We start from the raw sequence: 144179 nt of genomic DNA, 5'->3' as shown, positions 1-144179 counted from the left end.
TTCTGTCCCTCAGGCCAGTCATCTTCAGGGGCTCTCTGCCTGCAGTGGGCAGTGTTTTGTCCTTGGCCAGAATGTGATGAGTTTTGACTAGGTGTGGTCTGGTCTGCTTGTTAAATGAGAGCTGATAGTACTTCCACTAGAATGGAAGGCCTGCAGAACTCTCTGGTCAGCAGATGTGGCATGGGCAGAGGTTTCTGCTGGTCTTTTGGCAAAGGGCTCACTGTGCTGGCATTGAGGCAAGCTCAACAGAGAAGGGCAGTCACACCAGAGTGCAGAGGTGTGGGACTTGGTGTAAGCAGGTAAGGCAACCAGTATCAGCAATGTGCTGCTTACTGCTAGTGGCTCTTATTTGTACTGATGGGTGGGGGCAGGGGGAGGCAGAGAAATGGTGCCAGCTGTCTCTTAATGTCCCCGGAGAGGCATCTCTGTGAACTCTCCTTGCCAAGGGTACACTCCCAGAAGAGCAAATAAACTCCCCACTGTGTGCCCCAGGCATTTTCCAGATCGTTTTCCATACTGTCTCTGGGTTGTTTGCCTGTTTCCTCTGCAGGAGTAGGGCAGTGGCCTTAGGTCTCTATGCCAGCCAAGCCTGCAGACCTTTAAAACTCTAGTCTTTAAGCCCTGATGTTTGCAAGAACTCATAAAACTCAGCCTCTCTTATTTTTCCAGTCAGTGGTTTTCGGGAATTTCTCCTTGTGCATTCCCCTGTGTGCTCCTGTCTACCTCACCTTTCTCTGGGACCATAGTTTCCTCCCCTTGGCAGCACCCCTGCTCCATTTCTCCCCCAAACCACATGTCCGCACTTCTACCCTCTTCCGTGTGGTTTATTCTCTCTCTTTAGTTCTGGAGTTTGTGCTGTCAGTCTTGAAGTTGATTTCTGGAGTATTTAGAATTATTTCATAGTTATCTAGTTCTGTTCAAGGACAACAAGATGGGCTTAGGGTCCTCTTACTGTGCTGCCGTCTTAGCTCCCCTCCCAAAATTTCCTTCTTTCTTATGGCTGAATACTGTTCAAGTGTTCATGTATACCACAGTTTCTTTATTCATCAAAGGACATTTAGTTTGTTTCCATATCTTGGCTATTAGGAATAATTCTACAATAAACCTGGGTGTGCAGAAATCTTTTCAAGATACTAATTTCTCTTTCTTTGGTTATATACTCAGTAGTGTTATTGCTAGATCCTATGGCAATTTGATTTTGAATTTTTGGGGAAATCATCATATTGTTTCCTAATATGGCTATACCGTTTTATATTTCCACCAACAGTATAATGGTTCCCTTTTCTCTATATCCTCACCATTAGTTATCTCATTTCATTTTGATGACAGCCAGTCTAACAGATGTGAGGTGATAGATATCTCATTGTGATTCTGATTTGCATTTCCCTGTTGATGAGTAATGTTGAACACATTTTTCATGTATCTGCTGACCATTGGTATGTCTTCTTTGGAAACATGTCTATTCAGGTCTTTACCCATTTTTAATACGATTATTTGCTTTCTTTTTTTTCACTGTAAAGTTGTATGAGTTCTTAATGTATTTTGGATACTGACCCCTTATAAGGTATAAACAAGCATATACACCAGTGGATTAGAATAGAGAGCCCAGACATAAACCTATGTATATATGGCCAACATTTTTTAACAAGAGTGCCAAGAACACAAAATAGGGAGAGGAGAATCTCTTCAATAAATGGTACTGAGAAAACCGGGTATCCACATGCAAAAGAGTGAAACTGGACTTCTGTATTATACTACTGATAAAAATGAACTCAGATAGATCAAAGGATTAAATGTGGAACCTGAAACCATAAAACTTCTACAAAAAAAACTTGAAAAGATCCTTAACATTAGTTTTAGAAATGATATTTTTGCATAAGACTTCAAGAGCACAGGAAAACAAAAATAACAAGAACAAAAACTAAAATAAACAAGCAGAACTATATTAATCTAAAGAGCTTCTGCACAGAGAGAAAATGATAAATAAATTAAAAAGGCAGTCTACAGGTTACATTTTTTTCATATGTCAAAACATATTTTATAAAATAAAAAATATATTAATTACAAAAAAAACCCTCTGTGGATTTCAGTAAGAATTAATTAGCAAAACTATGAAGAGAAATGATGCATTTCTGAGGAAATCAACAAAGCACAAAGATTAAAAAATGTATGCTTTAAGACATTTCAGTGTCTTAAGAGAAATAGAAAACAAAAGAATAAAGCAGTAACAGTTGAAAAATTAAATGTGGAGTGAAAAATAGGTCAATATTTAAAGAGAAATTGATACATGTATAATAAAATATTAGGGGATGGGGAATGACTTCTCCGATTGAAGAGACTGAGTCCTGAGCAAGAGCAAGAAGGCATTTACCATTGGAAAAGAATCACAGTAAAATAGAAATTCAGTGACAAATCTGAACAGCTACCAGAGAAAAACAGATTACATCAAAGAAAATAAAGTTGAACTAACTATATACTTCTGCCCTTTAATAAAAGATGCCAAAAGGCCATAAAATGAGACGCTCAAAAGTATTATAAAAAAATAATAATTTCCTACCTAGAATTTTACACTTGAGAAAAATAACAAAAACACTTAGATGAGCAAATACAGAAAGGATGTGATTCCATAATTTGAAAAGAACTAAACTGCACTCCAGTTAAAATAAAATTAAACCCAGAAAGGACTGGAAACTGGAAGTATTAAGGAATGAAGAAATTACTGAACACATTATTGATATGTCTCAATTACTCCTGGCTGTAAAAACATAATACTGGGTGCTCAGGATTTAAGAAAAATCAAAGATTTAAGCTTTTTGTAATACTGTATTCTAGATATTTCTCCTGCAATGAAGTACGTAAAAATGCCAGGTAAATTACTTCAGAAAGCTATTTTAGCATAATACTCTAAGTTAGTCAGAGAAGGGCAAATACCATATGACTTCACTCGTATGTGAATTTTAAGAAACAAAAAAAATGAGCAAAGGGGGAAAAAGGAAGAGAACGAGAGAGGCCAACCAAGAAACAGACTCTTAACTATAGAGAAGAAACTGATGGTTACCAGAAGAGAGGTGGGTGAGGGGATGATTTAAATAGGTGATAAGGATTAAGGAGTGCACTTGTGGTGATGAGCTCTGGGTGATGTACGGAAGTGTGGAATCACTATATTGTACACCTGAAACCAATATTACACTGTATGTTAACTAACTGGAATTTAAGTAAAACCTTTTTAAAAACAACTTTTCAAAATTCACAGCTAAAATTGTAACAAATAAAAGGAAATCAAAAGTGACTACAGTAAGAAATATCTGAAATCTACAAACTACTTCCTTTCTTCAAAATTCGGAATATTTTAAATAAATAAAAAAGACAAGGCAGATACAAAAAGCAAACATTTCTTCCTCCATGGTGATATAGGCTGCTTCTAGCTTAGTGAAGTGAATACATCTCAAAATGTGTTAGGATTGTGGCCCTTTGTAGTTATTATTACCATATTTTGTCATATTAAAAAATTAGCTTTTAAAAGTTTACTACCTTTTAATTTTTTCCTTCCTGTACTCAGGATTGTTTACTGAATAGAACAGTCTATACATTACTTCTGGCTTTAGTTTGTTGTTGTTGTTGTTTTTCTTAAGTTGATGTTCTTTCATTAATAGTTTTTTTTTTTTTTTTAGATTTTCTAGTATAGTTAACATACTGTTATATTAATTTCAGGTGTATAATATAGTGATTCAAAAAGTTTATACATTATTCAAGGTTCATCATGATAAGTGTACTCTTAATCCCCTTACTTATCTCACCCATCCCCCACCCACCTTCCCTCTGGTAAACCATCTGTTCTTTATAGTTAAGAGTCTGTTTCATAGTTTGTCTCATTTTTTTCTTTGTTCATTCATTTTGTTTCTTAAATTCCACATTTAAATGAAATCATTTCTCTGACTGATTTTTAGTAGGGGTTTGCACACAGGATACTTTGACAATGTTTATTTTGAAAATGAGTTTATATTGCTCAGAGTCTTGTATGACAGTTTTGCTGGATATAAAATTCAGAACAGAGAGTTATGTTTCTTTAAAAACACTTATCTTCTGGTATCTCTATGCATTGGAAATAAGTCAAAGACAAATTATTATCCTGTGTAGATAAATATTTGGCTATTTGGTAGCTTTTAAGATTGTGTTTGTTTTTTTATTTAAAAAATTTTTTAAAGATTTCATTTATTTATTTGAGAGAGAGAGACTGTGAGAGAGAACATGAGCAGGGGCAAGGGAGAGGGAGAAGCAGGGAGCCCAGTATGGGGCTCGGTCCCAGCACCCTAAGATCACAACCCAAGCCAAAAGCACATGTTTAAGCCACCCAGGCTGCCCCAAGATTGTGTCTGTTCTTGATAATTTTTGCTTCATTATTGAGCATGTATATATAGATTTACTTTCTTTTTCACTGCTTAGAAATTTAGATTTACCGCCAGTGGGAAAATTCTGAGCCAATTATTTTACAATAATTTCAAGATTTACAAATGAAATGAAGCTCCTATTATCCACTAAAGCAATTAAGTTACTAACATGCAATTAAGGGTTCCCCTATCTTCTTTCTCTGTGTTATTTTCCCTGGCCGTCATCAGTATTTCTTTTATTTTACAAGTAAGCTACTTATACCTGAATCTTCTCTTTGGGGAAACCCAATCTAATAGAAATTATATTTCTATTATATAAGTTATATAATTATATATATTATATATTGCATATATATAATATATATTACATATATTATAAGTTATGTAAATTAAATTTCTTTGCTTTCTCCTCTTTTTCATAACTATTTAATGTAGAAGTACCCCAGTTCTTAGTACATGGTTTTCCCCCTTTTCTTTCTACACTGATGTATTTCTGGTTATCTTATCCAGCCATTGGCTTTGAATACAACAAAAGGTTGTTTTCAAAATATAGTCTTTCCTAACCCTGGACTAATATACCCAACTACCAGTATGATATGATACCTCCATTTGGAGGTAAATACTTGAAACTTGGCATGCCTAAAATTGAACTGCTGAATTCCTCCAACCAATAAAATCACTACTTCTCTTCCCTTTCCAGTTTCTGGCCAGTTATTCTTTCCAATTGTTCACACCAAAAATTTTATAGACATTCTTAGTACTTGTTCTCTTATCTACCACATCCATTGCTGTCTTCTCTACTTTAAAAATATATGCAGAGGGGCACCTGGGTGGCTCAGTGGTTAAAGCCTCTGCCTTCAGCTCAGGTCATAATCTCAGGACCCTGAGATTGAGCCCCACATCAGGCTCCCTGCTTGGCCGGGAGCCTGCTTCCCTCCCCACCGCCTGCCTCTCTGTCTGCTTGTGATCTTTGTCTGTCAAATAAATAAATAAAATCTTTAAAAAATATATGTATGCAGAATCTGGCTACTTCTCTACAACTCCTATTCCCACTTTGGTCCAAGCCATCAAATCTCCTACCATTATTAGCACAGGAGTATCCTAGCTAGTCTGCATGCAACTATATCTGCTACTCTGTAGTCTGTGTCATTTACAAAGATCCTTTGAAAATATGTCTAATCATAGCACTCCTTTGTACAAAATTATTCAGTGGATTTTCACCTCACTCAAAAAAAAAATCCAAAAATCATACAGTGACCTGCATATCCCCACCAGATGAGGGATTCCGTCATCCCTCTGACCTGCCCTCCTATACCCTTACCCCTTACTGACTTTGCATTGGCTACAGCATTCTTCCTTCCTGAACTATTCTATTCCCAGCTATCCTAATGGCTACCCCTCTCATCTCCTCCAATAATTTTTACAAATATCATTTTCTTTGTGGAACCTATATCAATGACTCTAATTAAGATTGCAAATCACCTCCACCCCATTTACATATATTTTATATTCCTTACCCTATTTTTGTTTTTAAGTACTTATTAACTATTAATATACCATATTTTAAATTATTTATTATATTTAACATATTGTGTTTTTCCACCAAACAAAACATTAGCTAAGTTAGGCACAGATATTTTATTAATGATGTAACTCAAGTACTTGGAATAGTTAATTATATGTATTAGGTGGTCAATAAATATTGCTAAATAATGGTCTATGCATGTGTGTTTCCATGAGAAGTTTGGAAATGATAAGTGGCTATTGATGTGGAAATTGAAGTACATTTTTAAAAAATACTTATTTTTTTGACTGAGAGAGAGACAGTGAGAGAGGGAATACAAGCAGGGGGAGCGGGCGAGTGAGAAGCAGGCTCCCCACTGAGCAGGGAGCCCCTTGCAGGGCTTGATTCCAGGACCCTGGGAACATGACCTGAGTTGAAGGCAGATGCTTAATGACTGGGCCACCCAGGTGCCCCATTAAATACATTTTATAGCAAAAGAATGAAGCCATTGAGAAGGGTATGTGAAGATTCAGGAGAGAATAATAGGTTACATAATGTACCAAAAGAAGTAGGAAGGGATCAAATGAAGTTCATTGATCCAAAAGGATGAATTTTCAAAGACTTCCCAGGTTCAGGGGAGAGTACCTATGTAAACATAATCATTTAAGTACACACAGTGTCTGATACATATCCAGTTAAAATTAATAAAACACCCTAATATCAGAATCTCAGGTTGTGGTGTTGAGTCACATGCTAAACCAAAAGTTTAATAAAAGTAACAAAATTCCCTATTTTCTGACCTTTTGAGACCCATTATTGGAAAGTGATATATACCAATAAGTAAAAATACCAAAATAAATTATGTAGTTTTTAATAGTTTCAGTAAGGTGAATTTATTACATCCCATCAAGGTATTTAAATAAATGTCTGGTTTTCCATGGATTTTGTCATTTTAGAGTCAGTTAATATGTGATTCTGATTATTTTCAGCAAATAGTCTACAAGAACCTATAGAAATATATCTAGCCCTAATCTGTTGTTATTATTATTATTCCCATTGAATTATTTCTAAAGCACTACTGATAATTCCTTACACTCATTTTTCATCTTGAGGATTTCCCTGTGATTATACTTGGCAGGAATTTCACACTGAGCAATGATCAGTATTAGAGCGCTCATTTTTAATAGAAACAATAGTGTGCATGCTACAGTTTATTAATTAAATATACAAATGGTCCCCTTCCAAGTTTTTATGATGATCTGGAATTTACCCCAGAAATTAATTAAATCCCTTTTTACCATAACTAACTACATGATTCATGAAAGCTTGTGGAGATTAATTCTAAATTATTGTATTGTCAATGAGACTATATGATGAGGTTAAAATATAAATGGTGAAAAAAGATATATCTCTAATTATTCTGAAAAACTTATTTTGATTATTTGATATTTGATTGTATTGCCTCTATGAAATTATTTCCTTCAGAAATGAGACACAGATGCTAACCATAACATATTCAAAGATGAGAGTGCTTCATTTATCCAGAAGTCATTCATGCAACAAACTAACTTTCCTTAAAATAAAAAGCCAATAAATCTTAGTAAGTGAAGCAAAATGTTTCTGAGCAGCCACCATAGATAGAAACCATGGCAAAGAAATGATATGTACTTGTGGAAAAATGTGAACACATTTAGAATGCTATAATAAAATACAAATGCATTATTATGGTTTAAATGGTTATATAACTAAAACTATGTTTTTTCATAGATATTTCTTTCATCGATATGTATCATTTGTTTAGGATTAATTCAAAAGAAATTCTGATAAAATTAATGTGTGTTGGGATAGGATGCTTCAACAGGCAGCCTTTAGGCAACAGAGGAATTAGGTTTACATACATGTGTTGATACATATATTATTTCTAATGCAAGTTGAGATAGTTTTAAAGAAAAAACCATTTTTAATATTATATATGTTTGTCACCTTCGTGAGGTGGGGATCCTGGTGATCAGAGCCTAAATGGTGGGGGGACTACTGACTGATGATCAGTAGATGACTTTATTTCTTACAATCACTTCTCTTATACTTTACACAATATCCAGTTACAAACATCATATAGATTTATGAGCAGGACGTGAACTGCATGTGAGATGTGAGCTATGTGCGGGACGTGGACCACATGCAGGTAATCAAGTGCAACAAGTGAACAACAATGATTAGCTCTTAGCTTTAAATGACAAGAGCAGGTTAAGGATTCTCCACACTTATCAGATCCATGTAAAGGAGGACATGAAAGCACTCAGGGGATCCTCCCATGTTTATTCTGGGCGTTGGCCCAGGAAGACTCTTGCTCTCCATCTCCTGGAGTTTTCTTACAGAATCCCACACAACTCCAGTCACATTGGTGAGGATCCCAGGTTGTGGTCCAAGATATGTTAGTGGCGTGTATTTTATTTACTTAAGTATGTTTAAATTTCTGGAAAAGCAGAAATTAAAATTTTTTGAGGTACAAACTATCATTCTAAAAATAATCCATTTTTGTAATATCTAAGGCATCTGTACTCAAACATATAGAGCAAATTGAGGAAAACTGACATTCTACAAATGTTGATTCTTCAAAAATTTATAAGACTAGGATATATTGAAAATTTTTAGATTTACTTTGATTTTTGACATGTCTTTTATTTGAAAATAGGTCTCGATAGTGGCAATTATGTTTTATTAAGTTTATATGGAAGTTGTTTTGTGTGTGTGTGTTGGTTTTTCTGATTTTTTTTATCAAGATATAATTGACATACATAGACAAAGATATAGATATATATCTTCTGTATCTTTTCATCCATTGAGAGACACTTGGTTCCTTGGCTATTGGTGAATATTGTTTCAATGAACAAAGAAGTGAATATATCTTTTCTTATAAAATTCAATTAATTATCATAAAATGTGTTATTAGATTTAGTGCTCATTACATCAAGTGCCCTCCTTAATGCCCCATCAATCAGTTACCACATCCCTTGACCCACCTCCACTCCAGCAACCCCAGTTTGTTTCCTACTCTTATGGTTTATCTCTCTCTTTGTTTTCATCTTATTTTTCCCCTCCCTTCCCCTATGATCCGATTTTTTTTTCTTAAAATCCACATATGAGTGAAATATGATAATCGTCTTTCTCTGAATTATTTTGCTTAGCATAATACCATCTAGTTCCAACCATGTTATTGCACTGACAAAATTTCATTTTCTTTAATGGCTGAGTAATATTCCATTAAATATATATACAATCTCTTCTTTATCCATTCATCTGTTGATGGGCCTCTGGGCTCTTTACATAGTTTGGCTATTGTGGACATTGCTGCTATAAAATTGGGGTGCCCTTTTGGATTACTATATTTATATCTTTGGTGTATATACCTAGTAGTACAATATCTGGGTTGTAGGGTAGCTCCATTTTTAACTTTTTGAGGAACCTCCATACTGTTTTCTAGAGTGACTGCACCAGCTTGCATTCCCACCAACAGTGTAAGAGGGTTCCTCTTTCTTCACATCCTCGCCAGCATTTCTTTTCCCTGTCTTGTTCATTTTAGCCATTCTGACTGGTGTGAAGTGGTGTCTCATTGTGGTTTTGATTTGCATTTCCATGTTGCCTAATGATGTTGAGCATTTTTTCATGTGTTCATTGGCCATTTGGATGTCTTCTTTGGAAAAATGTCTTTTGCCCATTTCTTGATTGGATTATTTGTCCTTTGGGTGCTGAGTTTGATAAGTTCTTTATAGATTTTGGATACCAGCCCTTTATATGGTAAGACATTTGCAAATATCTTCTCCCACTCATGTCTTTGGTTTTATTGACCATTTCCTTTGCTGTGCAAAAGGTTTTAATCTAAATGGAGTCCCAGTAGTTACTTTTTGCTTTTGTTTTCTTTGCCTTTGGAAATGTGTCTAGCAAGAAGTTGCTGTGTCTTAGGTCAAAGAGGTTGTTGCCTGTATTCTCTAGATTTTGAAGGATTCCTGTCTCACGTTTACATCTTTCATCTATTTTGGGTTTATTTTTGTGTATGGTGTGAGAGAATGGCCCAGTTTCATTCTTCTGGATGTGGCTGTCCAACTTTCCCAACACCATTTGTTGAAGAGACATTTTTCCATTGGATATTCTTTCCTGCTTTGTCAAAGTATAGTTGACCATAGAGTTGGGGGTCCATATTTGGGTTCTCTGTTCCATTCCATTGATCTATGTGTCTCTTTGTGTACCAGTGCCATAATGTCTTGATGATTATAGCTTTGTAATATAACCGGAAGTCTGGAATTGTGATGCCACCGCCTTTGGTTTTCTTTTCTTTTGAGTTAGTTTTTTTTTTTTTTTTTAATTTTCTTTAGATAAATACCAAGAAGGAGAATTTCTAGATAATATGGTAGTTTTATTTTTAATGTTTTGAGGAAGTTCCATATTGTTTTGCATAGTAGTTGTACCACTTTGCATTCCTGCCAGCAGTACACAAGGGTTAGGTTTTCTCCATTTCCTTGTCAGCACATGTTATTTCTTGTCACTTTGACATTAGCTATTCTAACAGATATGAGGTGATATCTTATTGTGGTTTTGATTTGCATTTTCTTGATGATTAGTGATATTGAATACCTTTTCATGAACCTATTGGCCATCTCTTGTCTTCTTTGGAAAAAACTCTATTCAGGTTGTTTGACTATATTTTAGTTGAATTATCTATTTTTTGCTCTTAAGTTACATGTGTTCTTTATATTTTGAATATTGAACCCTTATATAAGATTTGCAAATATTTTGTCCCATTCAGTACATTACCTTTTCATTTAATTGATGAGTTCCTGTGCTGTGCAGAAGCTTTTTAGTTTGATGTAGTCTCACTTGTTTATTTTTGCTTTTAGTTTTGAATCAAAAAATCATCACCAAGAATGATATCAAGGATCTTCCTACGTATGTTTTCTTCTAGAAGTTTTATGGGTTTTGGTGTTATGTTCAAGTCTTTAATCCATTCTGAGTTAACATTTGTGTATGGTGTTAAAATAGTGATCCAATTACATTCTTTTGCATGTGACTGTCTTGTATTCCCAGCACCATTTATTGAAGAGATAGTCATTTTACCATTGTATACTCCTGATTCCTTTGTCATAAATTAAATGATAATATATGCAGGAATTTTTTTCTGATTTTTTTTTTTTGCTACTGCATATGGGCATTTAAATGTTTTTTTAAAGATTTTATTTGTTCGACAGACAGAGATCACAAGTAGGCAGAGAGGCAGGCACAGAGAGAGGGGAAACAGGCTCTTTGCTCAGCAGAAAGCCCAATGTGGGGCTCAATCCTCATGACCTCAGCTGAAGGCAGAGGCTTAACCCACTGAGCCACCCAGGTGCCCTGGCATTTAAAACTTTTAATTTACCAATTTTTACTACTAGTACATAAAATATGATTATTTTTATCACTTTCAGCTAGTAATCTTGATTAAAATAACTATTAGTTATAGTGAAACTATGTACATCAAAAGATAAAGAATGACATCATTAAAGGACTGACAGGAAATTAAAAAATCCTATAAACCAAGACTTATATACCCAGCATGTGAAGCAATAGACTATTATTTTAAGGTAGATTATGAATAATTTAAAAGGTATATTGTAAGTGCCTAGACAACAACTTTTTTTTTAAAGATTTCTTTATTTATTTGACACAGCACAGTGATGAGGAGCAGAGGGAGTGGAGGAGAGCAGCTTAAACAGAGTAATGCTGAACATGGAGCCTGACTTGGGGCTTGATCTAATGACCCTGAGATTTTGACCTGAGCTGAAACCCAGAGTTGGGTGCTTAACTATGCCAGTCAGGCACCCCTAGGCAACAATTATTTTTAAAGAGTTATTAATCATGAGCCAATAATGGAGCTAAAATGGAATCTTAATAAATAATCCAAAAGGAAACAAGTAAAAGAAATAAAAGCTGAAGTAACAAGTAGAAAATAAAGATAATCATAGATATTAATCCAAATGTATAATTAATAGCACAATTATATTGAAAGATATTTAAGGGTGCAATTGAAAGAAGACACTTAAATCACCACAGATATAAATAAATACCCAACCATCTTATTATGACAATATGGAGCAGTAGCATTCTCACATGCTATTGGAAGAAATAAAAATATGGGACCTTGGGAACGTGTTGGAAAAATTTTCTAAACTTATAGAAGATATGCATTTTCCCTCAGCTATCCTATTTTTTTGTTATAAACCCCAAAGAAAACCTGTGAACATGTTCATTAAAGATACACAGTAAAGACACACTGAGCCTGGCTGGCTCAGTCAGTAGAACATGTGACTCTTGATCACAGGGTCACGGGTTCAAGCCCATATTAGGCATAGAGCCAACTTAAAAAAAAAGACACAAAAAAATTTTCACAGCAGCATTATGCATAATAATCAAAATCTAGAGACAACCTAAAGGTTTAATAAAAAAATAGAAAAATAAATAATATAAAAGTAAATACTACATAGCAATAAGTATAAGTTATAATTATACACAACATAAACTCTGTGAGAAGCTAAGGGAACCTATTTTATCTGTGGAGCAAGAACAAGTCTGACTTTATCTCTGTGTGAATATCTCTCTTCTTTCCTCTCTGCTTTCCTCCGTAATTAAACCTTCTATTTGTATAGAGTGCTCTAGCACATTGAAGGTTAAGAAATACTTTTATACATCCTAAGACATCCGAGCTCTTGTAATTCAGAAGGTACGGATGACATGTTTTATTTCCTTAATTTACCCAAAAGAAGCATTTTACAGAACTTAATTTTCTTTTATTCAAGTTTTGATATCTCGCTGGGAATTGAGGGCAAGAAAGAGGACAGTCATAAGACTGTGGGGAAGAAGTTGGGAGAGTTTTCTTCATCTGGAACATTTTGAAAGAGGAGGGAAAAGGGACCTTGAAGAGACCAACAGCTTCTGAATTTATGTGGTGATACTCCTAAATCTTCCATTAAAACTTAAAATTACTGACTGATATTTTTTGCCCTGAAATTACCTGAAATAAATGGCTTTTTGTTCTACTTTTTTCATGAAAAATATCCTCTTCCTTCCCTAAATACATACTCAGATTAGAAATAGGAATTACTTTACATAGTACCTGGAAGTTAACGTTTCTGATTTTTATAAGCTCATGATTATTCTCCTCATTTGTTGCGTGTTTTTCTCTGTGAGCTTTCACTTGAATTATGTTGTGAAGCATACTATCTCATATAAAAAATATAACATATTATTGAGTTTGTAGGATTCCTTCATTGTCAAATTACTGACCCATAACACAGAAATTTTTTCTTCATTGTGTAATTTGATGAAAGTTGTAAGTTCTTTAATGAATCCATTTTCTAGCCTCATTGTACTTTTCAGTTTTAACATTTCATTATCTATGGTTTGACACCCCAAATAGCTCATTTTTAGAGTTTATTCCTCTTTTAAAAAAAGTAATTCATTTTTGTATTATAAAAATTGATGCAGATTTACTCATACATGGCCAAACTATCTTAATTATGTAGCTTCCATAAGTGAGGAAACTGAATTAATTCTTGCCTGCTTTAACTCCTTATATAAATAAAAGCTAGAGTACTACATGTGTTATATACACGTGTGTGTGTGTGTGTGTATGGTTCCTCTTCAGTGCTTAATTACCTCTCAAGTATTATTTTCCTTAAGAATGGTGTATGAAATCACTTCTGCAGTGTTCTCCGTGATAGCATATGTACAAATTATTTTAATGTTATAAAGAATGTAAATCCTTTGGCCTGGGACTTTTATCTAATTTGAAATGCTTAGATCTTTTTTTTCAATACTTTCTCATTTATCAGGACCTGCAGTTGCCCCTTTCTAATTTTAGTTTTGCCCTTTATAATCTGTGAAGGCAAGAGTAGAGGAGTTTTGTTGTATTGTCCGCTTTTTACTAAGTCTTTGCTGTTGTTGTTATTATTGATGTTATACTGTTTGTTTCAAGAAAAGGGAAGCTTTCATCCTTATTGCATTTCTTGCAAGGCACATGGCCTAATAAAATTTTTTGTCATCTTCTATTGTTCTGTAAGCTACTTATCACAGCCGTCTTTTTTCTGTGAATATGCCACTTTTCACAATTGCACGATCAGGGTGTCTGAGTGGCTCAGTTGATTAAGTGCCAGACTCTTGGTTTCGGCTCAAGTCATGATCTTGCAGTTGTGAGATCAAGCCCCACTTTGGGCTCAACACAGAGTCTGCTTCAGATTCTTTCTCCCTCTCTCTGCCCCTCCCTACTGCTTGCACACACTCTCTCAAACAAATAAAATCTTAAAATAATTGCATGATCATAAATACAATTTTTGGAATTTCTTAGCCTTTATGAGCTATTTTAAGTTATAAAATTTATATGTAGCATAATTAACAGTGTATCATCCAGACATTGCATGCCTCTTGCTCTCCTGTTGTGTTTGAATAAGAAATACAGCAGCAATGGCCACGGTCGCCAAACTGTGGAAAGAACCAAGATGCCCTTCAATGGACGGATGGATAAGGAAGATGTGGTCCATATACACTATGGAGTATTATGCCTCCATCAGAAAGGATGAATACCCAACTTTTGTAGCAACATGGACGGGACTGGAAGAGATTATGCTGAGTGAAATAAGTCAAGCAGAGAGAGTCAGTTATCATATGGTTTCACTTATTTGTGGAGCATAAGGAATAGCACAGAGGACATGGGGAGATGGAGAGGATAAGGGAGTTGAGGGAAATTGGAAGGGGAGGTGAACCATGAGAGACTATGGACTCTGAAAAACAACCTGAGGGTTTTGAAGGGGGGCGGTGGGAGGTTGGGGAACCAGGTGGTGGGTATTAGGGAGGGCACGGATTGCATGGAGCACGGGGTGTGGTGCAAAAACAATGAATACTGTTATGCTGAAAAGGAAAAAAAAAAATACACAGAATCACCTATGGTATATTCTTAGTTTAAATGTAGCCGACTAGTTTATGTAGACATTACAAGGATTTACTAAATGAGTTATACTCTACCCCAAGGAAATAATCAAAGATGTGCTGAAGGCTTGACAATATGTACATATGTATTTATATGTTTATAGAGACTTTATTTACATGTCAGAGAGAGAGAGCATGCACAAGCAGGGGGAACAGCAGGCAAAGGGAGAAGTGGGCTCCTCGCTGAGCAAGGAGCCCGATGCAGGGCTTGATCCCCGGGCCCTGGGATCATGACCTGAGCTGAAGGCAGTTGCTTAAATGACTGAGAACCCAGATGTCCTGGGTTGGCAATTTTTAAAAGGAAAATTGGCCTGTTCTCTTCAAAACCTGGATAAATTAAAAAATCTGGTCGATAAGGAGTACTATAGGTTAAAAGAAACATAACATTTATGAAAAACAGTTCAACATGTGGAACTTATGTACATAATAATTTGACCAGATCAAGGTCCAGCAAACCATTATTAAAGATTTTTTTGGGGACAACTTTGGGTATGGACCAGCTATTAGATGAACTCAAGATATTATGGTTAAATTTTAGTTGTTAAAATGAAATATTGATTCAGAAATTAAGGAAGTTTGTTCAAAAATGACACTGATTTCTATCTCTAGTTGTCTGGATTAAGAGCAATTGGGAATCAGGGGCTCCCTACTTCTTTTGGAGTGTGTAATTTAATCAACCATTATAATGGAATATTTTACAATTTAAAGATGATTCTTATTATTTGTATTATGTTCTATAAAGTTACAGTGAACAATGAATTAGTAAACGCTGAAGCATTGCTCCTAGAGGAAATACAGGGTTAGGTTCCTGCAAGCTTTTGGTCATAATATTTACATCAACCAATCAGTCTCTAACCTTGTTTTATGTGTATTTCTGTTTAACCACACCTTATCTAATATGTATTGTTGATTCATTAACATTGAACTCTCAGTGAACAGCAGTATAACTCATATATTCTCCATAATATGCATCATAGGACTTTTATATTTGGAAATAATTGACAACATTTCAACACTATGCTTAAGGAACATTCTAAGCAGTGAAATCAGCAATAAACACAAATGTGAACAGCATTGTACTAAATAGAAAAAGGATACTTTTGACAGCATGAGAACTGAACCAAGAAAACAGGGCATCCTTGTTTGACCTTAGCGGGGAACACACATACTTATTGGATAACTAAAATTTATTACAGTCCTATGCATATGCATGTCCATGAATGATGAAGGTGGTAAAAGTATGGATTTGAGGGCACAAATTTTGCTGAGTTGGCAAGTTGCAAATGTGAAGTCCACAAATAATGAGAATTCATTCTATATTATAGTTTGATAGTATTACTATGTTATCATTATGAAAATCAGCACTTTCTATTCAACATTAGATTAAATAATGTTTATAACTATCATTTATTAAAATTATGTTAACATATTTTTGTATGAATGCAAATGATAGAAATATTGTGAACAAGACAACTAATAGTTTGATTTAACAGGCCATATCACACTCTATACTGAGCAATTAAAACATACACATTTCAAAAATTGTCCACATGCTAAGCCATAAGAAAGCTTTAAAACATTTAAGTGAATTAGTACTCTATTAACCTTCATCTCTTAATATTGGACAACAAAGTGAAAAGTCAGTATTTGACAGGTAACATTTAAAGAGTCCAAATATATTAGAAAATTTAAAATCCACAGTGCTTTTGGATTCAACTTATAGCATAGAAAGATGACAACAGCATCACTCCTACTGTAATTGCAAAAAAAGTTAGCAAATAGACAAATTTATAACTTTCCTTCATCCAGTCAGAGAGCTAAGATGATAGGGTAATCAACTAGCCTAAAATAGACGCTTCCAAGGAGAGATGGATGTGTGTACTGCTTCATGTGTGGCAGTGTACATAAGGAAGAAAAGTAAATAAGAAAAAAAATTATTTTTATCAAATTGCTAAAGACAAAATGTGTCCCCATCCCTAAAAATATTAACATAGATGGCCTAAGACTGCTACCCTTAAAAAAGCATGCTTATAAGGCTGAACTTTGGCTTCTGTCTGGAACTTGAATTTTGGGAGGAATTCCACCATTCTGCAATAACAATGGTTACCTGTGCCTAAATTGTGCACATACTGTTTTTTGTGAAACATCCACTTTTCTTCTGGGAGTCTGGAATCTTGATAAATGCTAGGCAGAGGGTGTCAGTGTAAACAGTCCTCAATAAAAATCTTGGGCGTTAAGTCTCTAATCAGTTTCTCTGGTAGATAACACTTCATATGAGTTGCTACAAATTGTTGCTATGGGAGTTAAGCATATTAATATATATATACACATATTCATCTGGGAAGGACTTTCTAAGGAAGATGCAAAGATGTATGAAAAAGAAAACATTTGATATATTAGATGACATTAAAGTTAAGAACTTCTATTAATGAAGACACCAAATAATTGAAAAAAGGCAATCAAAATGATCCATATATGACCAACAAATTACAACAAAGGATTGATAGCAAAATACATAAGATTTTCGTTATTCTTTTTTCAAGATTTTATTTATTTGACAGACAGAGATCATAAGTAGGCAGAGAGGCAGGCAGAGAGAGAAGGGGAAGCAGGCTCCCTGCTGAGCAGAGAGCCGATGCAGGGCTCGATCCCAGGGTCCTGGGCCTGAGCTGAAGACAGAAGCTTTAACCCACTGAGCCATCCAGGCTCCCCCATAAAATTTCCTTTAAAACACACAAAAATATTATCATATTAAAATGGATAATTAAAGAAGAGTCATGCATAAAAAATGAACCTGTTTAGAAATATCCTCAGTTTTTAGCCATATAAATTTAAATTTAAAAACCAAGAAATACTGTTTTATCCTTACCTAACTGGTAAAACTCTAAAAATAGCTGTGGATAATATGGAACAACTGTGTCCTTGGAAATCTAGATGACACTGTCTAGTAAACTTAAATATGTAAACATACTTTTTAAAGATTTTATTCATTTATTTGACAGAGAGAGAGATGTAGGAAGAGAGCAGGCAGAGAGAGAGGAGGAAGCAGGCTCCCCACTGAGTAGAGAGCACAATTGGGGGTCAATCCCAGGACCCTGAGATCATGACATGAGCTGAAGGCAGAGACTTAACCCACTGAGCCACCCAGGCACCCCCGTAAACATATTTTTAGTCAATAGTGCTATCTCTAGGCATTCTAGAATCCATGTGCCAATGTATATGCAATATCAATGTTCATATGTATATATATATCCTGTTCATATATATAGGCAATATCAATGACTACACATATTAATACAGTCATAAAGTGGAATATAAGTTAGACTAGAATATTTAAGTTTGCACATATAAGTCTGACTAGAAGTATTTATAAATTCATTTTCCTTCAAATATTCAATACCCATATACATACCTATTATACGTTATAAAAAGTCCATAATATTTTTAAAAAATCACCTATAGTCTCATCAGTTGACAATACTTACTATTTTTCCAGTTCAATTTATATATATATATATATATATATATATATATATATATATAGCTTATGCAGTTAGCCACCACTAGCTCTTCCACTTATATACAGCTTTATTTTGGGTTAATTATTCAACTTCTCTAGGACTTCTTACCAATCTTTTAAAAAAAAATAGTATTAATTATTTCATAGGTTTTAGGGTTTTTTTTGTCATAGTTAATAAGATAAATTATGTCATGCACCTCACCTATATTCTCTTTTTTCTTTCTCCAGTCCCCCCTCCCCTAGTCCTTCCCTGTGTATTGATCACACACACACAGTGTGGCTTGCCATCCGGAATGTTCCTTGTTATCATTACTTCTATGTCTGTCATAGACAGTGGAAAATATATTTCTGGTAGCTGCACACCTCTTCTGGGAAAGGTTCAGTGGAGTGTGGACTCTCTTTAGAGAAATTATTGGCTATAAAAGTATTTACGAATGTTAGAAATTGTCTAGTACATTCTTCTAAACAATTTCATCTATTACTAATCATACCTAAAGTTCTCATCCAGATATGGTGAAGCCTGAACATTGTCACTTTTTATTTACTAAGTTTTGTGTTCTTCCCACCTCCTGTTAAAATTACACTATTTTGAATACACTTCAAAAAACAGGCTCAAGTAGGAATGCCATACTTTATTTCTATCTTCACCAGTGTGTTTACTCCTGTTAGGTAGCAAGAGAACAGTAAGAAAATTGTTTAAAAGGGTTTGGCCAGTGTTACCTATTACTAATGCTTCCCTTTAACATCTGGAGTTGATAAGTGCACAAGGTTAAAATATAGTAGAATTCATCATTTTACCCAAGCTAGATTCCAAATTAATGAAGTCTGAGTGAAATTAGACTGCAAGCCATTGGAAGATAGTTTCTGCAAGTGATCTCTGCTTACTTTCCTCCTGGCTCTAACTTCAGTTTATTAACTGAAAGTAATACAGAATGTTGAACATGTGCCGTACTTTTTTTTTTTTTTTTTAGAGATTTTATTTCTTTATTTGACAGAGGGAGAGATCACAAGTAGGCAGAGAAGCAGGCAGAGAGGGGGGAAGCAGGCTCCCTCTTGAGCAGAGAGCCCAATGCGGGACTCGATCCTAGGACCCCGGGATCATGACCTGAGCTGAAGGCAGAGGCTTTAACCCCCTGAGCCACCCAGGCGCCCCCATGTGCCGTACTTTTATTTTCTTCTATGATAGCAGAGTTCGTGATGTTACAACCTAAGTTGGTTTGTCATCTTCCTCTTCCAATTATATATCAGGCAACAGTCTGAACACAAGAGTATTATTTCTCTAGTTTACAATATCTGAATGCTTAGTATTTGCCTTATAATCTTCTCCCTTCAGTCAGTTCCATTGTTGATGATCTATTAATTGCAATATACACTCCCAGGTACAAAACTTTATATCAGTTAGAATTAAATTTATTCTGTATAATATAAAAAACTCACAACAAAAAATAATACACTAGACTTTTTAATGTTGCTTTTAAGTAATAGGATCCCAGTATAGGCAGATCAGGGTTGATACGGTTTTTATGGAGTCTTTGGTATCATTGGGAATCTTGTCTCTCTTTATCTGTACTGTGGTCTTTCTGATAAGTTTCCAAACATAAGGACTGACTCATTTTCATGAGACAGTCTTTGTAGCCCTAGTCATCAAATCCATGTTCTCAGAAGCAAGAAGGAGGAAGATGTAAGGATAAAACACTGGGTACCCAGCAGAGTTAGCACTCTTTAAGGAGATTCCTGGGAAGCAAAATCCAACAGTTTCTATTTGAAAATAGAACTTTATAAGCTAGTGTATGCCCACATCTTTAGTTAGTTTCCTAAAGGAAAAAGTAATGGAAAATATATGGTAAGCAAGTAAGTAGAATTCTCTGATATGTAACTCCTATGTTACACTTCATGAATTCCCATTATGAAGGAGGATGGGTTGGTGTTGGCTTTACTCTCATAAAACTTTTTGGGAATTCTGTTGAAGTGCATATTGGCAAATTCCATAAAACAGTATATGTTTCAATATATTAATTTCCTGATAAACATACTTTAGTATTCTACTACACGGAGTCCACTTCCCATTTTTTATTTTATGACAAGTAACAAACACAGATACGGCTTTAAAAGAAAATGCCCTGCAGTAAATTTTAGATTAGATTTTGTTTTTTATGTTGGTTCTACTGTTATTTTTTAATGGAATTTTCTGAAACAATGAAACAACTCACAAGATTAAGCTTTTTTAATGAAACCAATTTTATACATTAAAATTAACATATTTTAAAAGATAACACTGATTATCACTGCTATAATAGTGATAATTTAGTGCTCATTTTTTGCACTACATCAAGCTTTATTTGGCTGTACAATTGGGGAAATATCACATATAGCATAAATTCAATCCAGAATCAAACACAAAGCAATACTTTATTAATTTTTGTAAATGGTTCTGTATTTTACTTATTTATTTTAAAGATTCTATTTATTCGTTTAAGAGAGAGAGCCAGAAGAGAGCACAAGTGGGGGAAGCAGCAGAGGGAGAGAGAAAAGCAGACTCTCCTCTGAGCAGGTAGCCCAGTGTGGAGCTCGATCCCAGAACCCTGAGATCATGACTTGAGCTGAAAGTAGCCGCTCAACTGGGTGAGCCATCCAGGTGCCCCACAAAACAGTACTTTAAAAGCAAAAAAGAAACTTAATTGTTAAATAGCATTACTCTTGTTCAAATACACAAACATTATTTTTTTCTTTTTTGTGTGTGTTTCTACTTGACCCTAACATTGAAAGTCCGTGTAATAATAGACACTTTCCAACTCTCCAAATTTCAGGCAGAAAAATTCCATACATAACCGGTAATAATAAAATACATGATTGATCAGTTCTTTCATATGTTGACTGGGATTAAGGCAAGTTTAGAGAATGTCCTTTATACATCTCCTCCCACGACATCCATGTAATCATCTTTATGGCAAGGGTGTAGACCTGTGTAGAATTAACAAAAAAATATATTTCCTTAAGGCTGGTGCAACAATGAACGTAGCATTATTCACACTAGCCAAAATGGAAGCAACACAAGGGTCCATCGATGGATGAATGGATAATAAAATGTGGCATATACATACAATAAGACATTATTTAGCTTTAGAAAGGAAGGACATTCTGACACATACTTCAACATCCATTAATTTTGAGGACGTTAAGCTGAGTCAAATAAGTCATTCACAGAAAGATGAAAACTGTGTGATACCACTTAAATGAACTATTTAGAGCAATCAAATTCACAAAGACCTAAAGTAGCTGCTTCTGAGCAGAGAATCTAGAGCAGACTGCACCACAGATATGACAGAGGTTTTCCACTACTGTCAGCTTTATTTTTTTTAAAGAGAATTCACATTGCAGACAAAATACAGTGTACATATAAGGCCAGATATATGGCCTTGTAGCTGATTTAATAGACTGTATAATTGTGTAATTGTGTGTTTGTGTGTATGTGTGACACTTTGTGCATTGTATCTGTATTTAACAAAGATAGGAGTTTATACTGCCAAAGTAGAAAACATGGGTAGGCTTTTCACCTTCTTCTCCTTATTATTCATCGTTGTTTCCTTTAGTCTAGGGAGGGTGACTGTTAAAAAGTTCTTAGGAACAACTCATCTCACAGAATGCTATTAGTACATTGTTCAAATATTACAGTTAACATGTGTCAGTGGAGTTAGATAATAAAATATTTAAGAGATGTGTTCTATGTTTTAATACCTCAGTGTAAGGGAATTGCTACAAAGTATTCAAATGCCAGCATTTTATACCATTTTATTAAAATATCAAATAGGAAATAAACAGGGAAATACAAGGAACATTTTATACATATTTTGATATATGACTATCATGTTTTAAATTTACAAAATATTTTATTTATGACATTTGTTTCTTTACATGAAACAAACTTTATAGTGATCAGATCAATGAAATATCACTTAAAGATTTATTAATATAATTTATAACATCAAAAATATGGATTCTAATGGCTATTTTTATTGATGTATAATAATTAAAATTTAAATCAAACAGTATTTCCTAGCAAAATTATATATAGAATTTATAAATATAAACTGGGTATTTATATTCAATAATAGCATTAATATGTGAATATATTCAGAAATTTAGAGATTTTGAGATGTATTGCAAAATATGCCTTCTACTTCAGTCATCAGCTGTCTATTTTTATCTTGGGATTTTTAGCATGAAAAATTGCAGCAAGTGGAGTTACAGAATTTAAGAAAGAAGTCTAAATTGCCTGGTATGTTCAAAGGAACATGATTATCCCATCTGCAGTGCAGTTTTAAAATCTGAATACAACATACACGTTATTTGTGACAATTTCTCCTTTAGAGTTGTATAAGCTGACAGCCCACATACTAAGTTCAGAGTTTTCAAAAAAATACACTTACAGAACAAAAACAAGCCAGAATATTGGAAGATTACAAGCACTGCATTTGTCTCTCTGAAATTCTATTACATTGTTACATCTATAAACATATTTATGTTGTGTCTGACACTGGGCAGGAGACAGGTATATTTTCAGTGAATGGCTAATGATCTGATATGGTTTGACTTTGGTTGCTCATATTACAAGGCTCATGTTACAAATTGGTGATAAATAGAGAAGATAAGGAGAGATTATTGTGTATCTTTAATGCAGTGCAGAATCACATGACCTCTAATCTGCAACATGATAGGTACTATGACAGTTTTTTAAATTAAGAGGTTGAATATCATTAGCATTAGAAGTCTAATCTTAGGGAAGGAAGAGACCCTAGGAGTTGTGGATTTGGCAGTAGGAACACCAGGGCAGAGATACTGCAGTATTCTGGGTAGGGAGTATTAAGATCCTAGACTATGCCAGTGGCAATTCTAATACAAAAGGAAGGGTAAACGTAAGACATTTTAAGAAAAGAATTGATGATTTTTCTTTTTCTTGTCTAATTGCTGTGGCTAGGACTTCCAGTACTATGTTGAATAAAAGTGACAAAAGCGGGCATCCTTGCCTTGTTTGAGATCTTACAGAAAGTTATTTTTCACCATTGAGTATGATGTTTGCTGTGGGATATTGAAATATGGCTTTTATTGTGTTGAGGTTAATTTGTTTCTATACCTAATTTGTGGAGGATTTTTTTTTTTTTTTCCACGAGAGGGTGTTAGATTTTATCACTTGCTTTTTCCGCATCTATTAAGATGATTGTGTGGTGTTTATTCTTAATTCTGTTATATGATTATTGATTTGTATATGTTGAACCTTCCTTGTATCCAAAGGATAAATCCCACTTGGTCATGATGCATGATCTTTGTAATATGCTATTGAATTTGGTTTGCTAATATCTTGATGAGAATTTTTACATCCGTGTTCATTAGGATATGTAGTTTGCTTTTTGTCTTGTGTCTTGTCTTTGTCAAGGTGTTTGTAGTTTGCTTTTTGTCTTGTGTCTTGTCTTTGTCAAGGTGATGCTGGCCTCATAAAATGAGTTTGGAAGTACTTCTTCCTCTTTTTTGGAAGAGTTTTAGAATGATGGGTCTTCATTCTTCTTTAATGTTTGGTAGAATTCACTTGTGAAGCCAGCTGGTCCTCAGCTTTCATTTTTGAAGAGGCTTTTGATTACTGACTTAATCTCATTATTTGTTATTGGTTTGTTAAAATTTGTTAAAATATTTCTTTTCAATTGAGTCTTCGTACACTGTGTGTTCCAGGAATTTATCCATTTCTTCTAGATTGCCTAATTCGTGGGTGTATAATTATTCATAATAGTCCTTTGTGATTTTTTTTTGTTACTTCTGTGGCATCAAATCGTAATATCTCTTCTTTCATGTTTAATTTTATTTCTTTGAGTCTTTTTTTCCTTCATTAATCTAGCTAAGGATTTGCCAGTTTTATTTATCGTTTCAAAAACTATCCCTTAGTTTTATCATTTTTTCTATTGTTTTTAATATTCTCATTTATTTATGCTCTGATATTTATTATTTCCTTCTTGCTGCTAACTTTGGGCTTAGTTTGTCTTTTTTTAACTCCTGAGGTGTAAAGGTAGGTTGATTGAGTTCTGCTTTTTTAATATATGTCTTTTTCACTATAAATTTCCCTCTTAGTACTCCTTTTTTTTTGTATTCCGCAAGTTTTTGCTCTGTTGTATTTTTGTTTCATTCTCTTTGAGATATTTTTTAATTTACCTTTTGATTTTTGGACCCAGTGGCTGTTTCATTATATTTAATTTCCATGTATTTGCAAGTTTTCCATTGTTCTTTTGTTACTGATTTTTAGAACATTTGGAAATATATTGTTCAATTTACTACAAGGATAAAGTGTATTTGTAATTTCAAAAAAATTATTTATTTTTTAAATTTCTTTTCAGTGTTCCAGAATTCATTGTTTATGCACCACACCCAGTGCTCCATGCAATACGTGCCCTCCATAATACCCACCACTAGGCGCACCCAACCTCCCACCGCCGGCCCCTCCAAAACCCTCAGATTGTTTTTCAGAGTCACCTAGTCTTTCATGTATTTGTGATTTTTAATGTTAAAGCACTAAGAGAATAATGCAGATAGGGAAAACATAGAAGTCAGTGGTTTGCCGGGAACTCAGGACAGCAAGATCTTGTGGGGTTAGATGGAAGATTTATAATCTGCTAAATTTTAGGATGAATTCAGTTTACAGGATGGATACAACATTCAAATGAAAATGATGCATAAAAATGTAATTGCATCTTAAGAAAGAAATACTCAGGAAAATTACATTTTGTTGATCACGATTTTAATGTAAAGGAAATCTGTAAACTTTGTTTGATCGTGGAGAACATTGTATACTTTTCTTTTGTCCTCACTGTTGGCATTACTGAAATATATAGGTATGTGAGTTGAGGTTGCATGTGGTAAGTTAAACGGGACTAGGATATCGAACCCCACTGAGCCTTGCTGTTACTATCAGGGCTACTATTCAGTTTGAAAAACTCAATACAAAAAAAGGTGGTCATCAGTTTCCTTCATAAATATTACATCAGTTGTATTCTCAGCTCTGAGAGTACTATCACAGAATAAGAAGCTTATGTCAGGAGTGTACTTTCTAAAGTGAGACAGTTAAGAATTTCTATCTTAACCTGATGAGAGGGGGCAAAATATAATGAGATTTTAGCCATCTCCACCAAACCCAGATTTTGTAAGATCAAGATATCAAACTAATGTTTACCACCTTTGATTTGGTTGACAGAAGAAATACTAGTTACTTATAGCTTATAAAAATAGATCTGTATGTATGTATGTATGCATCCAGCACTTTCACTGGTAACATGAATTTAGTTTGTACCATTTCAGAAGTTTGTTGAGTTACCAAATAAAAATTCACTAGGTAGTGTCTCTTTATAGCCTGGGGACTGAGGCTAAAAAAACAAGAGAAAGAGAATATTATCCAGGAAGACAAATGGAACTGCAATATAGCTTCTTAATTCCAAAGAAAATGAATCATTATTCATAATAAATTTATGGAGAAAATATTAACATAACAGTGTGTTTCAGAAGCCTGGTCTGTCTGATTTGACTGGGAACTTAGTTTTCCTCCAGGGCATATTTTATCATTTAAATTATAGAAAAATGTGATGAACCTGAAATAATATTTGAAATAATAAAACCTAAAATTTATCTTAAGTGAGATTAGACTATGCCATTGTTCTTAAAGATATATATATTTTTAAAACAGCTGTTGGGAAATAAATTTATCATTTCAATATCAATTCTAATATAACCACTATGTATCTTTTGAGATTAACTGGCTTCTCAAAATTTTCTATCTATGTATTAATAAAGAAGAAAGCAAAGAGATGCTCTTCATTGTAATTGGAGGTCTGTATTTGAGACAGTTAATACAAATACAAAAGCACATATTCAGAGGTGCCTAAGGGATATTTAATAATTTCTCTATCTTTCTTCATAAAATATTAACTGGTTTTTTATGAGGGGTGATAGGGAAGCCTTGACTAAATACAGAAAACATCTCATTTTTTATCTATATCATATTAACATCGATTTTTAAAAAAAAATCCACAAGGAATAATTCAAAGTAGGACAGAGCCTAAGTTACATATTTCAGCATATTAATGTCCAAAAGAGGTCCCTGCTTTAGGATAACTTCAGATTCTTATTTAGCTTCTGATTTGCTTATAGAATATTAAGAGGCAGATAAATTTTAGTGAAATCAAGAAAAATATATATTGTAGACTCTGGAAAAGGAATTGTTGTCCCCCAGATAATCTCTCAGAAAGTAAGGATTTTTAATATCAGGACACAAAATATGTTTTAAACTTTTCTCCTCTGATTTCTTCTATATAAAATAATTCATTAAAATTTATTTTATAGATGAATTAATAATGAATAAGTATAAAATACCTTACTGTGATTACTATAAATAATAGCAAGTAGTCCTATGGCTCCTATTTATACTTACATTTCATATACTGTAATACTGAATTACATATAATACTTCACTTGAACATGTACAAGAAAAAAGGGAACTAAAAATAACCTCTTCCATCCTTGTCAGTTTTCTCTAATTTTACCATATCAGTGTTACTGCTTTAACCTAAAAGTTTCTTTTCTGCACAGTATTATTGTCAATGGAACTTTAAGTGGTTATTTAGTACCATGTTTTGATTCTACACTGTAAGTCTAGGAAGATCTGTTTGTGATCAGAGTACATTATACCTAGAGAGGAAAGAGCAAAAACAGCAGGTGGTAAAAAGTGGTATTAGCAAGAGGTGATAAAAAGGACTTGAACCCAAATGTCATCTGTTTCACAGTCTTTCTTTGTGTTGCCACTACTAAAAAGATACTAGAGTGTCTTTGTTCTGTGTTACAAATGGAGGTAACTCCGTATCAGGAGAAGACAAGTACTTTCTAATTCTTACTTTATTCCCATCCTGAAAAAGCAAAATGACAGATATAAAAAATGCTTTATCTCTAAAATTTCTGGGATAGAACACCTGTGTCAGCTTTAATATGTCAGTTGTACGTACCCTATTTACTTTGGAACAACATTAAAAAGAAACAAGTTAAATATTAAAGATTTTTTTCATAAAGTTAGATAAAAATAGATAAATTTAATCATACATTAAGAGCACTTCATTTTTATATTGATTTTACCTTTACCAAAGGACAATATTCCCTTGTCTATTTTTAACCTAATCAATAAAATCCATGTATAACCCTAGGATATTTTTTTCAAGTATAAGTTGAATTTATTCATCTTTCATTTATTTTTTGTCATGGTTAGACTACACTATCAAAGATATATTAAAAATCGAACAAGAAATACTTTCTGAAAGTCATTATTTTCAAGAGTGTCATGTTGGTAAAAGTATATTTGAAACAGAGAGGCTGTTATTAGTTATATTTAAGTATCTGAGTCTTTGCAGGAATTGATATATTTTAATGCAAAAAAATTTTAATGAAATAGTAGCAGTGTTTTCAGTGAGGATAAAATAATAGGGACTAGGTTTGCTTTACTGTCTGAAGCAACCAATAAAAATGAACCAAATTAATGGAACAGTGGTTTTAAGAACACTAGATATTAGGCAGTGAAGGGCAGAAATCCATGAGATGAAGTAGTAAATAAACAAGGTGAAACAAAGTGAACCCTGTGAATAGCCAAATGTACTATCTTGAATGAATTTCTAGGTTGTGAGAACCCAAAGCCCAACTGTGTCCCTGAGATGAAGAATTGAAGCTGAGAGTACGGATAGGTCAACAAGTCTAGAACTCTCATAGAGTTAGGAGTATGGCTAAATATGGCTAAAATATCTGCTCACCACATTTACTTGGCATTGCTCCAGATATTCTAGCTGGCATGGAAGGTAAGAAAAACCAATAAAAGTGATACAGAATGGAAAGAAACAAAAAAATTATTTGTAAGCAACATTCTACATATTAATCCAACTGAATATATAAGAAGCTAGTAAGTGATAATAGGTTACAGGATACAAAATCAAGATACAAATACCAATACTATATTGATAACAAATCATTAAAACTGAAATCGAAATCGAAATAATTATACAGTTTATAGTACTATCAGAAGTATGAAATCCTTAGAGATAAATCGAACAAAAAAGCTGCAGGACCTGCACACTGGAAACAACAGAGGAGAGCTAAGTGGTATCATGTAGTACTTGTCCTTCTGTGTCTGGATTATTTCATTTAGCATAATGCTGTCCACATTCATCCATGTTGTTGCAAATGGTAGGATTTCCTTCTTTTGTAAGACTAATATTCCAAGGTAAGTTTATTCCATATTTTCTTTATCTGGTCATCCACTGATGGACATTTAGATTTGTTTCTGTTTCCTTCTTGGCTATTGTATGCTGCAATGAACATGAGAGTGTAGATACTTTTTCAAGATCCTGATTTCAATTTTTTTTAGATATATACCCAAAAGTGGGATTCGTGCATCATACGGGAATTATATTTTTATTTTTTGAGGGACTTCTATAATGTATTCTATAATGTCTATACCAAGAGGTCTACCTTACAGCATAGAGCCTAGAGTACTGCCTTGAATACTTAAATATCTACAAAAAGGGTAGATCTTATGTTAGGTGTTCTTATCACACAAATGGTAATAAAGAGGTTGGAGGAAACTTTGGGAAGTGATGGGTATGTTTATGGCATAGACTGTGGTGGTCTCATGGATATGCACTTACCACTTACCTCCAAAAAGAGAGAGAGAGAGAGAGAGAGAAGAGTCGATGCCACCCATCCTATCCTTTCTTTTTCCTGCCTTTTCTACTGTACCCAGGTGAAGGCACCACAAATGTTAGGTGAAAATTTTTGCTTCAGGAATACATGATTTTTAACCTAGAAAGGTAGTCAGGACTGTGCATTAAGAAGCCATTTTACCTGGAAGTTCATTTGAAAATAGAAATGTCACTTGCTTTGAGGTTGCTTTCATTACTAAAAAGACGAGAAGGGACTACATGATATCATAAATGAGCATATTTTTCTCCTCCTTTCCCTCACTTGGCTATATCCTTAAGGGAAAGAGATAGAAGATTCCTACTTAAGTTTTCAGGCCCAGCTTGCCATCATTTGAAAAGAGACGTAAATTTGGTCCACGAATTAAGTGTGTGTATTTGACAGTAAGGTCCACTGTGGTTTCTTCCTCTGAAAACTGAGAACAAACAAGAATGGTTTCTTTTTCTATAGCTCAGTGGTCTGTATTCTAGTTCTGTATTTATAGGATTTTGTTTTATATCCAAGAATAAAAATGATGCTAGACCAAACAGATCAAATTTTATTGTTAATACTATTAACCGCCAAAAAAGAAAGATTGATTTGTTTTTAAGATTTCATTTATTTGAGAGAGAGCAAGCGAGAGAGCACTAGCAGGGTGAAGGGCAAGGGAAGAAGCAGATTTCCCCTCTCAGTAAGGAGCCAGATGCAGGACTCGATCCCGGGACTCAGGGATCATGACCTGAGTGGAAGGCAGATGCTTAACAGACTGAGCTACCCCAGGTGCCCTGAAAGATTGATTGGTTTAATCGTTTAAGTTTTAATAAATGTTTCATGAATGATTTATTCATCTTTTTAAACACAACTACTAAAAGAATTTTATTTTTAATATTTTAAGATAATGTTTGGATTAAACATGTAATTTTAAAATGTGTAGATAAATTATATTCACCGCTTTTTGTAGGGCATTGAAGCGATTTTTTTGTCCACTGCAGATGTAAAAATACAACTTGGAAATTTTACATAAAATTCTATAAAGTAGAAATAACCTCTAAATATTTAATAGTAATTAAATAATTACTTAATGGGATATTAGAGCAGAATCAAGATGAAAAGTTCATCAGAAAGTAAGTCTATGGTACATAGATACCCAGATACATAGTAGGTATGGCACATAGATATAATACTCAGATGAAATTTAACAACTTATGTCAAGATGATTTTGCTTTCATTATAATGTGTCTTAACAATTAAATAATAATATCCCCCAGTGTGTTTTATTTCAGTGCCCCAGCAGAACTGGATTTTCTCCTTAGTAATATTCATAGCCATGGATGAGGAACTTAATATTACTTTATTTAATTCAAAGGCAGTGATGACATTATTAACATTCAAAATGTATGTTTAAGAGCCAGAATTTTAACATTTGGCTGTGAACATACCAATTAAAACTATAATTTGGTTTGTTACTTAGTTTGAAATTTAGGAAGTAAAATATACAATGTTATGACATATTATGTGACATTAAGTAAACTACTGAATCTACATACCCCTACATGAAAACATAATTGTAAAATACCTAATTATACCATTTAATATATGGACTGTTTTCATATATCTCCAGGATATTGCCTTTTGAGTAGAACACAATATGTTGCCTCATATTAACTCCCAAGGACTAGGCATTTGTGTTTGTCTTAATGGTCATATTACTTTTTCATCTGATTGATTTAAACTGCAGTGTCCTGTTTTAAAAATATATATAATTTTGACTTGATATTTATAATGTTTATAAACCTAATTCATATAATTATATTAGAAATAAAATCCTTTCCTTGAGATACCTAAAATATGTAGAAATCTATATTCAAAACATAATTTGTAATACCAGTAAATCAGATTATTTGCTATTTGCTGACATGATTTTTTCTGACATTCAAGCATTTCATAAATCAATTTGATGTATGCAAATCAAAATTATTGGATTAACATAAACTGTTAGATGTCACACAAAATATAATGCTGGAATTGGAATAGGGAAACAATTTTCCTCATCATTTAAATTCAGAAAATAGTTAGCTTAGGATAAATTACTTTAAAATTTCAATACCACTTCTATTGTCAGTGTAATATTATTTTAACTTAAGGTTCTTTTTAAAGGACTAAAAGATGTCCCCCCAAATAATTTTTGATTCATAATTAGGAAAAATGAGGAAATTGGTTTCACAATTATTTAATATTCCAAAATTTAAAACCAAACCACAGTAAAAGCTAATCAAATCATCATTTATATGTCACAAAAATGTTTTAATAATAGTTATATTTAAATGGTAAGTATCATGAATTTATTGTTTTTTTTTATTGTTTTAAAGGTCTAAGCATATTGCAGCAGAAATGGTCCATATGCTTTCTTTATAAGGAGTTTCTTAGATTAATATAACATATGTTTACTGAGTATTCTATTTGCAAAATTTTCTGGAGCTTTTAAAAGCTATAAAGATAAATAGAGTGCATCTGTTTGCCCTCAGTGAGCTCATATATCATGGAAGAAATAAGATAAATGTGTAAACAAACATAAAACAAATTAAAGGTACCTCAGTATCAATAAATACATAAAAAATAATATGATAATTCATAGATGGGAAGGATAATTTTAGACTGACATTTTCTGCTATCATATCATCTGTTATTTAGATGATATGGAAGATTTAATTAAATCTTAAAGGATAAAAATCTCCCATATGCACAGGTGTCTCTATTAATTGATGCCTATGCAACACTTTTCAGTACCTGTCAATGGCTTGATTTTATTCACCAAGAGATAGCACAGACCTTATTGTTTCTCAGTATTTCTCTGCCAGCAGTAGCACAGTCACCAAACCCAATATGAATAACAGTAGCAACAATAGAAAAAACATTCAAAACAACAAGATATTTGACAGGAGAAATATTCTGAATGACAATACAAGCAATAATATTTCATGCCCAAACAGATTCTCCTCATTTTTTGATGGTTCAGATTTTTTTTTCAGTGTTCTTAAAAGCATCTTAAATTTTTATTTATTTATTTGAGAGAGAGAGATGACAAGTAGGCAGAGAGGCAGGCAGAGAGAGAGGGGGAAGCAGGCTCCCTGCCGAGCAGAGAGCCCGATGCGGGGCTCGATCCCAGGACCCTGAGATCAGGACCCGGGCCGAAGGCAGAGGCTTAACCCACTGAGCCACCCAGGTGCCCCTTAAAAGCATCTTAAAGGCACAATTAGTCAAAGTTTGCCTGATTGGTTTATTTTTGAAAACCGCTTTATGAGCTATAATGTACACATGCCATAAAAATCAGCCATTTTAAAGGTGGTCTTATTTACAGAGCTTTGCCATCATCACCACAATCACTCTGAAGGTTGATCTCATTCCCAGATTAGTTCTTACACTGTCCTTGAACTTCTCCAAATAATGTGCATGAGTGGGGAACATTTAAAACATTTGGAAAAGTTTATAAAAGTGTATATATGGGTTTTTAACACACTCTAAAGTTCCTACCATCAGAATTATTTACTAGCTGAGATACTTGTAATAATTTTATTATTCAGAGTGTGAGTACGTGAGTTTATTACATATCGTTTTCAGTAATTTCTTTCAAACCATCTGAGTTAATACTTTTGTGTAATTGGTTGAGCTCCTGACTAAATATGGTTTGGTCTTTACCAGGGGAACACACCAGGTTAAGCACATTTTATCCAAATATGCTAAACAGTTTGTCTTTAATCAAATATCTTATAGCATAAAGTAGTTAGTATTAAATAATAATTCAAAAACCATAATGATTTAAATACCATTTCAATGAATTATGGTATCATTTAGGTGGAAAAAACATTATTACATTAGTTAAACAGCTATTTCTAACATTATTAGGATATGTGAGATTGTGGTTGATTTTTTTTTTTTTTGCCTCCTCTAACAGCAAACAGCAATAATATAAACAAGTTCTATTTTAATACATAACATACTAATGAAAAAAGACAGGTAGTAATACTTTTTAGGCATAATATCTATAAAATTATCACCTACATGATTATTTTCCCTTAATAGTTATTAAAAATATTCCCAAATTAAATTGAATCATCATTCAAAATGTGTCATAACAATATATTTACTATTAAAGTTTAGCTTTTTTCTTTTTAAATTATTTTTTTATTTCAAGTTTTTGTTTAAATTCTAGTTAACACATAGGCTAAAATTGGTTTCAGGTGTAGAATTTAGTGGTTTATCATTTACATATAATACCCAGTGCTCATCACAAGTGCCCTCCTTAATACCCATCACCCATTTAGCCCAACCCCCACCATCTCCTTCCATCAACCCTCAGTTTGTTCTGTATAGTTAAGAGTCTCATGAGTCTCTTATGGTTTGCCTCCCTGTTTGTTTGTTTGTTTTTCTAAGATGTTACTTACTTATTTGAGAAAGAGAGAGACAGAGATAGCACAAGCAAGGAGCAGAGGGAGAAGCAGGCTCCCCACTGAGCAGGGATCCAGATGCAGGGCTTGATTCCAGGACCCTGGGATCATGACCTGAGCTTAAGGCAGACACTAACTGAGCCACCCAGGCGCCCCATCCCTCTTTTTTTTTTCTTCCCTTTCCCCATGTCCATCTGTTTCTTAATATCCACATATGAGTGAAATCATGTTGTTTGTCTTTCTCTTATTTCACTTAGCATAATACACTCTAGCTTCATCCATGTTGTTGCAAATGGCAAGATTTCATTCTTTTTTGTGGCTGAGTAATTTTCCAGTGTTTGTGTGTGTGTGTGTGTTTACATATATGTCCTACTTCCTCTTTATCCATATATCAGCTGATGGACATTTGGCCTCTTTCCATAATTTTGCTACTGTTGATAGTGCTGCTATAAACATCGGGGTGCTTTTGCCTCTTTGAATCTGTATTTTTGTATCCTTTGGATAAATACCTAGTAGCACAATTGATGGGTGGTAGGGTATCTATTTTTAACATTTTGAGGAACCTCCATACTGTTTTCCAGAATGGATCCACCAATGTAAGAGGGTTCCCTTTCTCCACATCCTCACCACCATCTGTTGTTTTCTGTGTTGTTAATTTTAACCATTCTGATAGGTATGAGGTAGTATCTTATTGTGGTTTTGATTGGCATTTCACTGAAAATAAGTGATGTTGAGCATCTTTTCATGTGTCTGTTGGCTATCTGGGTGTCTTTTTTGGAAAAATGTCTGTTCATGTCTTTTGCCCATTTAAGTGAATTATTTTGGGGGAGTTAAGATTAATAACTTCTTTATAGATTTGGATACTAACCCTTTCTCAGATACATCATTTGCAAATATCTTCTCCCATTCTGTAGGTTTTTTTTAGTTTTGTTGATTGTTTCCTTCACTGTGCAGAAGGTTTTTATCTTGATGAAGTCCCAATAGATCATTTTTGCCTTTGTTTCTCTTGCTTCTGGAGACGTGTCTAGTAAGAAGTTGCTATGGCCAAGTGTCACTGCCTGTGTTCTCCTCTAGGATTTTGATGGTTTCCTGTCTCATATTTAGGTCTTTTATCATTTTGAGTTTATTTTTGTGTATGGTATAAGAAAGTGGTCCAGTTTCATTCTTCTACATGTTGCTGTTCAGTTTTCCTACCACCATTTTTTGAAAAGACTGTCTTTTTTCCATTGGATATTCTTTCCTGCTTTTTTGAAGATTAGCTGACAATACAGTTGTAGGTCCATTTCTGGGTTTTCTGTTCTGTTCCACTGATTTGTCTGTCTGTTTTTGTGTCAGAACCATACTGTCTTGATGACTACAGCTTTGTAAAATAGCTTGAAATCCAGAATTGTGATGCCTCCAGCTTTGCTTTTCAAGATTGCTTTGGCTGTTTGGAGTCTTTTGATGTTCCATACAAATTTTAGGATTGTTTGTTCTATCTCTGTGAAAAATGGTGGTGGTATTTTGATAGGGATTGCATTAAATGTGTAGACTGCTTTGGGTGGATTAGACATTTTAATAATATTTGTTCTTCTAACCCATAACCATGGAATGTTTTTCCATTTCTTCGTGTCATCTTCAGTTTCTTTTATAAGTATTTGATAATTTTCAGAGTTGATCTTTTACTTCTTCAGTTAGGTTTATTCCTGGGTATCATATTGTTTTTGGTGCAATTGTAAATGTGATCTATCCCTTGGTTTCTCTTTCTGCTGCTTCATTATTGGTGTATAGAAATGTAAGAGATTTCTGTACATTGATTTTTGTATTCTGTGACATTACTGAATTCATGTATCAATTATAACAATTTTATGATGGAGTCTTTTAGGTTTTCTACATAGAGTATCATTTTGTCTGCAAATAGTGACAGTTTGACTTCTTCCTTGCCATTTTGGATGCCATTTATTTCTTTTTGTTGTCTGACTGCTGAGGCTAGAACTTCCACTACTGTGTTAAATAACAATGGTGAGAGTGGACATCCCTGTATTGTTCCTGAGTATAGAGGAAAAGTTCACCTTTTTTTCTCATTGAAAATTATATTAACTGTGGGTCTTTCGCATGTGGCCTTCATGATGTTGGATGTGTTCCATCTATCCCTGCTTGTTGACGGTTTTCAAGAATGGATGCTGTATTTTGTCAAATGCTTTTTCTTCGTCTATGGAGAGGATCATATATTTCTTATCCTTTTTTTTTTCCTAAGCAATACTGGGTTTTTATTTTTTATTTTTTATTTTTTTTTAATTTTTAATTTCTTTTCAGCGTAACAGTATTCATCGTTTTTTCACCACACCCAGTGCTCCATGCAATCCGTGCCCTCCCTAATACCCACCACCTGGTTCCCCCACCCTCCCACCCCCCGCCCCTTCAAAACCCTCAGGTTGTTTTTCAGAGTTCATAGTCTCTCATGTTTCTTATCCTTTTATTAATGTGACATATCATGTTGATTGATTTCCAAATATTGAACCACCCCTGTAAACCAGAAGTAAATCCCACTTGATCATGGTGAATAATTATTTTAAAGTACTGCTGGAATCAATTTGCTAGTATTTTGTTGAGGATTTTTGCACCCATGTTCATCAGGGATGTTGGCCTGTACTTCTGCTTTTTAGTATAGTCTTTGGTTTCTGAATCAAGGTGATGCCGGCCTCATAGGATGAGTTTGGAAGTTTTCCCTCCACTTCTATTTTTTGGGAACTGTTGGAGAAGAATAGGTATAAAAAAGTGTTAAATGGAAGGTAAAATTCCCCTGAGAAGCCATCTGGCCCTGGACTTTCCTTTCCTGGGAGATTTTTGATTACTGACTCATTTCTTTGCTGGTTATGGGTCTGTTGAAATTTTGTTTCTTCCTGTTTCAGTTTAGCTTACTTTTATGCCATGTCTTGGAAGGTTCTGAGTAGTTTATATGTAGTGTATTTATTCAAAAATATATTTATGCTTGAGAACAATACAATGATTTGATATACATAGTGAAATCATTACTACAGTCAAGTAACATATCTCCTCACATAGTTATGATTTTTTTGTGCATTATGAGAATATCTGAAATCTGTTATCTTAGCATATTCTCAGTTTTCAGTATAGCATTATTATCATCATGCTGGCTATTATCTCTAGACATACTCATCCTACATGGGTGCAACTGTGTACTCTTTAACCGTAATCTTCCCGTTCCCCTCTTCCCTCCCTCTGGTAACCACCATTCTACTTTCTGCTTCTCCATATTCAGCCATTTTAGATTTGAAATATAAGTGAGATCATCAGCTGTTTTTTCTCTGTCTGGCTTATTTCACATAGTATATGTTCATTGGTGTTGTTGCTAATGGAAGTATCTCTTTTTTTCTAAGGCTGAATAATACTCCATTATATATATGCACACATACACATATACATACATACATGCATACACACACACACCACATTTTCTTTATTTGGTCACTTACTGACAGGTACTTAGTTTGTTTTCATATTTTGGCTATAGTTAATACTGCTACAGCGAACATGGAAGTGCAGATACCTGCCGGGGGTACTGATTTCATTTCCTCCAGGTGTATGCCCAGAGTGGGATTGCTGGATTGTATGGTGTTCTATTTTTAGTTATTTGAGGAAGTGATATGCTAATTTTCATGATTGGTGTAAAAATCTGTATTCTCATCAAGAGTGCACAAGTGTTCCAGTTTCTCCACATTCTTACACTTGATGTCTTTTATTTTTTTGTAATATCCATTCTAACTGGGTATAATGTGGTGGTATCTCACTGTAGTTTTCATTTGCATTTCCCTGATGATTTCATGTACCTATTGGCCATTTGTATCTCTTTTTTTGAAAGATACATACTCAGTTCCTTTGCTCATTTTAAAAATTGTATTGTTTGATTAATTCTGTTGAATTATATACACTCCTTATATACTTTGGATATTCACCTCTTACCAGATAGACAGTTTGTAAATATTTCTTCCCAAACCATAAGTTACCCTTTTCTTGTGTTGGTTGTTTCTTCTGCTGTGCAGAAGATTTTAGTTTGATGTGGTATCATTTATTTTTGCTTCTGATGCTTGAGCTTTTCATGTCATATGCAAAAATCATTGCCAAGGCCTCTTGGGTTTGGCCAGCAAACCCTGAGGCAGTGAATGAAAAGATTAGTCTAGACACCTAAATGAGAGAAAGGAGAGGGCAAGGGGACTGTGCTCTAGTGGCAAATGTTACTGAGCCAGACTTAGTCTCTGCTTTTATTGCAGGTCTTATCAGTACATCAGGTAAGGGCAGAAGAATAAAAAGGAACATTAGAGTTTGATAATCAAGATATAGACCTATGGGGCAACGTATGATTAAAGTAAGCAGCGTTCATGACGTATGTGCAGGCTAAGGGTTTGATGAATAAGTGACCATAAGGTGAGCGTGTTCTTCATCTAAGTTAAACGTTTACTCCCTAGGTGAGACCACTGAGCCACAGTAAGATCTGGCTGCTTTCAACTCAGAAACTTTAAAGAAGACCCAGTGTTCCAGGCACTCCTTTGCTTTTCAATCCATCTCACCTCGGGGGACTTATCTCACTTAAATCTTACCTATCCAGGCATTATGAATTCCCACAAAGGCCAGTGTCAAGGAATTTTTTTTTAAATGATTTCTTTCAGAAGTTTTGCAGTTTTAGGTTTTATGTTTAAATCTTTATCTGTTTTGGGTTATTTTTTGTGTGGGCTGTAAGACAAGTGTTCTGTTTTATTCTTTTGCATGTGGATATAGAGTTTTCCCAGCACTGTTGAGGAGACCATTCATTTTCCCATCTGTATGTATTTAACAACACTAATCCATTGTTTCCCAAAGAAATACTCTTCCACGGGATAAGCTGACAAGAACATTTTCCAAAGCTTAAAAAATTGGGAAGCCCTACACATTCTTTAGAGATTTTAATTGCACATTTACATATTAAGGCCCTATTAACCCCTGCAGTAAGGAAACCTATGTTGCTATTTTATCCCAGTCTTCCAAAGCTAGTTGCTCATTAATTTTTTAAAAAATCTTGTTAAGGGGCACCTGGGTGGCTCAGTGGGTTGGGCTGCTGCCTTCGGCTCAGGTCATGATCTCAGGGTCCTGGGATCGAGTCCCGCATCGGGCTCTCTGCTCAGCAGGGAGCCTGCTTCCCCCTCTCTCTCTCTGCCTGCCTCTCTGTCTACTTGTAATCTCTCTCTGTCAAATAAATAAAAAAAAAACTAAAAAAAAAAAAAATCTTGTTAAAATTGGGGTGCCTGGGTGGCTTAGTCAGTTAAGCCACTGCCTTTGGCCCAGGTCTGATCCCAGTGTCCTGGGATCAAGCCCCACCCACATCAGGCTCCTGGCTCAGCAGGAGCCTGCTTCGCCCTCTCCTCACTGGTGCACTCTCTTGCAAATAAATAAATAAAATCTTCCAAAAAAATCTTAATAAAATGTATTTGCATCCTACAGAGTCATGGTCTATGGAATATAGTTTGGGAAACACCAATTTAAACCGTGAATATAACAAATGACTTGGGTTTGTTCTTTGAGTAGTAATGGGTCTATTTCTGGAAACTCTTTTCTCAATATTTTTCTCTCTTCATTCATTCTGCATTGTTTCAATTACTGTAGCTTTATAGAAAATCTTGGCATGAAATAGTGTTGACCTTATACTTTTGTTGCTCTCTTAAAATATCATTTTAGTTATTTGAGATGTTTTTCATTTTCTTGTAAACTTTAGAAGCAGCCTGGCAGTTTTTTTTTTTTCAAAAAGCTACTGAGATTTTGACTGGGATGAATTGATATAGATATAAAAACAGATATCTACCTATAAATCTATCTCTCTGTAGATAGATCAATATAGAGAGAGGGAAAATAAATATAAAACTTACTATATTTGGAGCTATGTTTCATTTGTTTAGGCTCTCGTAACAGAGTATCACAAAATCGGTGTCTTAAACAACAAAAATGTTATTATCTCACAGTTCCAGAGGCCAGAAGTCCAAGATCAAGTTTTTAGCAGGGTCATAATTCCTCTGAGGACATGAAGGAAGGATCGTTTCCATGACTTTCCCTACCTTCTGTTTCTTGGCTTGTGGCATTGTAACTTCAGTTTCACTGGAGGTTATCTTTTTATGCATGCCTGTGTTGAAATTTCCCATTTTATAAGACTACCAGTCATAAAGGATCGGGGACCTACCTTGTTCCAGTATGGCCTCATCTTAACTAATAACATCTGCAATGACCCTATTTCTGAGTAAGAAAACATTCTGAGGTACTTGGGTTTAGGATTTCTGCATATGAATTCTTAAGGGACATAATTCAACCCGTAACAATGTTTATGTATAGATTTCATAAGGTTGCCTCTATAGCCAATCATGTTATCTTCCAATAATGAGAGCTGAACTTCTTCCTTTACACTTCATGCCCTTTGTGTCTTTTTCTTATCTAACTGTATGACTAGGATTTCCAGTACAATATGGAATAGCAGTTGTGAAAGTCCATATAGGATACCTTCTTTATCTTAGGAGAAAACATTCACTTCTATTTCATCATTTAGTTCAATGTTAGACTCAGATTTTTCATAGAAGTCCTGTAAGAGATGAATGCAAAATGCCTTCAATTCCAAATTTGATAAGATTAATATAGTTTATATTGAATTTTTCAAATACTTTCAAATATATGTATGGCATTGATGATACAATATTTCTACATTATCCTGTTTTACAGTTAATTTTTAACTGCTGAACCAAGTTTGTATTCCAGGGATAAATACACTGAGTTTTTATACATGGCATTAATATGATGTTGAGTTTCATTTGCTAATTTGCAAAGGATTTTGGTGCCTGTGTTCACAAAGATAATGTCTTCATCAGGCATTAATATGAGGGCAATAATGGGAGATACAAAATGATTTGAAAAGAGTTCTGGCCTCTTCTGTTTTATTAACAAGTGTTTGTGTAAAATTGCTATAATTTCTTCCATTTATTATTGATAAAACTTACCATTGAATCTCTTGGTGTGGAATTTTATTGGTGGGAAGATATTTTTTTAACTAATAGAGCAGTCTTTAATAGATATGTATATTGAAATTATCTGTTCAATTTCCTACTTCAATTTTGTTGGCTTTTATTTTTTTAGGTAAATAGTTTTTATTGTTAGAAAGCTCTTTAAAATATACTTCTTTACATTTCTTTTAATGACACTTTGATTTTTGGTGTTATCTTTCATTAAATATAATGGTAAGTTCTCTTCGTTTTTTTATTTCCAAACAGCCTTACTAAGAGTTTATAAATTTAATTAAAATCTCAAAGACCATTATTTTGATGTTGTTGGTTTTCTTGATATGTTATCTGTTGTTACTTCACTCCTTTATTTTGTGATTGTGTTTAATTTGTCCTTCTGTTTCTAGCATCTGAAGTGGCAACATAAACCACTGATTTTGATTTTTCTAAGCAGAGTTCTGCGATGCATTTCCTTGCAATCACTGCTTTAGCTGCAATCTGTAAATTTTAATATGATGTATTTTCATCTTCAGCAAGCTCAAATGGTTCTATTTTCCTTTGTGATTCCTTTTTTGATCCTTGTAGTATTTGGAAGTGTGTGGTTTAATTTCAAAACATTTAGGATTTTGCAGATATCTTATTCTTATTTATAATTTAATACTGTTATTGTTATAAAACTACTCTGTATGATATTATTACATTTAAAAGTATAGACATTTGTCTTTTGGCCCAGCCAATGGACTGTATTGGTTAATATTCCATGTGCACTTGACAAGCATATGCATTATGCCATTGTTTGGTATAATAATTTATAAACATCAATTTTGTGGAAACAGTCTAAATGTTCATCTGTAGATGAATAGATAAAATGTGATATGTGTGTAAAATGTAATTTTCAACCACAAGAAAGAAGGAAATCCTGCCACTTATGACAACATGGATGGCCCTTGAGGTCATGATGGTGAGATAAGTCAGCCAGAGAAAGATAAATACTGTATGATATCACTTATATGTAAAATACAAAAAAACCCAAACTCATAAAAATGGTGTAAAATGGTGGTTAACTGATGCTTGTCTGTGGGAGAATAGTTTTTGATGTTGTTTAAGGTACAAATTTGCACCTAGTAGATAAGTCCTGGAGAACTAATGCAAAATGTAGTCAAATATAGACAACAGTATTATAATTAAAAAATTGGTGGGGTAATAGATAAAGTGATAGAGGTGCTATCACCATACAAAATATATCAATTTCGTCAAATTTGTTGGTAATATGGTCCAAATCACATCCTTACAGAGTTCTACCAGTTACTGAGGAAGGGGTGTTAAAATATCCAGTTATGATTGTAGGTATATCTACCTCTTTCTTTGATTCTGTAGTATTTTCCGATATATTTTGAAGTTATTGTTTTTGGTGCCGATGCATTTAGGGTTAAATTTTCTTGGTGAATTATCATTATGTAATATCTTTTTTTTAAAGATTTTATTTATTTGAGAGAGAGAGACCGATCGTGACAGAGATAGCAAGAGAGAGCACAAGCCAGGAGGAGAGTGAGAAGCAGGACCCTGGGATCATTACCTGAGCTGAAAGCAGACACCTAACTAAGCCACGCAGGTGCACCAGGAATGTCTTATTTTATCACTGATAATACTGTCTTAAAACTTTACCTTATCAGATACTAACATAGCTATCCTAGCTCGTTTTATGCTTATTGTGATGGTTAATTTTTTTGTCAGCTTGACTGGATCATGAGGTACCCAGATATTTTGTCATACATTATTCCTGGTGGATCTGCAAGGATGTTGTTGGATGAGATTAATGAGTAATGCTTCCCCAAATGTGGGCCTCAATTGTATGAAGGCCTGAAGGGACGAAAGGGCTGACCCTCATCCTGCCTGTCTTTGAATAGGGACATTGCTTTTTCCCGCCTTTTAAAAAAATGTTTATTTAATATTTTATTTATTTAGAGAGAGTGAGTGTGAGTTGTGAGAGGGGCAGAGGGAGAGGAAGACTCTCCAGCGGACTCCACATTGAGTGCAGAGCCCCATGTAGGATTCCATCTCCTGACCCAAGATCATGACCTGAGCTGAAGTCAAGGGTCAGGTGCTTAACCGACTGTGCAGATCCTTGGATTTGTCAACTTTTATAATCATGTGAGTCAATTCCTTATAATATGTGTCAAATACATGCCAAAACTATGTGTATGTATCCCTTTGGTTCTGTTTTACAGAGAATCTTAACCTGTTAGTCCATTCAGACAGTTACTAACAATGGCATACACTGTGTGGCTTAAATGACAAAGCTTTTTTTCCTCTCTTTAGGAGGCTGGGACATCCAAACCAAGGTGTTGGCAGATTCCTTGTCTGGTGAGTGCCCACTTCTTGATTCATAGATGTCCTTTTCCCATTGTGTCCTCGCATGTCAGAAGGGGGAAGGGTCTCTTCTATATTGACACCAATGCTATTCATGAGGAATCCTCCCTCAGGACCTAATTACATCCCAAAGGCACACCTTTCAATAAGATCACATTGGGGATTACAATTAAAACATGAATTTTGGTGAGACACAAACATTCAGTCTATAGCACTATCTCTAATTATTTTACTTTCAGCTTCTCTGTTTTCACACATACATATGTAAATTTGCTCTTTTAACAGTCCTGTTATTTTTATCGCTGTGTGAGAATCTGTGCCTCTTATGACAAATGTGTTTAGTCATTTAAAAATAAATAAGGACTAACCTGGCGATTCATAGACCTGTACCCCTGGGGATAAAAATACATTATATGTTTATTAAAATAAAAACTAAATTAAAAATAAATAAAATAAATAAGGACTGACATTGTTAAGTTTAAGTCAACCATGTCAGTATTTGTTGTGTATTTTTCCCATTTGTGCTTTGTTCCTTTATTCCTGTGTTCCTAACTTCTTTTAGGTGTTTTGAATACTTTCCCAATTGTATTTTATATTCTCTATGTCCTTTTAGCTATATTTATTTTGTGTTAATATTGATTGTTGTAAAGATTTGAATATTCATCTTGTACTTCTAATTTTAAATGAATAGCGTAATTGCATACCTCATTGATGTTTTATGCTGTTTTTGTCATTTGTTTTACTTATAAGATGATGGTATTTTGCCTAAAGTATGTTGCTTTTGAAAAAAGTACAGAATATTTTTAGGTACATATAATCACCCTTTATTCTGTATCTTAAGACTTCAGTGTGATATCATCACCTTTTTCCCTGAAAAACTTTTCAAACTATATGTGGATGTATATGTCTGTTGGATATATATGCCTGATATATCTCTCATTTTTGTGTTTCTGAAAATGTCTTGATTTCTCTTTCATTTAGAAGAGAATTTCTGCTATATGTAGACTTGTGAGTTAGCAATTTCTTTATCCTCTACCATTTTGATTGAGAAGTCATCCATCTGTCCTTAATCATATGCTTTTTTTTTTAAAGATTTTTATTTATTTATTGACAGAGAGAGAGAGATCACAAGAGGCAGAGAGACAGACAGAGAGAGAGGGGAAGCAGGCTCCCTGCTGAGAAGAGAGCCCGATGTGGGACTCGAACCCAGAACCCTGAGATCATGACCTGAGCCAAAGGCAGAGGCTTAACCCCCTGAGCCACCCAGGCGCCCCCATATGCTTTTATTTAATATGACCATCCTCAGTGTAACTGGTTTTAAAAGTTACTTTACTATTCACAACTGTAACTACATTATGCTTTATTGTGGTTTTCCCTGAATTTATCCTGCTTGGGATTCCTTTGGTTTTTGGGTTTGAGGATTGATTTCTTTAATTTTGCAAAATCTTAGTCACTATCTTCTCTTTCTGGCATTTGAATTATATTTTATATTTTATTTAATGTTCAAAAGTCTCAGATTCTGTTACATTTTCTTAATTTTATCTATAATGACCTTTTTTCTAATCTATGATTTCTTTCCTCTGTTGTCTTCAATTATTACGGTTAAGACCACCAAATGAATTATTTCTGATACACAATTTTTCATAGGTAGCATTTTCATTTTGTTTGAGAAGGAAGTTTCATTTATCTTTTGTGCCATTTCCCATCTGTTAATTCGTGTTTAACTTGTTTAACATCTATCATAGTTATTTGAAAGTCTCATCTGGGTATTTGTGAGTCTGCTTTTATGGACTGCTTTTCCCCTTAATCATATTTAACACTTTCTTCCTTTTTATCATCACTTAAGTAATATTTATCTTCAGGAAAGACGCATTAGTATTATCATGTCACAGCTTTAGGCAGAGAGCTGAGTTAAAGTTAATCTGTAGTGATTTGGGTTTAAATTTGATTGCAGGTTTAATTGGATTAATTGTCCCACTAGGTGTGAATATTTTGAAGACATGAATTATGGCATTTCCCGAGAGGAACTTGAGATCTTAGAACCAGGAAGATTCTAGAGATCTTTTTGCTTTATATATCAGGTGCCAGCTTTGCAAATTATGGTGAGTTCCCCTATTTTTCAATAGGTTATCAGGTTTTATATCACAGGTTTTATATCACATTTCTTTCTCTCTATCCTTATTCTAATATTTCTACATCTTGTTAGCTCTCTCACCATCCTATGGCACTGCCCACAGACTTTGAAGTTTTACAGCAGTGCCCTCAGTGGAGAATCTCAGAAATATTTCTGTTTTGCTCATGGGCTTTACCACCATCTTATATATTCAAGTATTTCATGATCTCCATTCTCTCCACTTCTCACCACTTCTTCCTTCCCTACATGTACACTTTTCTAGTGTATCAGTTGTGCATTTTCATGCCCACTCATGCTTCTGCAACACCTTAAATTTCATGGGTCACATGGTTAAATTCCACGGATCATACCAAAGGTTCAAACATTACTCAAACATTTAAGAGAGTCCAATTGCTTACACACAGCCACTCTTACATAAAGCAGCTTTTACTAATTGTTTCTATCCAAAACATCTTTGTCTTAATATTTTAGTCTCCTCACAACTTTTGTACTTTGTATTTCATATAGAATCATGGAAATTGCTCTAGCATTTCACTTCTCTTAAATAGTATATATATTCTCAAAGAGGACGGTTTGTTTTTTATCTTGAGTGATTCCCCCAAACACACACACATGTAATTTCCTATTTAGAGGGTAGAAAAAGGTGAAATACTGAACTGATAAAGAGGAAAGACTGTGAACATTTATAGAGGAATTTTTATTTTATTCCATTGTGCTACAATCCTTTGTCTATGCTGTTCTATATATGGCTTATATTTTCCACTATATTTTCCCCTGGTGTTTGAGTAATTGTATGTAACTATTTATCTATAGTCATATCCTCTTTTAAAATGTGATCTCATTTATGGTAAACAATGTATCTCTGTCATTTGTGTAAGTACAAGCCATTTCACAGTATTTCACAGTAAGTGATGGGCACATGCTTGCTGAACAGAATTTCATTAAATTATGCGTATAGTTTGAGGAGCTTTAATATAAAGGTAGAAAGTATTGTATCAGGTGGTAGATAGATGGTATCCGAGCTCTCTTCTAAGTCCTCTTTGTTATGTTTTCCTTATTATTGCTGCTCTGTAATTGTTTCTCCTCAAATTTCCAGAAGTTATATTTAATGCTAGTATGCTTTCAGTTGAAGATTACACCTCATATTAAGTGAGAAGTGATTATATATGAAACGAATTAGATAAGGAGCTGCAGCTCAGAAAATAGAGCAATACTGAGATGCAAAAGAAAACACTGGGAACAGAAACCAATATGTATATAATGTAACACTGTGTTGATGAGAACTGAATGTTAAATAGAATGAAAATACCACTTACGGGTTGTGCATGGTTCCCATTTTTAAAGTAATTACTGAAATTTGATTTTGGTAGCCAAGGGTTCCTATGTATAGGAAACATCTCTTTATTACAGTTTTACATGTAAATGTCAAAGTATAGTACCTGCTATTTCTTAGAATAACTCTGATGCAGGGAAGTATTCCAGGGGCATATTTTTAAGACTCATCTGTTACCACTTCTGTCCCATAATTTTGTATGTGAATGCATTTAGCATAAAATGCTACTGCAAATTTAAGGAATCCCCCCCTAAATATTTATTGTATGCCAAAAGTATTTTATGGAAGTATGTGTGTTTGTGTATATTCTAAGCATTTGTGCATTCCTCAAACTAATGCAGAGATCCACATTAAGATCAGGCTTTTAAAAATCTTATTAATGGAATATTGGAAAACTGGAAAACAAAACCTGACATTGGTTCAATACTTCCTGAATTAGATGACTTGTGCCTGATATGTAGTACAGTTTAAAAGTTGATAATTCAGGCCTTCAGAAAGTGTGCTCTGACACTATTAGGAATTCACTGTATGGAATATAGTGGCAGCAGAAGTACTCTGTGGGAAAAAAATGGAGCAATCACTTCTGTAATGTTAATTATGAATAGGGAATAAAGTGAATATTAGAAAGAGAGAGGGGAGTTTGCTTGCATATTTTGGGGCCTAAAATAAAACTGTGAAGATATTTGGACAAGGCTAATGATGGAGACTAAAGGGGGCCCCACAATAAGGAGGAAAAGATCCCCCACATTATGTTTGGACCTGTGGACTCTAGAAGAAACTATTTTTAATAGCAGGTTTACACATTGCTCTCCATTTGAATTTCCCTTAACACCAAAACATAAGGAAATCTTTCCAAAAGTCACAGCCTAGACTTAGCTGTACTATGACCTATTATGTAAAAATTCTCCCCTCCTCAAGTCAGAATGAGAACAGCAGAAGAAACCAATAGGAAAATAGTGATGTCCAATAAAATATCAGTATGCTCTGGGGTTCACCATTAGAGATTGCCACCAGCAGGAATGGAAGGGCAGGTGTGATTTAAGGACCTAGAGGCCAGGGGAACATGGTTGGGGATTCACTGATTTTATGATAGGTCCCAGAATGTGAATTTCTCACAGGTTGCTAGTGAGTTTCTCTGCCATAATATATTTAGAAATTCATTTAATTTCAATAAGGCCAATGACACATGGGTTAGGAAATTAAAAGAGATAGGAGAGTGATAATAGATACAATAAAAGGTATACAAAGTTCTTTTCAACCCTTACAAATCCATGTTAGAAAAGGTAAGGAACTTGCCCAAGGTGAATATAGCTAGGGACTATGGGTACTGGGATTTGAACCTTCTGTCTGACCTGTGCTTTTAGTTACCATGTCTACTGTCTTTGGCAGGAGTGAGGCACAAGAATCCTAGAACTGGAAAAGGCTCATTTTCTACTAGATAAACTGATTTTCTTATATTTTTACAGCAATCTATTTTTCAGAATTCCTGTTTTCATTCTGTTCCAGTTTAGTTTTTCATCTTTCATATTGTTCTAATTCCAAGACTATGAAATCCTTGAAGGTAAAGAATACTTTTATTTCACCTTCAAAACTCTGGAATTTGGTAGGCTAATTTTAAATACATGTTTCAGTCATTTGAATCTGGAATGGAACCATTTCCCATGGTAAAAAATTCAATGAGGAGTTCTGGTTCAAGATGGCAGCTTTAGTGGGATCCTAAACTCTTCTCCTCACAGGGACACAGCTTATCTACAGTTACATACAGAACAATTTCCTCTGAAAAACCCTAAACTAGCTGAGTGGATCTTCCACATTGGGCAGATGAGGGGAAAAAAAAATACTGAAGCAGGTAAGAGAAGCTGAGACAAAAATCTCATCATGAATCCTAACCCCAATGATGTGACCCACAGTTAAGAGGGAACATAAAACCTTGAACTTCTCCCTAAGGAGTGAAAGGTTTGAATCCCACATGTAACGCCCCAACTTTTAAGATGTGCACCTGAGAGATGAGCCTCCAAGTCCTCTATTTTTGAAAGCCAAAGGGTCTTCTAGTTAACTAGGAGTCATTCTTAAAGGTTCATGCATGTAGACTCAGGTATCCCAGGCCCCATACAGAGACAACTAACTGGAAAGTTCCCAAGACTTTAAGTAAAAGAAGCTAATTTGCACACCCTAAAGCTCACCCCGAAGTCACCATTTTCGCACTCTCCCTCACTCCATCTTGAGAAAGGAGTTGGTATACTCATCTGGCACCTAGATTTTCATGACTGCCACCAAGGAACACCTCTAGATTTCCTGGCTCTGGTAGCTACGGGTACTCATATTAATGGGTTCACTGGGGCAGTAGCAAAAGCAGAAACAGTTATTTAAATTTTTTTCCAGTATAATTAACATATATTGTCACATTAGTTTCAGGTTTACAGTATAGTGATTCATTAATTCTATACATTACTCAGTGGTCATCACAATAAATATTTTCTTAATCCCCTTCACTTATTTCACCCATGCCCTGGGCCTACCTGCTGGTAAATATCACTTTGTTCTCTATATTTGAATTTTTTTGGCCTTTTTTTCCCCTTTGTTCCTTTATCAATTTTCTTAAATTCCACATGTGAGTGAAATCATATGGTATTTGTCTTTCTCTGAGTGACTTTTTTCACCTAGCATTATATCCTCTCGATCCACCCATGTTGTTGAAAATTAAAAGATTTCTTTCCTTTTTATGGATAGTAGTCCATTGTATGTATGTATGTATCTATCATCTATCATCTATATACACCACCTTTTCTTTATCCATTCATCTGTGGATGGACACTAGAGTTGTTTCCTTAATTTGGCTAATGTAAATGGTGCTGCAGTAAACAGAGGGGGTTATCTACCTTTTCAAATGAGTGTTTTGTCTTCTTTGAGTAAATACCCAGTAGTGGAATTACTGAATCACATGATAATTCTATTTTTAATTTTCAAGAAATCACCATACTGTTTTCCACAGTGGCTGCACCAGTTTATGTCCCCACCAATAGTGTACAAGTGTTCTTTTTCTTCCACATCCTCACCAACACTTGTTGTTTCTGGTGTCTTTGATTTTAGCCATTCTGACAGGTATGAGTGGATAGGTCTTCGTGGTTTTGTTATGCATTTCCCTAATGATGATTTACAGCATCTTTTCATGCTTTTGTTGGCCCTTGTGTGTCTTTGAGAAAGGTCTGTTTGTATCTTCTCTCCATTTAATTGACTTATTGTGTGTGTGTGTGTGTGTGTGTGTGTGTGTGTTGAGCGGTGTAAGTGTTTTATATAATCTGGATATATATAACTCCCTATGAGATATGCCATTTGCATGTATCTTTTCCCATTCAGTAGCTTGTCTTTTAGTGTTGTTTCCTTTGTTGTGCATAACCTTTTATTTTGATGTCATCCTAATAGTTTATTTTTGCTTTCTCTTGCCTTAGGAGACATATCTAGAAAAATGTTGCTACAGTCAATGTCAAAGAAGTTACCACCTGTGTTCTCTTCTAGGATTTTTTTTATGGTTTCAGGTCTCACATTTAGGTCTTAATTCCATTTTGAGTTAATTTTTGTTTATGGTATATTATAGTGACCTAGTTTCATTCACTTGTGTGTGGCTGTCCAGTTTGGGCAACATTATTTGTTGAAGAGAATGTTTTTTTCTCATTTCATATTCTTCCCTCCTTTGTTGAAGATTATATACTTGTGTATTCATTTTGGGGGTTTCTATTCTGTTTTATTGATCTGTGTCTATTTTTGTGCCAGTACCGTACTTTTTTTATTACTACAGCTTTGTAGTATATCTTGAAATCTGGGATTGTGGATATCTCCAGTTTTGTTCTTCATTTTCAAGACTGCTTGGGCAATTCAGAATCTTTTAAAATTTCCATACAACTCTAATTATTGTTCCAGTTTGAGAAGAAATGCTGTTGGCATTTTGCTAGGACTGCATTAAATTTGTAGATTGCCTAAAGTATAGACATTTTAACAATGTTTGTTCTTCCAATCCATGAGCATGGAGTAGCTTTCCATTGGTTCATGTCATCTTCAGTTTCTTTCATCAGTGTTTTATAGTTTTGAGTAGAGGTCATTCGTCTCCTTAGTTAATTTTTTTCCTAGACATTTTATTATTTTTGATATAATTGTAAATGGGACTGTTTTCTTAATTTCTCTTTCTCCCTCATTAGTACACAGAAATGCAACAGATTTCTGTATATTTTGTATCCTGTGACCTAATTGAATTCATTGATCAGTTCTAGTAGTTTTTATGAGGGGAGTCTATGGTGCATTCTATATATAGTATCATGTCATCTGCAAATAGTGAAAGTTTTACTGCCTTTTGGGGTGCCTTTTATAATTTTTTCTTGTCTAATTGCTGTGGCTAAGACTTCCAGTACAGTGTTGAATAAAAGTGAATGGACATCCTTGTCTTGGATCTTGGGGAGAAATCTCAGATTTTCACCATTGAGTTTGATGTTAACTGGGTTTTTCATATATGCCCTTTATTATGCTGATACATATTCCCTCTAAATCAATTGTGTTGAGGGTTTTTATCAATGAATGGATGTTGTATTTTGTCAAATGCTTTTCTGCATCTATAGAAATGATCATATAGCTTTTCTCCTTTCTCTTGTTAATATGATGTATCACCCTTGCTTCCTAGGAATAAATCCCACTTGATCATGGTGAATGGTTTTTTAATATATTGTTAGATTTGGTTTGCTAATACTTTGTTGAAGATTGTTGCATCCATGTTCATCAGGGATATTGGCCTGTAGTTCTCCTTTTTTTGTAGTGTCTTTGTCTGGTTTTGGTATCAAGGTAATTTTGGCCTAAAATGAATTTGGAAGCTTTGTCTATTATTTGGAATAATTTGAGAATTCTTTAAATGTTTGGTAGAATGCACCTGTGAAGCTGTCTGGTCCTGGGTTTTGTTTATGAGTTTTTTGATAACTGATTTTCATTGCTGTAATTATTCTGTACAACTTTACTATTTTTTCCTGATTCCATTTGGGGAGGTTACATGTTTCTAGGTATTTTTGGTATTTTTTCTAAGTTGTTCAGTTTGTTGGCATATAACTTTTCATAATATCCTTAAAGTCCTTTGTATTTCTGTGGTGTCAGTTGTTATTTCTCCTCTTATATTTCTGATTTTGTTTGAGTCATCGCCATTTTTTTTTTTTTTGTGAGTCTGACTAAAGGTTTATCAATTTTTTTTTCTACCTATCGTGTATTTCCATTTTAATCTTTGTTTCTTTCCTTTTATTGGTTTGGGGGTTTGTTCTTTTTTTAGCTCCTTTAGGTTTAAGTGTAGGTTGTTTGAGATTTTCCTTGCTTTTTTGAGGTAGGCCTGTATCACTATAATCTTCCTTCTTAGAACAGATTTCTGTATCCTAAATACTGGAACATGGTATTTTATTTTCTTTTGTCTCCATGTAGTTTTTTATTTCCTCTTTAATTTTATAGTTAACCCATTCATTGTTTACTAGCATGTTCTTTAACCTCCTTGTATTTGTGTTCTTTCCAGACTTCTTTCTTGTGGATGATTTCTAGTTTCATAGGATTTTAGTGAGAAAGATACATGATATCACTGCAGTCTTTTTTTTAATTCATTGAGACTTATATTGTACGTGTTGTCTATTGAGGAGACGGTTCCTGTGCACTTGAATGTGTATTCCACTGTTTTAAGATGGAATGGTCTGAATTTATCCGTTAGATCCATCTGGTCCAACGTGTCCTTTGAAGGCATTGTTTCCTTACTGATTTTCTGTTTGGATGAAGTCCCTTACTAAATTTTGTGTTACTATCAACTGCTACTTTTATGTTTGTTAATAGATGTATTTATGTATTTGGAAATCATATGGGGTACATAAATATTTACAATTGTTACATCTTCTTGTTGAATTTGTTCCTTTACAATTATGTAGTGTCCTTCATTGTCTCTTGTTACAGCCTTTATTTTAAAGTCTATTTTGTCTGATAGAAGTATTGTTTCCCCAGCTTTCTTTGGCATCCATTGGGATGATAAATGTTTTCCCATTCCTTCACTTTCAATCTACATGTGACTTTAGGTCTGAAATTAATCTCTTTTAGGCAGTATATGCATGAGTTGTGCATTTTTTATTTATTTATTTATTTGTCAGAGGGAGAGAGGAGTGAGAGTGAGCACAAGCAGACAGAGTGGCAGGCAGAGGGAGAAGCAGGCTCCCCGCTGAGCAAGGAGCCCGATGTGGGACTCGATCCCAGGACGCTGGGATCATGACCTGAGCTGAAGGCAGCTGCTTAACCAACTGAGCCACCCAGGCGTCCCAGAGTTGTGCATTTTTATCCATTCGGTCACCCTATATTTTTTTGTCTGTTACTTCCGTCTCTTGTTCTTTCATGTTTGTTGGCTTTCCTTAGTGATATACTTGGATACCTTTCTCTTTAATTTTTGTATAATTATTAACAGACTTTTATTTATTATGGTTGCATAGATCTTTTTTATTAACATATAATGTATTATTTGTGTCTGTGAATCATCAGACTTACACAGTTTACAGCACTCACCATAGCATATACCCTCCCCAATGTCCATAACCCAGCCACCCTACCCCTCCTCCCACCCCCCAGCAACCCTCAGTTTCCTGAGATTAAGAGTCTCTTATGGTTTTTCTGCTTCTCCAGTCCCATCTTGTTTCATCTTTTCCCTCCCTACCCCCCATGACCTCCCACCCTGCCTCTCAAATTCCTCCTGTCAGAGAGATCATATAATTGTCTTTCTCTGATTGACTTATTTTGCTTAGCATAATACCCTCTAGGTCCATCCACATTGTTGCAAATGGCAAGATTTCATTTATTTGGTGGCTGCCTAGTATTCCATTGTGTATATATACCACATCTTCTTGATCCATTCCCCTGTTGATGGACATCTAGTTTCTTTCCATAGTTTGGATATTGTGGACATTGCTGCTAAAAACATTTGGGTGCATGTGCCCCTTCGGATCACTACATTTGTGTCTTGAGGGTAAATACCCAGTAGTGTGATTGCAGGGTCATAAGTTAGCTCTATTTTCAACTTTTTGAAGAACCTGTATACTGTTTTCCAGAGTGGCTGCACCAGCTTATATTCCCACCAACAGTGTAGGAGGGTTCCCCTTTCTCCACTTCTTTGCCAACATCTGTCATTTCCTAACTTGTTAATTTTAGCCATTCTGACTGGTGTTGAGTTGGTATCTCACTGTGGTTTTGATTTGTATTTCCCTGATGCCAAGGGATGTTGAGCACTTTTTCATGTGTCTGTTGGCCATTTGGATGTCTTCTTTGCAGAAATGTCTGTTCATGGCCTCTGCCCATTTCTTGATTGGATTATTTGTTCTTTGGGTGTTGAGTTAGGTAAGTTCTTTATAGATTTTGGATACTAACCCTTTATCTGATATGTCATTTGCAAATATCTTCTCCCATTCTGTCAGTTGTCTTTTGGTTTTGTTGACTGTACCTTTGCTGTGCAAAAGCTTTTGATCTTGATGAAGTCCTAGCAGTTCATTTTTGCCCTCGTTTCCCTTACCTTTGGTGATGTTTCTAGGAAGAAGTTGCTGCGGCTGAGGTCGAAGAGGTTGCTGCCTGTGTTCTCCTCAAGGTTTTTGATGGACTCCTTTCTCATGTTGAGGTCTTTCATCCATTTTGAGTCTATTTTCGTGTGTGGTATAAGGAAATGGTCCAGTTTCATTTTTCTGCATGTGGCTGTCCAATTTTCCCAGCACCATTTTTTGAACAGACTTTTTTCCATTGGACATTCTTTTCTGCTTTGTGCAAGATTAGTTGACCATAGAGTTGAGGGTCCATTTCTGGGCTCTCTGTTCTGTTCCATTGATCTATGTGTCTGTTTTGTGCCAGTACCATACCTTGATTACAGATTTGAAATAGAGCTTGAAGTCTGGAATTGTGGTGCCACCAACGTTGCTTTTGTTTTTCAACGTTTGTATTCAGGGTCTTTTCTGGTTCCATATAAACTTTAGAATTATTCCATTTCTTTGAAAAAAACTGATGGAAACATCTTAGGCATATAGCTGTTGGTTGTGGGAGGGGAGCTGGAACTGCTTTGGAGTACTCCTGCTGAAAATGACTGGATAGGGCTTGGTATGCTATTAGCAAGTTAGGTGGAGCATGCTTGCATTGGTTCCCACATGTAATGAGGCTGCAGTGAGAGAAAGCGTGCCTTTGAGCCTAAAGACTCCTGCTGCTCCTGTGCTCACTCTGAGATTAGTAAATAAGTCTTCCTGTGTATCTCAGGTGTTTTTCGAGCTGCTGCTTCTATGCTATATCTCAGTGGAGTTACTTGTTATTTTGACTCTTTAAGGTTGGGGGCTCTCCTATGTCCCCCAGATCTCTCATGACTTTGAAAACCAGAAGGTCTTAAAGCCAAATGTTTTAGGGATTCATCCTCCCAGTGTGGGTCCCTCGTTTCTGGGTTGGGGCCTTTTCCTCTCCCTTCTCTGTGCTTGCCATGTCCTTCCTTCCCCTAGACAGATGCATGGGTCAGTTTTGTTCCTCACCATGTTTCTGCCCTCCCTCCCATTTTCTACTTGCCTCTTCTCTACATTGAGCTGTGAAGGATCTATTCTGCCAGTTTTGGGGATATTTTCTGGGTTATTTACACTGATGTGGAGGTTTTCCAGGTATATCTTGGGATGAGGTGAGCTTAGAATCTTCCTATTCTGTCATCTTCCCTGGAAATGAAAGAAACATTCTTCCTGGCTATCGCCTAAAGGTTCTATGCAGAGGGAACAGACATGAATACTAATACCCCAGATATATTTGCATAATTTAAAACCTTCTACCTGAGGGTCTGGCTTCTAGTCAGCCTGAATCTAGGTGCTAACTGAGATCCTCCCCTTTGGGAAGACATTGACAGATCTTTACAAACTCTTAACCGGTAGGAGCCACTAAAAATAAAATAGACTGCTTGGATAATTACAGAAGTTTGAGAGCCAATTTCAAAAGTCTAGGTAGGACACAGCTGAATGATAAGGCTCAAACATTCCTTCACTGGAAGAGGAGGCTGTTTAACCTAATGCCTAGAAACTAACATAGAGAATCAAGGAAAATGAAGAAGCAGAAGAATATAATTTAAAATGAAAGAACACAATAAAACCTCAGAAAAAGACCAGTGAAATGGAGATAAGTGATTTAGCTGATAGATTGTTCAAATAACAGATGCATACTGAGCACAGGAGAAGAGTGGATTAAAAAAGAATTTCAAGGAGAAAGTATAAGAAAGTACTAAGTAGAAGTCACAGAACTGAAGAATACGGTAACTGAACACTGCAATAGAGGGGTGCAACAGCTGATTAGAGAAGATAAAAACATATCAGTGACCTGGTAGGGTAGTAGAACTCACCCAATTAGAGCAGCAAAATGTAAAAGGATGAAAATAGCTTAAGGGACTTGTAGTACAATACAAGCAGACCAACATTGACATTATACAGGCCCCAGAAGGAGAAAAGAAAGAAAGGGGAAGAAAAGTTATTTTCAGAAAAAAAGGCTGAACAATTTCCTAACCTGAAGGGAAGGAAACAGACATCCAGATTCAGTAATTTTGCAGAGTTCAAATGAGATCCACATCAAGAAAAGAGAATCTGAAAAGGCACAAGAGAAAAACAACTTGTTACGTATGAGAGAACCACTCCCCCACCTCCCATAAGACCATCAGGTTTTTCAGCACAAATTTTGCAAGCCAGAAGGGAGTGACTAATATATTAAAAGTGCTGGGGGCAGGGGGGACTGCCCACCCAAAAGTACTCTGTCAACCACAATTCTTCAGGTTTACAGGAAAGGTAAAGAGTTTTCCAGATAAACAAAAGCTAAAGGAGTGTATCACTACTAGACTGGGCTTGCAAAAAATGTTAAAGATAATTCTTTCAGCTGAAATGAAAGAGTGCTATTTCATAACAGAAAAACATATAAAAGTGTAAGTTTCCCTGAGAAAAGTGGTGAGTTCATCACTTTTTAAGTTAGTCTGAAGGTTAAAAGTATGTAAGTCATGACATCAAAAACAAAATGTCCATTGGGGGGGAGTAAAAATTTGCAGGCTTTGAATGTGTTCAAATTTAACTTGTTATCAACTTAAAATAGGTTGTTATAAGTCATCCTATGTAAGCCTAATGGTAACCACAGAGCAAAAACCATTGGTACACACATAAAAAATGAAGAGCAAGAAATTTAAGCCTAACACTATAGAAAATCATCAACTCACAGAAAAGAGAAGGATGCCTGGGTGGCTCAGTTAAGAATCGCCTTCAGGGGCACCTGGGTGGCTTAGTGGGTTAAGCCTCTGCCTTCGGCTCAGGTCATGATCTCAGCGTCCTGGGATCGAGCCCCTCATTGGGCTCTCTGCTCACTGGGGAGCCTGCTTCCCTCTCTCTTTGCCTGCCTCTCTGCCTACTTGTGATCTCTGTCTGTGAAATAAATAAATAAAATCTTTAAAAAAAAAAAAAAAAAGAATCTGCCTTCAGTCTGGGTCATGATTATAGGGTCCTGGAATCGAGTCCCCCATCAGGCTCCTTGCTCAACAGGGAACCTGCTTCTCCCTCTGCCTTCCTGCTATTCTCCCTTCCTCTGACAAATAAATAAATAAATATATTTTTTTTTTTTTAAATCACAGGAAAGAGAGCAAGAGAAGAAAACAGGAACAGAGTAACTATAAAACAACCAGAACACAATTAACAAACTGGCAATAAATAGGTACCTATCAATAATTACGTTAAATGTAAACAGACTACATTCTCCAATCAATGACCCCGAGTGCCCGAGTGAATTAAAAAAAGATCCATGTAGATATTGCCTACAAGCAACTCATTTCAGGTATAGGAAGCACACAGGAAATGAAGACATTTCATGCAAATGGAACCAAAAAGAAAATTGGTATAGCTCTAATTTATATCAGACAAAACAGACTTTAAGACAAAGACTATAATGAGAGGGAGAAATAAGGTCATTATATAATGATAAAGGAATCAATCCAACAAGAGGATATAACATTTGTAAATATTTATGCACCCAACAGTAAAGCAGACATTAGCAGACATAAATGGAGAAATAGCAATACAATAATAGTAGGGGACTTTAACACCTCACTTTCATCAATGGATGGATCATCAGATAGAAAATCAATACGGAAACATCAGCCTTAAATGACACATTAGCTAGCTGGACTTAAAAGATACATGGAACACAACATCCAAAAACAAGAATATAGATTCTCCTTGAGTGTTAATAGAATATTCTCCAAGAGAGGTCGCATGACAGGCCCTTAAACAAGTATTAATAAATTTAAGAAGACTGAAATCCTATCAAACATTATTTTCAACCACAGTGATATGAAATTAGACATCAATTACATGAAGAAAACTGAAAAATTCACAAATACATGGAAATTAAATGACATACTACTTAACAACTAATTGGTCAAAGAAGAAATTTTATAAATACCTTGAAACAAATGAAAATGGAAATACAACGTACCAGAACTTATGGAAGCAGTAAAAAAAAGAGTTCTGAGAGGGAATTTCATAGTGACAAATGCCTATATCAAGAAATACATTTTAAAAAATCTAAAATAACCTAATTTACACCTCTGGGAATAGAAAAAAAAAAGTCCAAAGCTGGCAGAAGGAAGGAAATAACAAGGTGGAAAGAAATGAAGTAAAGACTCATAAAGCAGTAGATTAGATTAACAATATTAAGCCATGGCTTTTTAAAAAGACAACAAAGAGACAAGACTCAAAATAAGAAATGGGAGACCTTATAATTGATACCACAGAAATACAAAGGATCAAAGACTACTATAAACAATTATATACCAAAAAAATTGGACAACCCAGAAGAAATGTATATATTCCTACAAACCTACAACCTACCAAGAATGAGTGATAAAGAAATAGAAAATCTTAAATTATGAAAGAGATTGAATTAGTAATCAAAAGCCTCCCAATATAGTCCAGGACCTGATGGCTTCTCTGATGAATTCTACCAGCCATTCGGAGAAGAATTAATTCATCTTGAACTCTTCCAAAAAGTAAGAGAATACTTCCAATGTCATTTTCTGAGGCCAGCATTACCTTGATACCAAAACCAGAGAAGGATACTACAAAATCCCCAACAACCTATTTACAGAAAAATTCAATAATATATTAAGAGAATCATACACTGTGATCAAATGGGATTACTTCCAGGGAACTAAGGATGGTTCAACATCCATAACTCAGTCAGTGTCATACATGATATTAATAAAATGTAGAATAAAAATCATTACCTCAATAGGTGCAGAAAAGCATACACAATTCAAAACCCATTTATGATAAAAACTTTCAACCAAGTGGGTATAGAGGGAATGTACTTCAACTTAATAAAGTCTATATATGACAGACCTACAGCTGACCTAATACTCAAGGGTGAAAAGTTTTAAGTTTTTCATATGAATTCAGAAACAAGACAAAATTTCTCATTCCCACTACTTTTATTCAAAATAATATTGGAAGTCCTACCCAGAGCAATTAGGGGGGAAAAAGTCATTTAAATCAGAAAGAAAGAAGTAGAACTGTCACTATTTGCAAATGACTTGGCATTATATATAAAATACCCTAAAGACTCTAACCCCTCCAAAACTGTTAGAATAAATGAATGAATTCAGTGAATTGTGAGATACAAAATCAGTATACAAATCCATGTTGTGTTTCTATCAAATGATCAGAAAGGAAAATATACAGAACAGTCCCATGTCCCATTTAGTACTACATCAAAAAGAGTAAAATACCCTGGAATAAATTTTACCCAGAAGGTGAAACACCTGCACACTCAAAACTTATAAGATATCAATGAAAGAAATTGATGACACAAATAAATGCAAAGATGTTCCATCATCATGGAGTGGGAGAAGTAATATTGTTAATATGACCTTACTACACAAAGCAGTCTCGATTCAATGCAATTCCTATCAAATTCCCGTGGTGTATTTTTCACAAAAGTGGAACAAACTATCCTAAACTTGTATGGAATGAGAAAAAAAACCCCAGGGGCGCCTGGGTGGCTCAGTGGTTAAGTGTCTGCCTTTAGCTCAGGTCCTAATCCCAAAGTCTTGGGATCAAGCCCAGCATCAGGCTCCCTGCTCAGCAGAAAGCCTGCTTCTCCCTTTCCCACTCCCACTGCTTGTGTTCCCTCTCTCACTGTGTCTCTCTCTGTCAAATAAATAAATAAAATCTTTGAAAAAAATCCCCAATAAGCAAAACAATTAAAACCATGCATATATGGTTAGTTAAATTATAACAAAGGAGCCAAGAAGACACAATGGGAAATCTCTTCAATAAATGGTATTGGGAAAACAGAATAGCGACATGCAGAAGAATGAAACTGGATGAGTATCTTACACCACACACAAAAATTAACTCAAAATGAATCTAAAACCCGAAAATAAGACCTGAAGCCTTAAGATTCTGAGAACACAAAGTAGTAATTTTCTTGATTTAGGTCTCAAAGATTTTTGGATTTGATACTAAAAGCAAAGACAACAAAAATAAACAAGTGGGACTACATCAAACTGAAAGGCTCATACACAGCAAAGGAAACCAACACAATGAAAAGACAACATATGAATAGGAAAAATATTTGAAAATGATCTCTCTGATAAGGGCTTAATATCCAAAATATATAAAGCGTGCAGTGTATCCGAATAGACATTTTCCCAAAGAAGAAATGCAGATGGCTAACAAGCACATGAAAAGGTGCTCAACATCACTAATCATGAAGAAATGTAAATAGAAACAACAATGAGATATCATCTCACACTTGCTGGAATCGCTAATATAAAAAAGGGTATAACAAGTGTTGGCAAGGATGTGGAGAGGATAATTACTGTGCACTGTCGAGGGGAATGAAAATCAGTACTATGGAAAACGGTATGAAAGTTCCTCAAAAAATTAAAAACAGAATTACACGTGATCCAGAAATTACGCCTCTGGGTACATATCTGAAGAAAACAAAAACTGTAATTTGAAAGGTTATTTCCACTTACATATTCATAGCATTACTATTTACATATTCATAGTATCCAAAGCATAGAGCAACCTAAGTGTTCATTGATGGATGAATAAAGAAAATACGGTGTGAGTATATATACAGATACAGATATATAATACAAGAAAAGAAGAAAATCTTGCCATTTGTGATGAGATGGATAGGCCTTGATGGCATAACATTAAGTGAAATAACTCAGATGAAGAAAGACAAATACCATATGATCTCACTTAAATGTGGGCTCTTAAAAAAAAAAAAAAAAAAAAAGAACTCACATATACAGAGACCAGATTGGCAGTTGCTGCAGTGAAGGGGGTCAAAGGTACAAAAATTCGAGTTATAAAATAAGTAAGTCATGGGATGTAATGTTCAGCATGATGACTGCATTTAAAACTATATTGTATATTTGAAAGTTGTTAAAAAAGTGAATCTTAAAAGTTCTCATCACAAGAAAAAACATTTTCTTTTTATGACTTATGGTGATGACCATTTCACAGTACAGTTTACCCTTGAACAATGTAGAGGTTTGGGGCCCCAGCAGTCAAAAAAAAAAAAAAGTCTGTGTCTAACTTTGGACTCCTCAAAAACTTAATTATTTATAGCCTACTATTGATAGGAAACCTTACCGATAACATAAACAGTTGATGAATATATATTTTCTATCTTATAGGTAGGGTATGCTGTATTCTTTTTTTTTTTTTAAGATTTTATTTATTTGACAGACAGAGATCACAAGTAGGCAGAGAGGCAGGCAGAGAGAGAGGGGGAAGCAGGCTTCCCGCTGAGCAGAGAGCCCCATGTGGGGCTCGATCCCAGGACTCTGGGATCATGACCTGAGCGGAAGGCAGAGGCTTTAACCCACTGAGCCACCCAGGCGCCCTGGGTATGCTGTATTCTTAAACTAGAGAAAAATACTATTAAGAAAAGCATAAGAGAAAATGCCATTATGGTACTGCATCAAAAGATTTTGGCATATAAAGTGGACCCAAGCATTTCATACTCACGTTGTTCAGTGTCAGCTGTATGCACAAATGTCAAATCATTATGTTGTATACCTGAAATTAATATCAATTATATCTCAAAAAGGTAAGGTAATTTATGAAAATGATTATTTTCAGTATATTCTGAATTAGAATAAAGGTTTTACAAGTACTAAAATAACTACAAAAGTAATTATTTTGAAGGGTAAACATAAAGATGCCTAAGCTTTCAACATTATTAGGCCTTTTTAATTAGAAAGTAAAGGAACTATGTTTAGACAAAAATTCTGCAGGTCAAAAATTTCTCACCTCACATACTGACATCAGTTCTTGGTAATAGAGAGCAATGTTGAAAAGTAAGGTCACTGGGACTGCTATAATGGGTAATAATGTCTGCAGAACATGTGGAAACTTTCTAATACTGATTTGGATAAACACTACCTGCCATCATTTTAACTAAGAGAAAAAGAAATGTATAGCAGTATCACAAAGAGTTTCTTTTCCCTATTGGTTTAAGACATATATGTAGTTCATATACTGAAAATTTCATTTATGAACACATCTTTACTTAATCTCAATAGAGATTAATAACTCTCACATTCTCTAGCAGACCACTGAGGAACTCTGCAGTAGAGATCTTTGCTCAAACTAGAAAGATGGAAACCTTTAGAGGAACATGAAAGATAATTATAAATTAACCTAGGAAAATAAGATTACCTAGGAAGATAATATTAATGAGAACAAAATTAAAGTAAAAATTCCATTTTCCCCTGGAGTGAAATGAAAATGTAATTTCTTATAAAGGCTCAATGTAATGGTGCAATTGAAGGTGAGTTTGATTGATAAACTCATTAAAATTGGTCATATATAAAAATTAGATGCTTGTAGATCCAAATTCCATAGTTTTAATAATTTGAATTATTTTCTCATATAATAAAATTGCTTGAATAATCTCTAGAGTAGCATTCTTAAGTAGCCAATTAATGAGCTCCTAAACTCACAAAAATTTTAAAGGAAAGAATAGAGCTCTTAAATTAATAAAGGGAGCATGATAATTCAAAATTACTAAGGAAGGTGGCAGAATTGAGTATCGTGTCAATCTGTTAATATACATAACAATAAAGGTGACAATAATGGTGAGATTGATATTGGCAAGAGGAGAGAACCTTGTAATTTTGAATTCTCAGTTAAATGAAGAGGATTAGATAGCTGTAACAGGCAAAAAAAAAATCTTTAGTTGAGATTATTTTTTTCTAGATGGCCTGTCGCAAAAGATTTCCATAGTAATTGACCAAACACTTCATTAAACATAGACTCAATTCTCTTTTGTCATTTCATAAAGAAATTTCCTGTACTTATATTTACCTCAGTTAAATGAGTCTCTAAGCAAAATATTACATCCATGACACTATCAAAAACAGCACAGTCTATAAGTAATACAGTTTACATATAAGGAATCACAGAAGTTGAAAGGGAAGGGATGGAGAAACTTACCATGGTAACAGAAAGTTGAGTAGCTACATTATTTTCAAACAAGAGTTTAGAAGTAAAATCTTCAGATAAGGAAGGACATAAGATAATAAAAGGGTCAGGGGCGCCTGAGTGGCTCAGTGGTTTAAAGCCTCTGCTTTCGGCTCAGGTCATGATCCCAGGGTCCTGGGATCGAGCACCACATCGGGTTCTCCACTCAGTGGGGAGCCTGCTTCCTCCTCTCTCTCTCTGCCTGCCTCTCTGACTACTTGTGATCTCTATCAAATAAATAAATTTAAAAAAAAAAAAAAAAAAAAAAAGATAATAAAAGGGTCAGTTCCCCAAGAAAACCCTCTATACACCTAACAACAGAACATCAAAGTAAAAAAAGTAAAAATGGAACTAAAAGAAGACAAACGCACTCTTCTAAATATATTTTTTAACATCTCTTTTTTGATAATTGATAAACCAAGTAGGCAGAAAACCAGTAAAAATAAAATTGACCTTAAAAGCACTATTAATTCAAAAAGCATTTCACATATTCCAGTACCCATCCATGAAAAAACTCAAGTAGGAGTAGAGGAGAACTTCCTTGATTGCTAAAGACTATCACACTTCATGAATGCACAGAAATTAGGGTGCTATTGGGCAAAGTAAATACAAGGTAAAAAGAATCCATTCTTAACATCTTTCCTTACTTACCCTTTGGGCTTTGAAGAGTGATGTCCAGTTCTTTTACTGATCACTGAAATTCTCAACTAGTCTCCTGTCCCTCAATTCTGTGTGTTATGAAATATTTCCATTAGTAAGTGTAGGTCTGTATGGCTGGTAATGATAATTACTATTGATCTAATAGCTAGTAGTTAACATTTATTGAAGATTTATAGATCATACTGTGCAAGCAGCCTACAAAGATTACCTATTCCACCTCAAAACCTTCTGTGATTTATTTTTAATTCCCATTTATAGCTGAAGATTCTAAGGTACAAAAAATAATCAATTTGGTGCTATCAACTTAGGATTCAAGCCTACATAATTAGGTTCCAAAAGCAATGCTTCTCCTGTATCATGTTGAGTTGCCCCTTGGGCAGGTGAGTATAGTTAGAAAAATAAAACCCCTCAGTTAATTCTGCTAAAAGCCGGAGCCTTCTCTCCTCATGAGAATTCCTGGTGCACACCTTAAATCTCTGCATCAAAGCATCAAAGGACCAATTATAAAAGTTTAGAAATGTTTGCCTTTTCAGGTAGTCTATTTTAAAAAATAAAGGCCAAATTTACTGTACATTAAAACTATGTTACCCCCCCCTCCACAATCCAACTCTATCTCACTTTTGATAAAATTCTGACCTTTTTCCATATCCTCCATTAGATTATCTGTGAATCTCTGTCTGAGGTAAATTTTTGATTCTTTTGTTATATTTCACCATAATGAGAAAACACATATTTACTTTATAGACAATTAGTAATTTCCTATCTATCTATTTATTTATTTTATTTAATTTGACAGAGATCACAAGTAGGCAGAGAGGCAGGTGGGGGGTGAGGGGGAAGCAGGATCCCCATGGAGCAGAGAGCCCAATGCAGGGCTCAATCCCAGGACTCTGGGATGGTGACCTGAGCTGAAGGCAGAGGCTTTAACCCACTGAGCCACCCAGGTGCCCCAGTAATTTCCCCTTTTATCCAGAAACTTAAAACTAGTTTTAAGGGGTGCCTGGGTGGCTCAGTGGGTTAAAGCCTCTGCCTTCAGCTTGGGTCATGATCCCAGCGTCCTGGGATCGAGCCCCGCATCAGGCTCTCTGCTCAGTGGAGAACCTGCTTCCTCATCTCTCTCTCTGCCTGCCTTTCTGCCTACTTGTGGTCTCTGTCTGTCAAATAAATAAATAAAATCTTAAAAAAACAACAACTAGTTTTTAGTTGGTTAATAAATTATCCTAAACCAAGGAGTAGGTCTTTCTGGAGTTTTAATTTCCTGGGTCAGTATTTCTAATACCCCTGAAACAAGCAAAAGATGCTATTTTGATTTCACGAAGTTTAAGTACTTAATAACTGAATTTTATGAAATTGAGTGCTCTTATTTTCTTGGTCTTTTCCATGAAAATATTTTCTGTATAAAGAAGTTATAAAAATAAGTGGACTGTTTACTGAAGAAAACACAAAACAATCATACTTTAGTATAAATTAAATTAACAAACAGATAAAATACTGAAATGCCAAATAGAATAACAAATAATTTGTCCTTTTTATTAGTACACGACTTGCTCAAGAACAATGTAGTTCCATGTTTAATGTCAATTGCATAATTTCATGCAGATTTTATGGAATAGAAGTCCAACATATAAAAATAAAACCATGAAAATAAATAAAATAATACCTTGTTGATGTGTTTTTTCTTTCGTTAAGGATTTACATATTAATGAAATTAAGTAGAAAACACATTAAAATTTGACAAACAATTTCTGGAGTGGGAGCAGGCATATTTAGAAAAAGCTTTCAAATTAAGTGTTTTTCTTTTAATGGCTTGCATTTGGGGGAGAAAAATCACAGGTTAGCTTTTTTCATCGCCCTTAATTTGTCTCCTTTTCCATAAAATGCCTGGGGAGAATATCCTTTAGTCTTTCCACTTATGTTTCCACTTATGTAGTTCCAAAATGCCTAGTCCAAATCTATTCTATTCATTAGAATATACATTTACATTTTCTAACACTAAAATACTGATTGCTGTTTCCTTGCTGACTTTGAATAGCAGGCTGATAAGAACCCTGTACATAAGCTAGAAAGGAGTTGTAAGTTAAATACGCTTATTACGGTTCTTTGCCATAATCTACATATGTATTTAACAATGAGAGTTCATCTATCCCAACAGTGATTCTTGGGATTTGTCACCTTTCAATCTTGAAAAAGATCCCTATAAAAATTTCTGCTTATGACCAAGAAAAAGTAAGAGCATCTGAATTTACACACCCAGCTTAAACAACTAAAAATCTGGACACAATATATAAGTCAACACTTCTCACGGCATTGGACGTTCTGCAATAAGGACAGTGTTCCCTAACAGGAGAGAAACAAACAAGGTGAGCTCTAGGATGGCCACAGTAAACCCTCTGCAGAGAAGTTCCAGGCTTTTTTATCACAGGAGGTGAAATGTAGAGTGCTCTGGGTTGAGGAGGCATCGACAGTTGGATAGGACAAGAGGCTAGAGTTCATAGGGCAGAATCCTGAAAGGGGAAAGCTGCATAGAGAAAGCGACATGGAGATGTCTATAGGGTTCTCCTTCAGTTTTCAGCTGAGTACTTACCAATCTTGATGGTGAGAAAACTACTTGTGGCTCTGGAAACCACCACCTAAAATAAACAGACGGAAACAGCCTTCAGAGTTCACAGAGCCAAGTGTAAGTCCTATTCCCACGGAGTAGAAAAACCTCTTAATTCATGGGTCGTTGGGTAGACTACTCAGAAGGGATTCAGAAGTGGAAAAAAAATGAGACCTAGAGTGAACTCTGTCCTGGCCCTGCGTAACAAAACTTAAAAGCAAGACAGAAGGATAGCACATTATTTTAAAGTAACTTAACTGTGTCCATTAACAAAGCTCAACACTATTTACAGGAATACAAAGGTAGATAGACACAAGGTGTTCATTCAAAAATTACCAGGTATGCAATAAAGAAAATATGACACATAATGAGGAAAAATATCAATCAAAATTAATTCAAGAAAAAAATTATAGAATTAGTAACAACACTAAAACACTTATTATAACTGTATGAGATTTTATATATATATATATGCATACACACACAGACATATCTATATATATATGAAGCTAGAGGAAAAGAGCATGTAAAGTGAAATATGGAAATGTAACAAGATACGAATTTAAGCTAGAGATGAAAACTACGATGTCCGATATGTAATGCCCTGGATAGAATTAAAGGTAGATTGGATTTCTCAGAATAATGAACAGCTGAAGATCAATGAACTTGAAGACCTAGACATAGAAACTATTCAAAACAAAAAAGAGCAAAAAGAATGAAAAAAAAAATGGTGCATCATTGAGTGTGGGACAAATTCAATCAGCTTACTATAAATGTCTCAGAAAGAGCAAGTGGACTGAGGGAAGACAGAAATAATAAGAGGAAAAATAAAGTTTGAAAATAGTGCAAATTTAATGAAAACAAATCCCACAGATTTTAGAAGCTAAATGGACCCCAAACACAATGATTTGGTGAAATTACTTGAAGGCCATATCATAGTTACTTTGCTTAAAATCTGTGATAAAGAAACATCAAAAAGTAGTCAGAGGAAAAGCAAACAGTACATACACAGGAACAAAGCTAAAAATAATGGACTTTTCATATAAGACAAACCAGAAGTTCCTAGAGCAGCATCTTTAAGATGGAAGAAAAACAAAATCAAAGCAATTAGTGTAAAATTTTATGCCCTACATAAGTATCTTCAAAACAAAGGTAAAATATAAACATTTTCATACATTCATTGGCTCAAGGAATCATCTACAAACTTAAAATATAAGAAATCGTAAAGAAAAATTTTCAGGTAGAAGTAATGACACCAATAAATCATAATATACACAATGGAATGAAGAGCACCCAAATGGTAACTGTGTGGATATATAAAATGGGTTTTTCTTATTAGGTAAAAATCTCCAAATGATAATTAACTGTTTTAAAATAATATCGTATTACGGACTTTATAACGTGTGACAGTAAATGTATAGCAGTAATGACATGAGCGCTAATAGGAAAAAATGCAGGTACATGTTGTTCCTATACTGTGCATGAAGTGCTATAGTATCATTGAACATAGACCGATAAGTTAAAATGTATCATACCAACATTAGCAAACACTAAAACAAAAAATGTTATAGCCAGTAACTAAAGGAGAAAACAATAGAATCATAAAATACACTAATCCAGAAGAATGCATTCCAGTGGGGGGAAAAAAGTGGAACAGGAATAAACACAACAAAAGCAATTAGCAAATAAAAGATTTAGAACCAACCACAGCAATGATCATATTAAATGATAGAGACTATCAAATACACAGTGATTGTCACCATGGATAGAAAAGCAAGACCCAACTACAGTCTGCTTCCAAAATGTCCACTTAAATATCAGATGCAATGAACAAAGTAAAAGACAGAAATGACCAAAGCTCATTCCAGAAGAAATCTGTTACAAAGAACCAAGTATCAGTTATCTTTACTTAAAATCTTTCCCACAAAGAAAGGCCCAAGACAAGATGGCTTCAGTTTAATAAATTAAATACAAGAATATATCAGAAGCGTAATAATTCACACCTCAACTCACTTACAAAAATTAACAGAATATGGGTTGTGGAACTAAATATGAAGCCTAAACTTCTGGGAGAAAGTAGAAAAGAAAATATTTGTGATCTAGCGTTGGGCCAATATTTCTTAGAAGAGTAATAAATGAATAAAACAATTGATAAATTGTGTTTTATAAGTTTCTGTTAACACAAAGATAAGTCACAACTGGGAAAAATAATTATATATCTGATAAAGAACTGTTCTGAATATATAAGGAAATATCAAACCTCAATGAGAAAACTGGCAACTTGATTAGAAATTAGGTACAATCTTTGAGTAGAAATATATATTTGTTCACTAAGGAAGAAATAGAAGTACAAATAAGGATCTGAAATGTCATTCATCATTCATTATTAAAAAAAAAACTAAAAATTAAAATCACAAGTTGATACTTCTCTACATCACCTAGAATGCCTAAAACTAAGAAGCCTAACCAAACAAATCAGTGGCAAGATTGTTGAGCATCTGTAAATCTTACTAACTACTGATAAGAATGGAAAATGGAAAACATTTTCGAAAATAGCTTGGCTTTTGCCTGAAAAGTTAAATATACATGTACCATATGACCAGCCAATTCACCCCTAGGCATATATCCATGCAAAGACATACACACAGCAAGTCTGCACACAGGCAAACAGAAGGCATGTGTAAGTTTTAAGCAAAGGAAATATCTAAGGAAGTGAAGCCATACTTACCAATTCCAGATCTCAACAAGGGCTGGAAAACCTCTAGACATTCCAGCCTTATGTGAGGAAAAAAAAAATATGTGACCAAAATAAGTGAGAAATTAAATCATATAAGTTAAATACAGAAGGCTTAAGAACAATTATAAGCACATTATATAGAGAGGAACGGCATCTCAATAATTACTAAAAATGAAGGTCTAGAGGCACCTGGGTGGCTCCATTGGTTAAGCAACTGCCTTGAGCTCAGATCATGATCCCAGTGTCCTGGGATCTTGCCCCACATTGGGTTCCCTGCTCAGCGGGGAGTCTGCCTCTCCCTCAGCCTCTGCCCCTACCCCTGCTCATGCATGCCCCCTCTCTATCATTCTCTCTCTCTCTCTCTCTCTCTCTCTCTCAAATAAATAAAATCTTTAAAAAATAAAAAATAAAGGTCTAGGACTCTCAAGAAAATCACCACAACTAAAAACTGGGAAAGGATATCAGTATGTTTATATTATTTTTAATTCAAAATATAACTTACATGTAAATATGTTCAATTTCAGTATTAAGAAAATATAGCAGTAACAACCAGATGGCCTGAATAATACTTACATTGATGATAGTGATTAAAATTGCACTTGATCTTAGCCAAAAGGCCGAGAAGCGATAGTGATTAAAATTGGTGATACCTCCTGGTACAGCAGATGCAGGAAAAGTGGCTTGCTCTTCTTTTTAGTCTTTGGAAACGCAACCTCAATGTACCTACTGAAATATTTAACACATATACACATTAAAAGACAAAAAGACATCACTTGTGTAGACAAAACGGAAATAAGTTGGGGTGCTGATTACTAAAATATATGAAAAAAGAAGAGTAATTTACATCACTAGTGGGAGAGAGTCCTTGGATACAGTTAGGTGAGAAAAGCTAGATGCAGAGACGTGTCTATGTTAACTGCTGATTACACAGAAATGGCAGAAATTCATTTTATGTGTGCTTATGTATATCTATAACAACATCATGCACATGGAGAAAAACACACACGAAGTTGTTAATATTTGGTTCCATGGTAAAGAAGGAAAAAAAGGTGAGAGGGATATAAGTAAAAATAATACCAAGGTGCTATAAAAACGAGAATGTCCATTTCCAACTAAAAAGTAACACCCCTAGGGTAAGATATGTGAAAATATGTGGGTGGATGGGAGGCTGGGGTAGATCTAGAAGGATGTATTAAAAGTTATAAAAATAGGGGTGCCTGGGTGGCTCAGTGGGTTAAGCCTCTGCCTTCGGCTCAGGTCATGATCTCAGGGTCCTGGGATCGAGCCCAGCATCGGGCTCTCTGCTCAGTGGGGAGCCTGCTTCCTCCTCTCTCTCTGCCTGCCTTTCTGCCTACTTGTGATCTCTGTCAAATAAATAAATAAAATCTTTCTAAAAATAAATACATAAATAAATAAAAGTTATAAAAATATTAATGATACTTCTTTCAAAATACTGAAAACAAACAAAAAAAGATACTGAAAACATTTTTTACTTCCTCACTTATGTTTTCATGGCTTAATAGTTTTACAATGACTTTGTATGGTAAATACAGTGAGAAATCTATTAAGTATATGAAACTACAGGAAAAAGTATAGGAGATTTTTTTAAAAATTATTTTTGGATGGAAAATGTGTTAGGCTTTTTTTTTTTTTTTTTTGCAAGGCAGAATGAAACTATTCAAACTGACACTTCAAAATGTAATAGTTTAAGAACATACTCAGACACCTGAAAAGTGCCAGGGTTGTCTCTGTTTTTAGCACTCTTGATATTGGTACCCAAGCAGGGCAACAGGGATGTGTTTCTCCACATCTTTCTGTATTGCTTTCCCTTGTGTTGGATTTGTTTTCAGGCAAGGTCTACCATCTGGTCAACCAGATGGCCATAGAAAGTTCTAGGCTTATATACAATGAGGACTCCAAAGAAGAAGTGATTTCTTCTCTTTATGGAATGTAATAGCAATTTTCCCCAGGTTAATTTTCCCTTGCTTTCTTTCACATGGCCTGGGTTCATGTGTTCTACCTCTTGAGTCTTCGGATGCAGCTGGCTCACCTGCCAAGTCCACTACTTATGCTAATCCTTGAAGTCAGAGTGGAGTCTGCCACCTGAACCTTATAGAGTCAGGGTGATATCCTTCTTAGAAATAGGATGCCAGAATCAGATGAACAGGAGTTGGGCAATAATCCAAGGTATAAGAGAAGTCTGGTGGCGCCTGGGTGGCTCAGTGGGTTATCAGGTCATGATCCCAGGGTCCTGGGATTGAGCCCTGCATCGGGCTCTCTGCTCGGCGGGGAGCCTGCTTCCTCCTCTCTCTCTGCCTGCCTCTCTGCCTACTTGTGATCTCTCTCTGTCAAATAAATAAATAAAATCTTTAAAAAAAAAAAGTCTGTATCAGGTCCTTCCTAAATGAGATAGAAAATTAAACCTAAGTTTATATATCTTTTCTACATGAAATACACTATAAGCATAGTTAAAAGATAACACTGAAAAATACATATGTTGCAATAAAATGTTTAATATTTACATATAGAGTCCCTATAACTCCAGAGACAAAAAAAAAAAGAATAAAAAAAAAACAAAAACAAAGGACAAAAAGCAGAATTCTCAGTTAAAAATTGCTAATGGCCAATGAGGTTATAAAATATTCTCAGGGCACATGGGTGGCTCAGTCGGTTAAGCATCTGACTCTTGATTTTGGCTCGGGTCATGATCTCAGGAGCGTGAGATTGAGACCCACATCAGGCTTTGAGCTCAGAGGGGAGTCTCCTTGAGATTCTCTCTCTCTCCCTCTCTCTGCCCCTGCCCCTACTCATGCTCTCACTCTTGCTCTCTAAATAAAATCTTTAAAAAATTTTTTTAAACATATTTCAATTAGTAATCAGTAACTCAAATGAATGTGACCATAAGCTTTCAATTTTCATTAATTAGATTATGGAACTGAAAATGAAAATATAATAAACTGCAATGATAACATAGTCTACCAAAACAGGTACTCTTACACATAGTTGATGGAAATATAAATTGGTAGAGCTTTTTAGTATCGTACAGCTTTTAAGGTTGACAAGTTGACAGTAATCTGTCGAAACTGAAAATGTGCATACTTCCGTCTGCCATACAAAAATATTCATAAAGACACAGAAATGTATATTTAGGTTACTGCACGATTATTTGTTATATGAAAAATTAGAAACTATCAGTAGGATAATGGTGAATAAATTACGGGATATACATACTTGAATAATGTGAAAGTCCATAAAGGTAGAAAATAGCTCTATATGAACAGAAATCTATAGCTCATTAGACAGTGTGTATGTGATGTGATTTTATTGAGAGCAATTCTGTATTTATGTGCAAATACACATTATTCCTAACTAATCATGCCTATCAGGGCACATGTGCATGTGTATGTCCATAGAGAAGGAGTAGGAGGATGGGCACAAACTCCCATCAGAGGTTGCTGTTGTGGAAAAGTAAGAGCAGGGGGAGGAAAGAGAAAAAGACACATTTCTGCATTGTTAGAGGAGTTTTTTGGCCCATTTTTTATAATTTTTTAATTTATGGCTCAGGGAGTCCTCCAGATGTTGAAATAAATGTGTCATATTTGCAGAAATTACAGAAATCATCTTTCTGAAGCCTGTTGTTCAAAGAAATAGCAATGGTTGCTATTGTTTTTATCTCCGTTTCATAGGCAAGCATTATATTTTTCCTACTTCTGCATCCTGACCCCATCTCTCCTCCAGCACCTCTAAGCCTCCTGGTGCTGCAAATATACGTGGAAATGGAAATGCTAATAGATGTACATCTATAATAGGCCATTTCGCATGGTCTCCATGGAGGTTTATCTCACACTTGGTAATTTATTTCCTATGATCAACACACCATTAAGAATGTATTGGCTGCTGTTTCTTTGTCGTCTTAAATGTTTAGAATTGTCCTAATGTTGAAGGAGCTAAGCCTAGAACACAATATACTTACTCTTGATGTATCACTCTCCTGGCTTCCCCCCCCCCCCGCCATTTTAAAGTAATATAACTATTTTAATCTTTTTTTTTCTTTTTATTGTTGAAACTAGCCAAATGATTCACTATGAATCAGTAGTCACCACAAAGTGGGCTATTACTTGCCAAGGATTCTTTTGGAATGGTCTGGCATTACTTGGAGCGGAGCCTGTAGCATCTAGTAGACTGGTCCTTCCTAGGACGCAGGGTTGGGGCTGCCTGTTGGCTGTGCCCAGCCTGAGGGCAAGTCAGCACTGCTTAGCCAGCATCAAACGGGAGTTCTGCACAGACCTTCCAGAGAGCTATTCAATTGGAGCATGCCTATTAATGCAATACAGAAAACTTATGCTTTTTATTTTCAATATAAACTTCTATAAAAACGAACTTTTCTCATTTTTATTTTACTGTGAAGCTGTTAAATTTTGTTGTATGTGACAGTGTACTACTAAAAATAATCTAGACCAAGGCAATGCTATGATTTGATTTACCGAAGAGTTTTTGCATGAACTTTTAAGAAAATACCATAAAGAAAACAAACAAAAAGACAATACCATAAAGAAGTGTTTTGCCTATGTGATTCTAAGAAACGTGACTTACCATTTAATTTTTTTATACTCTACACACTCCTCAGTAAGTGGCAATTTTTAACTAATCAAATCCATCAGCTTGACCATTCTTACTGTTGTTTGCCTTTAGTTCCTTCTTGTCTTTCTGTGTTTGTTAATTGCCCTATTGTACTTGCCCCTGTTTGAGTAAAACAATTTTTAAAAGTCACGTTGCTGATGCTGTGATGATATGAATGTTTAGCCTAAATGTGCCTTGAGGGAAGTTTTTGGTAATCCAAAATTTGGCGTATTTCAGACTTTAGATGAAGGAAAACTAAGTTCCTTAATGTAACTTTAATGCATTATTTAATGACTGCAATAAATTCTGATGCACTTTTTTCAGTCTACAAAAGAAGAAAAATCATTTAATATTTAATACAACTTCTCAATTTACAGTTGAGGTTACAAGTATTCATTTTCCTCTTCTTGAAACATAAACCTCTTCATTATACCCAATGGCTATGAGGGAACTTTTTTTTTTCAATAATGAACATAATATCAGCTTTCGATTTAACAATTTTTAAATCAAAATTATTTCTTGCATAAAAATTTTTTACACTGCTTCACACAAAAGCAAATGCATTAACTTGATAGCTTTTTTTGGCTTCATATTTTAAACTCATTTCTGTTGGGGAACTGTGCTTTTTCAGCTATTGAAGTTATATGAGGGAATGAGTAATTGTATGGAAGAAGAGAATACTATAAAAATGTATTTAACTCCTAGAAAGCTTAGATAGAAAGCTTTAGAAAGCTTCTACAAGAAAGAGTGCATCACCTGGTAATTTATCACATACTGAGAAAAAAGGGAAATTTTGTCTTATTTTTGGACTAGAATAAATAAGCACCACTTGGAGAGCGGGAGAGGGGAGAGACAGAGAAAAATAGTGGTGTTTCTTCTTTTCCAAAATGTCTGAAAAGAGGGAGTATGGGAAAATGTTTAGTTTTCCCATAGTCTTCTAAGTACTGAAGTGTAGGACGAGGAGAGAGTGAGTAGGAAACAGTGAAGGTTAGGGAGCACAAGTAAGGAGGCTTGGATTGGATTCTAAATGATGTTTACAGGATAATAGACTCTCTGATCTATCAATAAAGACCCAAGAAAGCCATCACATAAATAGAGGTCTGGGCAGGAAAGGCTTTTAAATTATAAAGAGCAATAAGGATTATGTCAGAATTCTTGCATTTGAATAAGATTTATTACTTAATGAGGTAGCAAGAAACTGTAGCAGGCTTAAGTTTGGGTAATGAGCATGGGGAGACATTAATGGACAGTATACAAGCTTATTACAATTAATTACTGGAATATTCCATATAACGCCTATTGTTTTTGTTCTATCTATCCATGCAACCATCCATCTCTACTTGCCTATCATATGCTTATTTGAAAGTATATAAACTATATTATTCAAGTTCAGGAAGCAATTTTTCAAGTATGAGGTATTGAATTCTTAAATTGGAAGAATGTATTTTACAGTATAAATCCCATTTGACAGGTGTTAGTGCTTGGCCATAGAAACCAGATGGCCATAGAAAGTTCTATGGCTTGGACATTCTTAACCCTCTGAGATAGGTCAGATATTATTATTTCCATACACATAAGGAAACAAACCCCCAAATTCCCAAAGACCCCTAAAATAATTAATGAGGGGATTCTGAGAATTCTCTTAAAATATAACTGTAGTATATTCCTATGTTTTATTTTTTTATTATTATGAATCATATTGTTCACCAAAATTTGATATCCCTCCTTTGTCAGCTTCAAATTATTTTATTTACTCTCCCATTTAGCTAGTCATTTATTTAAAAAAATGATATGCAGCAAACTTTGAGAGGGAATGGAGATGCAGATATTAATAGAACTTGGTTCTTTCCTTCAAAGGACTGACAGTTGTTTAGAAATTGTAGCATGGGAAATATGCTTTTTACTGATTTAAGTGCATTAAGATAAAAAATTTTAAATCATCAAAATCATGTTTTAGTATGAAGTGTCATAGGTCAGAATAAGACTGCTGAAATTCAAATCTTAGTTCTCCCACTTTGCAGTTGGGGGTCTTAAGTGATACATCTCTAAATGATAGAGAGTGAGTATTACATGCCTCATGGCAATATTGAGAAGATCAAATGAGTCAATTCATGTTAGATGCCTAGACGAGTACCGGGCATACAGTAAGAATTTGATAAGTATTTGTCTTTTATCATTACTGTACTCATCAATCACTCATATGATACACTACTATTGTCCAGTAGTGGTTATATCACCTGTTAGTTGTTATATGTATCATTCACTGTGTATGTATGTCTGTATGTCTGTATGTTGATAGACATCTTAATGTTTAAATAGTACATTTAAATAAAACAGCCAGTTACTGAACACCAGGTTCAATCTGAATATCAGTCTGAATGAGGACACAGTGATATGTGTGTGAAATGTGTGAAAATTAATGTGAGGCTTCTGAAAATTTAAAAGTCATTTTAATTGAAATTTCTATAAAACTTGGGATTTGGCCATTGGTCATTTTGTGATTTCTGTGGGTAAATTACCCACTGGGCAATTCATACACCAGAAGATTTCTTCAGATACTGACAGTCTCATTCAACAAAGGACACAAAACACATTTTCTCACTGGGACTCAGAGGGTCCTACCCAGAAGTACAGGTATTTGAGAATTAATCTCATATTGTGAGAAAGCAAAGACTTAAGAATTTGCCTGGTATGAATCCCACCCATCCCACTACTTACTTGTTGTGTAATCTTGGCCAAATCTTCCCTCTCTCTGTGTTCAGCTTCTTCCTTTATTAAGAGGAGGTCAAGATTAATACTGACTTCGTGCTTTGAAGAGGAAGTAAATTAATAAATGCTAAAAGCTTAGAGAAAGTATGACCCATCATAAATACTGTGATAAAAGTATTCACCATTTTTTCTCCCCTTTAGCTACTCAAGAGTTTACACATTTTAGAACAAGGATTAAATTAATTCCATGCTGCCTGTATCCCGGTTTCACATGTTTAATTCAGTGTGTATAAACTCAGCCATTAAGGAATGGTGATGCTCATGCCAGTGATGTTCTTATTATACGTTAAGTTCTTGCAAGTTGTAAGAGGACTAGAACTAGCTTCCCTTCCTGGAGGTTCTCAGTTACCATTACCTAGGGTGCAAACTACAAGCTTATAAAAGTAAGGGTTCTCTGACAGTCCACCTTATTTCCTAAAATGGTAGCTATTCTATGACTGAATGCCCCGTGGAAACAATTCTCACAGCAGGAGCAAGCTCACACACTGAGGGCTAGATCCAGTGACTCTCAGTCTGTTTAATACAGGGCTATGCATTTTTGTCCAGTTTCATTTCCCCTCAAGTAAGTAGACTACTGGTCTGTGTTAATATTGTTGGCAGGAAGAAACATCGCCTCCTGAGACCTTAGGCACATTCACATGGGTGAGGACTCTAATCAAGGAACTTTGAGCAAGTCTCAAACTAAATCTTGAGAAAATTCCACCTCAGTATTTTTTTTTATTTAATTTTTACCAGGTGGCAGATGCTGAGCTTCTCCAGACACCTCAAGAAACTTGTCAGTCAAGTGTGTCAGGTTTTCCCAGATCCTGTGAAGATCCTCCACTCTAAGAAAAAGTATGTTCTTTGCTTCTGAAAAGCATGAGCCATCCCTTGATGGAAAATGCCATTTGTTCCAACGTACAAAGCCCTGCATAGAGAAAGAAATGTAAAGATGAATGACATAGTCCTTGTCTTCAAGTTGCTCTTAGTTCAGAATCACAATATTCCACATAATGAAGACATGAATGAATAAGCTACATGTGCTCAAATCATTAAGTGTAAATCCCCATTTCTCTCTTCTAAAATAAGGCTAATAGCACCATGTATCTCATAGGACTTAAGGTGGAAGCATTGACATGATGAATGGAAAGGGCTTTGGCAGTGTCCTGCATAAAGTAATAATTAATTTTTCATATTTTTATTATGCATTTAATATTCTATCATTAGTATTGGATATATACCTCATTTAGCCATTAGTGTTGACCTCTAAGTGATTGCATTCAAAATGTGAATAATTAAAATATTTTTGATGACTTTTATTTCATAAACTTTGCCAGCACAGTAAGAAATCTTTGTGCCAAAAATTTCACTGTCATTTTTGCTTGATACTAAGTAAATTAGACTAATTTTGCTTAATATTAAACATTTGCTAAGTTATCTTCTCAATGATTTCTAAAAGGCTCGATCTATTTGAGTAGAAAATTCTCATTGAAATAAAACAAAACTAAGAAATATCAGCACTTTAATCAAAACGTTATCTGAGAAAAGCAGAATATAAAATTTATTTTGATTTGCTTAAAATTTATATTACATTCCAAAAATTAGAAGTTACTATGTAAGAATTATTTTCATTTATGTTACATGTATGTACAGATAATACCTTATGTCTGTTCCTGCAGAACAGATTCCCACCCTTTCCTACCTTTACTGGACTCTTTTGGGTGCTGGCTTCAGTTTGTGTTCAACCAGTGGGAAGCCTGAATAGGAGGTCAGAATGGTTAATGAAACCTCACTTCTTCGTTGCAGGGTCATTTCAACATGGCTGCGTCTCAGGGTTAAAGGTCACAGTTCTTAAATTGACCCTGTTTCCACCATGACCTGCTACTGGGTTGAGATAAGCAACTATTCTCACCACATTGCTCAGGTCCCAGGGTAGTAACAACAGCTATTGTTGTTAGCTCTGAAATAATGCACAATCTCCTGAGGTTTTCCTATATTCTGCCCACACTTTAGAAATAAGCCCCCTTTTTAAGGTCTTTGAATTATCCCAATTTAAGTATACCATCTGTTTCATACGGAAATCCCAATGAAAACAGGCACTAAAAAAATAACACAAAAATTTTTTTTACATTAAAAAAAATCTTGTCTCTGAAAAAAAGGAGAACAGCTGTACTTTTAAGTTTGAGTTGGGAGGCAGAAAGCACAGGGCTGAGAGGGCAGTCTCTTTGAATATTTATGACCAAATTCTGTCTTGGTCATTCATTACTTGTCATTGACTTTATTTCTCTACAATTCAATGTTCTTATAAAATAGGTTAGTAGCAAATGGTCAGTGGCTTCTATCTCATATTATTGATGTTAGAATTATATAAAAAGACATATGTACAGTATTTAGCATAACACCTTGCACTGGGTAATCTTTCAATGAAGGGTAGCTCCTACTTTAATATTTGCATCTCATAACACTGTAAACAGTTCAGTGCTTAAATTACTTCCTTTTTTATTACCATCACAAATTTTAAACACTATGAAAAAAATCTGTGGGCATATTTTGAAATAATTTTAAGTTATAACTCCATTATAAAATAAAACATGCTCTGAGTCATTATATTAAAAATATATTTTTTAAAATATCTATTGTAACCTGTAATTTTTAGCATTTCTACTGCCTCTATAGAATATTATCTGGTAGAGTAGAACAATTCTAACAAGTAGAGTTAGATCATAAATAAATAAGACATTTACAAAACTTCTTTCTATAAAAATGTTACTCTAAACTAGTGTTATTTATTCTATCCTCACAGATACAATACTTGCCTGGGAGGTTCCTTGGGAACTGCTTAAAGCAGGTAACAGGAAATTCAGTGGGTAGGATTCAAGGTTCATAACCAGAGCTGCATCAATTTTTTATCTTTTTTTAAACTATAGTACTAGAGTAGATATGCCTTCTTTTGCAAGGAAGCTTTCATAGTTTAAGCTTAACCAAAATCTAGAATATAGCTATTATAAAAATGAAAAATTGTGCATAATATAAAAATGTATCTGCTCATTTCTCTATCAGTTGCATATTTTTTCAGCCCTGAGGTCCCTACAAAAGGTATATCTTAAACTGTCAAATGTATATTGAAATCTTCTAAATTATTTTAATGTAATTTTGTATGTGTTTTCTCATTTCAGGAGCAATATATACTTTACTGCAGAAAATGTGAAAATTAGAGAAAAAGTATAAAGAAAAATCCATAATCTCAAGATGAAAAAGCACAAGCACCATTAGTATATTATTATATTTACAACTTATTATTTTCTTTAGGCAGCTTGATTTTAGATTTAAGGTGCTATTGCATTTTTTACTGAAATTATTATAGAGTTAATATGTTTTAAAATATTACATGGCAAGTATTTTCCCATGATATTACAAAAGATTTTGAAAACACCGTTTTAGTACATAATGATAATTTGTACTAAAATTACATTTACTACATAATATTAATCCTTGTAAGAAAGTATTCTTTTTAAGATTTATTTATTTGAGAGAGCAAGAGAATGAGCCGGGGAAGGAGTAGAGGGAAAATCTCAAGCAGACTCCATGTTTAGCATGGAATGTGACCTGGGGCTCAGTCTCACAACCCTGAGATCATGATCTGAGCTGAAGTCAAGAGTCAGAGGCTTAACCAACTGAGCCACCCAGGCGCCCATAAGAAAATATTTTTATAGTTATCAGTTTACTTTCTAAGAATTTTTGAGAGGTAATAACTGACTTGAATGCAAACTTATTTAGCTCTTAAAATATACTGCTTCATTATTTCAAGTTTTACAGATTTTCATACATAACAGCAGGAACATTCTTTCCTTTTCATTTTGCTAGTTTAATAAATGAATGGTGATATATTACTGATTTATTTGCATTTCTTCTTTTACACAGAGATATATTATTTTCTCATTGGCATATGATATTTCTATTTCTTTCGTGTGTTATGTAGCTCTTTTCTTTGGAAGTTTCCTGTTTTCTTACTTCTAAAGACATGAAATACCTGTTGAGGCTGAGAAGACTAGGTGAGCCAAAATCACTTAGAGGGAATAACCATTCAGAAGTGAGTGGATGGATGAGCAGCTGCTTTTCAGAATGAATATATTTGCAGATGTGAGTAGGCATACAGTGAGACTATGGACTGTTGCTAGAGAAAGGGAAATCTGCAAAGCTTTTAACTGATGTGTGAGACTGGAATGACCAAACATGAAGATTTTTGAGGACTGCACAACTTCGAATTTTCAGATTCAGTGCTGGTCTAAGGAGTTAGGAGGAAAATTCTGGAAAGGAAAGTGGTATCTCCCATAGACTTTCACTCCTTTGGAGTTTAAGAATTTCCCCTGTCAAAAATAAACTGGATTTAAGTAAAAGCAAAATAAGCCAGAGATGAAGAGTCTGGAATGAATGAATTCACATTTAGAATATAGAGCCAATATCATGTAGGAGTACTGATTCAGGGCTCAGATAAATGTTCCAAGTCTAGTTTCAGAAGGCAGGTGCTGTAGACCATAGAAACCATCAGAGATTTTATGTTTGGTATGTGCACTGTGACCAGAGGATGGAAGCACCCTCAAAACCAAGAAGGAAATTCCTGTCAAAATAGCTAGGATAACCAAGGCAGAAGATAGAATTAGTGACCTAGAGGACAAAATTATAGAGAAAAAGGATCAGGAGAAGGCAAGGAACAAACAGCTTAGAAGCCATGAAAACAGAATTAGGGAAATAAATGATGCCATGAAACGTTCCAACATCAGAATTATTGGGATCCCTGTGGGGGTGGGAAAAGACAGAAGACTAGAAGATGTAGTTGAACAAATTCTGGATGAAAATTTTCCCAGTCTGGGGAATGGAATAAGTGTTCCTGTCTTAGAAGCAGAAAGAACACCCCCCAAGATCAATAAATCTGGAAAGACCTCCAGGCACTTAATTGTGAAACTGATGAATCATAATTTTAGACAAGAGTTTCTGAGGGCAGCTAAGGGGAAGTTTCCTTAGGTACAGAGGAAGGTCCATCAGAATAATGTCAGACCTGTCCACAGAAACCTGGCAAGCCAGAAAGGGCTGGCAAGACATATTCAGGGCACTAAATGAATACTTTATCCAGCAAGGTTGACATTCAAAATGGATGGAGAGATAAAGAGCTTCCAAAACCACCAAGGTTTGAAAGAGTATGTGACCACCAAGCCAGCACTGCAGGAAATATTACAGGGGGGTTCTATAAAAGAAGAAAGAACCCAAGAGTGACATAGAACATAAATTTACAGAGACAATCTATACAAACAAGGAGTTCAAAGGCAATATGATGTCAATAAAAACGTATCCTTCAATAATCACTCTCAACGTGAATGGCCTAAATGCTCCCATAAAACAGCACAGGGTTGCAGATTGGATCTGCATGACAGGACCCATCCATATACTGTCTACCAGAGACCCATTTGGAACCTAAAGATACATCCAGACTGAAAGTGAAGAGATGGAGAAGCATCTTTCATGCCAATGGGCCTCAAAAGAAAGCTGGGGTAGTGATTCTCATATCAGATAAATTAGATTTTTAAACTAAAGACTGTAGTCAGAGATACGGAAGGACACTACATCATTCTTGAAGGGTCTGTCCACCAAGAAGATCTTATACATATTTATGCCCCCAGCATGGGAGCATCCAACTACACAAGCCAACTGTTAATCAAAATAAAGAGTCCTATTGATATGAATAGATTAATAGTAGGGAATCTTAACATGCCACTCTTGGTAATAGACAGATCATCCAAGCATAATCAATAAAGAAACAAGAGCTTTGAATGACACATTGGACCAGATGGACCTCATAGATATATACAGAACATTCCACCCTAAAACAACAGAATACTCATTCTTCTCAAGCATGCACGGAACTTTCTCCAGAATAGCCCACATAATGGATCACAAATCGGCTCAACTGATACCAAAAGATTGAGATTATTCCCTGCATATTCCCAGACAACAATGCTTTGAAACTGGAACTCAACCACAAGAAAAATTTTGGTAGGAATTCAAACACTTGGGTGTCATCCTTGTGCAGGGGCCCTGCTAATCTTCTCTGTATCGTTCCAATTTTAGTATATGTGCTGCCGAAGGGAGCACAGGAATTCAAACACTTGGAAGCTAAAGACCACCCTGCTTAAGAATGTTTGGATCAACCAGGAAATCAAAGAAGTATTTAAACAATTCATGGAAACAAATGAGAATGAAGACACATCAGTCCAAAACCTCTCGGATACAGCAAAGGTGGTCCTAATGGGGAAAGACATAGCCATCGAAGCCTCACTTTTAAAAAAAAATTATTTTGAAGGGGCGGGGGTTAGGAAATTAGGTGAGCCTGTTGGTGGGTATTATGGAGGGCACGCATTGTATGGAGCACTGGGTGTGGCACATAAACAATAAATTCTGGTACACTGAATAGAAATTTTTAAAAATTAAAAATAAAACAAACAAAAAAAATACACAAGCTCTCTTTACACCTGAAAGAACTGGAAAATCAACAACAAATTAATCCAACCCCACATATAAGAAGGGAAATAATCAAGATTAGAGCAGAGATCAATGAGATAGAAACTAGAGATACGGTAGAACACAACAATGAAACTAGAAGCTGGTTTTTTTGAAAGAATCAAAAAGATTAATAAACCATTGGCCAAACCAATCCAAAAGAAAAGAGAGAGGACCTAAATTAATAAAATTATGAGTGAAAGGGGAGAGATCACAACTAACACCAAGGAAATAGAAACAATCATCAGAAATTATTATCAACAGTTATATGCCAATAAATTAAGCAACCTAGACAAAATGGATGCATTCCTAGAAACCTATAAACTTCTAAAACTGAATCAGGAAGAAATTGACAACCTGAATAGACCAATATCTAGTAACAAGATTGAAGCAGTAATCAAAAACCTCCCAAAAAACAAGAGCCCAGGACTTGACAGATTCCCTGGAGAATTCTACCAGACATTCAAAGAAGAAATAGTAACCTATTCTTCTGACGCTGTTTCAAAAAACAGAAACAGAAGGAAAACTTCCAAACTCTTTTTATGAAGCCATCACTACCCTGATCCCCAAAACAGGTAAAGACCCCATCAAAAAGGACAATTTCAGACCAATATCCCTGATGAATATGAATGCTAATATTCTCAACAAGTTCCTAGATAATAGGATCCAACAGTACATTAAAAAGATTATCCACCATGACCAGGTAGGGTTTATCCTTGGGATGCAAGGGTGATTTAACATTCGCAAATCAATCAACGTGATAGAACAAATCAATAAGAGAAGAGAGAAGAACCACATGGTCCTCTCATTTGATATAGAAAAAGCATCTGATGATACAGCATCCATTCCTGATTAAAATGCTTTAAATTATAAGATAGAGGGAATATTCCTCAACTTCACAAAATCTATCCATGAAAAACCCACAGCAAATACCATTCTCAGTAGGGAAAAGCTTCCAGCCTTCCCTTTGAGATCAGGAACACAACAAGGATGCCCACTCTTGCACTATTATTCAACATAGTACTAGAAGTCCTAGCAACAGCAATCAGACAACAAAAAGAATTAAAAGGTACTCAGATTGGCAAAGAAGAAGTCACACTCTCTCTCTTCACAGATGACATGATACTTTATATGGAAAACCCAAAATACTCCACCCCCAAACTACTAGAACTCATACAGCAATTCAGTAATGTGGCAGGATACAAAATCAATGTACAGAAATCAGTTGCTTCCTTATACACTAACAGTGAAAGTATAGAAAGGGAAACTAGAGAATCAATTCCATTTACTATAGCACCAAGAACCATAAGATACCTGGAAATAAACCTAACCAAAAAGGTAAAGGATCTGTACTCAAGGAACTACAGACACCCATGAAAGAAATTGAAGACGACACATAAAGATGGAAAAGCATTCTGTGCTCATGGATTGGAAGAATTTACATTGTTAAAATGTCTGTACTGCCTGGAACAATGTATACTTTCAATGCCTTCCTGATCAAAATTCCACAGGCATTTTTCAAAGAGCTGGAACAAACAATCCTAAAATTTGTAGGGAACCAGAAGAGACCCCGAATTGCCAAGGAAATGTTGAAAAAGGAAAACAAAGCTGGGGGCATCACGTTGCCTGATTTCAAGCTTTACTACAAAGCTTTGATGACCAAGACAGCATGGCACTGGCACAAAAACAGACACAAAGGCCAGGGGAACAGAGTAGAGAGCCCAGATATGGACCCGCAACTCTGGACAAATAATCTTCAACAAAGCAGGAATAAATATACAGTGGAAAGAGGATAGTCTCTTCAATAAATGGTCCTGGGAAAATTGGACAGCTATGTGTAGAAGAATGAAACTCATTGATTGTTTATCAAACAAACATAAACTTAAAATGGATAAAAGACCTCAGTGTGAGGCAGGAATCCATCAGAATCCTAGAGGAGAACATAGGCAGTAACCTCTTCGACATTGGCCACAGCAACTTCTTTCAAGATATGTCTCCAAAGGCAAAGGAAACAAAAGCGACTTCATCAGGATCATAAGCTTCTGCACAGCAAAGGAAACAGTCAACAAAACAAAGAGGCAACCTACGGAATGGGAGAAGATATTCACAAATGACAGTACAAACAAAGGGCTGATAGCCAAGATCTATAAAGAACTCCTCAAACTCAACACACACAAAACAGATAATCACGTCAAAAAATGGACAGACGACATGAACATACACTCCTCCAAAGAAGACATACAAGTGGCTATCAGACACATGAAGAAATGTCCATCATCATTAGCCATCAGGGAGACGCAAATCAAAACCACATTGAGATACTACCTTACACCAGTCAGAATGGCCAAAATTAACAAGACAGTAAACAACAAGTGTTGGAGAAGATGTGGAGAAAGGGGAACTCCTCTTACACTGTTGGTGGGAATGCAAGTTGGCGCAGCCACTTTGGAAAACAGTGTGGAAGCATGAGAGACTGTGGACTCTGAAAAACAAACTGAGGGTTTTGGAGGGGAGGAGGGTGGGGGGTTGGGTGAGCCTGGTGGTAAATATTAAGGAGGGTACATATTACATGGAGCACTGGGTGTGGTGCATAAACAATCTTGGAACACTGAATAAATTTAAAAAAAAACAGTTGCCAAATTTTGAAGTATTATTAGGCAGAAGCTAAAGAAAAAATAAAAATTTTCTCAAGAAGAACTAAACCCTCATAGTCTCGCAATATAGACAAGACCCATAGATGCTCTGATTAACCAAAAGTAGATGAGTGTTTTGAAACTTTCACCCTGCCCTAAATGAGCTTAATCCTAGATTGGATGGATATGACCAGCCCCAAACTTGAGAAAAAGCAGGATCATCTCTGGTAAAGAATATATCACCATTTTGCGGGATCTACACTTCTTTCATATACAGTATCTGCCAAATGATTAAAAACTAAGAGGAGGGTGAATTTTTCAGGATGCAAGTTCTGCATCAGTAAATGTTTCTTTTTTCAAAAAAACACGAAAAGTCAAAACAAAACAAAACAAAACAACAAAAAAGAAAACTTCAAGTTATGACTCTCTGATAAATAACCTAAAGAATAGACAGCAGAAATAGATGAGTAGGTGATCAAATGCTGATGTTGGAGCTTACAATAATTATATTTGATATGTACAAAATAGAGAAAAAGATAGTCAACTGAAATGAAAGAATGGAAATTTTCACCAATTCATAGGATCTAAATCATCATTCTCAAATATTTTAGGGCTGAAAAAATGAAATATTTGAAAGTAACAACTCAGTGGATAGTTTAATAGTATATTGTTTATGGCATGACACAGGCACATGAATAAAAGATGACCATACTGAGACAGATAAAGCAGAGAGAAGCACAAGACAGAACATAGGTCATATGGTCATATGCTCTAACACATAGTTAATTAGACCTCCCTCAAAGTCCCATTCCCAGACAGTTGTTAGTTTTTTGTTTATTTGTTAGAGCATAGGGGTGTGGGGCAGCGGGAGAGAGGGAATCTTAGTCAGGCTCCATGCCCAGCACAGAGCCTGATGCAGCGTTCGATCTCACAATCCTGAGTTCAATACCTGAGCCACAATGATGAGGTGGATGTTTAACCAACTGAGCCACAGGTGCCCCAATAGTTGTTACTATGGACCTGTTTTTTCCCTGTAAAAAAATCCTCCTCACAGGATTTATCTTTATTTAACTTGACTCACTGAAGACAAATAGTATTATCCCCCGAGTATCTATCAGCAACAAACAGCAGCAAGTGTTCAGCAAAACTGTGGTGGATGATAGCTGTTTAAGGTGTCAATACTGCCTGGGGCAAACAGGAGGCTGACCAGAAAACTGAAAAGGAAAACCTTGGGAATAGTAAATAATAATAATAATAATAATAATATGTTCATGGTAACTTAAAAATTTGTCCCATATTTCTGGTTATCTAAAAGGACATGTACAGATGCAGGCTCTGAGTCTGTCCAGCAAAGACCTTCGACTGTCATAATCTCTCATTTTTGGTTTATTTTAAGGCTCTGTGGAAGCAGGAAATGAAGGCTAAGGCAGAGTTGTATACTGTAATGAAGGCATGTCCCCATACCCATATACAAAACCCCTCAGCAGTGGCTCAGAGATTTACTGGTTCAAGGCTAACTAAATTCAGCAACATATAAAAAAGGTTATACCCCCTCATCAATTGGGTTATTTCAGGAATGCAAGGTTGGTTTAACATCTGAAAATCAACTAAAGTAACACATAATAAAGACAGAAACAACATGATCATCTCAATAGATTCTCATCTATTTGAAGAGTTTCATGAATATCTATTATCCTTTCATGAAAAAATTACTAGGAACAAAGAGAATTTCTTTAATGCAATAAGGACTGTCTGTGAAAATCTCCAGCTAACATCATAGTTTTCCTGCTAAGATCAGAAATAAAGGTACCTATTCTCACCATGATTACTCACCAAAGCTCTGAGAGTTCTAGCCAGAAAAGTTTGGCAAGAAATTTTTTTAAAAAGGCACTCAGATTAGAAAGGAAGAAGTAAAATATCTCTATTCAAACATAGTATGATTTCAAAAATTTACTGACATCAGTAGGTTGGGATATAAAGAAAGCTGCTACAAATCTCAAATAGCTGAAATCAATGAGAGTAAATAGTAAAAATTCTGATCACAAGAGTTTTAACAAAGTTAAATAAAATGGCATTTAGTAAGTTTAAAATAACTAGAAAAATCCCCAAAGTCTGGAATTTAGAGTATTCTGTATAACAACGGAAAGGTAAAATCAAAATCAGAAAATAATTTGAACTAAATTATAATTAAGATATCATGTATATGACATAGCAAAACTTACAAGGTACAAGCAGTGCTTAGAAATGTATAGTCTTAAAGGCATATATTAAACAAGAAAGGCAAAAAAAAATTAGTGATTTAGGCTTTTATCAAAAGCTAGAATAAAAAGAGACAAAATTTTAAGTAAAAGGATGACTATAAAATGAAATAGACATCAATGAAATTGTAAATATGCACAAAAAAACTGAAAGCTATTTCTTTGGAAAGGTTTTAAGCATTAATTAGTTCCTAGCAAGACTGCTAAGAGAAAAGGAGAAATAAAAACTATCTATACCAAAAACACAAAAAGGGTATCACTACAGATTTCACAAACCTAAAGCAATAATTACACATAAAAAATCCACAATTTGAATCTGATAGAAAAAAAATCCTTAAATAAAATACAATTATCTGAGGTTAATAGTAGCAGAAATAGACAATATGAATATGCTGGTATCAACTAAAGAAGCTGAAAACATTACTACAAAACTTCCCACAAAGAAAACTTAAGACCCATGAGTTTCATCAACAATCTTTTCCAAATATTTAAGGAAGAAACAACAGAAATATTCCACAAACTTTTTAGGAGAAAAGGAGGGAACCCTTTCCAACTCATTTTATGAGGTGCAATATTTTTTTTTACCAGTATGTGAGAGGGAATTAGAATAATAGAAAGTGAGAGACAATCATGCTCACAAATGTGGATGTAAAATCTACTAAATAAATATAGCAAATGGAGGGGGCGCCTGGGTGGCTCAGTCGGTTAAAAGACTGCTTTCCACTCAGGTCATGATCCCAAGGTTCTAGAATCGAGCCCCGCATTGGGCTCCCTGCTCAGTGGAGAGCCTGATTCTCCCTCTCCCTCTGCCTACCTGTGCTCGCTGTCACTCTCTCTCTCTCTCTCTCTATCAAATAAAATCTTAAAAAAAATAATAATAAATAAATAAATATAGCAAATGAAATCCAGTAAGTATGTATACAGAGTCATCAAGTGGAGTTTTATTACAGAAATACAGGGTAGGTAAATCAATATGTGCCATCTCGTTAACAGATTGAAAAAGGAAAAAAAAAAATTCCTATGTTCCCTGAAAGATGCAGAAAAATGTACCTGATAAAATTGTTTTCATTTATTTTTTAATTAGATTTTTTATTTATTTTCAGCGTAACAGTATTCATTGTTTTTTCGCCACACCCAGTGCTCCATGCAATCTGTGCCCTCCCCAATACCCACCACCTGGTTCCCCCACCCTCCCACCCCCCGCCCCTTCAAAACCCTCAGGTTGTTTTTCAGAGTCCATTGTCTCTCATGGTTCACCTCCCCTTCCAATTTCCCTCAACTCCCTTCTCCTCTCCATCTACCCTTGTCCTCTATATTATTTGTTATGCTCCACAAATAAGTGAAACCATATGATACTTGACTCTCTCTGCTTGACTTATTTCACTCAGCATAATCTCTTCCAGACCTGTCCATGTTGCTACAAAAGTTGGGTATTCGTCCTTTCTGATGGAGGCATAATACTCCATAGTGTATATGGACCACATCTTCCTTATCCATTCATCCGTCAAAGGGCATCTTGGTTCTTTCCACAGTTTGGCGACCGTGGCCATTGCTGCTATAAACATTGGGGTACAGATGGCCCTTCTTTTCACTACATCTGTATCTTTGGGGTAAATACCCAGCAGTGCAATTGCAGGGTCATAGGGAAGATCTATTTTGAATTTCCTGAGGAATCTCCACACTGTTCTCCAAAGTGGCTGCACCAGTTTGCATTCCCACCAACAGTGTAAGAGGGTTCCCCTTTCTCCACATCCTCTCCGACACACGTTGTTTCCTGTCTTGCTAATTTTGGCCATTCTAACTGATGTAAGGTGGTATCTCAATGTGGTTTTGATTTGAATCTCCCTGATGGCTAGTGATGATGAACATTTTTTCATGTGTCTGGCAGCCATTTGTATGTCTTCATTGGAGAAGTGTCTGTTCATATCTTCTGCCCATTTTTTAATATGATTGTCTGTTTTGTGTGTGTTGAGTTTGAGGAGTTCTTTATAGATCCTGGATATCAACCTTTGTCTGTACTGTCATTTGCAAATATCTTCTCCCATTCCGTGGGTTGCCGCTTTGTTTTGTTGACTGTTTCTTTTGCTGTGCAGAAGCTTTTGATCTTGATGAAGTCCCAAAAGTTCATCTTTGCCTTTGTTTCCTTCGTCTTTGGAGACATATCTTGAAAGAAGTTGCTGTGGCTGATATCAAAGAGGTTACTGCCTATGTTCTCCTCGAGGATTCTGATAGATTCCTGTCTCACGTTGAGGTCTTTTATCCATTTCAAGTTTATCTTTGTGTACGGTGTAAGAGAATGGTCAAGTTTCATTCTTCTACATATAGCTGTCCAGTTTTCCCAGCACCATTTATTGAAGAGACTGTCTTTTTTCCACTGGATATTTTTTCCTGTTTTGTCGAAGATTATTTGACCATAGAGTTGAGGGTCCATATCTGGGCTCTCTACTCTGTTCCACTGGTCCATGTGTCTGTTTTTATGCCAGTACCATGCTGTCTTGGTGATCACAGCTTTGTATGGAATCAGAAGAGACCCCGAATTGCTAAGAAAATGTTGAAAAACAAAAATAAAACTGGTGGCATCACGTTACCTGATTTCATTTATTTTTCTTAATGCTGAGTGAAATAAATCAAGCAGAGAGAGTTAAGTATCATATGGTTTCACTTATTTGTGGAGCATAACAAACAATATGGAGGACAAGGGTAGATGGAGAGGAGAAGGGAGTTGAGGGAAATTGGAAGGGGAGGTGAACCATGAGAGACTATGGACTCTGAAAAACAACCTGAGGGTTTTGAAGGGGCGGGGGGTGGGAGGGTGGGGGAACCAGGTGGTGGGTACTAGGGAGGGCACGGATTGCATGGAGCACTGGGTGTGGTGAAAAAACAATGAATACTGTTACGCTGAAAATAAATAAAACATTAAAAAAAATGTAGCAAACTGAAAGTAGGGCTGTAACTTCAGTTCTCTGAAGCATATTTTTTTCCTGATAAAATATAGTAACGCAAATGAGCAAATCCAACAGTGCAAGCACATTTCAAGTCTCTACTTGTACCATGGTGGTTAGCAATTTATTGACCAAATTTAGTCAAGTAGCTGCCCAGAGAATATTTTATTGTGCTTTCCTAACAGGTGTTCTGAGTAGCTCCAGGACTGGTAGGAACAAAAGGAAAAAAAAAAAAAAGCAATTAAGCAATTAGCTGGTCTCCAGGCCTCCTCCAACTACCTTTAAGCATAAAGACCTAAAATCTCTTTAAAGTGTAGGCTCAGAGATGAAAAGTAATTTGAAAAACACTGTCACTCTATTCTAGCATGGCCAATGGAATATTCCTCCCTTTCTCCACTGAGAATATCAGCTTTACTTATAATATGTTCTGGGGCGCCTGGGTGGCTCAGTGGGTGAAGCCTCTGCCTTTGGCTCAGGTCATAATCTCAGGGTCCTGAGATCGAGCCCCGCATCAGGCTCTCTGCTCGGCAGGGATCCTGCTTCCCCCTCCCTCTCTGCCTGCCTCTCTATTTGTTATCTCTCTCTGTCAAATAAATAAATAAAAATTTTTAAATTTTTTATTTATTTTCAGTGTAACAGTATTCATTGTTTTTGCACCACACCCAGTGCTCCATGCAATCTGTGCTCTCCCTAATACCCACCACCTGGTTCCCCCAACCTCCCACCCCTCGCCCCTTCAAAACCCTCAGATTGTTTTTCAGAGTCCATAGTCTCTCATGGTTCACCTCCCTTTCCAACTGGAGAGGAGAAGGGAGTTGAGGTAAATAAATAAAATCTTTAAAAAAATAATATATTCTGTAGATTCTGGACTATACAAATTCAGGTATGTTGCTTGGTATTCTGGGACAAATATGATACTATCAATAGCTTTGTAATTTTTCAGTATGTGGTAGGTTAATTTCTCCCTTAATTTTTTTTCATATATTCTTAGTTATTTTCACAAGGAACTTCAGAAACCTCCATTACTTTTAAGTCGTTTTAAAATAAATATTCAAAATAATTAAAAAATCATGAAAATCTCTAATATTTAGTGCCTTACCTAAAAACAGAATGTGATGTCTACTTACTAAATATATATACACCATTTTTTTAGGCTTTATTCATGAAATACCATAAAGTCATTCAAAGATACTTACATTTTGCCAATAATTTTTGTTAACAGAATATTTTTCTTTCATATTCTATACTGATTTCGATGGTATTGAGCAAATACATTTATATTTTAATTTCATACAGGCTAATTTATGGGGTCCTCTTATTGGTCTAATTTTTTTCACTTAATTTGGGCATTTTATTCCTCTCATAAAACAGACCACAGATAATTGTAACATATACCTTACTTGTGTTTTATGTTTTAATGAATTTACTAAAGCTCTGGAGTAAGATAAATGTAATTTCCCAAAAAATTGAAGAAATTTTATACCATTTTTTAATTCTTCAGAGATAGTAGATACTTCCAGTGAAAATGTTTTAATATTCATTTTGTATTTAATATGGGCTTGCTTAGAGCCATGTGTAGTAATTTTGTAGGTGCCTGATGGAGGAAATCTTTCGTTTACCTTTCAGTTAAAGCATGCTTTAAAGTTGTACATCATACCCAGGGATATTCTGAATGTATATGTTAGAGGATTCCAAAATCTATAAATAAAATGATAAATCTGTGTTGTCGTCAATATATCCCTATGATAGATAGATAAAAATGGCAAAAGAAAGCATGGAAATTAACAGAATAAAAGAAATATACCTCTGCAGCTTATTGAAAAGACTTCATTTTAGAGTGACTTTGATCAGTTCACTCAAGATATGGTCCTCCAATTTATACTTCAAGAGAATAACATGTTATCCTGTTTATACACAGTTAATAATGTATACATTAAAATCCATTTTGATTAAGATCATGTTCAAAATAACAAAGTATGTATTATCAGTAATCACATAACATAGGCTGTTATATTCCACTTCAATTATGTATCATGTTCTGTATAATAAAGCACTGGTTATGAGAAATAGCTTTGGTCTCACTATCCTCTAATTTATCTGTAACTTGGGCCATTGTTCAGTGAAAACATACCTTGAATAACTACTGTGTATTAAAGCATGTATTGCCCAAAACAGCAGCCACTAGTCACATGCAACTACTGAACACTTAGGATGTGGCCAGTTCAGATTTATGTGGTATAAGTATAATACACATTACTAATTACAAAGATGTGGTAGAAATAAAAAAGAATAAAATATCTTACTAATAATTTTTATATTGAATTCCTATTGAAATGATCTTTGGATATATTGGGTTACAGAGAGTGTTACTGATTTTGTTTTTAAAATAATAGGTCTAATAGATTTAAGTTATACATGTGACTTACATTATGTTAACATCAGACATAATTGGGACACTTATGATACAAATATCAAAATGCTTATAACCTTGATCTCAATGAGTGATGTTTATTATTTCTGATGCTTTTTATTTATTAAAAACTCACAAATACCTATTCAGGTAATAATTTTCTTTATTTTACAATCTAGGTAAGTAAGGTTTGAAATGGTTAAGCTATTTTTTCAGTGTTTTAGAGTTGGTGTAGACTGAAGGTAGAATGTGAACCTAAAGTTATCTAGTATTCAGAGGCATCTCTAGAGAGGACATAGCCCCAATAGAAAATGATAAAAATACAAGACAGTAGATTTTGGCACGTTAACAGGTTCAGAGATGTTTCCTAGAGAAAATTTTAACTCTGTAGTCTACTTCATTCAGAGTTGAAAGGTTAATTATTTGGGCAGAGATACAAATCTGTTGCTTCATATTTTTTAACCAGAAGCCAACTTTTTATCTCCGTATCTGATTTTAATAAAAGCCTCATGTTGTCTCCAGAAAAATATCACTATTGAGTCACTTCCCTTCCAGTGCTGCTGAGTTAACTGATGTGAGATGTGCCAAGCTTTCTTTTTTTTTTTTTTTTAATATTTTTATTTATTTATTTATTTGACAGAGATCACGAGTAGGCAGAGAGGCAGGCAGAGAGAGAAAGAGGAAGAATCAGGCTCCCCGCCGAGCAGAGAGCCCAATGCGGGACTTGATCCCAGGACCCTGGGATCATGACCTGAGCCGAAGGCAGAGGCTCAACCCACTGAGCCACCCAGGCGCCCCAAGCTTTCATTCTTTTAGGGACACCTAGGTGGCTCACTCAGTTAAGTGACCAACTCAATTTCAGCTCAGGTCATGATATCAGGGTCCTGGGATCAAGCCACCATGTAGCTTCATATTCAGCAGGGAGTCTGCTTCAGATTCTCTCTCTCTCTCTCCCTCTGTGTCTGCCCCCAACCATGCACATTCCCTATCTCATAAACAAATAATCTGTACCCCAATGTTCACAGCAGCAATGGCCACAGTCGCCAAACTATGGACAGAACCAAGATGCCCTTCAGTGGACGAATGGATAGGGAAGATGTGGTCCGTATATACTATGGAGTATTATGCCTCCATCAGAAAGGATGAACACCCAACTTTTGTAACCAACATGGACGGGACTGGAAGAGATTATGCTGAGTGAAGTAAGTCGAGCAGAGAGAGTCAATTACCATATGGTTTCGCTTATTTGTGGACCATAAGAAATAACATGGAAGACATGGGGAGATGGAGAGGAGAAGGGAGTTGGGGGAAATTGGAGGGGGAGATGAACCATGAGAGACTGTGGACTCTGAAAAACAATCTGAGGGTTTTGGAGGGACAGATGATGGGAGGTTAGGTGAGCCTGGTGGTGGGTATTATGGAGGGCATGTATTGCATGGAGCACCAGGTATGGTGCATAAACAATGAACTCTAGAACACTGAAAAGAAATTTAAAAAAATAAATAAAAAATTTTTAAAATCTTTATTTAAAAAAACAACAAAGCTTTCATTCATACATTCTGGGTGTGGTGCATAAACAATGGGCTCTGGAACACTGAAATTTAAAAAACGAATAAAAATTTTTAAAAAATCTTTATTAAAAAAACAACAACAAAGCTTTCATTCTTTTAGAATCTGAAAGCAAAGCCTTTGGATCAGTAAGACTACCAGGTTATACAGTTTTAAGATGATGCTTCTACTTTACCTTGGAAAAGCTTTCAACATTTAGAAATATACTCCTGAGTTTTTATTGTAAACAAATATAATAAATAGCAAAAAAAAAAAAAAAAGTGAGAAAGAGATAGTACACCCACGTTTCTGTTCTCAGCATGATTTAAAAGTTGCTCACATCACTTCTGATTATATTTCATTTCCCTAGACTTAGTCATAGGAGTGTTTGGTATTTGAAGAGAGGGTGGGAGATATCCCCTGACCTAGTGTCCAGGTGGCCAGGGGGCTCCCACTAAAGGTAAGGGGAGGACTGAAGAGGTTCACAATTACTAGTGTGTACCAATCATATTTGCCGAATGCCTTTCCAAGCAACTTCCAGGTTATATTGAAAAGGTAGTCTCTATTCTCAGATCCATCACTTTCTTGTAACTGTAATCAAGTTGGTGTGTTCTCTTAATGTCCAGTTATTTTTAATATGTGAAGTTATTTAATCACAATGATGTTAATATTCCACAGTATATCACAAAAATTAACTACATGGTAAAGTTCTCAAATTCAAATAGTATTTTAATTATGAAGGAAAAATTGTTTTAAGTACCATCATTCAAAATCTGTCAAAATTGGGGCTTATGACAACTAAAAATGGTGTGTATATTCTATTCATAAAGTTATCAAAAAAGGTAATTCAAAATGAAAAAAGAAAATATTTCAGAGAACATATTTGTAAGACCTACTGAGAAGATAATATGATTTATGCACATAAACACCCACCCTCACCCCCCCACCCACAGAGAAACACAAGATACATGTGTATATTTTCCATTTAACATCGGCAAAATTCTTCAAGGCAAGCTTTCCATTTTCCAAATGAAGAAAACTGAGGTTTTAGAGACAATATGTACACTAAGCTGGTAAGGAACAGAACTAATATCATAATCCATATGTGATTCTAAGGCCAGAGCTAAGACTTAAGCATTTATTCACACTTTATAGTGATTGAGCCAAACATTATTTTATTAAAGATTCTTAGGTTTAAAAACAGCAGCAACATTATCAAATTAATCTTACTACATTGATTTTAATTCTAAATATTACTTCTTTGCTTTGGAGCAAAGATATTGGAAGCTTCAGTTAGATTACTAGTAACTGAATAGGGAAAATATGTAAGTTTTAACTATTTACCCACTTAACTCATAATAATAAGATTTCCTAAGTAATAAATGTAAAGAATTTATATTCTAGCAGTGGAGATTATGTAATTTTATTGATTTGGTTAATTTTCCCTAAATAAGAGATGCCTAAAATTGGAACCATATCTTCATATGCTGTCATCGAATGAATTGAAAATGTTTGATCCCTGATGAAATATTCACATTTTTCCAGTTCAACAGAAATCAATATTGATTCATCATCTTTAGTCCACTGGAGGCAACATCCAAGTGTCTAACTACAAGCTCGTCAGCTTCATTAACAATTAAATTTCCTTTAAAACAGAGATGTGGGGAATTGAATTTGCTTATGGTAAATGGAAGAAAGATTGGATTGCCTCCTGGTTCCCAGAAAGATTGAATCCTTTCTGGGTGAAGTAGTATTAAATAAGATAATTAAAAAGAGACTGCATTTTTTTTCTTTTATAATGTGAATGGGTCAGCTTTCAGGGTGAGTGCCAGAGGTAACATACAGCCACTTCATCAGCTGGAAAAATGAGGAATCAAAACCTTATGGAAAATTAACATTTTAAAAAATGTCCAGAATAGTGTAGATGGAGCCTTCTCCAACTTCCAGCTCTCGAGCAGCAGCAGGACATACTAAAAGCAATTCTTCCAGCCTAGGTTATATAGTTAGTGGAGAAGGGGGAAGAAAAACATGCCACTGAGAAGGTTTCTGAATATTACCCGCCCTTCCCTGCAAACCTGTCAAGGTGATTAGCAATTTATACCTGTTATAGAGCATTGCTGCCTCAATGAACCACTTAAAGATATTATGAGTTGCTTTGAATACTGGGAAATATAAACATCAAGCTGATGTCATCTGGAAGTACTGAATTAAGTTTTTTTGATATTATACATGGTAAGTAGGTAAGTATAGTAGCAAAGAGATAATGACAAAAGTTGAATCATTTTTATGGAGTATCTTAGTATATAATACAGGAAAACAACTTTGGATCACTTCTTTGGGGCCCATCTTAGTGCTGAACAAAATCATTGCTTCTTAGTTCTCAACAATAGGGGGTGACATACCATTGAGAAATAGTTGCTTTCCACTTGCCTTCATCACGAGTCCAATAACCTAATACTCTTCCCCACATCTACTTCTAAAATACATTTTCAGCTACTTTGCTTTAATTAGCATTTATAACTAACAGCTTTAAAATACTTGGTAAGATTTATTTATACACTGATATGCCATGCCCCATAATTAATCCAATATTAGGATGTCTGGTATTATCAATAATCCCCAGCCTATAAATGAATTTCCAAATATTCTCTAAAAGGAAAAGACTCAACCCTAATAAGATCTATCATTCCGATGTTTAACAAATGAATTTTAGGCTATTTCTCAAAAATATTCTTAGTATCGTGTAATGGACATTAACTTTATATTTTGGATTATAATCCCAAATTTGCCATCCGGTTAACTTTTGCCATCCAGTTAACTTTGGATTTCAGTTATTATAATTTTAAGATCAAGAATTCCCATTTGGTTTTTGTCTATAGTTTTCAATTGTTCCTTTCAAATGGTCTATTCACTCATTAGAACCATATTTCCTTTCAATATATTTTCATAATTATTTGAATATTTTATAGTAGATGCAATGTGATAAAACCAACATATGTACCATCGCTGGCTGGCTCCTACTGACTACAGGTTTTTGTTTGTTTGGTTTTTTAAGTATGGAACACATTCTCATGCTTGAGTCACCAGTATTTTTTCTTAAATTTTATTCTGGACATTATGGCTTATACATTGTGTAGGTACCAGATTCTGTTCTAATGGTATTGATTTTTAGTTTAGTGGGCAGTTCCATTACTGGATGATCATTGTGAACTTGGATAGCTTGATTTTATGACTCTTATGCCTGGGGAAAGCCCACTGTGTTTCTCAGACCGCTCTAAATTATCAAGAGTCAATCTCCAAAATTCCATTTTTTTACAGAGATACCATGAAGGTTTCAGACCGTGGTAGAGTCAGTCTGTAGAAGTCTTTTTCTGGAAGGATATAATTCCTAAAGCATGGCCTCAGTGGAGTCTCTGTTAGGTATCAGTGCAGCAGGGATGCGTCCAAAGCCCCATGTCTCCAGAATGTTGCAGCCGCTAGTATTCTTCCTTCGTTTTGAATCTCATAGCTGCTGGTTTCTGGCAAGTCTATACAGTCTCATTCTGTGTATGGAAAGCCCAGTCCTTACCCAAGCACTTTTGGGGAACTTTCCTTGGCCTCGTTGGACTCCTCTCTTCTAAACTGCTCTCATATATGGTGTATAACTGTTTCATCTGCCCCAAACTCAGGTTTTTGCCTTCTCTCCTCAGCAGGACCACATGGTTTGTTTGGATTCCATTTCACTGGTGAGAAATTTATCCTCACAGAGCAAAACTGAAGGTGGGACTTCCATTGTGCATATCCATCGTGCATATCTTAAGGATAAATTTCTTGCATTGGCTGTTTCTCAATGCTGTGATACAGCTCATGTATTTATACTTATCTATGTGTACATACATGTACAGATTTTAGTTTTTTCACCATTTACAATGGAAGGACTAAGTGTGGTCTGAGAGCTCAATGAAAAACATGTTCTCCTAGAAACTGAGTTGAAGCATTTTTTGTATTTATAAAATGCTTATAAATTATTTCACCCTTCACTCTTGCACTTAGGAATTTTAGTGTATATTGAATCTTGTTTTTCCACTGTTCTTCCATGTAAAATGAGTTTTTTGTTAGAGATTGCTGGGGATTACTTCTTGACATATTTCATCCATTTCTTTAGACTTTATACATATATCTAGAATATTTCCAACTTGATTTCCAGACAAGTGTTCAGAAAAGAAACACAAAGTGGCTGTTTCCAGTGATTTATGTTTAACTGGATAACATCATCTCTGAACCAGTTTTTAAAGCACAAGTACCAATTAAAGAGGAATCAACTTGAAATAAACATACTTTAAAAATTTATTTACTTTTTTTCCACAGAATTTTCACTGCAAGATTCCAAGATGATTATGTCCAGAATTCAAATTTCACTGAATTATTTCTGTGACTAACTTGATAGCTTTATTCATCTTTCTGCCCAATATTGAATTTACATCTGCTGCTAAGTTTATCCACCAAATGTTTTCAAAAACCTAGGATTTGTGATTTTAGGACAGTATGAAAACTAGTTGTCATTAATTTAATATTTTTAATAACATGTTCTTAAGGGTTGCAATTCACTGACAGGACACAGTTTTTAATCCTTTGTCCCCTAGGAGCATCTTCTATTATTAAGTTTCTCTTACTTGTGTATTTCCTACCAGGATATGTATATGGATTCTTACATGTTGTGTTAATCACATCATTAATTAAATATCTAGGCATTGACTTTATTTCTTATTTAATCTTTTGAAGATCATAACTAATACAAAAATTATTCCTAGAGTTACTGCATTGCCATCTAGTAGAACAGATTTCACTGCAGATGGTTTAGACCCTCTATTAGCAGATACAATTTACCAGCATTGGCTATTGAACCTAAATGGTAAGGAAATGATTGTTTTATTTCTATAATTCTACCTCATTCATGAACAATTCTTTCTCCTATGGAATAAGACTTTTCTTCCAAGTGATCCTGGGCTTTTGGAAAATTTGAGAACTGCCAAGACATGGCAGAACTGTAGAGTACAAGAGAGTAGTGTGAAATAAAAATTAAAATGTAAATTAGGTAGACCATAAAGGAAATCATAAGAAAAAAAATGTTACAAAATGAACCTAGGGAGGAAAATTCCACTGAAGAGTTTAATTTTTAAAAAAAGAGTTTAATTTTATCTGTTATTCATTTGACCTTATCCAAGAGCCTTTGAAGGATTTTAAGTAAGCATGTAATGAGGTCAAATCTTCATTTTGGTATGCCAAAGACACATAACTACCCAAATGCTAGGAATGACTTTTCCAAAGTGAGACAGCTGTAGTTGGCCATGGTAACTGTGTCCTTTATTCTTTCCTATATTCCTCTCTACTACTCTTTATTATCAGGCACATTCATCCCTGGGGCCACACATTCAGAGTTATCCTTCTCTCATTGAAGGAGGAGAGTGTCTAGAGGATTGATCTTAGGTTCATAGGAGGATAAGCAGTTTGATTAACTTAGCACTTGAGAAGATAGATTTCAAAACCTCTTCTGTGTTAACAATGACATGTCATATATCACTTGAATAGTTTCAGATAAATGCCTTCATATCAGCTAGTGGGAACTTTTGGTAATTTCTAATGATATGAAAAGCACAAAGAAAAATTCACTGGGAATATGAAAACCTCTTGACTCCTAGACAGATTCTTGACAAGGAGAAGAGTTTGGAGGATCACAAATAATAGATTTTCACTTGTACCATCTTATTTAGAAATACAATGAGAAACTTAATAACAGAAAATACGTATATGCTTAAATCTTATCAGCAATAGTTGGTGAGCAGTTTTGTTTTAGCCCCAATTTTTAGTTGCTTACATATTTGATAATCATTATGAATCTTCTTATTTTGACATAAAAATAACAAAATTTTAGATTGGAAGATTGTTCAGCCCAGTATTTTCCCTCTTACTCTTATCAGAACATCCTTAATTTTCTACTTTCCTTAAGTGTCAAGATTTTCTAAATTTTTCCAGTGTTCACTATTTTTTCCTTAGATATGCAACTTTCAAATCTCTTGTCCTCTCAAAATGTTTCACTGGGAAATAAATCTTAAGAAAAGATGGACCAAGATATGAAACGCAAAGCCAATAACTGAAGACATTATTATAAAATAAAGGAATTTGCCCTCTCTTAATTCTGATCCAGTCACATCAGAGGTAAGGATCCCATGACAAAAAGGGCTACAAGTAGGCTGTTCGTAGGTTCCTAGCATCCCTTAGACAGAATTTAACTCTGTTGTCTTGACATTAAATCTTGTTAACATGCCTTGTCACTAAAAAGTTGCAAAAATTTAGATGACACATTTTATGATCATCATAATTATAAGTAGCAGGATGAATTTTAGGAGGCAGAAATTATTTTCTTTTACTCAGATCCTCTCTTTTGGGACCCAACAATGTCCAAACTACATTTCGTTATTTAATTTTGCTTACCCTGTACTTCTTTTTTTTTTAATTTTTTTAAAGATTTTATTTATTTATTTGACAGACAGAGATCACAAGTAGGCAGAGAGGCAAGCAGAGAGAGAGGAGGAAAGCAGGCTTCCCGCTGAGCAGAGAGCCCGATGCAGGGCTCTATCCCAGAACCCTGGGATCATGACCTGAGCCAAAGGCAGAGGCTTTAAGCCCCTTACCCTGTATTTCTAGCACAGAAAATATCTAGGGGATGGGTGCTGGGAGGGAAAGAATTCTACCTAACCCTACCCAGTTTTACCATCTTCAAACCCTCCTTAAAAATGTGTACTCATCTTAGTTCCTAGTGTAAACAGGTTTAGGAACTTTAAAAGGCAAGGAAAATCTCTCATTTCTGTGCTATCATGCAATCATATGTCTCTGCTGAGACAAAGTATAATGACTGAGTAACTTAGGCTAAGGTGGGGCAAGTAGACAGAGACAAGAGCTTAAAAAAAAAAAAAAAAGACTCCCACTACATTATCCTGTCATGTATTTCTTTGCTTTTCTGGTAGTACCTTTCATATAAAAGTTCTCATTAAATATTTGGTGAGTGAATGAATGACCTGGAATGAACTATGTCTTTATATAAAATCTGAGGTGACTAGGACACCTTCCAATTTCAGAAAATGATATTAGGCAGCTGTGACCCTTGAAAGACTATTGCTTCAGCTGGAGCTCATATAAATTCAGCATGTTAAAGAATGTTAATCTTTTGTTGTTGAATATTCAAAAGTATAGCAACTGGTTAGAAATTGCCTGAAATTTATTTCTGTTTATCGAAGTGTTCCCAGCCTTAAAATGAGCTGCTCCCAAACTTATTGGAGTATTTTGGTGAGGTGATTTTCATGAAGGCTTAGATAGAGCTAGGGATGTATGTGAAAAAGCCCAAAGGAGCATGTATGGATGGCCAGGTTGAAAAGGCATTATGGAGTCGACCTAAGGGACTGGCATCACAGCTCATGCCTGGCAGTTTGGGAGACATACTTCAGGGCTTATAGCAGGACTAAGTCCTTGCTTTGTAAATCATGGGGCACCAAGAGGGCTGCTTTAATGGTCATTTGACACTGTGTGAATCTGAACTGGAAGAAAATTCCTCCTCACATTCTGCAAGGTATGGCAATTTTTTGTTGTTTCGATACAATGGAGCCTCTGGAAGATCCAGTAAAACTTTGATATCTTGAAAGTTTTGTCTTAGGTGTCAGTACATGAGCACCAGCAGCAGTGGTGGTCATGAGGAGCATGAAAGTGACTTCATGGGTGATGAAAATTAGTAACATGCAGAGCAAGTGAGGAAGAACATCAGGGCATCAGGTGAGAAAAAAACCAAAGTACCAACCAGCCAGAGTGTGGTGTGTGTGGAAAGGTGCTAATAGAGGAGGGTTGTTGTTCTTCATAAACCTTCATAAACCTGGAAGTTTGCCATTAGCTTTTAAGGGCATAAGCCACAGAAACGAAGATTATTCCTTACATAGCCCCATTTGTACCCATTACTCTCTGACATGACTAGATAAAATAGTTTGTATGATTCATATATATATATATATACACACACACACACACACACATATATATACATATATATTCATATATATATTCATATATATATATCTTTGTTTTTCAAAAGAAATTCACAGTCACTATCTTAGAAGGACCAATTTAGTATTTCATCCCTGTCAAGCTTGACTCTTGACATGTCCCTAGGTTAGGTGTACTAGATAAGCAAATAAAAATATAGTATACCTATTTTAACTTTATATAAACAAATACTTCTTAAATATAATAACATCCCAAATAGAGATTGCTAGAAAGATGATGAAGAGGAGGACTCTAAGCTCACCCTGTGCCATGGATACAACTAAAAAACACTCACATCAGTGTAACTAACCCAGAAAACAACCCAAAGACTGAGAGAACAACCTCAATAAGTAAATGTAGAGAAGAGGCCATGTAAAAGAATATAGGAAAGGTAAGGACAAGGTAGGGATCTAAATGATCCTATTGGACTGCCCAAGGAGTGAGGGATGCTGTGGGCATGGAGAGGGGAGAAAAGGAGACCCTCACACCTGGGATCCTGCACTGGGAAGACAAATCCCCATAACATGTGCTTTGAAAACCACACAGGCCAAATTTCACAAGCTCTTACAACCAGCAGGAATTTTAAAAATCAGCAGGCTCATCTCTGAGAGAGGAAACTTGAGTCCCTGCCCCTAAAAAGAAAGGCACAAAAAACAGCCCACAGAGAAAGCATAGACACCGCAGTTTGAAAAATGCCTGGGGGCATACCGGAGGGAGAGTTGTTTACTTATCTCAGAGCATGTACTAGAGGGACAGAGATCTTTGGGGGACTCCTCCAACAAAGGAGCTGGCAGGCACCATTTCCCTCCCCACCCCACATAAATACATCCCACCTGCAAGAACAAACATGGAGATGACATTTGCTACCTAACTTGCCAATACTGCTGGCACACAACCCCCCACACTTTGGTGGATCCACCCCCTCCAGCCAGGGCTACCTCAGTCCTTGTGCTGCAGGTTTCACAGAGGACCAAGTCTCACCCTGCAAATACTGCACATCCCACCCCCTTACATGTTGCAGATCTGCCTCCTCTAATACACTCTTGGCTGAAGCCCATCCAAAGCCATACCATGAGCTTGACAGGATGGAAGCAGCCCTAAAAGGGGCAAACACCAGTCCAAAGAGAATCCTATCCTGGAAAGAGGGATTGATAAACACACGCACACACACAAACACGCACCAGTTAGACTGCAGCCCCAGCAGTGGTCTGGGGTCAGACATCTGGTCTGACTGCAGTCCCACCCACCAACACAAGCTTTTCAGGATACAACACAGGGAAAGTGGCCTGTGTTTTGGTGCTACTACATCTTGAAAACTTATGGTCTGACTCAACTCAAGCCCAAGGCAGCCCCAGACTGGCCCATTAACACCACAGGGACCAAACATTGCCCACAGCAGGCAAAGAGAGCCATGCAAATGACTGAACTGAAGGAAAAAGTGCCTCAACCACAAAGAGAAGGGCAGATGCAACACACATAGAAGAAACTGTTGAAAAGCCAGGTTATGGTAGAAAGGGGACACTGCAATGCAGGGCACCACAGGACCTCTTCTTTGTAAAGCAACTACTCTCAAGAGCAGGAGAAGTAGCTAATTTTCCTAATAGAGAAATGGTCACAGAGAGTTAGACAAAATGGGGAGACAGAAGAATATGTCCCAAATGAAAGGACAAAAATCATAGCAAGAGACCTAAACAAAATGGAGATAAGTAACATATGTATAGAGAATTTAAAATAATGTTTATACAGATACTCACTGGATTTGAGCAGAGTAGAGGACATCAGTGAGACCCTTAACGAAAGAGCCAAACAGATGAAGAACACAATAAATGGAATTAAAAATAGACTTAGATGGTATAGATAGTAGACTAGAGTAAACAGAATAATAAATCAGCAGCCTGAAATCAAACAATGTAAAGAATGACACCAAATACCTAAATAATGGGGTAGGGTGATGAGAGAAGTAAAAGAATGGGTTCAAACTTAAGTGACCATCAACTTAATATAGACTGCTATATGCAGAAGATGTTTTATACAAACCTAATGGTAAGCAGAAATCAAAAACCAGTATTAGATGTGCAAAAAATAAAGAGAAAGGAATCTAAGTGTATCACTAAAGAAAGCCAGCAAGCCATGAGAGAAGAGAGCAAGAGAACGGAAAACAGAAGAGCTACCAAAACAACCATAAGGCAAGTAAAAATATGGCAATAAATACATACCTATCAATAATTACTTTGAATGTAAATGGACTAAACACTCCACTCAAAAGACATAGTGTTATGGAATGGGTAAGAAAAATAAGACCTATCTATATGCTGCCTACTAGAGACTCATTTCAAACTTAAAGACATACAAATTGAAAGGGAAAGGATGTAGAAGCATTAATCATGCAATTGGAAATGAAAGTTGGCATAGTAGTAATTATATCTGACAAACAGACTTTAAAACAAAGGCTGTAATAAGAGATAAAGAAGGACACTATTTCGCAAATGGAAAAATCCAACAAGATATAACTGTGGTAAATATTTATGCTCCCAACATGAAAGCACCCAAATATATAAAGCAGTTAATAACAAACATAAAGGAACTAACCAATACTAATACAATAATAGTAGGGGACTTTAGCACCCAACCTATATCAATGGACAGAGCATCAAATAGAAATCAACAAGGAAACCATTAATCTGAATTCCACCTTGGGCCAGATGGATTTAACAGATTTATTCAGAATATTCCACTCTAAATCAGCAGAATACATATTCTTATCAACTGCATATGAAACATTTTCTAGAATAGATCATATATTGGGCCACAAAGCAATTATCAACAAATTCAAGAAGACTAAAGTTATACCATGCATCTTTTCTGACCACAATGCTATGAAATTAGAAATCAATTGCAAGAAAAATTCTGGAAAGAGCACAGGTACACAGAAGTTAAATAATATGCCACTTGACAATGAATGGGTCAACCAACAAATCAAAGAGGCAACCCAAGAATATACATGGAGACAAAATGAAATTGAAAATACTCAAAATCTTTGAGTACAGTAGAAGCTGTCCTAAGAGGTAAGTTTATAGCAAAACAGGCCTATGTCAAGAAGTAAGAAAAACCTCAAGCAACCCAACTTTATATCTAAATAAGCTAGAAAAAGAAGAAAAATCAAAACATAAAATGGAAGAAGAAAATAATAAAGATTAGAGCAGAATAAATGAAATAGAAACTAAAAATAATAGAACTAATCAATGAAATCAGGAGTTGATTCTGTGAAAAGACCAACAAAATTGGTAAACCTTTAGCCAGACCCATAAAAACAAAGAGACAGAGAGAAGACTCAAACAAAATCAGAAATTAAAGTGGAGAAATAAATGACACCACAGAAATACTAAGGATTATAAAAGAATATTATGAAAAATTGCCAAAAAATTGTACAACATAAATACATAAATTCCTAGAAACAGATAACGTCCTAAAACAGAATTAGGAGGGAACAGAAAATTTGAAAAGATTGATTACTAGCAAAAAAAAAAAAAAATTGAATCAGTCTAATTAAAAAAACTTCCAACAAACAAAAAGTCCAGAACCAGATGTCTTCATAAATTCTCCACAAATTCTACCAAACATTTAAAAAGTTAATATCTATCCTTCTTAAAATATTCCAAAAAAAAAAAATAGAAGAAGAAGAAAAGGCTCCAAATTGATTCTATGAAGCCAGAATTACCCTACCAAAACCAGATAAAGACACTACAAAAAAGAGAGAGAGAATTACAGGCCAATATCTCTGATGAACTTAGATGCAAAAATCTTCAACAAAATATTAGTAAACTAAACCCAAGAATACATTACAAAAGTCATTCCCAGGTATTCTGTTATTTTTGGTAAAATTGTAAATGGGATTGTTTTCTTAATTTATTTTCCTCCTGCTTCACTATTAGTATGTAGAAATGCCTCCTGGGAATAAATCTCACTTGATCATGGTGAATGATTTTGCTGAGGATGTCGAGAAAGGAAAACCCTCTTGAACTCTTAGTGGGAATGCAAACTGGTACAACCAATCTGGAAAGTAGTAGAGACATTACTCAAAAAGTTAAAAATAGAACTACCTATCCTACAATCTGGCAACTGAACTACTAGGTATTTACCCAAAGAAAACAAAATACTAATTCAAAGGGATACATACACTCCAATATTTATAGCAACATTATCTATAATAGCCAAATTATGGAAATAGCACACATGCCCATTGACCAATAAATGGATAAAGAAGTAATAGGATAGATAGGTAGATACATAGATAGATATTAGAATACACACATACAATGGAATATCATTCAGCCATAAAAAAGAATGAAATCTTGCCATTTGCAATGACATGGCTGGAGCTAGAGAGTATTATGCTAGGTAAGATAAATCAGAGAAAAAAATAGCATATTCTTTTACTCATGTGCCATTTAAGAAATAAATAAACAACAGGGGGCAAAAAAAGAAAGATCAACCATGGAACAAACTCCCAACTACAGAGAACTGATGATTATCAGAGGGGAGGTGGGTAGAGAGATGGGTTAAATAGGTGATGGGGATTAAGGAGGGCACTTGCTAGCATGAACAGCAGGTCTTGTATGGAAGTGTTGAATCACTGTAACATGTACCTGAAATGAGTATTACATAGTTTATTAACTAATGGGAATTTAAATAAAAACTAAAAAAAAAAAATAAAGTTGCCCACTCTATGGAACTCTTTTCTTCCTTGTGGAAATGTTTGTCTAAGGAAAACAATTGCTCTTCCATGACTTATTCCCTACCTCAGGTTCATCAGTTATTTGTGTATATGCCTGAAATCCTGTTTTGGATGCAAATTCTTGTCCTTGGGATTTCTGAGCCCAATGTAAGAAAATGCATTGAAACATCTATTTCCATGTTCCTATATGAAAGTGAAGAAGGCTTCCCCCTCCTTTTGTTTGCTTATTTTTTGATGTTATATTTTGGGTTGTTTTTGCTTTGGTTGATCTGATACAGCATATAGGAAGGAACACATGCTCATTTCACTTCTCTCTTTTAATGATGTATTTTGAATATCAGCTCTAGTCCAGACAAAACATTAGTGCACTTTCTAGTCAGACACTCTCCACCTAAATGGGATTTTTAAAATTTGCTGTACATTTTTAGACCTTTCAAAATAAACATATTCATATATATTCATTTATATATGTTCATATATAAATGAGTTTACCCAGTTTTATAAAAGAAAAGGACATAGGCATAGCAATAAATAAAATAATAGAATAGCAAAATACAAAAATAAATTTTACTCTTTGATCCACTACTAATGTATTGTGCTACCCATCCCTGTACTTGGATTTCCTTGTCTGTGACATGAGCAAGATACACCATGGTGTTGTAGGAATAACATTTTTGTTTTGCAGCGATTTCTTTTTTAATGGTAGGATATTATTACATTCCTGAATTAATCAAGGAGTTTCTTGAATATATATATGCTGGTTTATTATCAGAACTTTTGGCTTTATAAAATGAAACCTTAGGCAGGAGTACACGATTTTGATCCCACACTTTGATAAGATATTGCCCATTTCTTTCATACAAAGTTGTTGAAAGAAGTTAATATTCATCTCACCCTTAAATGACTGTTTTTTGGTGCCTGATTTCGAGTGTTCCTTTGCATTTCTCAGTTTTCCAAAAATATTGCTTCCAGGAGGCACATTGCCATAGTTTTCCTCAAATTAAGTCCTAGGCATGCTTACATAAAGGGGAACTGGGTTGTCAAGGAAATGACCACAATAGAAGTATAGACACACAAGTTCCAATATACTAAAATTGCGCATCTGAGCTCTTACTCTGTTTCAACAACAAAAAAATTTATGACACCCAGAAACCTCTTTTCACCTTCTGAGACATCAATTTCTTTAAATATGAAACCATGCAATACATTTGTGATTCCCAAATACAACTGATGAACAGAATCCCCTTCAATTTTTTAAATTATAGATTCCTGGGATCCCACCCTAAACTTAATGAATCTGGCAACCACATCTGGGGAACTTCCTCATGCCAATGATTACCTTATAAAATAGAGATGGTCAAGAAACAACTGGTTTCGTTCTATAGAAAAATATGAATTTATAATGTTTACCTAATATTGGAAATATAGATTTGGGTGAAAAATAATACACATAAATAAAATACTGTTTATTGAGACTACAATGTGATTAGAGAAGTTGCAACATTAACCTATGGAGGAATAATGAAAATTTTAAAACACACACATTGTGACCAGCAGATCCTGGAAATCTTTTTTTTTTTTTTTATCTGTTTTCATATGATTCCGAAGATTAGTGATATAAAAGGATGATTGGATTCTTCCAGGTAACACACTTTATTTCATGTAAAGCTCTGACTGCTACAACTAGTCTATTGTTTCTTCTATAAAAGTGATAAATATTTAATAATTGGCAACAATGAAAGTGAAAATGTCTTTCATTTGAAAGTCAGATATGTCAGTCATTCTGGATTTTTTAAAACTATCTTGACAAATAGACAAGGAGTATCTCAAACTTCCTTTTATATGGCTCTTCACTAGATGACACACTTTCTTCATGAACTCAAAGAATTCTTTGTACTACAGGAACCCTATACAGCCAATCTGCTTCCAAATCAAGCCTCCATGTTTCAAGCCAGTAAGCAAATGATCTTTGTATTTTAGTCTGTCAATCAAAACTGTCTTCCTATTCAAGGTTACATAACATTTTCTTGTATGTTTCTGTTGAATTTATGGACTATTTATTGAGCACCATTATGTGTTTAGAACTACATACAGAAAATAAAATTATCTCTGTTCTCATGAAGGTGGGAGAAGATATGTAACAAATGAAGCCTACATAGCTATGTATCATTATGAGAAAAAGAAATGAGGAGATTACAAGGGTTTTTGAAGGAGGAAGAAATTAACAGTAATGAGAGAAATCCAGAAAGCCTACATACTGGGAAGAGAGTGCTCTGAGTCAACAGAATTTGGTTATGCTGAAAGGGGTAAAGAGATATAGATGTTGACATTTCATAGGTACAACCAAATCTATCGTGGACTTTCAAGCCCTTGTACTCAAAACTCCCCATACCAACTACACATTCTGCTCCTGTTCCCATCATGCATCTTCTAAATGTATTTTTGTTTTGTTTTGTTTTTCCTCTGGTCCTCAATTTTATATGACACAAAATCTACATAATCTTTTTTTTTTCTTTCTACATAGCTCTTTGATGAGAAATTCAATGCTTTTGTTTGCTTCTATGACCACCTTTTAAAAGATTTTATTTATTTGAGAGAGAGACAGAACACAAGAAGGCAGAGCAACAGACAAAGGGAGAGGGAGAAGCAGTATCCCCGCTGAGCAGGAGAGCCCCATGTGGAGTTCGATCCCAGGACCCTGAGATCATGACCTGAGCCAAACGCAGACACTTAACTGACTAAGCCACCCAGGCACCCCTATGACCACTTTTTAGCAGTTGATGTGAATTTGTGAGCTTCTTAGAAATGTTAGTGTAATCTTAGATTTTAAGGGAGTCTTAAGTACCTGTTTCTCTAATGCCTATACTTAATCATTGTTTCCTTTCCAAAAATAGCAAAACCATGTGACAAATTATTTTACTTCCTTACTTGGTCAGCTTTAAAGTTTAGTCAAATTGGCATTATATGGTATAGCAATTCATCCAATTATGCTGTTTATTCTAATTCATATACATTCCTCAAAACACTAAAATATATTTCATTAGAGTTTTGAAACTACAAGTTCTAGGTAATTGCATATTCTCTTTTAAAACTCTACAATTTCCACTTTTTCCCTCAAAACTCCTGGTTACATATGTGTTTTTAATGAAAGTCCTACCTAGATTAATGCTAAAACTTCTCCAACCTTAGTCTCCATATACAGTATTTATTATCTATACAAATTTTTGGTGAAACATGTCTGTACTTATGACATTACATAAATGTTAGGGACCCATATAATTCTGTAGCACAAGAACAAACACTCTTTGAATGTTTCCAAAACATAGGGTAAATACTGGTATAGGGGGCACCTAGGTGGCTCAGTTGGTTGAACGATTGATTGCCTTCGGCTCAGGTTATGATCTCGGACTTCCAGGATGAGTCCCGCATCGGGCTCCCAGCTCCTTGGGGAGTCTGCTTCTCCCTCTGACCTTCTCCTCTCTCATGCTCTCCCTCACTCATTCTCTCTCAAGTAAATAAATAAAATCTTAAAACAAACAAACAAACAAACAAACAACAAATAAATGCTGGTATAGGTAAAGTCCCCAGATGGGGCTGACAGAATAAAAAAAAAAAATACTAGACATCAAGTTAAATTTGAATTTCAAATAAATAATAAATAACTTTTAATATAATTACACATGTGTGAGTCATACCTATATTAAAACTATATCAATCATTTACTTTGAAATCAAAATTAACTGGGCCTCCTGTATTTTTATTTGCTTTATCTGGCAACACTACCATAAAATTAGTACCGAAACTCCATCAGGCTTCCCCAGAGTTCTCTACTTCATGTCTTTCTTCCATCCCTTTCCCTCACATACTTCCTCTTGCTACTTTGCTTAGTCTCATCTGTTAATGCTGTCACCCTGCAGTATCTTTGATACACTCCCTGACTCTGGTTTCTCACACGGCATTCTCATCCAACATATTTGTACATGTTCTCTTCCACTCATGATCAAGGCCAAATTTCTCAGCTTAATTTCCAGGCATCTTCTTACCAGGGTGCATGTTTCTATTCGACTGCTCTCCCATTGATTCTCCAAGTTACTGCCTCACTCCAAATGTCATTCGAATAAACATGTTTCTTGTGTATCTCCTTCACTTCAGCCATGCTAGTTCTGTGTCTCAGATATCTTCTCTCTTCTCATGTAATCACCCTGTCAAGCTCTCAAGCAATGTCCATCTCTTGTATGTTTTCCTATGCTTTTTCATCCGCCTTGCAAAGACTCTTCTATGGAAATTACCTGTAACAATCACTTTAAGACACTATCATATACTGAATTTCATTTTTAAAGCAATGTTATTTCTCTCTCCCTCAATGAAATACTATTATTTTTGAGAGCAGCAAATGTGTCCTGTTTTTTTTTTCTTCAAGTGCTAATCAAATTGTAGGCATTCAATAAGCAAGTTTATAATTGAATGGAAGATGATCATGATCTCTTAACATAAAGTGTGCCCATTTTCACAGAGAAGGAAATGATTAAAACAGTGTGTGAGGATATGGGCACAGCCATACCCCCTGCTTTGAGTACTTGCTGTGCTGGATGAAAGTTGCATTCAGTAATAATCAAAGGGGAGTTGAAAAACTGAAAACAAATCATCAGACTCTAATCATGCAGCTCAGAGTGGAAGGGATAGGGCCCTAAGATGCTCTAAAACAGTATTTTTGCAGAGTTCATTTTAGAACTTGGGAGTCTAAAGGTATCCTCTTTGTTCTGATTACTCATCTTTGCACCTGCAGTCTGACCCTCCATTTCAAGTTCAGATTCCTACAATTGGTTGTCTCCTGGTCATTGTGAGAAGTTATTGCATTATATTTGAGACCTGATCAGTGGAGGTCAAAGTTCAGAATACTTGACTAGAGGTATGACATTAGGAAAATGGGCATTTCAGTGATCATTCTGAACTTCATATGGAACAAATAATAAGGCAGAGACACCTTTGATCCACTGACTGAGGCCCAGACGTGGCCTGGTATTTTTTGCTGGTGCTGTATCTCTAGAGTTCATATAAATCAATTTACAAGAACATTATTTATTCCTCTCTCCAAGACGATTTGCCAGAATGAGGTCAGAAAGAAAGATTAATATGACACCTAATACCGCAGCAAGAAGAAAACTGTTTTACAATTAGGGTCAAATCTTAAAGAGGCAGGTGTTTTTCCTTTGCCAGAAAATATTAAATTCACAGTCTTGCATTAAGGAACCTGGTAGGTCTTATTTTAGTCTGTCCAGCAGCAGTGACACATACACAGGCCTTGGGAATTTGAAAACTTGGCTTGAGCATTTCCTTAACTTCTCTGACCCTCACTTTTAACATCTGAAAAAAAAATAGGGTTTAGTGCAGATTAAAACTGAAAATATGGGGCACCTGGGTGACTCAGTTGGTTAAGTAACTGCCTTTGGCTTGGGTCATGATCCTGGAGTCCTGGGATCGAGTTCCGCATCAGGTTCCCAGCTCCACGGGGAGTCTGCTTCTCCCTCTGACCTTCTCCTCTCTCTCTCTCTCTCTCTCTCTCTCTCTAATAAATAAATAAAATCTTTAAAAAAACAAACTGAAAATATGTGGGTGATAGTGCCCCTTGATAAATGGGTACACTTGACTGTACCACTTATGTTCACTCCTTACCAAAGAAACCAAGGTTTGGGTATAGATAGAAATTTATAAAGTATTTACACTGCAAAGATCTTTCAAGTGTATTGTCTCATGTATTTAAAAAAGTACTCCATTGAGAAGCAAGGATTTTATCATTATCCTTACACTTTTCAGAGAAAGAAAAGGAATTACAGAGAAACGATGAGATACAGTAGAAAGATTCCTAAGCAAGAATCAGGAAAGTTGGTTCAATTTCCAACTTAGCCTCTAACTACTTTATGGCCTCGAGCACTTTAGCCCTCTTGTGTGTAAAGTAAAAATGCTGACCTAGATCTTCACCATCCTCTGGCATAATTCTCCAAGTTTGTAATGCAGACCAAAAAGGGACAACATTATAAACAAAATGTGTTTTTTTTCTGGTTATTAAATGGTATGACTTTCCTCACTTGATCACATGGCTACTTTTGCAATTATTTGAAGCATTGATTCTCTACATTTACATGAAGAAATATAAATTTCTTTGCCCTTTAAAATCCAACTGCTAAATGTGTGTGTCTTACAGTAAATGTTGCTCAACCACCAATGATTTGTTGTAACTGCGTGGGGGACACACATAAATCAAAAACGCATTTAGAGCTCAGTCCAAATTATAAATTCAATAACCTGGTGCAAATTATAAATCAAGTAACTGACTACTGTGCAACTGTCAATCAATTGAAATAGATTAATACCCTCAACCGGAGTGACTTGAGGACCTGGAGAAGTTATGGGAACTACAAGATTGCAGTTCTAATTTGAAGAGCTCTCCACAGTGCTGGCAGAACACTTCTGTGCACAGTGTAATAGGAAGACGGAAATTCATGGAACACACTGGGCTTTATTCAGACTATCTCTTTGTTCTCATGACTGCCCTATGCAGAAGTTGCTCTTATCATTATTTTCTAGAGGATGGGCTGAAGGCAGAGGTTTAGGCGCTCGCCCCATGTCATATGCTCCTAAAACACAGAGCAAGACCCAAATCACCTGGTGTATCTTTGTCTAGACACTGGTCTCTTAACAGTTACAAGGTACTGCCCACTCCTTGTGTAATTCTAAGCAGAGGACGGCTAGAGAATATAAAGATTTCAAGAAAGCCAAAAGATGTTGCATTTCTCTCTTTCGGTGATTATAATGTCTTTTTTTTTTTTTTGCTCAAATGCGTTATTTCAGCTTACCAGGATGTGCATTGCACCTGTGTAGTATTCATCGCTTAATACAACTACAAGTTTACAAAACATGGCAGAATAGGTGCTTTTTAATTTTTATAATGACTTCTCTGAGCCACTTAGTCACTACCTGCAATTTCCACCCTCTCTAGACACAAGAAATGTGTGGCTGTGTCATGGGGTTTTGTGAGCACTGAGAAAGGGGGAAGCAAAGTGTTTTTGCCAATAGCTCAGGATTCTGTTTCCCATGGAGCATATATTAGATTAAGATAATTGGATTTCATCTTATAACAAGGTAAAATAGTACGTACTGCAAGACAGCACTGTGAATGATCTTCACATGCATTATTTTACCTGATTCTCAAAACACTGAGAAACAGTTCTTAAGATTTCCTTGGCAGGGGGCACCTGGGTGGCTCAGTGGGTTAAAGCCTCTGCCTTCAGCTCAGGTCATGATCTCAGGGTCCTGGGATCAAGCCCCGCATCGGGCTCTCTGCTTGGCAGGGAGCCTGCTTCCCTTCCTCTCTCTCTGCCTGCCTCTCTGCCTACATGTGATCTTTCTCTCTGTCAAATAAATAAATAAAAATCTTTAAAAGATTTCCTTGGCAGTCATGAGCTCTGTGGAGTTGCTTGGGAAATATAATAAACATGTGTGGCTTCTCTTGCATACTTTGGAACATGCCCCTCCTCAAGGTAACTAATGTTCTGAATTTAATATTAATGATTTTCTTGATATTTTTTATTAAAAAAATTTTATTGTTGTAAACTACACATAGGTTTTACCAAGCTGACCAATTTAAGTGCACAGTTCAGTAAAATTAAGTTCATTTGTGTAATAGCCAATCTCCAAACCCTTTTCATCTTACAAAACTGAAACTGTGTGCATGCGTACATATGGACCTATAGTCTTCTGACCCAGAACCATCTACTGAAAAGACCATGACTGCTTCATTGATTGGCCATGCCATCTAGCTGCGTCATCAATTATTTCTGGATTCTTGTTGTTTGATCTGTTTCCCTGCTCTCAAATCTGTTTCAATAGTCTGTGTATTGATTCTCCTAACAATATTTGTCTTATTTACTAATACCTCCTAAAACTTCTGAAGTCTGTAGGAGAAATCCCCCAAATTTTGTTTTTATTCTAGATTTCCTCAGACACTTGGCTGTTGGCTTTTCCACACTGATGTAGAAATGAACATGTCAATTTTTAGCACCGTCATCACTCTCAAGAATGCAAATAAAATTGCTGTGGCATTAAATGAAATGCATTACATCTGTAGATGAGCTTTGGGAGAATTAATTTTCTCATGATATGGAATATTTCAATCTATGACCTTCTGTTTCTTAATTTATTTTAAGTTCTGTTAGTACCATAAAATTGAATCTTAAATTTTCCATAAAGGCATTAACGTCTTTTGGTAAGTATTTTTTGAGATAATTTGATCTATTATTTTTCGCATCAGATTATTCCAACGTACACAATATACACAACGTATATATACACTGTGAACACACAATATACACGCACTATATACATGTATACATATGCACCCAAACACCCATAGGTACTATGTATATCAAAATATAGAAAATTTATCACATGCCAGCAACCCCCTCAATAGTTAATATTCCACAAAAATAAATGCTATTCTTACTTCTATTACCACAAACTTAATTTGTTTGATTTTGAATTTCTCATAATGGAATAATATAATGATACCAAGCACTCTTTGTATCTGGCTTCTTCATTCAACAATCTGTCATAAAATCCATCCGTATTGTGATAAGTAACAAAAATAGGTTTAATTTCTATATAGTATTATTGTGTGACTATGTCATATTTTATAAATTCTGTTGATGTACCTTTGAATTATTTCTATTACTTTGTTATTATGAATAAACATGCTATGGACATTCTTGTGCATGCTTTTTGATGGGCATTTATCTGGGGGTGGCAATGTATAGCCAGGAGAGTAATTGCTGGGTCACAGAACAGATGTATATTTAGCTCTGATTGATACTGTGAAATAATGTTTTTATGTGATTGTATCAATTTAGACTCTTTCCAGCCATGTATGAGTTCCAGCTGCTCAACATCCTTTAAAATACTTGGTATTTTTAGTTATTTCACTTTCAGTCATTTTGTTTCTGAGCCTCATTTCTAATATGTTGTTGCGGGGTTTTGTTTTTCTTTTACTTTTTTTTTTTTTTTCCTGAAAGAGCTAGAGTGATCGAACAGGAGTTGGGGGGTGGGGGACGGAGAGAGGAAGAGGAGGAAAGAGAGAAATAATCTTAAGCAGGCTCCATGCCCAGCATGGGGCTCAACCCCAGGACCCTGAGATCATGACCAGAGCCAAAGTCAAAAGTCAGACACAACCAACTGAGCCACCCAAGAACCCTGTTTTGTTTTTCTTTTGAGGCAATATACCTGTTTTCCTAACTATAACCAAACAATAGTTAGTAGGAAAAATTGGTTTCTGAATTATACATATATATATATATATATATATGTTTTATATGTATTTCATATGATTTTATATACATATAAATATATATATGTATTCTATGTAAGTACAAATGCAATGAAAAAAAATGGGTTAAATTATGTACTTTGTTAATCACTGTAATTTTGCATACCAAATAAAAGCCCAGCTGCAACACAGACCATATTTCAAAAATATCAATTTTAATTAATATGCAATTTGCAACTATAAGCAAGAGACTGTGAAGGCACTATAGAGTATAAGAAAAAAAGTGAGGATTTAGCAGGCTCTCTTTCCTTGGATCTTGCACTCCAAGATAGGGAGTTAGAACTAAATATGAGTAACTAACAAATGTCAAAGAAATCAAGAATTCAAAAAGTGTCATAAAAATGTAGGCTGTCATTGTTACATGAGTTCAACCAAAGTAGATGCTTAGTACCAATCACAGGAATAAGAAAAGAATGATGAAGACTATGTTATTTTTTTCTTGAGGGAAACAAAGGATTCCATTAATAGAAATAAGTTAGATGATTATCGGAGTAGAAGGAAGAACATAAAAAAAAAACAAAACACTGTCATTGTGTTAAAAATTCCATGGAAGGATTGATTGATTAATTGAAAGTAGAAAGATCTATTCCATGTGGTTGAAATGGAGAGTTATGGAAGAATAGAACAGTCTCAGGCAAAGAAATGGGCTGTTCACTGAATACATTGTAGAAAAAGTGGATAGAAGAATGAATAAATGAATAATTCAATTAGTGAGTGAAGAAAGAACCAATAATAAAAGGTTGTTCAGTCACAGTTTCCTTATCTATCCCATTGTTGCACGTCTTCTGAGCAAAGCACTGACTGACTTTTTTTATTGTTTAACCTATCTTCTCAAGGATGTTTGTGTAGTGAATAGCCTTGGAAAATTAAGATCTCTGAAAAACAAAAGACAGATTTACTTACAGTCCAGTACAACAAAGATGTCTTTTTTTTTTTTTTTTTAGGATAATGAGCAGGTCTGCTTGTAGGCCATTAGGAAAAAGCAAAAACAAAACAAAACAAAACAAAACAAAACAAAAAAACAACTTTGGATTTCCTGAGTTCAAGGTTCCTCAGCTATGATTCATAACCATGTGAATGCAATAGCTCTGAGACCCTCACACTGAATTTGTGGAACTTAAGAGGCAAAGGTGAAGCAAACATGACATCCAATGGGTTTAGTGTGCCAAGAGTAAGCAGCTCCTTTATCTAACTTGGGATTCTATCATCTTCCAACAACATCCCTATGACTTAAACAAACTAGCTTGTTAGCTTCTAAGCAATGTAAAATCTCAGACTCTTCATGACAAACATAAAGGACAGTCTCCTCAATAAATGGTGTTAGCAAAACTGAATATTCATACATGGAAGAATGAAACAGGACACTTATCTCACAAAAATCAACACAAAATGAATTAAAGACCTAAACATAAGCCTGAAACCTCAAAATTACTGGAAAACAACCTAAGGAAAAGGATTCTTGATACTGGTCTAGGCAATGATTTTTCAGATGTTACACCAAAGGCACAGGCAACAAAAGAAAAAATAGAAAAGTGAGCTTGCATCAAACTGAAAGTCTTCTGTAAAGCAAAGGAAACAACCAACAGAGTGAAAAGACAGTCAATGGGAGAAAGGGGAGAAAATCTATGGAAAAATGGGAGGAAATATTTGCAAGCCATCTCTCTGACAAGGAGTTAATATCCAAAAATAAACAAGGAACTCCTACAATGCAATAGTAAAATAAAGTTCAATAGCCAAATAAGATAATTTGGGCAAATAACATGAATAGACATTTGCAAGCAAGCTTGCAATATTTGCAAGCCATCTCTCTGACAAGGAGTTAATATCCAAAAATAAACAAGGAACTCCTACAATGCAATAGTAAAATAAAGTTCAATAGCCAAATAAGATAATTTGGGCAAATAACATGAATAGACATTTCTTAAAAGAGGATATACAAACAGCTGATACATATATGAAAAGATGTTCAACATCACTAATCATTAGTGAAATGCAAGTCAGCCCACAATTACCTAGCACTTCACTCCTATTAGAATGACTATTATCAAAAATACAGAAAATACCAATGTTGGCAAGGACATGGAGAAAATAGCCCTTGACACTGTTCGTAGGAATTTAACTTGGTACAGCTATTATGGAAAAAGAATATGGACATTCTTCAAAAAACTAGACAGAATTCTCATATGACCCAACAGTCCCACTTCTGGATATATACCCAAAGGAAATGAAATCAGGATCTCAAAGAAGTCTGTCCATACACATTTATTAAAGCATTATTCTCAATAATCAATCAATAAATGAATGAGGAAAATGTGATATATGCATGTGTGTGTGTGTGTATAATTGAATATTATTCAGACTTGGAAAAGAAGAAAATCCTGCCATTTGCAACAACACAAACACCTGTAGCAAATTTTGCTAAGTACTTTAAGTCAAATACAGGAAGCAAACACTGTGTGATCTCATTTACATGCTGGATCTAAGATAATCAAACTGAAAGAAGGAGGTGGTTGCCAGTGTTTGAGGAGGAGAAAATGAGATGTTGGTGAAGGAGTATAAAGTTTCAGCTATGCAAGATTAATAAGTTCTGTATATCTAATGTACAGCAATGTGACTATAGTTAACAATGCTGTATTGTATACTTGAAATTCATTGGGGGTAGATCTTAAGTGTTGTCACCACAAATAACAACAATAACAATGACAAAATGAAAATGATAACCTATGTAAGGTGATAGCTATGTTAATTACCTTAATTGTGGTGGTTATTTTACAATATATACATATATCAAAGTGTGGAGTTGTATACCTTAAATATATACAATTTTCATTTGTCATTTATCCCTCAGAAAGATGGAAAAAAGAAAATAGACATATCATATATAAATATATATTTTATATATATATCATATATAAATATATATTTTATATATATATATATCATATATATATATGGGGGGGCTGCAACATGGATGTATCTTGCATACATTACATTACATGAAATAAGCCAATTGCTAAAGGACTGATATCATATGATTCTACTTATATAAGGCACCTAGTGTAGTCAAATTTACAGAAATATGAAGAATTGTGATTTCCAGTGGCTGGGAGAGAGAGGAAATGCGAAGTCGGTGTTGTGGGTACAAGTTTCAGTTGGGAAGATGTAAAAGTTCTGGGGACTGTGGTGATGGTTACACAACAATGTGAATGTACTCAGTATCTCAGAACTGTACACATAAAAATGGTTAAAATGGGAAATTGTATGCTATGCATACTTTATTGCAACAATACCACCAACAAAACACAAAACAAAAGAAAAGCTGTATCAGGAGCTTATTTTTGGTCAACTTTGAGAAGGTGCACTAAATTTACCACTTGATTTACTTTTCAATTGTTTTTGAAAACAAGTATATTTACAAAGAAAAATATCTGTATTTTTAAATACCTACTGTACTTCAACTTATTAGTTTAAATATAGGAAGAAAAGGACACTGTAATTCCTCAGAATGAGGAAATCTGGATTCTAGATTTTTAGTTCTTTGTCTCATTCTGGCTCATCATTGTACCTCCCTAGGCTTCAGTATCATCACCAGGAAAATGAGTCACAGGATGATTTCTTAGCCTAATCATTCTCTTTTCTCATGCTCCAACTTCAATATTCAGAAATTTCTTATGCTTAAGGCAATAATTATTATTTTTACTTTAAATATTGGTCTAAATTTTTAACAAATGTGACTTAGCAGACTTTTAAATGAGACATGTTCTTTTAGAGGAGAAAGTACCTATTTTTATGGTTTTTTTTTCTAGAATTAATCATTTCTTTGTAATATGGAGAGAGCCCCAATACAGTGAAATATATTCTTTCTCTAATGAAAATAACAGAAAGGTGTAGTTTGGCCCTATATGGTATATAATTCTTTATTTGCAATCCTCTTAATTAGAAATTATTTATATAGCATTCCTTTTTTCAGAGGTTTTGGATCAATTGGACTTTGGTCAGAAGAAATACATAAAATAGGGAATTACTGATGCATTACCATAAATTTATTTTTCTTTTGAGATTTTTTCACATACAGTATTCACAGAGAAGTAGACATAGGATAAATAATTAGAAATCTATCTCTCTCAGGAATGTTCCCTCTATCCCTATACTTTGAAGCGTTTTAATCAGGAACGGATGCTGGATTTTGTCAAAAGCTTTTTCTGCATCAATGGAGAGGATCATGTGGTTCTTCTCTCTTCTCTTATTGATTTGTTCTATCACATTGATTGATTTGCGAATGTTGAACCATCCTTGTAACCCAGGGATGAATCCTACCTGGTCATGGTGGATAATCTTTTTAATGTGCTGTTGGATCCTGTTTGCTAGGATCTTGTTGAGAATCTTAGCATCCATATTCATCAGTGATATCGGTCTGAAATTCTCCTTTTTGGTAGGGTCTTTGCCTGGTTTGGGGATCAGGGTGATGCTGGCTTCATAAAAAGAGTCTGGAAGTTTTCCTTCTGCTTCAATTTTTTGAAACAGCTTCAGGAGAATAGGTATTATTTCTTCTTTGAAAGTTTGATAGAATTCCCCAGGGAATCCGTCAGGTCCTGGGCTCTTGTTTTTTGGGAGGTTTTTGATCACTGCTTCAATCTCGTTACTAGATATCGGTCTATTCAGGTTGTCAATTTCTTCCTGGTTCAATTTTGGGAGTTTATAGTTTTCCAGGAATGCATCCATTTCATCTAGGTTGCTTAGCTTATTGGCATATAACTGTTGATAATAGCTTCTGATGATTGTTTCTACTTCCTTGGTGTTAGTTGTGATCTCTCCCTTTTCATTCATAATTTTATTAATTTGGGCTTTCTCTCTTTTCTTTTGGATTAGTGTGGCCAATGGTTTATCGATCTTATTGATTCTTTCAAAAAACCAGCTTCATCAAATCTATCTATGAAAAACCCACAGCAAATATCATCCTCAATGGGAAAAAGCTTGCAGCCTTCCCATTGAGATCAGGAACACGACAAGGATGCCCACTCTCACCACTCTTGTTCAACATAGTATTAGAAGTCCTAGCAACAGCAATCAGACAACAAAGAGAAATAAAAGGTATCCAAATTGGCAAGGAAGAAGTCAAACTCTCTCTCTTCGCAGATGACATGATTCTTTATATGGAAAACCCGAAAGACTCCACCTCCAAACTACTAGAACTCATACAGCAATTCAGTAATGTAGCAGGATACAAAGTCAATGTCCAGAAATCAGTGGCTTTCTTATACACTAACAATGAAAATACAGAAAGGCAAATTAGAGAATCGATTCCATTTACTATAGCACCAAAAACCATAAGATACCTCGGAATAAACCTAACCAAAGAGGTTAAAGATCTGTACTCGAGGAACTACAGAACACTCCTAAAAGAAATTGAAGAAGACACAAAAAGGTGGAAGACCATTCCATGCTCTTGGATGGGAAGAATAAACATCGTTAAAATGTCTATACTGCCCAGAGCAATCTATACTTTTAATGCCATTCCAATCAAAATTCCACCAGTATTTTTCAAAGAGCTGGAGCAAATAATACTAAAATTTGTATGGAATCAGAAGAGACCCCGAATTGCTAAGGAAATGTTGAAAAACAAAAATAAAACTGGTGGCATCACGTTACCTGATTTCAAGCTTTACTACAAAGCTGTGATCACCAAGACAGCATGGTACTGGCATAAAAACAGACACATGGACCAGTGGAACAGAGTAGAGAGCCCAGATATGGACCCTCAACTCTATGGTCAAATAATCTTTGACAAAACAGGAAAAAATATCCAGTGGAAAAAAGACAGTCTCTTCAATAAATGGTGCTGGGAAAACTGGACAGCTATATGTAGAAGAATGAAACTTGACCATTCTCTTACACCGTACACAAAGATAAACTCGAAATGGATAAAAGACCTCAACGTGAGACAGGAATCCATCAGAATCCTCGAGGAGAACATAGGGAGTAACCTCTTTGATATCAGCCATAGCAACTTCTTTCAAGATATGTCTCCAAAGGCGAAGGAAATAAAGGCAAAGATGAACTTCTGGGACTTCATCAAGATCAAAAGCTTCTGCACAGCAAAAGAAACAGTCATCAAAACAAAGAGGCAACCCACGGAATGGGAGAAGATATTTGCAAATGACAGTACAGATAAAAGGTTGATATCCAGGATCTATAAAGAACTCCTCAAACTCAACACACACAAAACAGATAATCATATCAAAAAATGGGCAGAAGATATGAACAGACACTTCTCCAATGAAGACATACAAATGGCTACCAGACACATGAAAAAATGTTCATCATCACTAGCCATCAGGGAGATTCAAATCAAAACCACATTGAGATACCACCTTACACCAGTTAGAATGGCCAAAATTAGCAAGACAGGAAACAACGTGTGTTGGAGAGGATGTGGAGAAAGGGGAACCCTCTTACACTGTTGGTGGGAATGCAAACTGGTGCAGCCACTTTGGAGAACAGTGTGGAGATTCCTCAGGAAATTCAAAATAGATCTTCCCTATGACCCTGCAATTGCACTGCTGGGTATTTACCCCAAAGATACAGATGTAGTGAAAAGAAGGGCCATCTGTACCCCAATGTTTATAGCAGCAATGGCCACGGTCGCCAAACTGTGGAAAGAACCAAGATGCCCTTCAACGGATGAATGGATAAGGAAGATGTGGTCCATATACACTATGGAGTATTATGCCTCCATCAGAAAGGACGAATACCCAACTTTTGTAGCAACATGGACAGGACTGGAAGAGATTATGTTGAGTGAAATAAGTCAAACAGAGAAAGTCAAGTATCATATGGTTTCACTTATTGGTGGAGCATAACAAATAATATAGAGGACAAGGGTAGATAGAGAGGAGAAGGGAGTTGAGGGAAATTGGAAGGGGAGGTGAACCATGAGAGACAATGGACTCTGAAAAACAACCTGAGGGTTTTGAAGGGGCGGGGTGGGAGGGTGGGGGAACCAGGTGGTGGGTATTAGGGAGGGCACAGATTGCATGGAGCACTGGGTGTGGTGAAAAAACAATGAATACTGTTACGCTGAAAATAAATAAAAAATTTAAAAAAAAAAAAAAAAGAAATCTATCTCTCTCTCTCTCTCTCTCTCTCTCTCTCTCTTTTGCTTTCAATCTCTCCCTTGTCATGTCTCTCTGAATTTTTGGAGTGAATAAGGGATATGTGCAATCAGAGAAATTTTAACCACATAGAAAGAAATCATAAATCATTTACCCAGATTTATTCCCTAGAAGTATAGCCTGCTGTTGCCCTTCTGGGACAACATCTATTTTAGTTATTTATTAGTAGTTATTAGTATTCTTCAACACTTCCCCATTGGGCATTTACTTTATCCTAAAAGATACAAATGCTAACTATAAAAATTGAAAACTGTACAGTGAACACTTCATGCTCCATCTAAATATATTTTCACTTATACAGAAGCTGTAATCTCAAAAAATGACACAGCAAGGTTCCTTAAATGTTAGTCCTTCATAGATGATTGCTCATAAATGAAGGCTATTTTAGAATGCTTTGTGCACCAGCATAACTTCAGACTACTTGACTTCTCTCATAGCAAGAGAAAGAAAGAAAGAAAGAGAGAGAAAGAGAAAGAAAGAAAGGAAGGAAGGAAGAAGAAATAAATAAATAAATTGTGGCAAAGGCAAGGAAGGAAGAAGAAATAAATAAATAAATTGTGGCAAAGGCAAGGAAGCATTTCCATACTGTGGGTGCAGCTAAGAAATGGGATGATACACTTATACCTCAGGTAATTATGGACTGACCATTATCCCCATAAATGAAATAAAAATTCAGTAGCAATTTTCTGGAGTATTTATCACTTTCCCCCCTCTTTCCTGTTTCAATTTCTACCAGAATAAACACATGGATACCGAAGCACCATTCAGGATTGTGTATGTATATGTGTTTGCACATGTGTTATTGGGAGAGAGAAAGAGCATGTGTGACAGTTTTCCAATTCTAAATCTGGATGGTATTACATACCATGGATAAATTTTAGAAAGCATATATTATACCATCCCTGTTTTTTGGAAAATCCACAGACTCTAAGGAAGTCAGAACCATTCAAGGACAGTATATTAATTGTAATTATTTAATTAGTCCAATTAACTATTAAGTCCCTAAAGATTTTATTTGCAGGGCCATTATAATAGGATAAACACTGTGTATATGGTAGGAATTCAAGTAAAATAGATTGGTTGTAGCTGAAAAGTTCAGTATACTTTAGAGGACAAGCTGAAGTTCAGTTGGCTTTGTAGGCAGATAAGATTGAAAGAAACAGGTGATGTGGTGATCAATAAGTATTTGCTATGTAAATTTATACATGATGAATGGATGAATGAAGAGAAAACATAGCAGAACAGTATGAATGAAGAATTAAGTATGAATCATTTTACATAATATTTATTAAAAAGTATTGTGGATATTTATCAATAAACAAAATGTTTATATTCTTTATCCTCATGAAGCCTTTATTATAGTGGGTGAAGAATACACTTGTGCAGGGAATACCGGACAAAGTATACTAACTGCATATGAGGACACATTGAGAAATAAATATAAAAGGAGAAAGCATCATGTTAAAGTTAGAAGGAACATCAGAGACCATCCAAAATCACTCCCCTTACTCTATACATGAGACACTGTAAGTGGAGAAATGTCAAGGACCTAAAGTGACAAACGTTTTACTGTTGGAGCAAAAGAAAAACAAACAACAAGCAAAAGAAATTGAAAATGATATCTCCAAGGTGAACAGGTCATTCCTGACTTTACTCTCCCCTGCAAGAAGAACAATAATTAAGGAGGGCACATGATGTAATGAGCACTGGGTATGATGTAAGACTGATGAATCACTAAACTCTACCTTTGAAACTAAAAATACACTATATGTTAATCGAATTTCAATTTTAAAAAAACATAGTTTTAAAAAGAACAATAATTAACAACTATTCATGGACAACATATCACTGAGAAAATCTTAGAACATGGAGGTGAGGCTAAAACACCCACCTATACCATGGAAACCATGACATTTAACATTAGAAGGGTAAGAGGGGAAGCTATTTGCTGACTAAATTGCCCCTACCTCCCTTCTGGACATAGCACCATGCCAAGAGATCAGAATTCTCCCCTGAGCCTAAGGTCCCTCCAATGGGAAAAGAGCCCAGGGTGGACATCCAGTTCACCTTGTGTTGTAGGTCACTTCTTGGGAGTCTCCACTCTGGTTTCATCCCTCAGGGATCATAGAGGAATCTACAGGTATTTACTAGAAGGAATCTGATCATGAAAGAGAAGTGGGGAATGGTTACAACACCAACACTTGGATCTTGGCAGACAGATTTCCTACCAATTGTGCCCAAATAATCCAAAACCATGGGTTTGGTCATCCACAAAGCCAATATAATGGCACAATTTAACCAAGTAAGTTGGTGGCGTGTGATTTTTCTGATTTGGGTCTCCAAATAAAGAGTCCTTCTAGCACTGACACCTGGTTTACCCCCACCAAGGGAAAGGAGCTGAGTCATACCTCACCCATTGCTTAATAGCTTGCAGCCCTGTGTGAACAGAAAGATTGTTCAGAACATCTGGAAGATTAGTAGACCAGCAATGCTCAAGCAGATATAGCAGGCAAAGATGATTATCCACTGAGTAAAGTGGGTGGCTTGTTTGTCCAGGGAACTTGCAACATGGGTCAACTTGAGTCAAAACCACAAAGAGTCTTTCTAATGTTAGATCTGGTTCTCCTGCTCTATCCTGGCAGGGAAACTAATTTTTAGCCTTGCCCATTACTGAATATAGCTTTCAACCTTCTCAACCAAGGAACTTAGCCAGACCACATAGGAAGCTTTGTAACCTATCCAACAGTCCTGCTTGCAGTGGCACTTACACAGAAAGCATAGCCTGTGGGCTTTCCTATCTGCAGAGCAAAATTGGTGGCCCTATCTGGCCAGGAAATTCAGTTGCTAGTTTTATATGATTCAGTTCCCCCAAACAATGAGCTGTTCAGGCCCTGGAGCCTCTTCTACTGCCTTACCAAGGTAGGAAAACTGATTCAAAGACCCTAATACTGAGTATAGTACCCAGTCCCAACCATCTAGTAAGCTTGACCAGATAACCCAGCCAACTGTGGAGCCCATTCTATAGCCTCGCTTCTCTAAACAACCAAGCCAGCAGTCCTGACTGTTTTGGCCAGCAACACTCCCCTTCGGACTTCAGAGCTCAGATAGTGGTATCTCCCCAAAATAGCCCATGATAGCTTGACCTTGCCCAAGGACACTATCAGTGGACACATCCAGAAACCCAAACTGAGTTTATCTGAGCTTAACTGATGAAGAATTGTGTCTGCCTGAGCAAACCTATGAAGTCTGAAAGAGGAGATTGTTTATTTAAAAGTGCAAATATCAACATAAGGACTCAGGGATCATGAAAAATCAGGTAAACATGACACTGTCAAAGAAAACTAATAAAGCTCCAATAATAATAGACACTAAAAAAATGGAGATCTATGAACATTCAAAGAATTCAAAATAATCCTCCTAAAGAAGTGACAACTAAAGACAACTAAATGAAATTAAGAAAACAATACATAAGCAAAGCAAGAAGTTCAACAAAGAAACAGAAATCATAAAAATAATTCTAGAGCTGAAAAATACATAAGTGAACTAAAAAACTCAGTAGAGAGCTTCAAAGAAGACTTAACCAAAAAGAAAAGAAAATCGATGACCAAGAAGGTAGAGTATTTAAAATTATCCAATAAGAGGAATAAAAAGAAAAAAATAAAATGACAGAGTTAAGAAAGCCTACAGGAATTATGGACCATCAAGTCAAACAGATCTGCATTAGGAGTATTCCAGAAAGAGAAGAGAAAGGGAAAGAAACAGAAAGTATATTTAAAACAATAAGGGCTAGAAATTTAAACCTGGGAAGAGAAATGGAAATCCAGGTCCATGAGGTCCAAAGAACTCCAAAAGGGTGGAACCTCAATAGGGCTAAATTGAGACACATACTAAAATTGTAAAAATCAAACACAATAATGAAATTTTAAACAGCTAGATAAAAGAGAGAAATTATGTACAAGAAAACACCCACTAGACTATCAGCAGATTATCAATAGTACTTTTTCAAGCCAGGAGAGAATGAAATGATATATTCGAAATATAAAGAGAAAACACCACCAACCAAAAATTCTATCACCAATAAAGCATTTCTTTAGAAATGGAGAAATAGAGAAATAGAAAATCTGAGGGAATTTGTCACCACTAGATCTGCCTTACAGAAGACGCTAAAAAAAGTTCTTTGAGTGGAAGTAAAAGGACATTAATTTATTATATAAACCTAAGAAGGTAGACTAAAACTGATTGGTAATGCTAAACATATAATCAAAGATTGTGTAGGAAGATAATGGTGGTGGATAATTCATTTATAACTCCAGTTAAAAAAAAACAAACCAAAAACTAAGTTGAAACACAAACCTAAAATAACCTTAGCTACAATAAACTGCTATTGGGTACAAATATAAAAAAATATGTAAACTGTAACATCAATAACCTCAAATATGAAGAAGGAGAAGTAAAAAATTTAAAGCTTAGGAATGCTATCCAAGTTAAGCTGTTATGGGTTTAAAATATGGTGTTATAATTTTAAGATATTTTATGTGTACCTCATGGTAATCATAAGGGGAAAACCTGTAGTAAATATACAAAAGAACATGATGAAGAAGTCAAAGCATACTGATACATCAAAACATATCAAAACACAAAAATAGATAGCAGGATTAAAAAATGAGATCTACACAAGTGCCAAAAAACAATTAGATAAAGGTCTTGATAAACCAAGAAGATAGAACAATGGTAAATATTTATGTGCCCAACATCAGGCACCTAAATATATGAAGCAAAAATTAAAAGAACTAAAAAAATAAATAAATAAATAGGAACATAGGGGACTTTAATATTCCATTCTTAATGATGGAGAGATGATCTAGACAGATCTTTCACCTCCTTAAGAGGCTAATGTGAACAAATTTTGCCAAAAAAAAACTGGAAAATCTAGAACAGATGGAAAAATTCATAGAAACATAAACTCTAACAACACTGAATCAGCAAGAAACAGAAAATCTGAATAGACCAATTACTAGTAAAAAGATTGATTTAGTAATAAAAATTATCCCAATGATGAAAAGCTCAAATAGTTTCACTGATAAATTTTTGTGAACATTTAAAGAAAAATTAATACCCAATCTTCTCAAACTCTTCCCAGTTGCAGAAGAGGAAATGCTCTAAAACTCATATTATGAGAACAACATAACCTTGATACCCAAGCCAGAAACGTGCCTTACAAGAAAACTATAAGTTAATATTCCAGATGAATATAGAGGCAAAAATTCCCAATAAAGTACTAGCAAGCTGAATTCAGCAGCACGTTAAAAGGACCATTCACCATGATCAAGTGGGATTTATCCCTGGGATGCAAGCACACTTCAACACACAAATCAAAAAATGTGTTATCAGATTAAGAGAATGTAAGAAAAAAAATCATAGGATTATTTCAACAGACACAGAAAAAGCATTCAACAAAATTCAATATCCATTCATGATAATGACTCTTAACAAATTAGAAAAAAAGTATTTCAACATAATAAAGGCCATATATGATAAGCTCACAACTAACATCATATTCACTTCTGAAAGCTTTTCCTCTAAGATCAAGAACAAGACAAGGGTATCTATTCTCATCACTCCTATTCAACATTAAATTGAAAGCCCTAGCCAAAGCAATCAAACAAAAAATTATTTTTAAAAATTTAAACAAAAGAAAAGTTATCAGAATCTAAAAAGAAAAAAGTGAAATGTCTTTATTTGCTGATGACATGATTTTATATACAGAAATTCCTAAAGACCCCACCAAAAATATGTCAGTTATAATTAAATTCAATCAAGTTGAAGGATATAAAATATACATAATTCAAAAGAATTTTAATAAAATAACAGTGAATTGTCAGAAAAAAAGTCAAAGAAAAGGATACCATTTACAATAGCATTAAAAACAACGCAATACATAGAAATAAATTTAACTAAGGAGGTGAAAGATGTCTACTTTGAAAACTATAAGACACTGATCAAAGATTTCAAAGAAAAGTCAAATAAACGAAAAGATATCCCATGTTCATGGATAATATTGTGAAAATGTCCAAAGAAATTCAAAGGAATCCCTATCAAGATTCCAGTGGCATTTTTTACAGAATTAAATAAAACCCTAAAATTTTATAGAACCACAAAAGATCCTGAAAAGCCAAAGCTATCCTGAGAAAGAAGAACAAAGCAGGAGATATCACATGTCTTGATTTCAAGCTATATTACAAAGCTATAGTAACCAAAGGAGTATAGTATTGGCATAAAGACAAACACATAGACCAATGAACAGAATTAAGAGCTCAAAAGTAAACTCAAAATATTAAATATATATACCAATATTAAATATATACAAATATTAAATATGCATATTTAATATTTGTCAAGAGATCCAAAGTTACTCAATTGGAAAAAAAAATCCCTTCAATAAATGATGCTGAGAAAATTAAATATTCACATGTAAAAAATGAAACTAGATTCTTCTCTTACACCACTCATAAAAATTAACTCAAAATAGATTAAGGGCATAAATACAAGAAACCACAAAACTCCTAGAAGAAAACATAAAGAAAAATCTTTTTGTCATGGGTTTTGGCAATGATTTTCTTGGATCTGACACCTAAAATTCAAGCAACAAAGTAAAAAATAAACAAGTGGGACTACATCAAACAAGTTTTTACACAGCAAAAGAAACAATATAATGAAAGACAGCCTATGAAATGGGAAAATATATTTGCATATGATCTATCCGATAAGGGGTTAATATCCAAATTATGTGAAGAACTCATGCAACTCAATGGCAAAAAACAAAGCCAAAACCAAAAACAAACAAAAAACCCAACAAAACAAAACAAAAACAAATAATTCAACTAAAAAATGGACAAAGTACCTGGCTGGACACTTTCCTAAAGAAGATTATTAATAGTCAACAGGTCCATGAAAAAATGCTTGAAGGGGAAATGCAAATGAAAACTACAACAGGATAATACCTTATGCCTGTTAGAATATTTGTCATCAAAAAGAAAAGAGATAAAAAATGCTGGTAAGAACACGGAGAAAAGGGATTCCTTACACACTGTTGGTGAGATTTCAAATTGGTACAGCCACTATAGAAAACAGGATGGAGTTTTCTCAAAAATTTTAAAATAGAACTAACCATATGAACCAACAACTCCACTTTAGGGACTCTATCTGAAGGAACCAAAAACACTATGTCAAAGAGAGATATTCACCCCTATGTTGATGGTAACATTATTTACACTAGCTAAGACACTGAATCAACTTAGTATCCACTGACAAATGGATAAAGAAGTTACAAGATAAATAGATGTGTATTATTGTGCTCAAAAAAGAAAATTTTGTCATTTGCAACAACATGAATAGACTTTTGTGCTATTTTTGGCAAAGTGAAATAAATCAGACACAGAAACACAAATGCTGTATGATGTCTCTTATATGTGGAGTAAAAAATATAACCAAACTCATAATTACAAGATAAGTAAGTACTAGGATGTAATGTAGGACAATGATGACTATAGTTAACACTGCTCTTTGATACAGTTGACTTTGTTAGGGGAGCAGTTTATAGAAGTCTCATCACAAGGAGAAAAAGACTATTCTTTTCTTTTTAGTATCTATATGAGACAATGGGTATTAAGTAAACTTTGTCAATCATTTCACAATATATGTAAGTCAAATTATGATGCTGTTCACCTTAAAATTATACGATCCTATATGTCAATTAGATCTCAATAAAACTGGAAGAAAAGGAAAAAGATATATATCTATATATCTATATATCTATATAGATATATATATCTCTCCTTACAATGGATTCTTATCCAGCTATGAAAAAGAAGGAGGGGCGCCTGGGTGGCTCAGTGGGTTAAAGCCTCTGCCTTCAGCTCAGGTCATGATCTCAAGGTCCTGGGATCGAGCCCCGCATCGGGCTCTCTGCTTGGCAGGGAGCCTGCTTCCCTTCCTCTCTCTCTGCTTGTGATTTCTGTCTGTCAAATAAATAAATAAAAATGAAAAAGAAGGAAATCCTGTCATTTGCAACAGCATAGATGGACCTTAAGGGCATTATGCCAAGTGAAATAAGTCAGACAAAGGAAGACATATACTTAATGATAACAATGATATGCAGAATTTAAAAACAAACTTAGATACAGAGAATAGATTGGTGGAGTGGGTGAAATGGGTGAAGCTTGTCAAAATGTACAAATTTTCAGTTATAAAATAACTCCTAGGAGTATAAAGTACAGTATGGTGACTATAATACAGTATTCTATACTTGAAAGTTGCTAAGAGAATAAATCTTGAAAGTTACCATCAGAGAAAGTTTTTTAACTATGTGCATTCATGGATATTAACTAGACTTATTGCCAGAATAGCCAGCAATCCCTGTACCCACGGATGAAAGATTACTCCAAACTTTGCTGGGAAAGAGAGGAGAAGGCAAGGAGGTCAATGCTCAGAGGCAAAGACCCTTTGCCCTTCTTTGCTCCTGCTTTTATTGGTCCTTCAGGACAATCACAAATCCTTATCAATGATCCTCAAGCTCCTGATAGGTAACAAGGGGTCTTACTGAAACTGGGAGGATCTGTTTATGGGAAAGATACAATATGCTAACCTGCATATTCTGCTAAACATAGCCTAAGGGACAATGCATGTATCTCTTAGATCAACAGATGGCTGTTTGGGCTAAGAAAGCTTCCAGAAGGCAATTACCCACAGTATTCCAATGGCAGAGTGGTCACACAGGCCTCAGCATTCCAAAGGCCCACCTGTTCTCTGAAGCCTTCCTTTGTCCCCAGCAGCCTCTGTGTTACATTTTAGCAAGCAAGGTATTATGGCTGATTTCATGGTCTACGTTTAACCCCAACAACTTATTGTGGTCATTTTGCAATACATACATATATAGAATCATTGTGTTGTACATCTGAAACTAATATGTCAATTACATCTCAATAGTTACTGAACAAAAAAATAGAAAAGAAAGTAAAAGGGGTCCTCGGCTTTGTGTGGGACTAAAAGGATGTAACTTATATGTGAGTTTCCTCCATATAAGTCTTGTTCTCAGACTTGGTTTATTGCAAGGTGAATAAGAATTACCTGACAGTTGTTTCAGTGTGTCCCCAAACTTATTCTGTATTTAGTTTCCTAGTTCCTAAAAGTTTAGTTATAAAAAGACCTACTTGGACAAATAGAATATCACCACCATCAGGACCCTGATACATGGGTTTGTAGAAAGATCTAAGAAGAAGCTTTGAAATTGTCTCACCCTAGCAAAATAGTAAAGCAAAAACCATGCTGTGTTCCTGTAAGAACTCCACACCAACATGCTGCCATAAAAATTTTGTCACTGGTAAGCATCCAGTCAATATAACAAGGGTGTGAAGAAGCAGTAGCAGGTCCTGCATTATGGCTATAACTATAGCTCTAACTTCAGTGGCAGACTCCCATATCCATTTCTACTTAAAACAAAGAGGTTCCTACTTCCTGCCACTGGACTATGGTTGATGTAATAGTTAACTAAGATAACACTGACACATGGCAAGTAGCCAAGGATGGGTTAGGCAAGAAGTTATTGAGATGGGATGATCAGCGATGGACATTTTGCAGTTCACAACTCCTTTTGAGTTGGAATATGGAAGCATTCAGTCAAGTAGAAGTTTAGTTATAGCAGGATATACTTAGTACAAGTGGGACTACGTTTCCGAACTTGAGAGAGTGGGACAAAGAACTGATTGTCCAATTTAAATAAGAAGCAACAGTGGAGGCTGCCTTATGTTAGAAGCAGCAACTAAGATTGTTCCTAAGAGAATTGGATGTTCTTTCAGAGACTTGCTGCAAAGTATGATCCCAAGGGAGGCAGGTCCATCCAGTTGTATGGCAATACAAGTCATATCTTTGTAGTTGGACTTCTCTAGTTCCACAAAGGAGATAATGCCATAGATTTGAAGTACATGGAGGACACCGACTGAAATTAGATAACCTAACAATTAAACTTCTAAGTTTTTAATTTATGGTTTTAGAATTCATGAAAGTATTCATTTAATCAGGCCCCTGATCATTGTTATGAGGAAAAGGAGGAAAATTTGTTTAGAAACTCACATTTTGTAATGAGTAATCAAAAAAGATCTCATAGAGAAAATGCATTTGATCAGAGGCTTGAGGTGTTGGGAGCAATTTGAGTGTCAGAGATGGGAGAATAGCTTACATAAAAATGAGAATTGGGAAGTTCAGATGAATTTTAATAAGAATGAAAGAACAAAAAAACAGAGTCAAAGGTCATGCACTACTATGTTCTTCCATTCTAGGAAAGCAGATAATAAAGATTTAATTTCACACTCTGACATAATCTCTTACTTTATGTGTTACATACGTGACCTAGCTCTCAATTTACTCACTTGTAACAAATATCCATAATAGTGTAGAAAGGTTTATATAAAATAAGTAAAATGCTTAGCCTTTAATAAGTTTTCTAAAATGTTGTTTTCTACAACCCCTGAAACCATTTTTCTTCTAAGATGACTTTTAGTTTCCAGAGAAAGACACTGTATATAAAAATACACTTGAGGCGGATTAAGAAAAGCTTCTTAGCTAAGATTTAGGTTGAGAAAAACAACAATTCCCCATAAAATGAGGCAGAGATAAGTTACCCAGAGAAGGGTCAGCTTCAGGAAATTCACAGTTCTTTCTTCACTCTCCCATCTCCACCTGGACAGCCCTTCCTTGTAAATTCTTACAGATCCTACAAGTTTTAGCCCATACATATCAATGCTAAAAATAACCTCCTGATATTTCCAGGTAGGGAGATGCTTCATACTAGTGATAACAATAAAGTTTATTTGAACACTTATGACAGGTTGACCTATCTATCCCAACCCTACCCTGGGACGTCATTAATGAAAAGACATGTTCCAATATGCTCCATATCCATTATAAAGTATCTGCAGCATAAAAGGAACATAATAAATGCTTGCTCTAGAACAAACCAGAAAGTAAATGACAGTTGATAAGGAACCAGAAAGTCAAATGCTAAGCATACATTTTTACTTAGAAAATTTGTGTAAAGCTAACTTTTATGTAAGGCTATTTGTTGTTTGATATAACATGCAAAGCAAGAAGGGAGAGAGTTAAGGAATCACCCCAAACCAAACTAACAGAAATGAAATTCTACACAAGAGCTGCTGTGATGAGCAGGAACCAAAAAAATAAAATAAGCTAGTATGCATTATTGTCAAAGATTTTTGAAGCTTCATGTAACTAGACTAACAAATCTCTTACTATGAGCCATCTGCTATGTTTCTGACATTACTTTTTCATAGGCCATTTTTTTCTTTTTTGATGTGAAGACCCTTATAATAAGATATTATTTCATGAAATATTGGTCCTCCTTGTTTGAACTTATATAAAGGATTGGGTAGAGTTTCGTGACTTTCAAATGGAAATATTTGTAATTAAAGCAAACATATGGGGGTGGCAGGTGGTCATCTTCCTCGATAATGGCTATGATATGAGTTAATTTAGAATGCTAAATTAAAGAGCAAAGAGTTCCAAAATGCATAATCCATGCAAGGAAAATAGCACATTCAGTCTACGCCTGATCAGTTATTAACTTATTCAAAAGGATGAATGAACTCTTTCATTCCCAATGCATCATTAACCAAATCTCATGGTACATTCTAGTATCTGAAGCAAAATGACTCTAATATCTATCCATACAAACAACTGGGAGGGAGGGGTTATTTTTCTGAAAACAAAATCAGCCCTGGAAAGAATCCAGTGGCAATAGTAGTAAGGTCACCAACAGCACTAGTTGGTGTTGTCCCACTGGAATGTAGTGACTTAAAACTGAAAGCAACTGATGGGAGTTCAGCAGCACAAGGTGCAGAAATTGAGGTGGCAACTGTTTATCTTTCCTCAAGGTCCCTGATATGAAAATCAGAAAGGATTTAGTGGAGTAGGAAGAGTAGGGGAGAAGAAAGATAAATTGTTTTTTGTGAGATGCTTAAGAAGTCACTGTGGGGTTCACTCGAACTATATTTTAAAAGACTTTGAATGAATGATTTATTTCTATGGACTGAATATGCCTCTGCAAGCCTATTATCCACAAGTAACTTTGAAAATAGATTACATTCCTTTGAATAAGAGTAGGAAATTGTATTGGCCATATGCCATTCACCAGGCCAAAGAAATAAGGAGATGGGTCTGCTCAAATTTAATTTAAAATAAGAAAGCAATTTCAAAGTTTTAAGAAAATCTGTAAGCTATGCTTCCTTCAATCATTATAATCAAAGGGTGATGAAGTCAAGTATCTAATGATCTTTATGTCCAGAAGCCTTAACAAGTTTGGTTTTCCATGTTAACACAACCAGGGAAGTAAACCAGGAAACAAAAGCAAACACATTTGGAAAATATATGAATACTTATGGTGATTCTGTCTTGAAGAGATTATGTCCTTTGCTGGAAGAGAATGGTAAGAAGGAAGAAACAAGTGTTCTGTCTTTTTTCCTTCCTCTTCTCTGTTTTAATATTAAAACATTTTATAATTAGCATGAATTTCTCTATTTATTAGTCCTTACTTAAAATGTTAACATTGGCCAATATTCAGTGCCTTACTATGAAATAAATGGCAATCAGAAACAACTCATTTTCCATTAAAAGTCAAAAAGAAGAAAAGAGAGTCAAAATGGTAGAGGAGTAGCAGACTGAGATGACATTAGGTCACAGGAGTTCAGCTAGATAGTTATCAAACCATGGGGAACACCTATGAACCCAACAGAAGATTGAAGAGAGGAAGAGCAGCAATTCTAGGAACAGGAAATTGACCACTTTCTGAAAGGTAGGACATGCAGAGAAGTGAATCTGAAGCGAGGGGAAGATAGATCATGTCAGGGAGGAGCCAGCTCCCATCAAGCAATGGAGTAATGGAGCACAAAATCCAAACTTTTAGAAGTCTGCTCCACAGAGGAACATCACTCCAGAGGCTAAGTGGGGGTGCAGCCCTTACAGGGACAGTGTGGTCTCAGGTCATGCAGGGTCAAAGAAGGATGGGGTATCTGAATGTAGCAGAGCTTGCAGCTATAAGAGCAGGGAAGCCGACTACAGAGATGGAGCCAACGAGTGAGCTCTCAGCTTGGGGTTACCGTAAACTGTGATCTGTGGCACAGCTGGACCACTGCTCTTTGAGCAGGGACCCCACAAAAAGCAGATCTGGGGAGACCCACCTTCCTGGCCAAAGAGCAGAGTGGCAAGAGTCTGCTGGATTTGGAGACTCCAAATGGGGCTGTGTGCAAGAGACAGAAACACTCGGTCACAGGCTGGGTGAGCTTGTAGTGCAGCCAGAGACCAGGGAGACAGGAGTGACTGAGTGCTTTTCCCCGAGTGTGCACTGAGGAGTGGGGTCCTGAGCTCTCAGATCCTTGAGGCTAGAGATTGGGAGGCTGCTGTTTTCATTCACATCCTCCAGAGTTCTACGGAAAGCATTCAGGGAACAAAAGCTCCCAAAAGCAAACCCGAGGAGATTACTTGGACTAGCCCCTGTCAAGAGCGGCACAATTCTGCCTCAGGCAAAGACATTTGAGAATCACTACAATAGGCCCCTCCCCCAGAAGATCAGCAAGAACATCCAGCCAAGACCAAGCTCACTGATAAAGAACAGCAGAATTCCAGAGGAGGGGAAAGCAAAGCATGGAATTCATGGCTTTCTCCCCATGATTCTTTAGTCTTGCAAAGTTAAATTTTTTAAATTTTATTTATTCTTATTCTAATTTTTTTAACTTTTCCTCTTTCCTCTTTTAATGTTTTTAAACTAGTCTACCTTAACAATACCTCGCTTAAAAAAAAATCTTCTTGGGACACCTGGGTGGCTCAGTTGGTTAAGCAGCTGCCTTTGGCTCAGGTCATGATCCCAGCGTCCTGGGATCGAGTCCCACATCGGGCTCCTTGCTCCGCGGGGAGCCTGCTTCTCCCTCTGCCACTCTGTCTGCCTGTGCTCACTCTCTCTCTCTCTCTGACAAGTAAATAAATAAAATCTTTAAAAAAAAATCTTCTTAAACCTTCATTATTATAAGCATATTTTATCCTTCATTGTAGCTAACATTATTTCTGGCATATATAGAGGGTTTTTTCGTCTAAAAAATCTTGGGATACAATTTCTTCTAATAGAAGAATGTACCCTAAATCTACCACAGGGCTTTGTTCTACTCTCCAGCCTGAGCAAATTCTCTCCACTTTATTTTTCCTTCTTTTTCCAACCAACTTATCAATTCCCTTTTTAGAATTTTTTTAAAATTTTCATCTTTACAGTCATATTTCACCCCCTCATCGTGTTTTCCCTTATTTTTGTATATATATAAATGTTTCTTTCTTTAAAATTTTGGGAGCTAGTTTCTTCTAAGAGACCAAAGTACACCCAAAATCAAGTGAGTGGCTCTGTTCTATTCACCAGTCATACACACACACACACACACACACACACGTGTGTGTGTGTGTGTGTGTGTATAATACATGTTTTATGTATATATATATTTTTTATTAAAATTTTTTTTAAAAATTTCATTTTACCCCCTTTATACTCCCCCTGATTTGGGGTCTCTTTTGACGGGGTTAGCGTACATTCTTCTGGGGTCTTTCTCACCCTCATAGTATTTTATTCTTTCGTTCATATATTCTTATCTGGATAAAATGACAAGGCAGAAAAACTCACCACAAAAAAAAAGAATAAGAGGCAGTACTAGAGGCTAGGGACCTAATCAAAATGGACATTGATGATATCTCAGATCTAGAGTTCAGAATGATGATTATCAAGGCACTAGCTGGGCTTGAAAAAGGCATGGAAGATACTAGACAAACCCTGTAAAAGCCCTTTCTGGAGAAATAAAAGAACTAAATCTAACCAAGCTGAAATCAAAAAAGCTATTAATGAGGTTCAATAAAAATGGAGGCTCTTACTGCTAGGATAAATGAGGCAGAAAAGAGAATTAGTGATATAGAAGACCAAACGATGGAGAATAAAGAAGCTGTGCAAAAGAGAGATAAACAACTACTGTACCCCAAGGGGAGAATTCGAGAGATAACTGATAACATAAGACGAAACAATATTAGAATAATTGGGATTCCAGAAGAAGAAAGAGAGAGGGGGGCAGAAGGTATACTGGAACAAATTATTGTAGAGAATTTCCCTAATATGGCAAAGGGAACAAGCATCAAAATCCAGGAGGCACAGAGGACCCACCTCAAAATCAATTAAGAATAGGTCCACACCCTGTCATCAAGTAACTTACAAGTCTTAGTGACAAAGAGAAAAACTGAAAGCAGCTCAGGACAAGAAGTCTAACATACAATGGTAAAAATATTAGATTGGCATAAGACTTATCCACAGAGACTTGGCAGGCCAGAAAGAACTACCATGATATATTCAGAACACTAAATGATAAAAACATGCAGCCAAGAACACTATATCCAGCTAGACTATCATTGAAAATAGAAGGAGAGATAAAAAGCTTCCAGGACAAACAAAAATTAAAGGAATTTGTAAACACCAAACCAACCCTACAGAAAATATTGAAAGGGGTCCTCAAAGCAAACAGAGAGCCTAAAAGTAGGAACAGGGACAATATACAGTAACAGTCACCTTACAGGCAATACAATGGCACAAAATTCATATCTTTCAGTAGTTACCCAGAATGTAAATGGGCTAAATGCCCCAATCGAAAGGCACAGGGTATGAAAATGGGTTAAAAAACAAAACCCATCAATATGCTGTCTACACGAAACTAATTTTAGACCCAAAGACACCTCCAGATTTAAAGTGAGGGGGTGGAAAACCATTTAAAATGCTAATGGACACCAAAAGAAAGCTGGGGTGGCAATCCTTATATCATATAAATTAGATTTTAAGCCAAAGACTATAATAAGAGATGAGGAAGGACATTATATCATACTCAAAGGGTCTGGCCAACAAGATCTAAATATCTTTTAAATATCTATGCCCCTAACATGGGAGCAGCCAACTATATAAACCAATTAATAACAAAATCAAAGAAACACATCGACAATAATACAATAATAATAGGGGACTTTAACACCCCCCTCACTGAAATATCATCCAAGCAAAAGATCCACAAGGAAATAAAGGCCTTAAGTGACAAACTGGACCAGATGGACATCACAGATATATTCAGAACATTCCATCACAAAGCAACAGAATACACATTCTTCTCAAGTGCACATGGAACATTCTCCAGAATAGGTCACATCCTGGGTCACAAATCAGGTCTCAACCAGTACCAAAATATTGGGATCATTCCCTGCATACTTTCAGACCACAATGCTCTGAAGCTAGAACTCAATCACAAGAGGAAAATTGGAAAGAACCCGAATGCATAGAGGCTAAAGAGCATGCTACCAAAGAATGAATGGGTCAACCAGGAAATTAAAGAACAATTGAAAAAATTCATGGAAACAAATGATAATGAAAACACAACAGTTAAAAATCTGTGGGACACAGCAAAGGCAGTCCTGAGAGGAAAATATATTGCAATACAAGCCTTTCTCAAGAAACGAGAAAGGTCTCAAGTACACAACCTAACCCTACACCTAAGGAGCTGGAGAAAAAACAGCAAAGAAATCATAAACCCAGCAGGAGAAGGGATATCATAAAGATCAGAGCAGAAATCAATGAGATAGAAACCAAAAGAACAGTAGAACAAATCAAGGAAACTAGGAGCTGGTTCTTGGAAAGAATTAAAAGACTGATAAATCTCTGGCCAGACTTATCAAAAAGAAAAGAGAAAGGACCCAAATCAATAAAATCACGAATGAAAGAGGACAGATCACAAGCAACACCCAAGAAATACAAACAATTGTAAGAACATTTTATAAGCAACTATAAGCCAGCAAATTTGAAAATCTAGAAGAAATGGATGCATTCCTAGTGACATATAAACTACCAAAACCAAACCAGGAAGAAATAGAAAACCTGAACAGACCCACAACCAGTAAGGAGACTGAAGCAGTCATCAAAAACTCCCAACAAACAAGAGCCCAGGGCCAGATGGCTTCCTAGGGGAATTCTACCAAACATTTAAAGAAGAATTAATACCCATTCTCCTGAAACTGTTCCAAAAATTGAAATGGAAGGAAAACTTCCAAACTCATTTTATGAGGCCAGCATTACCTTGATCCCAAAACCAGACAAAGACCCCATCAAAAAAGAGAATTACAGACCAATATCCTGATGAACACAAATGCAAAAATTCTCACCATAATACTAGCCAATAGGACACATGTGTACATTAAAAGGATTATTCACCAGGACCAAGTGGGATTTATCCAGGGCAGCAAGGTTGGTTCAACATCCCCAAGTCAACCAATGTGATACAATACATTAATAAAAGAAAGAACAAGAACCATAGGATACTCTCAATAGATGCTGAAAAAGCATTTGACAAAGTACAGCATCCTTTCTTGATCAAAACTCTTCAAAGTGTACAGATAGAGGGTACATACCTCAATATCATATAAGCCATCTATGAAAAACCCACAGAGAATATCATTCTCAAAGGGGAAAAGCTGAGAGCTTTTCTGCAAAGGTCAGGAACACAGTAGGGATGTCCATTATCACCACTGCCATTCAACATAGTACTAGAAGTCCTAGCCTCAGCAATCAGACAACAAAAAGAAATAAAAGGCATCCAAATCAGCAAAGAAGTAGTCAAACTTTCACTCTTTGCAGTTGACATGATACTTTATGTGGAAAACCCAATAGACTCCACTCCAAATCTTCTAGAATTTGTACAGGAATTCAGTAAAGTGTCAGGATATAAAATCAATGCACAGAAATTAGCTGCATTTCTATATACTAACAACAAGAGAGAAGAAAGAGAAGTTAAGGAACCAATCTCATTTATAATTGCACCCAAAATCATAAGATACCTAGGAATAAACCTAACAAAAGAGGCAAAGAATCTGTACTCAGAAAATATAAAGTACTCATGAAAGAAATTAAGGAAGACACAGAGAAATGGAAAAAGGTGCCATGCTCATGCATTAGAACAAATATTGTGAAAATGTCCATGCTACCTAAAGCAATCTACACGTTTAATGTAATCCCTATCAAAATACCATCCATTTTTTTCAAAGAAATGGAATAAGTAATCCTAAAATTTATATGGAACCAGAAAAGACCTCGAGTAGCCAGAGGAATGTTCAAAAAAGAAAGCCAAAGATGGTGGCATCACAATTCCAGACTTCAAGTTGTATTACAAAGCGGTCATCATCAAGATGGTACTGGCACAAAAACAGACACATAGATCAATGGAACAGAATAGAGAGCCCAGAAATAGACCCTCAACTCTGTGGTCAACTAACCTTTGACCAAGCAGGAAAGAATGTCCAATGGAAAAAAGACAGCCTCTTCAACAAATGTTGTTGGGAAAATTGGACAGCCACATGCAGAGAAATGAAACTGGACCATTTCCTTATACCACACACAAAAAATAGACTCCAAATAGATGAAAGATCTCAATGTGAGAAAGGAATCCATCAAAATCCTTGAGGAGATCACAGGCAGCAACCTCTTCGACCTCAGCTGTAGCAACTTCTTCCTAGAAACATCACAAAAGGCAAGGGAAACAAGGGCAAAAATGAACTATTGGGACTTCATCAAGATAAAAAGTTTTCGCACAGCAAAGGAAACAGTCAACAAAACCAAAAGACAACTGAAAGAATAGGAGAAGATATTTGCAAATGACATATCAGATAAAGGGTTAGTATCCCAAATCTATAAAGAACTTATCAAACTCAGCACCCAAAGAACAAATAATCCAATCAAGAAATGGGCAGAGGACATGAACAGCCATTTCTGCAAAGATGACATCCAGATGGCCAATAGACACATGAGAAATTGCTCAACATCACTCAGCATCAGGGAAATACAAATCAAAACCACAATGAGATACTACCTCACACCAGTCAGAATGGCTAAAATTAACAAGTCAGGAAATGACAGATACGGGTGGGCATGCAGAGAAAGGGGAACCCTCCTACACTACTGGTGGGAATGCAAGCTGGTGCAGCCACTCTGGAAAACAGCATGATGTTCCTCAAAAAGTTGAAAACAGAGCTACCCTATGACCCAGCAATCGCACCAGTGAGTATTTACCCTAATGATACAAGTGCAGTGATCCGAAGGGGCATATCCACCCAAATGTTTATAACAGCAATGCCCACAATAGCCAAACTATGGAAAGAACCTAGATGTCCATCAACAGATGAATGGATAAAGAAGAAGTGAGATATATATATATATATATATATAGATAGATATAGATATATACACACACACACACACACATAAACACACACACACACACACACATACATACAATGGAATACTATGCAGCCATTCAAAGAAATGAAATCTTGCCATTTGCAAGGACGTGGATGGAATTATAGGTTATTATGTTGAGTGAAATAAGTCAATCAGATTAAGAATTATCATATGATCTCCCTGATATGAGGAATTTGAGAAGCAACATGGGGGATTTGGATAGTAGGGAAGGAAAAAATGAAACAAGATGGGATCAGGAGGGAGACAAACCATAAGAGACTCTTAATCTCACAAAACAAACTGAGGGTTGCCAGGTGTAGGGGGTTGGGGAGAGAGTGGTGGGGTTATGGACACTGGGGAGGGTTTGTGCTATGGTGAGTGCTGTGAAGTGTGTAACCTGGCAATTCACAGACCTGTACCCCTGGGGCAAATAATACATTATATGTTAATTGAAAAAAAAAAAAAAGAACAAGAAGAAAGGAAATATAAGCTGCTACCCATGAGAATTTTTAACTCTAGATATTCCCAGGTGGGATCTGAATGGAAGCCAGACATACAAAACAGATTTGACAATTTCCGAGCAGCAACAAGTGGATCAATATAACCAGTATAGCAATATCAATGTGTGTTTCTATTGCCTAGAATACCTGTACCTACTCAATGAAGCCATGGTTCCATAGACTAGTAGGATACATTTGCCCTGCCAAGTTAGAGAGACTAATAGCTCCTGAAGAGATAGACTATGGTTTTTGT

The sequence above is a fragment of the Martes martes genome (assembly GCF_963455335.1).
Source record: "Martes martes genome assembly, chromosome: 11".
Classification (NCBI taxonomy): Eukaryota; Metazoa; Chordata; class Mammalia; order Carnivora; family Mustelidae; genus Martes; species Martes martes.
This window is presented reverse-complemented; position numbering follows the sequence as displayed.